The sequence below is a fragment of the Vipera berus genome, assembly GCF_964194415.1.
Source record: "Vipera berus genome assembly, chromosome: 5".
Lineage (NCBI taxonomy): Eukaryota > Metazoa > Chordata > Lepidosauria > Squamata > Viperidae > Vipera > Vipera berus.
In genome coordinates, this window is record NC_138207.1 from 55,369,779 (window position 1) to 55,475,152 (window position 105,374).

A 105,374-nucleotide genomic window follows, 5' to 3' on the forward strand; every position below is an offset into this window, starting at 1 on the left:
TACAGTTGTTTTTAGCATCACATTTATTTTATTTTATTATTTTATTTTATTTTATTATTTTATTTTATTTTGCTGATTTATGGCATTTATTTCCATTTCTGGTTTAAAATTACACTTTGAATAAAGTGGATTTGTTTAATAACTGCCGTGATCACTTACCCACCAGTACTTTTGCTTCAAAACTGTTGCCAAAAAGTAATAAAATTGGACATAGTCACGTGGTGACCTGCTTAACAACCACACTGACTTTAGCTGCCAAGATTTCCCAGCCAACTTAGCTCAACTGTAATTGTAGGGGTTGAAGGCCAAACTTCTTAAGGTTGTCAAGGTTAAGAAACACTGATTTAGAAGTTTATTAGTGTTTTTTTTAATATGGTACAGATCACAGACACAAATATTTCCAAAGAGGTAATTCTAGTTAGATTTCCAAGGGAATCCCACATATGTATCTATATTAAAAAAAACACCTGCAGGGAACACTTCTGGGTTAACAATACAGAATACATATGTACCAAATAAACATTTCTTTTCCAGCTTTCCATTCCTTATACTGTGCTTATATGCCAGGATTAATAAATGCAATTGATTTACAGAGACGAAGTCTCCCACAAATTGCATTAGAAGTCACAAACCTTGAGACAAACTTTTCTAAACTGAGCTCAGATTACAAATTAAGGAGTAGTTTAAATTCTCTTAGTTTTGAAAATGTTTGTAGAAATCACATACCAATGTATAATTATGCTGGAATTATGAAGTACAAATTACATATAGCATGCTACAGGTAGTCCTTGACTTAAGACTACACTTCAAACCAGAATTTCCGTTACTAAGCAAGGGGACTGTTAAGTGAATTTCAAATGATTTTATAACCTTTCTTAGCACGGTTGTTAAAAGAATCCCATGGTCATTAAGCAAATCCAGCTTCTCCCACTGACTTTGCTTGTCAAAAATTGACAAAAGGAAGGTCGCAAATGACAATCTTGTGAGCCCAGTATACCACAACTGTCATAAATACATGCCAATTGCCAAGTTGACCCAAATTTTGATCACATGACTGTGAAAATGTTGCAACAGCTGTAAAAGCAAGGACCAACTGTAAATCAATTTTCAGTGTCACTGTAAATTTGATCAGTCACTAAACGATTGATTGTAAGTAAAGGACAACCAGTATCAGACATTTTCTATGTTTAATATATAAACTATATGAAAAAAAATCCACATGTTAGGTATGTATTTGCATCCTATATACAATTCTTATTGGATCTGGAGAATGGTGTGTGTGGGGGGGAAGTGAACACATCTACTTAAAACAATAGACATTGAGGCTGGGCTACAAGTATTGTTCTATTTCTAGAAATATGTGACAACAGAATTCAAACTTGCACAAAATCTGGAAACCTTTGAAAGATTGTGGAAATGCTGCTTGTAAATTAGCTGAAACCAAATCAGGAACAATTCATTATGTTTTTCAAAGCTTCCAAGATTGATTCCTAGAGCAGAGAACACCAATGTTTGAAGGAGTAGGTGCCAAAGCAGCCTGGTACAGTTGATATCAGATCCTATAATGTAAGACTGTAGCAAGGGATCTTTTTAGATAGTCAGATGAGCAAGGACCAAAGGATCCTGCTATTGCTTTAGACCACATATGATTAACTTTGGGAGTTTATTTCTTTATTTGGCAATGGCAATTTGGCTTTTGGAGTGTTACGTTTCCCATAAGAAAGTTTTGCATGTCAGAACTGCAGATTACAGCCCCCTCCCCACCAGTTTCTCTATGATAAAGACTGATTATTAACAATGGAACTAGTACTGTAGTTATTAAACAATAACAAGTACCACTTTATAGTTGCCATCCTGTGAATAGGGAAACTATGTATCAGCCTATGCCTGTTAAAATCACTGTCTTGAAGTATGAATTTTTAGTGTAAATTTCTCAGGCTACTCTGAATTAGCATTTTTATTTTCTATATAATTCAAGTATCTCAAGAATCCTTGAATCTTTTTGTATTCAGTAAAAGTTCATTATTAATGTATCCTATCAAAAAATGCTACAAGGGTGTCCCCTGCAGGGCAAGAACACATCATACCATATGAATGAATATAAAAGAATGTGATAACTTTTCCTTGTAGAAAGTTGAAAAGTTCAACTTTGTAGGCTTAGATAAAACCAGACATTCTGTGGACACTGTTAGCTGCTTCCCTGTCTCGACAATGTAATGATTAGAAAAACAAACAACACATTTAAAATACAGCCAACGCTTTTATTTAAAAATGATTCATCTGAAATGGCAACTGACTAAAAAGACACTTGTACAATAAAGTGTTTTTTTTTTAAAAAAAAGCTAGGAACATAATAACAATTCTACGGTTATTTAAAAGAAGGCTTTGGATCTGATGTTGAATTCCTATGTTTTGGCTGACACCATCAGCCGTAGTACTTTGGTTGAGACACACAACTGTATTTGAACTGAGTGGAATAAATGAGTCAGTTGCTACTCCTCTAGTACCTTTTCTATTGATGCTTCTAGTTGTCAGGGTTTCAAAGGCTGCCAGCTTTTTAACTCATTCTCACTCTAACACATCAACATTTGCCCACACTGACATGGGATATAGACATTTACTGGCACTGAAGGCAGATATACAGTAGCAGTCTTAGATTTTATTAATGAACCATTTGCCTCTCTTCAGCCAGTTGTGCACAAGGTCCTTTTTTCAAACAGTCCTGCAACCCTTTAAGTCTATAAAATGCCACTCTCATATATTAATACACAGCCTTAGATAACCTTAGATAACCTTAGCCTTAGATAATCTTTGGCCTGCAAACCTAAGAGATGTTCTTACTTGAATATGACAAAGTCCTTAAACAACTGCAGCATTTACATTTGTGTGCATTGAGGGCATCAAAGAACAACACAGGGTTATACACAGTTGAAGATTTCTAGAGATTTATTTCTGCTGCTAATCCTGACTTTCCACCCACTTTTTTCAGTCTATTTCCTGATGTAATCCAACAAGAGGCATTTGAGCTCTAGATGCTGAAAATAAATACGGTATATGATAAGCTAGTCAAATCCTTAGATATATTCTTAGAACTGACAATGAGAAAAGGGCTTCTGATGGGTGGAGCAGCCCATATATGTGGTTCAGAAGAGAAAGAGCTCTGGCTAAGATGCTGTAAAATAACCCAGACACACATATAGCAGTAAGATTGTCACTGATGTCATGAATGCTAGCCAATCAGTATTGAAACATCTATCAATATAAGTATTATCTAAAGCAATGGTGTCAAACCTTGGCAACTTTAAGATCTGTGGCTGTCTGGGGAATTCTGGGAGTTGAAGTCCACAATGTGGCCAAAGTTGAACACTCCTGATCTAAAGCCTGGATATTTTCTTTGTGATAAATGATGCTTTTGTTGCCAAGGCAACGCATTTGGCCCATCATAATGGGAACCCAAAATGGGTTCCTGCAACAAGCAAATAATTAAGATGCATACCTATTGCACAGTATCATGATTGTCTGGAATAGTGCTCAGATACCAAGCCCACTAAACAGTTTGAGTGCTTTCCTGACACTAGCTACTTAACAATGATGTTTTCTGTTCATATATATCTAATCATGAAAAATTACTTCTATTCAAGAATACAGTATTGAAGCTGGTATTTTTGGTGAAGAATCCATGCTAACTTTAAATGAGAATTTCTGTTGTATTTCCTGAACTTAATACATCAATTCCTGCATTGTGAGTCCAGCCCCCGTATTGTACAGTGAAACAGCAGACCCTGGAGGTATATGGTGGAGGGAGCAGAAGAGAGAATGCTGTATGTCTCCACATATACTCACTATATGCCTCCTATGCTAATTTACTGCCATCGGCGCTATTCAGCAACAGGTCAGCATTTGGTTTTTCTGCATGGAATTATGCAGGATGGAAAGGCTCCTTGTAGTCCTTCCCTTCAGGCAGCAAAATAGTTACAAGACTCTTGCTACTTTGCTCTAATTGAACTTTATTAAAAAGGGTAATAAAATACCTTTCAAGGGTGGGTGAAATTCCTTTCTCCCCCAAATCATGTTTATGTGTTTACATTAGATTAATTCCTACAGTGAAACTGACCTCAGAGAATACAAAGAGATGCTTAGTTCCTATCCCGAAGTATCAATGTCCCTGAAGTGCAGTGGAATCATCCCTTGCCTTAGACACATTTTACATATTACATTGTGAATCATCTTTAAATGTGTGCAACTACAGGTGTTTAAAGAATGAACTCATCTGTGTTATTTTTCCAAAAGTAAAGCTCATAGCCGTGCACAGTGATCAGGAGAGATCCCTGTACCCAGTGGATTAAATCTTCATGTTGCCCACTCTTAAACACTTATGGGAACTTATGTATAAGTTCCTGTGTAAATAAAGTAGATTTTTATTTGTGCTTTTGATTCAGTATTGACTACTGGCAACTGCCCATACTAATGCCTGCAGTTTTCTTGCCAAGATGAAGTGGTTCACCATTGCTTCCTTCCTAGGGCTGTGAGAGAGTGACTGGCCCAAGGTTACCCAGCTGGACGTATGCCTAAGACAGGGTTAGGACTCACAGTCCTCTAATTTCTTAACCATTACACCATACTAGCTCCCTTAATAAAATAAATGGCACGTTCAAATCCACGGATCATATAATGTCACTATACAGAACAATAGGTCACTATATCTGAAATTAGGGCATCTGAATAAGCCTGGTGTGTCAGCTGAATGTTCAAACTTGAGCACCTAACCCTTTCTCAGGTGGATGTTGCGTTGGGCAGAACAGCTGCATTTAATTGCAATTTCCACAGAAGTGTCATTCAAATTTACATCATTGGTTAGGAAAGAAATGGCTGGTGTGAGGCTCAACTTTCCCTCCTCTGTCTCCTGCCATGCCTTGGTATGCTACAGAAATATTAAACATGTCCAACTAAAAGTCATTTAACAATAAATCCTAGACCGTGCAATGATAAAACACCATACTAAAAGTAGACAAAAGCTTCCTTATGTACAGCAACAGTTTCAGGATACCAGTAAGGTTAGAACTACTGTTTCCATTTGGGTTATCTGTCCTATCTACACAGTGCAAGTCTGCTAAAAGGACCAACAGTCTTAGTCTAAGGGAAGCCACACTGGCATCTGGCCAAGGTCCATTGTTTCCTCCAGACAGTATGATACAGTTCCCCACTTGCCATGCTTTCTTCATCTGGACATTTTTGCTACTGGCAGTAGGCTTCTGTAGTCCACAAAGAGCCAATTTGAATCTTCAGTCTGTTCTTGAGGCTAGGATTTCCTAGCTAGCACCTTTCTTTTCCCATTCCTGAAAAGAAAAAGGAAGAAAAAAGTGCTCATTATCTTGTGTAGTTGCAATTACTTTCGACAGTGTTTTTGTTTATTTCTATATCTAATCTACAGACCTGATATTTCCTGGTGGTCTCCCATCCAGGTGCTACTACCAACTGCAATGACTGACCAAACCCCGAATGCCAATTTGGTGGGTTTTGTTTTTTGTTTTGCTACATAATTCCTGTGGTTATGCTTCCTAGATGCCTTACCTTTGCTTTCTGCAAAACTGTTCCTTTCCCTGTGACCATGACAGATAAAGGGCGGTTTTTTAATGCCACTGCTGAATTGACAGGTGAATTTTCTGGATTATTTGTAGGATTAGCAACTTTCATCTATATTGAAAGGGGAAAAGAGAATAGTGATCACACAAACTTTACTATTTTAATTGTACATTTTATCAGTTGCATATCAGAGTTCATGGAATCTTCTGGTTGTGGATATGTGGAGGGTGGAAATATAAATTAATGTTGCATTTGATCTTGGCAATTTATTGAAACTTATTCCGGTATTCTGCTTTCATGTAGCAAGAATGAAGCCAGAATTCTTATCAGTGAAGCAAGAGCTCTGGCTTTGTCCTCATGATCTTCTGGTGAATTGAAGGCCTATACTATTAACTATTACGTTTTTTAAAGTATGAGAAAAGATTCAATCAAACTCTTGCTTCACATATCTACGAACAAGTTGTTGACAAGCATCCTACCACTTCTCAAAGTGACATGCTACATACTTTGGGACTTGCATTTTCCATGTGTGTGGTATCCACTGTGGTGCCAAGTGTAACTGGACCAGACTCTGCTTTCCTGAGATTCTCTTTTGCTTCAACAAGTCTCAGCTCCAAGTCAACACGCTGATCTTCTTTCCTCTTACACTCATCTTCTATCTCTTTTAGCTTCTGTTCCATTGTAGACAATTTATTCTTATCTGCCAAGGAAACAGTAGGGATATAGAAAATGCTATCACTTATCCATGTCATCTCTCTCTCTCTCATATATATATATATAAGATATAAGAGAAAATTCTTCTTTATTGCTGAGCTTTCGTCAACAAGCTGTTGACATCATCAGAGCAAGGGCTGAATGATAAGGGAGTTAGTCCATACACTTGTATGGCAGTTATAACGTTCAAATTGTGGAATGTGGGAGTGGCCTATTCGTGACAAGCTCGCTCATTTATAATCACAGTGGTTCCGGCTTTGCTGGAAAAGGCCGGTCTCTGGTTGATTTTTAAAAATCGCGCCTAGGGTCAGGGTTGACGAAAGCTCAGCAATAAAGAAGAATTTTCTCTTATATCCCGGATGTCTACACCCAGGATTATATATATATATAATATATATATGTCAAATGCTTGTTAACTATTTTTAGATTACCTTGCTAGGCCCCAAACATGGGACAAATCTTTATTTCCTGTGTCAGCCTAACCTGAAGGCCATCGACAGGCAGTAGTCACACCGGTGACAGCTCATATTTGTGTAAATTTTAAATTGCTAACAAAGAATTAAGGGAGACTGATATGCATTTCAAACTTATTAGTTTTCATCAGTTTTCATCATTAAAATTTACATAATATATATATATATATATATATATATATATATATATATATATATATATATATATATATATATATATATATATATATATATATATATATATATATATATATATATATATATATATATATATATATATATATATATATATATATATATATATATGTGTGTGTGTGTGTTAAGTATTTGTCAAGGCTTTGTCAAGGCTCAGATAAAGGGTATGACTGACTGATGAGAACATAAAGAGTTCGAAATGGCCATCTCAACCTCCCCAAATTCTTTATTAGCAATTTGAATAATTTGTGCATATATATATATATATATATATATATATATATATATATATATATATATATATATTCCTTTCCTCCCCTTCAATTTTTTTGTTATAGGACTGAAAAACATAATAATAAAACTAACATTAGAGGCAATATGACACTCTAAGTAAAGCCTTTTTACATGGTAAGAATATATGGCAGAGATGGTCTTTAAGGCCCCCAAATCTCAAACCATTTACAGTTTTTAAGCAACTTGAATAGATTCTAGAAAATCAAACTGGGAGTGCAGATCAGCTTATTTCATCAATCACTTTTCACGAGCACTCTTTGGACCATTCCATTCTTCCAAGAGAGAAAGGTTAGGGACAATTGTGGAGAAAAGAAGAGCTACTTATCAAATGAATCAAAATAGTGGATCTGTTGTTCTCCAGAAGATTATATGAAGCTCTTCTTCTGAAGAAGCAACATCAAACAAGGAAAGAACCTGCTGGTAACTCGGCCATCATCCAGCAGTCTCATAAAACACAATCGCATCACTTAATGCTTAAAATGGTTGCCTGTTCTATGCCAGGCACCAGGGAGTGAAAATAAGATGGGCAATGGAGGTTTACCTGAGCAGTTCATCAGAATCTCTTTCAGCTCCCTTTTCTCTTTTCGAAGCTTTGCCAGCTGAGAGCGGATTTCTTCTTTGTCTTTCTCCAAACGGTCTCTCTCCTCTGAATACCTCTTCACTTCAGCCTCTGTCCTGTTCTTGCCTAGTTTTGTTTCTACAGGGGCTGTGAATTTAGTTTACACTCTCTTAGTGAAGGACCTTTTCCAGTGACAGAAACTACAAACACTAATGCAAAGGCTGAATACAATTGTTAAAAGAGTAACAGCAAGATCTACATTTATCCACTGAGCTACTTGAAATGCTCAGACCCAAAAAACTGACCTGACTACAAAAGCCTTCTGTAACCATTAGGTAGTACTCTGTCCTGGCCTGCTGTCATGCAAGAGGGAGAAAGTTCAGTAAATTAAGAAAGGTATCAGAGAAATAATAAAAGATGCCCCAAATTAGCCTGCTGTTCACTAAATTCTTGCTAACAATTAGCCTACAGATGTACAGCAGGTATATGACTTAACAAAGTGTGGCCATAAATAGAGATAATCCACCTGCATCATAAAAACCTGAACTAAGGTATTGTGGTCACCATACCTACCTGTATTCATCACTTTGAGCTTTTCTGTTTTTTCCTTTGGTGCAGCCATTACCATAGTGGGGTTACTCTGAGGAAATATAATTTGCTGCTGTTGTGTCTGGATTTTTATTGTACCTGTCCATGGAGGTGGCAGTTCATCTATGTCTGAAGGCTTCTGTTTGAAAAAAAAGATGAGAAGAGCCACTTTGGTCTAGTCGTTAAGGAACAGTCTAGAAACCAGGAGACTGTAAGTTCAAGTCCTGCCTTAAGCATTAAATCCAGCTGGATGAGACAGTCACTCTCTCTCAGCCCAACCCACCTCACCGAGTTATTTTTGTAGGGAAACTGGGAGGGGAAATTAGCATTAGATTGATCTCTCTCTGACAATGGCTGTCCAAAGCCTTAAGCAGATGCATTTCCCATGACCTTTGTATAACATTCCATTACCTTTGTATTTCAATTTCTATCATTCCAGACGGCCATACTATTAAAAATATTGGGAACTGTCGATCCAGCGTGTGTGGAAAGTGTCAGTCAAGGGAAGAGCATTGTAAGAATAAAACTTTATTGCGGCGTAGTACCTGTTCTGGAATTTCCATTGCACTTCTGTTTAGCTCTGGTTCTTTTTGCACCATGGCTGAGTCTTTCTCCAAGTCCACTGAGCTCTTGCTCATAGATCTTTGTAAAGGGGGAGACACTGAAGGAGTAGACTGATCCTGCTTTGAGCCAGCTCCGTGCAGCAAGGATTTCATTGGAGTGAGGTCTAGATAGACTCTGTCCTGTTCCCCTTCACATTTACTTCCATCTGGAGGCACAGGATCCTATAAAAGAGAGCATGTTCCAAATAATAATTCCATTTAAGGAAACAAATTCTGCTTCCTTAAGTGCAAATTTCTATTTGACAGTCTGAATTCAACACTGTTACGCGTAATGTGGATTTACATTCATTCATGAATTTATAATAGCAATCCAGCACAATTTTCTTTAAATATATATAAAAAAATCACTTTGCCACCCCCACCCCCACCCCCCCAATTTCAATATTGCTGCTTAGAATGATAAACAAACTGGTCAATTCTGCAAAAACCTCACCAGGGTGGCCTCTGGAATGTCCACATCATCATAGAGTTCTTCTTGGTTCCCCATTCTCTTTGGTAGGTTGTCAATGTAAGTGTTGGGTTCAGAGTGCTTTCTTTGCATTAAGCTGAAAAACATGAAAGCAAACATGCTATCGCAGAGTTTCAAAGCATCACCAGCAGTAACAGCTCTTAGATCCTGACAGTTTACTGTCTATCTTTGTATGTGGCAACTGCTCCTGACTTCATCTTCTACCAGACACTCAAGTCCAATGAAGCAGTTACCATGTAAGAGTCCAATGAAGCAATGTAAAACAAAGAGCAAAACACTGACTCCTATCAGCAAGAGACCAGGTATGCAACAAGAGGTCCACAACAGTTTCCCAAGAATTTTAATTTTGATTCCAAATGTTTCAGTCTCAAAATATTTGGTGGGCTTCCGGTTGGAAAGTTAAAGAAATGGGTGGTTATAAGAAATCAAATAAGTAAATGAGATAAATACAATTGTTGTATTTCTATTTTCATTTGTTTTCCCCACATACTTTCCTTAAAAAAGTGGGAAAATAGGATTTTTCTCCCTGTCCACTCAGTCTTTTTAGGGATGAAATCTCCGTTCAAAGGTTGCCTTTTTGGGACATAATATGGAAAATAATCATTCAGATATTTACCCTTTCATTCTTTTTCTTTAGTATGCCAATTTCATTTTAATGCATCATATATGGGCTATATTTATGTAGTACTGTTTATTTTCAAGTAAAAAAAACCCCAAACACTTGTTTACCAGAGTCAATAGATATACTAGGAAACCACCAAAATGAAACAGATTCTGAACAGCAAACATGCTATCATAGTAACTTACAATAATGAGTTTTTTGCTGCAGATACAATACAGGAAATTCGGTCAGCATCAACGTAATCATAAGTAAGCTCCTCGGGATCCGTTTTAGATCCAGATTCTGACAAAAGGACACCAAGCCAGTGGCCCATTTCTTCAGAAGACTTTGTCTATTAAATAAATGAAAACAGAGCCAACAGTTATAGTTATGGTGTCAGGACCCTCCCCAATCCATGTCTTAGGAAAACAAAACTCTTGGAGTTAGTTCTAGTCCAAAAGGAATCTTTACTAGGACATGCTTGGTTGTGGGGATACAAGACAGGACTTAGTATTGTTTTACAAATTGAGATTTTATAAAGGGTACCCGGTTCAACCCCCCTTCCCTCAACCCCATTTGGTCAGCCCCCATCATTCTACTTCGTGTCATCCCTTTCGTGGGGAGAAAAAAAGGAACTTCGAATCTTTATGGTTATTGCCTTCTTCCTCTCCAGAATTAAAAGAAGACACAAGTCAGATGCCTTCTTCTCTAACCCTCCCTTTTGTTCCCCCCAGTTCAAAAGGTTCCCTTGGTCTTTGAAATAACCTAAGGCAGGTTGAATCCACATATGCTCCTCCTTCCTCGGGAGATGGCAGAATCCATGGGGGGGGAATAATGTTTTAAACATACATTTATGAATGTGATATAAATGGATTCTGACAGATGGTTCAAATCTCTTCTAATCAGTGGTTTAGTGAATCTCTAATCAGTGGACTATTCTAATCTAATGGCTTGGATCTAAAGAAACATTAGAAGTAAGCCGAAGAAAAGACAAATTTTGTACCTTTATCCACTCAGCAATGCCCCAAAAATATTTTCTGAAGAGTTGAACTATTTGGCTGAATAGGGTGAGCACACAAATTTGTTCATTGTTCAAAGGGTCCTTACTTAGGAGCGGACAGAATTAGGGTGGGAGAAGAAAGTGAGGAAATTATGTTCTGCCCAAATCCAATGGAAAGGAAATCATGTGCTTCAAATTCAATAATTCACAGACTCATATAAACATTTAATTATTTAAATATTTGTGAAAATTTTATATTCAAGGTAGGATTTGTCCTGAATAATAAATGAGAGTTTAGTTGCCCAGGCGAAATAAATATGCCAAAATTTTGAAAAAGCATTTCATCTAAAGATCTTTCTCCTTTTCTCCCAGAAGGTGGCACCAATTTGATGTTATAAATATTTCTGTACCAAATGGCTCCTAAAATAAATACTGAAATTTGGTGGTGAAACATGAAGGAAACATCACAGGTGTCCTCTGCAATCGAGAGGAAAAAAATGCTGTAACATGCAACATGTTACAGACACCAGTTTTTTGAATTTGTAATCTGATGTCAGATGCCACCCATAAGTAAAAAGGGTTTGGTGAACCTATGGATGCCTATATTCAGTAAGCACCATGAAAAATGAGAAACGATTTTATAATTTCTAGTTGCCTTGAACTGAACTGCTGAATCTATATGGCACCTTAACGTGGTGAATGAAACTAGTTTGAAATAACTGTTGAAGTCATCCTTATTCTGGCTCCATCATATTCAGCAATTTGTCTGCTAAAAAATGCTCAGAGTCTCTGGCAATCCTACCCTTAGCTGAAAATATTCCTCCCACTACAAAATGCAGGAAATTTGTCACATTTTCCTCCTCCCACTCAAATGTTGCTGATGTCAGAGAATCTAAGATTAGCAATAAACAACAACAACAAAAAAACCAACTCTGAGTGAAAGTAATAGAGGTAAGCAACTTGTTTTTGAAATCAATTTTTCCTCCAGGAGAAATTAAACTCCTATAAACTCCCTTGAGTTATATTTAAAATTGCATTTATTACTTGTGCATTAAAAAACAGGAAGTTACAAGATTAGAATGATAAGATAAAATTTGAATTTATATTGTACATCCCCATATATAATGTAGATACTATAATACTTTGGGCAGAACTCTAGAAGGGGGGAGGGTGGAGTGAATATTTCTGACAGTATTCAATGTCACAAATTGTTTTTATGTGTGCATAAGGTAAAACTGCACCAGCTAACTACACATTATATTGCAGGGTGGAGCACTTGCAATCTGTGGATAGCCTGCGAACCTTGGCCTAATTTTAGATACTCCCACAGTTATTTTACTTTCTTGTTCCTTTTTTTCCCCTTCCCTCCAGCATTCTTGACCTCACAATATCATTCCTATGTTATAAATTTAAAGTACTTTCTTTCCTATGTGTCTTTGTAGGCATGAGTAAGAAAGAGAATATGCCATTTGGAAGCGGAACTAGGGTGGAAACAGTCAACATGGAGAAAAGAAATTGGGCCCTCAGCCTGAACTTTTTTAAAAATTTAAAAAAAAAACAACACTAAAAAGTGATAGTGGGAGGTAGAACAAAAGGTCCTGGGCAAGGAATCATTTGAAGCAGCTTCATATTTATTTATTTTTGAATACACCATTGACTTACTGAACTATAAAACTGCTGATGTAGTGCTCAACATATTTTTTTGTTACAGTTCTAACAACATGGCTATTATTTTAAGCATTGCCAAATATAGAGTAGAAACATACAGGGCCAATCAATAAAAAAGCTTAAGATTTCTATAGACTTAAAAGCAGGATCATCTAGGAAGCCAATGAACCCAGCAAAGAAGAAAGTAAGGGGAAAATAAGAAAAAAGGACATGAAGAGTCCTGCTTACTGTAAATTTCGACCCTATTGTTATACCAGCATCATAATCCAAAGATTATTTTCTGCAAAGGAATAGTCCTTAAGGAGAAAAATGGTTCTATACTGTTGTGCCCTGCATCTCTTTCTGGGTAGCCAAATGTTGGAGACTTATTGCTAGCATTATTTTCCTGCTGTTTAAAATTACACTATAGCTACTATTTTAATTGCAGGTATTATTTTCTCATGGTAAATTTACCTTTTGGGTTAATTTGGCTGCAATGTAAGGAAAACAAATTAAAAGTTCATTTTGCTCTCCTGCTTTCTGTATTATGTTTTTATGCAATTCAATGAAATAAGCTTTGGATAGGTAGCATAAGTCATTTAAAGGAAGCTGAATGGCTACTAAACTGTCTTTACCAGCTTCTGGAGAGAATGACATCCATACCTCTAACATGGCCAGTTCTTCACCATTGTGCAGGATACGAAATGAGTAGACGTGGTCAGGGCTTGGGTCTGGGATGATTTCACAGCCCACCAAGTTCAAAGGCTGTTGAGCTGTTTTGTTTTTGTTTTTGTCCTGGTAGAAGTAGAGCTGGCCATCCTTCACATGGCACCAGTAGGATTTCCATTGGCTGTTCACCAGTACATTTAAATATGCTGTGAAGAAAGAAATGTTGTTTTAATAATATTTTCCTTCTTAATGGAGCCCAGAATACTCTTTCAATCCCCTCCAGAGATGATCTGTTGTCAGTGGATAAGAACATGCTGACATAAATAATTTTCTTGCCCAGTGCTAAACTAAAAGGCCTCTAAGACTACTTCCAACCCTACAACATGATGAACATGTTAGTCAAACCATCATACAAACCGAGATACAAATTCTGATATTAAAAGCATCTATTGTAACTAATTAATTAATTGATAACAGCACAGCCATCATCACCCACTGTTCATCCTCCAATCAAATACAACCTGTGCTGTGTAAATAACGTATGGCTCAATGGTCAGAATTTGATTTTGGATTACATTTTGAGCAAAGACAAGAAGAAGAATCTGGATATTTTGTTACAACAAAGGTTAGAGTGACTCTCAGAATTCTCCCAAATGTACTACTGTACATTCTATGGATTTTTACAAGACTTAAAAAGAGCACTTTCTATTATTTCCACTGCTTTCTATTATTTTCCAGTCACAATGGATATATTAAAGTTCTCTTTTGCATCATTCTCTGGAATTGTCTTCCCTGCAGGTGGCAGCAATTCAAATAAACACAGAAAAGTATGTGCACTTCATAAAAGTTACTTACTGCAAGAATCCAAAGATCTTTCTGGACTGTCCATGGAGGCAGACTTCTTTCTCCCAAGATTCATCAGGTTGCTAAATTTTAACCCAGGTGTGCATTTCTTCTTAGCTAAATAATAAAAAAAGCTACATATTAAATTCTATTGCTGAAGAAAATGATCCTTATAAAATGATAACCTACTTATGTGCCTGAAGATATTTAGCTAATCTCGATTGAGTGATATTACCTTGATAATTATGAAATATGTACTTGTAGAGACAAGTATTCAAAAAAGGGAGGAATGAAAAGTTCACTTGTGTTATTGGAAAAAATGCCTCCTATTTTAAGTCAGCCTGGAACAAAACAGAGCTTGTTTTTCATACAATTTCTTTCCTGCCATTGTAAGGTAGGTTACATAGAATGTAATGAACAGCACTGTACACCAAATGTGTAGGTTGTCCTTTTTAACCTACTAAAAACATGCTGATGTGATTGTTGACACAACCTTATAATTTTCTGCTGGGATTGAAGTATTTGTATCTTTTAAGTAATTTCTGAACCCACTATGTCAGGGGTGCCAAATTCACAATGTCACGTGATATGTCACAATGTATCGCAACTTTTTTCCCATTGCAGGCAATGGGGTGGGCGCGGTTTTGCTATGATGCATACGGCCCGCAGGCTGGCAGCTTGACACCCCTGCACTATATCCATAAATTGGATTGGATTTTGGATTGGGCTAAAATAGGGCCACCTGTTTCATGTGCACAGCTCTCCCTCAAAGTTGTATGAAAGCATCATCCAACAGCCCTTGAGCTGGCAGAAAAGTATGCTAGAATAAATTGTCCTGCTCCCATTGCTGATCCTCATTTTGATACAGTAATGAGGCCATTAACTGGTGAAGTGCTTAATTATTGTGGCCAAGGAAAGGAACAGAAATGGTGTGTCCTGCAAATTCATCTCGTGCCCACCAAGTATTTAACCCTCTTTCACCCATCCTGATCCCCATAGGGCAATATGGGACAAGTTTAGAACAGTGGGATTAGCAACTAGTGGCAGAGCTCCCTCCAGAGAGAGTTTGCTCAGTGTCCCCATAACCTTTTCTGCCTGTTAGCTATCCTCAAGTTATTTCTGTGTATGGCTAAAGCTGAGTTCTAAAAGACTGAATGGTAACAACACAGAGGAGGAGCATAGGAGCGAAATATTTGATACCTGTATAGCAGGCTATTTTGAGGGCAGAAATAATGCTCTTTTGAAACAGCATTAATTCTTTAAACAAAAAAACCAGCAAATCATAGATAAAAAGTACAGACAGGCATGTGGGATGAAATGGGCGGACCTGATCCCATAACTAGTGCTGCAAGAGAATGGTAGTACATGCAGTTAATGACCAGAAGTCCAGTTCTAACCTCAGAATTAGCAATACCAGAAAGTACCTGGGGGATGATCATGCAGAACCTATGTGCCAGAATAGACTTCAAGAATTTTGTCATTTTGCTTACCATAGCATTTAGTGTCACCAAAGAGTTACCATAGCATTTAGTGTCACCAAAGTCAGAATGAAGTAAACAAAATGAGATTACCCCTCCCAAAGGCAACATAAGTAACTGTGGAGGAACTACTACTATATAACTCTGGCCCTGGGAACATTCACCAGGCAGGAGGAAGTTGCATTGTTGCTCAAAAATAATGATGACAATAAAGAGTAAAAAATACAGCTATATAAAATCCTTATCCATTGTAGCAGAAGAACACCTTCAGAGCCCCTACTGGCAGGACACACTCAACTGTCTGTTTACTCCCTCAAAAGAATTGTAATCTTGTTTAAAAATCAGGTCTACAGCTCTTTTAGAAGCATGCTAGGTGCACGTTTTTAAGGTCAGCTCTTCAGAAACTCCAGTTAAATATTCCAAGGGAAGATGACTGGAGAAGGCAGGCATCTGCCACCCATTCCAAAATGGCAGTGGAGAGCAACTCACAATAACCAGAGAAAAGAGATATGCCTGCAGAAGCCTAAAGCAGCAAACTGAGCAGATCCTAGCTCCAAACCACAACGTCAGCTAAATGATTGGTAAAGTGTGCCAGATCATGTCTACAGCAAAAATTGTGTTGGGAGAAGAGGCCATTTTCAAATGCCTCAGATATGGGCTGGGGATGAGACAAAAGCCACTTAATGAGTACATGGCAGAAAAGAAAAAAAAGCTAAAGCATGGTTATGGTTGCAGGGAAGTGAAAAAGACTCTTGTGATTACCAGCTGAGTTATTTTCCTTTGAACCATCCTCTTTTCTGTGGAACTGGAGAAAGTGTTTGCAGGCATTCCTTTTCAAGTATTTGCAAAGCTCCTTAGGTTTTTACAACAAACTGCAAGGAATGACTGAAAACTCAGATGAAGCCTGTTGCAAATAGAGGGTGTTTACCTGGTCTTAATGTGATTGTCCTTTTCTGTTTCTATTTACACTAAATCTTTTATTGCAATCTTGGTGTAACTTTAATTCTTGGGAGAAATACACATAATACTTCATGTAAGCAAGCACATAACTGCAGTATATATTCTTGGCATGTAAGCTCTTGATCAATCAGGTTAGGTTTACTGCAGTTGACCAACAAATTAATAGAGCTGCTACAAGCTTTAGGTTTAGGTTTACTGTAATTGACCAACAATTTAATAAAGCTGCTACAAGCTTCTGGCCTACTGATATTGTTTCTAATACTTCAGTTCCAGGGGAAAAAAGATTATCCAGTTAATAATCAAATGCAAAACATGTTTTGTTTCATATTCCAACAAGTTAAATGAAATTTAGTTTCAGGTAAAAATGCCTCCTCTTTATGATATTATTCTAAGTGGCAACATTTTCTGTCTACGTATATTGAGAGGAATCATGATATAATGCCTCCTTTTTTAAATATTCCTTCCTTTGTGAAGGGTTCATAGCTTAGCAGAAGAGCATAAGCATTTTACACAGAAAGTCCCACATTTGATTCTTGGTTTTTAATTAAAATTTCAGATAGGAGGAGAAGTAAAGGATTTCTTTTTGCTCAAAACCCTGGACAACCATCACCAGTCAAAATAGATACCGGTAGAAGTAGATTGGACTGATAAACAGGTATATGGCAGTTTTCTATGTTCTACAAGGTCCTCTTTCATTATCCCTGGTAGAAGCTACATAGTTTAATTAGTGTGGATAACAAATTAATTTGGCAGAGAAGCTCCTCTATCCAATTCTATTTCAACCAGGAAATCTGCAAATTCAATAATGTATACAGCAGAGAAAGCTGCTTTAATTTCTCTCTTCCTTCTAATTCAAATTCCTCCTGCCCAGAATCTTCCAGTTGTCATGGGATTTCAGTTCCCAACATCTATGAAAGATACTAGATTGGGGAAACTTTCTGAATTCTAAGTCACATTACCATCTTTTGTTTCCATCAGTTCCATGTGACCATCAGCGTTGCTCCCACTCTCTGATGGTTCCACCTGCAAAGAACAAAGGACAATCTCCAGATTAAAGTTGAGAAAATTATAACATACTGGATTGAAAAACTCTTCTGCCTGTTGGTAACTTATATTTTATGTTTAGAGCAATGTGAGAAAATGATGGGTAGTACAGTAAAAAGTATGAATATTTATATATCGATTGCTCTTGGAATGTTATCAGATTTACAAATCCTCACTAAAAAAAACCCAGCTGCTTCTTTTTTATTCGACTTCAGGCAAATAGCAACACAGCTTGATTGGAACACCAGGCACACGAATGGAGAAACTTGATCTTTCCACCAAGCTTCCTCTTTCATAACATTAATTGCCCAATGGTTGGTTGATTGGCTTAAAAAACATGTTCATTTAATTATAATACTGATATTATAATATAAACAAATAACAGTACATTGTATGAAATGTACTTTTACTCTCAGTTTAATTCACCCAAGCATTCTTTTTAATGAACCAGCAAGAAATCTATTAAGTAAGGAAATGTTTACTATATCCATGAAAATAGAGCTCCTTTTGGGACACATAAACATCACAGAATTCTGAATGTAAAATCACTCTGAATTTTGAAGAATTAATTAATTAATTAATTAAAGTAAGAGGAAAAAGTCTTTTCATGGTAGCCAAGCCACGTGGAAAAGTAATTTCAAAAAGCTCCTTGGCATCAATTGGCAAAAAAGTGTGTTAGATATCACCCAAATAATAATCAGATCACTCCCTAAAGCGCCACAAGAACTAGCAGCTTCTTGTGGATATTTAAAAGCATATAGAACCATGCAGGGCTGAATTAAGTGGCATAATGTAGTGGAACAACCTAGTGGTACTATTTTAGCCTCTTCTGCTGGATGGAGATATCTAGGATTGTAAAGTTAATGATTTGCCTCCCAAAGTCATTTAGTTCCCATTTCCACCCTTAAAAAAATTATTGGGTCCATAAATGAATGAGATAAGTCACATCCATGGAAACTGGAAACCACTAATCGCTTTCATAGAACAAGTCCAAGTTGGAATAGAGGTAAGCAATATAATCAGCAAATTGTTTTGCAAATGTATCATAGCAGATTATTGAAAACAGTCCCTTCTCTTCGGCAGCTCAGAACATCATAGCTCCAACTGAAGCAACATCAATAACTCCATAAGGCAATTCTGTGCTGACACACTGTAGGAAAGAAGGCCTTACTACCATTGGAATAGCCTTTAAATGAGCTCTAGGTTATGTTTGACTAAATTTGTTCCATGTTTCCCATCCCAGATGCTTTCCTTAGGTTTCTGTAGGAGAGCATGTGGGGTCCAAGAAAGTTTTTAGCACACCAAATTCAACAGAAACAGACAAATAACATTCTACTGATTATGGATAAAAAATAAGACAAAAATAGAAAATAGAAAATAAACAACTAAAAAATCCCAATTGTCCCAAAGAGATACCAAAAGAAAAAGAAAAATATGCATATGTATGGATATGTGTGTGTGTATCCAGATATAGAGACCAATAGCACTAGCATTTAGATTATATACTACTTCATGGTGCTTTAAAACACTCTCTAAGAGGTTTACAAATTCTGCATATTGCACCCAACAGTCTAGGTCCTCATTTTACCGATCTCGGAAGCATAGAAGACTGAGTCAATCTTGAGCCAGTGAGGATCGAACTCCTGGCAGTGAGCTGAATTAGACTGCAATGCTGCATTTTAACCACTGCACCACCATGGCTCCTTATATTTATATAGAGAGATTTTATAAAGCCCAGTAAATGCTCAGCTCCATTCAGTCACCCCAAGTCCACCCTGAAACAAGGGATTAAAGCAGTGGTGGGATTCAAATATGTGAACAACCAGTTCTCTGTGTGGATACCAATTCGGGAAGTCCATTCTGGGCCTGGGCACCAAAAAATTAGCTACTGGTTCTGCCAAACTGGTGTGAACTGGCTGAATACCACCACTGGATTAAAGGGTCATAAAAGGGGGAAAAACAATGCTTCTTTATATAATGTTTTCATTTGGGTTTGAACAGAACTAAATCTATTAAGCTCTGTTTAAAAGCAATTTGAAACAAGCTTATTAGGAAGATAAATGGATACAAAGAAGTGTTGTTGTGAAGGGATGGAAAGATGCTTGAAGCTGTTCTAATTGCAGCATACAACAAAGCTGGAGTTTTCACATTTGCAAGTTTCAGCCATTTTCCTGTTTTGATGGTGGGAGTAACTTCCCTTACATAATCAAGTAGTTTTAAAATATTATGCAACAGGAAGATTTAAGAGCTACTTTTTAAGCATCCCTTTCAAAAGATAAGACATACTTTTGGATTATTGAACCGCTGAAAATCTGGAACATACTGATTTCCTTCACACGGCCCGTCTGGATAGAGACCACTTGTTTCTTGGATTACCTGTGAAGGGAGCGGGGAAGCATGATGTAAGCAAGTTCTTGTCTTATGGCCAGCTACATCTTCTATTTTCTTCTGTGCCGAAAAACGTTTAGCTAATTTTAACTCAGTTTAAACAAAGCAATTTTGAAATTAGAGATATAGAAGCTGAGTTGTTTCAGAAAGCTCTGCTTGAAAGTTAAGCCTAGAACATATATATAAACAGCACACCAAATTAGAGGATGTGCTGGGCAATCCCCACCATTGTTCTACACTAATTAGGAATGATTTCTTACGCAACAGTCCCTGGGCATGTCAGTAGAGATATCAAGATCCAAAACACTACATGTGCCAACAATATTTTTTTAAAAAAAAAAACTCTTTCACCTATTGGAAGATGAAAATGATTTTAGTTTCTGTGCTATACGGACCACTCTAGATTAAAACCAATCATGAGAGGTGCAGAAGATTACCCCAATTTGGGCTGACAAAAGTAACCCTGTGTTATACCAAGATGACTGCATACATGTATTTTTTTGCTGTGGTTAGTTTAATTTAGAAACAGAGGCTTGGTACTTTGCCAGCCAGTGTTCTTGTGCTTTTAAAAGATTTACCAAACAGCATGTACTTGCTTTGTACTTGGACCTTTTTACTTGACTATAAATTATTAAGAGTTTCCTTGTGTTTCCACAGCTAACCTCAGTTCAGAGGTCTTTGGCATGGAAAATCAAGATGCAGAAAAATCAAAATAATAAGTACAGAAATGTAAAATAGCAAGGGCATGTCCACATAACATTGAATATTTATCCCCTGAAAAGCTTAGAAGCACAGTATCATGTAACTAAATCTAGAACATAGAGGACCAATTGTAAGCACCATTCACTTGGTGACATCATAACTTTAAATGATTTCTGAGTGAGTGGTCATAACCCGAGGACTACCTGTATAAAATTTAAATTAACGCTATTGAAAATTCTCTAAAAATATTTAAATTTAAAATTACTTTAACAAGGAGCTTTGCTCTTCTAATTTATACATTTCCCTTGGGCTCCAATGAACACATCAAGTATATTTCATAAATATGTGGTTTCATTTCCTAAAGGCATTGTGTGTTTAAGCAGGAGCCTTAAATCACATGACTGGTAAAGCACAAGTACACTGGCTGCCAAGTTCAGTGTTGGCATTTGCAATTGCCAACTCCAGTTACATGGAGTAACAGAAATTGCAAAGGAAAAAGGCTCAACTCACTCTGAGCCATTGTTCTGCCTGGTCTTTACTTTGCAAACCCAAGACGATCACATCTGCATTCATGGGGATGATCTTCAACTTATGTTCCTGCTTTCTTAGATTCTTCTCCTTGTGAATGACACTGCAACCCACCAAATTAACATCTAGCTGAGGATTATGGTCCTTGGAAGTTTTGTAGCACTGAGGACAAAAGCAATATAGTTAAGATTATTATTTTCTTTAAAATCATTTAAAACATTTGTTCAGCTCCTCAACTTAAAAGCAACTCTTAGGTGGCTTACAACCAATCAAACAAGAAATAATCATAAAAAAAAAAAAAAAGATAAAACTGGGCCTACAACTGAACTTCCCAGATGGCACTCACAATAGTCTCATCCCACTCTGAGCTCACCCTGTTGCAATCCTTGGGGGAAGAGTCAGGTCTTAATTATTCTCCTGAAGGTTAAAAGGAGGAGAGCTGTTGGATCTCAGGAGCGATGGTGTTCCTTAGGACAGAGGTTACAGCAAAAAAGGTGCACTTCTAAGGACCCACAAATGGAAATGTTTAAGAGAAAGGACCTGGAATACACCTACCCTATCTATTCTGGTGGACAGGCAAATACCTCAGATAGAGGAATTTGTAAAGTAACATAGTCTCAAGCCATGTTTAAGGGGGACTAAACCTACCTAACATCGATGTGTCTAAAGGCTTGTTATTTGCAGTGTGTCCCAGGTAATAAGTAATATTTATTTAAAGTAAAGCCAACTGCCACGTGTTCAGGTGAAATTATGAATGAAAACAGGTGCTGGAGTTTAGAAAGCAAAAATTAAAGCTATCCAATAAAGATTAGAAGGAAGGCCTCTACCATTCTTCACATTTAATACAAATTTGTATTCACACTTAATACAAATTTTACATGTGCCATGTAACTAAGTTTAGATCTATTCAAGCATGCATTCTCATCACTAATGTTGAAATGATATTTGGAGGAGGGGGAGGGGGAAGCAGCATGTTATTTACCTCACACATTAAAACCTCTTGATTACAGTATTACTTTGTCTAACCTTATACTATATTTCTTCCACAAGAGTATATATAATTCATGCACACTTCTTTCTCAACAAATATATTGGAATATGGAATAGAATAAAGAGTGACAAGGGTTACCTTGGCTCTATATTTCTGGTTGCTTCCCTGCCTCATACCATACTTTAACCATACTTGTTAACATTCCTCCATGTTCCTCCCTCCTTACCTTCCCAAATAGCTCTTCTGCAAACACTTCTAGTCTTGAGTACCATTTGCTCTTATTTCAAGAACGGAGAACCAAGAGCCTCTCTTAAATGACTGTCTGAGGTAGGATAGTAAAATCTGTAGTCCAAAACATCTGAAAATTAGGTAAAGTAAAGGTAAAGGTTCCCCCGCACATGCGTGCTAGTCGTTTCCGACTCTAGGGGCCGGTGCTCATCTCCGTTTCAAAGCCGAAGAGCCAGCGCTTGTCCGAGGACGTCTCCGTGGTCATGTGGCCAGCATCACTAGACGCCAAAGGCGCACGGAACGCTGTTACCTTCCCACCGGAGTGGTCCCTATTTTTCTACTGCATTTTTACGTGCTTTCGAACTGCTAGGTGGGCAGAAGCTGGGACGAGTAACAGGCGCTCACTCTGTTATGCGGCACTCGGGATTCGACCCGCCAAACTGCCGACCTTCTGATCGACAAGCTCAGCGTCCTAACCCACTGAGCCACCGCGTCCCTTATCTGAAAATTACATATCCTTAAAGTAAAGTTGCCTTTACATCCTATTTACAGGCTTCCCAAAAATATTTGTTTGCTTACCAGGAGGAAGGAATTTTGTAGATGAAATAGCCCCTTTGGATTTATTTGCCACCTCTATTTTCTGAATTCTTCATTTTTTAAAGTTTTAACAGAAAATCTTCAAGAATAATTTAGATTTTAAACATATTTTCTGGCTCGCCAAATACTTACCAACAATCTGTTTTCTTTAATCATGCAAAGCTGCTTGGCCCACTGGCCTAACCACTTCTTTCGCCAGAGAAAAGCACAGATCCGGGCATCTTTCATAAGTTCAATAGATGCTTCGGGTGACGGCCACTGATGAGGGGCTGACTTGCCTTTACTGCTCTCTTCCTCATCATAGGATTCATAGGAGCTGCTGACTGCTTCATCATCTGCATCCAAGGGAAAAAAGACCATTTACATTTACATCCGGGTTAAAAAGGGATTAGTTTTTTCTATTGTTCACTAGTTAAGTGCCAAAGCATTCCAATATGTATAACTAAGATAATCAGAAGTAAAGATGGCTTGAGAACTTGTAAAATTTAAACCATCACATGTTCAAGAAAATATGGCAACTTTACCCCCATTCCATTTTGATCAGCATGCAGAAGTTCACTATCCAGTCCAATTTATAAATTTGATAATAACAGCCACCTTATGTAGGCTGCAATCTTCTAATATAATATATTTGGAAAAGTGAATGGCATGAATTACATTCATATGAAATAATTGTTAATGTGCCATCAGGTTGTTTTTTACCCCTAGAAAACCCTTGCATTAATTTTGATACAACTACTGTATTACACTAATAATTTGAGTATCTGTATAGTCAAAATCTCATCCATCATCCTCAGGCTGGTGACTTCAGCTTCGTTCTTCTGGGAGAACTGAGAAGTGAGAAGACACTTCTCCCAGAAGAACGAAGCTGAAGTCACCAGCCTGAGGATGACGGATGAGATTTCATCGAAAGAGAGAGAGAGAGAGAGAGAGAGAGAGAGAGAGAGAGAGAGAGAGAGAGAGAGAGAGAGAGAGCATTTCTTCCCCAATGCAATTGAACTGATCGTTTTTAGGAAAAACTTTTTTCTTTCTAGCACACAACTGAACAAAACAACAATGAAACTCTAGAAATATACAATTAGGTACCATTCATAGAAACACTGTAAGGCTCTGCTTCTTCATAGTACCCTTCTGGAGATTCGTTTTTGAGGCTGGAATGTAGTTTTGTTTCTGGAATCTGTGCAATATAATTAAAATATAGGAAATAAGCAGATAAAAAGTTTTGAAGCAGGTTCTAAATGTTCTATTATCAAAATTAAAAGCAACATTCTCTTATGAAAGGAAGATTTATTCCATTCACAGAACGTACAGTTATAACAAATTTCACATTAAACCAAGAACAAAAGACAAGCATTGTAGCATTACAGAACAATGCTACAGTTATAACTTTGTATATTTTCTCCTGAATATGAGTCAATGGAATTTTCTGAAAAATCCTCATCAATGTGACATTTGATAATTGAGACATTTGTTCTGATTCTGTTTATCAGAAATAAGTCAAATTACATTTTCCTGTCATGCAGATGCAATGATAAAGAGACTTACTCTTGAATTTAATTACAGTTAAATACATAGGACCCAAAAAGACACAGTAAATGACATTCGTTATGTCCACTATTTTTCATCGTGGCAAAGAAGTAACAGATTACAAGGAAGTAAATAGAGGCTTACAGAGTTTTGTTGCAGAACACAATTTAATTATCATGAAAGTCCCAATTTTCTTGAAAATGTTTACATCAAGAATGCAGGATAAATCAGTTTTAAGAAATCAAGAAGATTCAAATTGAGCATAAATCTAACATAAAACAAAATATTAAACATTTCATTGTAAATTATTAATAATGGAAAACTGTAGTTGGAGGGAGGTAATCAGAAGTCTAAGTACAGATTCCATGAATGCTTATTTTATAACTGCATAGCTGCATTTGAGTTTTCTCAGTAACTGGAAGGGTCGATACATAAAATAATTTCAAAGCGAACATCAGCAAAAAACAAGGAGATATATAATTCAATACCTTCCCCCAAAAAATCCAAGCACTGTCAAATTATTGGATAGTATCAAATTCAACTAAACCATTGGCCAACATATAATGCTCACACTTTTTATGCTTTAACTTTCATATCTCTAATATACCTAGTTTGATGATCTTTATTACCATTTTTTTCACCCTGTAATTCTCCTTTCTCCAGAAAACTTTTACCTTCCTTCTCTGACACCTGTCCTGAACTTGTTGGAGAGGAAAACTCTTCCTTAAATGGTTTAATCCATATTCAATAAGAATTAAATCTACATAGTTCAACAAGAATCAAATCTATATGTGTGAACTTAAATAGATAACTTTCAGGGAGACCCCTTTTCTTAGAAATCATCATCATCATCATCATCACAAAAAAGTCTGGATAGTGGATGTTACCCAGAGACAGCACAATATATAAAAAGAACTGGAGAAAAATACAAAATACAAAAATCTGCAAAGTGAAGTAGAAAGACTGTGGCAAAAGAAAGCAAAGGTATTATCTGTAATAACGGGCACCTTGCCGAAAATTTCAAAACATCTTGAGCACCACGTGAACACCATCAGCATTGACTACCAGTCAATTGCAAAAGGCTTAGCTTCACTTGGAACAGCTTACATCCTGTGATAATATCTTTAATAATTAAAGATAATTAATATCTTTAACAGCAACATGTGCCTATCCCAGATCCTTGGGAAGGATTCAATAAGTGGACAAAAATGTCAGCCCCAATCTAAACATCTGTCTGACTGGGCAACCATAATTTATTAAACTTATATGCTGTCCAACTCTGACTGACTGGAAAAACTGGTCCATGAGAACTGGGTATTTTGGAGAATTTAAACCATTCCCACCATTTCAGTGGTGGGAATTTTTTAATGCATTTTGAACTCTCAATGCTGGAAGGACAGACTAGAATATTTGATTCATCAGAAGGTTTACTTGACAATGAGCATTCTTGGGAGGGGTAGATAATATTTGTGTGTGACCTCCTTCAATAGTTCCTTCTGCAACATTTTCATACGTGCAAGCTAATTGTCTGGATTCATAATCAGGCTTCAATACCAATCAGAAATTCAGATAATTTGGGGGTGAACCTGCTTGGGTAAAGGGAGGCAGACATTTGAGTGACACACAAAAGAGAAATAGAGACTGACCAACTCAATTTGCTTTGGAATGGAAGATGTTGTGAAGCCTATTTGTGAAGTCTGACACTTGGAACCCTCTATCTTTATTTAAGCTTGTTTATGCTGATTAGAAAACAAACCAGACCACTTGATTCCATTACCATTAGTACAGCTTTAAAAACTGAAAACCTTAAAATGACTTAAAGAATTTTAAAATGAATCTCAGCCAATTAATTTTAGACTGAACTTATACACGTCATTGAAAGATAAGCCACATCAAAATTTTATTTGCAAAGGATTTTAAGCAACCATCCCTAACTTTCAAATACCAATAAATGAGTAAGGATATGCCAAGTAGTTAGAACATTAAGTAGCAACCTTAATTTAAAATAATGACAAAAGTAATTGCTTTTGATTGTTCCCTTGGTAAAATATTTACTCCCTTTGCAAAATGGTTAAATGGAAAATAATAAACGCTAATGTAAAAAAATAGTAGATCCAGTTTTTATAGCAGTTATGGACCTACTTAAATATTTTAAGTGCTTAAAAACCGTAGTTGGATCTAGACAGGAAACCTTTATTGTTAGCCAGCACTGAGACCATGCATTATCAAAAAGTCCAGAAAGATTAAAATAGTTATCTTGCTCTACAGCCTTAAAACAAAATTTTTTGTTCTTTATTAAATTACTTTCAGATGGATCAAAAAGAAAGCAACTCCTTTGCATTGTTTCCATTAACAATGGAAATCATATGGCGGTAAGAGAAAGAATCATTTCATCTTTCAATGAGTTCAAAGCTCAATTAATTACTTTTTTGCCAGGAGTATATCACTATTTTCTGATTATTCTGGAACAGAGAACAGGAAGATTAATCTTTTCTGCCCCATTCTAAAATTAAACAATTACTGGCATAGAAAAATTAATTTAAATACCTTTGTTTCTGACCCAAATGTCCTCACTTATTGTTGCTTTTCAATATTCCTATGCTTCTAACTATAAAGAAGGACATACATTTAGAGATGTGAAGGCTCAAAAACAAATCTGGAGAAATTTGGGAAGAGCATGGACAAGAGAAGATAGCTTTTCCCCCCTTACTTTTCTAAGCCTTGTTTTCTAAATGTATTATTGATTCTTTAATTCCCCCACAAATCAAAGTCTCAGTGTTTTTCTGTCATGGTTGTCATTTAAGTTCTTATCAGTCGAAAGAAAAAAGAAGTTGACTTTTTTAAAAATGCAATCAAATGCAGGAAAAAACACTTCCTAACAGCAAGACCAATTAGCTACAAAGGTTGTGGATGTCATGGGATGTTGAAACAGGGGCTAGACAATAGCATGGGAGAGGCTGTAACTTAGAACATCATACTGAGCAAGAATCTGGATTTGATGTTCTAAATTCAGCTTAGCAGATAAGAATCTCCATATACTGGAATAAAGTATTTTTTGAAAGAAGTCTAAACAGCAAGGATGGCCTACTAATAAATCAGCCTGGATACACTGCCATAAGAAATTCTGTTCACTCATCGTAAAATTGGAAAGCAATTAATTCATTGTTCTTTGTGCAAGAGATATTCCTTGATAACAGGAAAGAATGTTGTCACTCATTCTAATCAAAATGAACCACATCATTTCCATTTCACTACTTTAACACCCATCTACCAGTGAGGGACCTTGTGGTTTGCTTGAAAGTTTGTACAACCTTCTCATCTTCAAGACATGTTACTATTAATATGAATGTTTTTCTTTATTGTCTCTTCCAGTAAAGGGTATTGCAATCAACATGAATCAACATTCATTTGGGGATAAGATGGCTCTCATTTGGGCTGCAATAGGGACAAAATTGTTTGCTTTTCTTCTGCAAAAAATATATATGAAAAGCACCTAGTGGCAGATTGTTCTTTCCATTTCATTCACGTTTTTTTAACCAAAATTTATTTTTTCAAGTAATTTTTTTTAGACACAAAAAAACAAACAAAAGAAAAGCACTCCAATTCTTTCTATGGCTATTAAATAACCACTCTTTCTGGTCTTGGTGTTTATTACAAAAACTTCATGAAAACCTCTGTTAATCTTATCACTTCACCTGATCAATGATAACAACTTTGCATCAACCAACAGCTTCTTGCTTACATGACACATACAATTAACCAGGCTAGCAAAGGACATATATTTTTCTCAGATAAACTAAATTATCAGATATTGGTGAATCTGAGGCATTACTGGAATTACTGCACATATTGCTCCTATCTGTTTGGCACTTTCAGTAGATAATCTACATAGTTACAAACTTCAAATACAGATAAGTTAGTCCCTATTTCTGCTAGAGTCCTTTTGATTGATTTGACTAAAAAGCAAAAAATCAGCTTCTTTGATTCGCCTTCAAATTAGAGTAAAAAAGATTCAGCTAAGACTGCTAATTGATTTTGTTTGTTACCCTTGTGAGCCTTAATATTGTTTGCATCATGGTTGCCCTTCCCTCTCCTTCCCTTCCCTTCCCTCTTAAGTCTCTGCATAAGATGTCAAAGAAACACATATGATTAACTTTCTAATGAACACCAATCTTGTACAATGCCACTATAACCCACTTTTACCATTAGCTGAAGTCAAGCAAAACTGGAGGTTAAGGCACCAGTCTGGAAAGGAAGAAGCTGTGAGTTCAAGTCCTCCCTTAGCCATGAAAGCCAGCTAGGTGATCTTGGGCCAGTCACACTCTCTCAGTCTACCTTACCTTTCAGGTTTGTTGTGGTGGGAAAAATAAGAGGAAAAAAAGGTGTGTTGGGATATGTTTGCCACTTCGAGTTATTTGTAAAAATAATAAAGGTGGGGTATAAATTAAATAATTAAAAATAAAATATATGTTTATAATGCAGTGATATGGAGAATACTGAACATACCTCTCAACTCACCCTGATGTAAACAATATGAAGGGATATATTACTGTATATTCTAAGTCAAATTCCTGATCACATATCATATTTCTAAGCAGTTACTTCTATTTCTACTGTATATTAGGCTGTCCATTTTAAGCAAAACCCCTCCCCCCCCTCCCCCGCCGCAGTTTATCTTTTGCTAACTACTCTGGGCATTTCTAGAAACATTTAGCATGCCAACCTTGCTAGTAAAACTGGCTTGTTAATATATCTGTGTTAAGCCACTGCATTCAAATGCTATTAAGCTGTTTGTTAACATTTTGAAAGAGGTGGGATGTTGGGGGCTGGGGTGAAGAGGATTATTAGGTTCTTCTTTAAAAAGCTGAGCCATAAGTAAAACATATTGAGTATATAGCCTGCTTGGAAATGAATGGTTAATAATTTTGTTATTTCTGCGAACACCTAGTCATCACAAAAATGTCGCAAACATTCATGACAGTCTTGAAGGAAGTGTTGTGACTCAGGGTCAGCCTGTGGGTCCGACAGCCGGCTCCGATGTATCGGAGGACTCAGATGTGGGGGAGGAGGGAAACGAACCGGCTGATGATGATTTGGAGACTTTGCAGAGTCCTCAGCCGGGAACCTCTGCTCAGCTGTGTGAGCCCGAGAGTGCGGAGGATGATGACCCACAGCTGGCCCTGTTCAAGGACGCCCGACGCAGGAGGCAGTCGAGCAGGGACAAACAAAGGAAGGCTATGGGACTCCTCGGGAGGAGGCACAGGGAGACCACGCCCTGAGCTCTCTATAAAAGGAGTGTTTGGGGAGGGGCTGGTTGCTGAAAGCAACTCTTTTGCTTGAGAAGATAAGCTCTTGTGTGTTTACTATTAAATCTTGGCAGAAGCCTTTTAGCCTTGGACGCTTTCCAGTCTCTTCTTTTGATTAGGGGTGCGAGAAGAGGGCTGGTTCAGAACAGTTTGCTTTCAGCCCCCACCCCTTAATACTACGATGGAGCAGCTTCTTGCCGAGAATGCCCAGCTCAACCAGCAACTCACCTTGCTGGCCACTCAGGTGGCACAACTGCAGGCTCAGGTACATGCTGCCCCCCCACCCAGGAGGAAATGTCAGATAGCTATGCCGGATAAATTTGCTGGTAAACCAGAACTGTTTCCTGCCTTCCTGGGACAATGCCAGCTTTATATCAGCGTGAGAGCAGCTGATTTCCCCACTGACCGAGATAAGGTGGGATTCGTGTTGAGCCTTCTGTCGGGAGATGCAGCTCGTTGGGGCACGCCTCTGTTGGCACAGCCTAGCCCTTTGTTGGATAACTTTGGGGGGTTTTGTGACCATATGCGCCTCATGTACGAGGACCCGATTAAGGCGCAGACCGCCACCCGACGCCTGAAAGCTTTGAGGCAGGGTCAGCGCCCTCTACAGGCCTATATCAGCGATTTCCGGCTGCTTAGCCAGGATTCCGCCTGGAATGAGGCTGCGCTCGTGGATGCCTTTCAGGATGGCTTGTCAGAGGAGATGTTGGATGAGCTGGCCCGCGTGGACATTCCCTCAGACCTGAATGGGCTGATCCATCTTTGTCTGCGGATCGATGCCCGGCTGCAGCAGCGTAAGAGTCGCCGTGCCACCCCACAGACCCCTGCCGCCCCTGTTGTGCGTGAGCCCCCAGTCCAGAGGGAGGAGCCAATGGAGCTGGGTGCCGCCAGGTCCCGTCTATCGGTGACGGAAATGGACAGACGACGATCGGAGGGGTTGTGTTTTTACTGTGGGGACCCTGGACATTTGGCTGCTTCTTGCCCGAAGAAGCGTCAGCGGGCGTCAGTGACCAAGCCTGCCCCGAGAAAGTCCCCTGCTTTGCTATCGGGAAACGGCCCGAGCCCGATCTAGACGGTGTGAAAGATCGGGCGACCCACAACGATCACGCCGAGCGACGCCGTTCCGACGGTACCTGTGAACCTCCACGGCATTTGATTCTGGAGGCACGACTGATCCTCCCTGGCAAGCCAGAGGGGATTCCGGTCCATGCCTTAATTGACTCTGGGGCTACCACTAACTTTATGGATTCGGCCTTTGTGGCCAAATGGGCTGTTCCCCAGTGTCCAGTGGATCCGCCCATGCTTGTGGAGACCATCGATGGTCGAGTGCTCCTGTCCGGGCCTATCACGGCCGCCACGCAACCCGTGTGTATGGCCATCAGTACCCATGTGGAGGCCATTCAGTTCTACGTCACTTCGGATCTGCACTTCCCCGTGGTTTTGGGACTGGCGTGGCTCCGGGCGCATGATCCACAGATCTATTGGTCTCAGAACTTGGTCACCTTCCCAAGTTTGCAGTGCGTGGACCACACCCGCCATATCTGTGCCGGCCAGGTGGAGGGTTCCCCAGGGGTTTCCTTGCCTCCCGAACTGTCCGACTTTGCTGACGTGTTCAGCGAGTCAGAGGCGGACCAATTACCCCCGCACAGGCCCTACGACTGCTCCATTGACCTAGTCCCTGATGCGCCTCTCCCAGTGGGGCGTTTGTACTCCATGTCGGAGCCCGAGTTGGCTGCATTGCGGGACTTCCTGACAAAGAACTTGGCTCGTGGTTTCATCCGGCCCTCGTCCTCGCCAGTGTCTGCGCCCGTGCTCTTCGTCAAAAAGAAGTCGGGCGAGTTACGGCTTTGCTGTGACTACCGGAAACTCAACGCTATCACGGTGCGTAACCGCTACCCGCTGCCCCTCATCCCCGAGCTCTTGGACCGACTCCGGGAGGCTAAGATCTTCACGAAACTGGACCTGCGTGGAGCTTACAACCTCGTCAGGGTTCGGCCGGGTGATGAGTGGAAGACGGCGTTTGGTACTCGCTATGGACATTTCGAGTACACGGTGATGCCGTTTGGCCTGACCAACGCCCCCGCTGTGTTTCAGCATTTTATGAACGACATCTTTCGGGATCTGTTGGACCAGTTTGTTGTGATTTACCTGGACGACATCCTGATTTACTCCCCGTCGCGTGAAGCGCATCATCAGCATCTCCGTCAGGTCCTGCAGCGCCTCCGGAAACATCGGCTGTTTGCCAAGTTGGAGAAGTGCCAGTTCTACCAGGTGACCATTGATTTCTTGGGTCACCGCATTTCTCCTGAGGGCATCGCCATGGAACCGAGTAAAGTTGAGTCGTTGCAGAGTTGGCAACCCCCGCGTCGCGTGAAGGATATTCAGCGACTTCTTGGATTTGCCAACTACTATCGGACATTCATCCCTGGCTTTGCTGCCTTGACAGCCCCCCTCACCCGGCTCCTGCAGAAGAAGACTCGGTTCCAGTGGAACGCCCCCGAACAACAGGCGTTCCAAGCTTTGAAGGACGCCTTCATGAAGGAGCCCATCTTGAAGCATCCTGACCCGCAACGGCCGTTTGTCGTGGAGGCGGACGCCTCCGACATTGCCATTGGGGCCGTGTTGCTCCAGGCAGCGACGCCCAACGGTACCCTTTTCCCTTGCGCGTATCACTCTCGGAAATTGAATCCCTCGGAGCGCAACTATACCATCTGGGAGAAGGAGCTGCTGGCCATCAAGGCGGCGTTCGAGGCTTGGAGGCATCATCTGGAGGGGGCGCGGCATCAAATCGAGGTCCGGACGGACCACAAGAATCTGGAAAGCCTGCAGACCGCTCGGAATTTGAACCAACGCCAGATCCGGTGGTCCCTCTTCTTTGCGAGGTTTGACTTCCGGGTGCGGTACATACCAAGCGGGCACAACCAGAGAGCGGATGCTCTGTCCAGGAAGCCCGAGTACACCCGAGTGGAAGACAAGCTTCCGCCCAGGACCGTGATCCCCGTCGAGTCTTTTGCTGCGGTGCGGGAGCCGGTGGATATACGGGCTCGGATCCGGGAGGCGCAGCAGCAGGAGGCGTGGGTGGCTCAGCGGAAGGAAGAGGTGGGGCCAGATTCGCCTTGGTCGGTCACGGATGGACTCCTGTATTATCGTGACCGGCTCTATGTTCCAGGAGGGCCACTCAGGGGACTCGTCCTCAGCCAATGTCATGATAACCCGGCTGCGGGGCATTTTGGCCTGTTCAAGACTCTGAACCTGGTCTCCCGTACCTTCTGGTGGCCCCGAGTCCGACACGATGTCCAGTCTTATGTCACCTCCTGCGTCCCATGCAGGCAGGCCAAGTCAGCGACAGGGGCCCCGCCTGGTTTACTGCAGCCTTTGCCAACGCCCAAGAGACCCTGGGGGGCTGTGTCCATGGACTTTCTGACGGATCTACCCCCATCCTCCGGCTTCACGACAGTGTTTGTGGTGGTGGACATGTTGACCAAGATGGCGCACTTCATCCCCTGTCGCGGCTTACCGTCAGCTCGCGCCACTAGTCGCATGTTCATCCAACAGGTGTTCCGGCTGCACGGCCTTCCCGATAGAGTCGTCTCCGATAGGGGGGCCCAGTTTACAGCCCGCTTCTGGCAGGAGTTGATGCGGGCGTTGGACATTAAGGTTTGCCTCTCGTCCGCGCATCATCCTCAGACCGACGGGGGTACCGAGAAGGTCATCGGCATCTTAGAGCAGTATCTGCGCTGCTACGTTAACCTGCAGCAGGACAATTGGGTGGACTATTTGGCCATAGCCGAGTTTGCCTTTAACAACTCGCAGCACACCTCCACGCAGATGACACCGTTCTTGGCCAATGTGGGTTATCACCCCCGGTTTTTCCCCCTTTCTCCCGTGGACTCACCGGAGCCGGCAGCGAACGAATTCATGGCGGAGTTACAGGCGATCCATCGGTTGGTGCGACGGCAGCTGGAGAAGGCCAAGGCCGACTACAAGAGGTTCGCCGATCGGTCGAGAAGGGATACGCCTCCACTATCGGTGGGGGATCGGGTCTGGCTGTCCACCAGGAACCTACCATCCACTCGGCCGGCGAGGAAGCTGGACCACCGTTACCTTGGACCGTTCCCAGTCGAGGCCGTCATCAACCCGGTCGCCTATCGTTTAACTCTGCCACGTTCCCTGCGCGTGCACCCCGTCTTCCATCGGTCCTTGTTGGTCCCCGAACAACCGGCTTGTCCACTTCGCCAAGCGGAACCTCCCCCATCAGGACCTCGTGATGGAGACAGCACCCCCGAGTACGAGGTCGCCAGCATCAGGGATTCCCGCTGGCTGAAAGGTCGCTTCCAGTACCTGATCGAGTGGAAAGGGTACGGGCCGGAGGACTTCACATGGGAAGACGCGACCGCCGTTCATGCCCCTGCGTTGGTGACTGCGTTTCACGAACAGTTCCCATCCCGACCGCATCCGGATCGGCAGACCCGGGGGAAGGGCCCTGCGGTGCGGGATAGTGTTGTGACTCAGGGTCAGCCTGTGGGTCCGACAGCCGGCTCCGATGTATCGGAGGACTCAGATGTGGGGGAGGAGGGAAACGAACCGGCTGATGATGATTTGGAGACTTTGCAGAGTCCTCAGCCGGGAACCTCTGCTCAGCTGTGTGAGCCCGAGAGTGCGGAGGATGATGACCCACAGCTGGCCCTGTTCAAGGACGCCCGACGCAGGAGGCAGTCGAGCAGGGACAAACAAAGGAAGGCTATGGGACTCCTCGGGAGGAGGCACAGGGAGACCACGCCCTGAGCTCTCTATAAAAGGAGTGTTTGGGGAGGGGCTGGTTGCTGAAAGCAACTCTTTTGCTTGAGAAGATAAGCTCTTGTGTGTTTACTATTAAATCTTGGCAGAAGCCTTTTAGCCTTGGACGCTTTCCAGTCTCTTCTTTTGATTAGGGGTGCGAGAAGAGGGCTGGTTCAGAACAGGAAGTAAGGTAAGTATACACTCTCAAGGGACCTTCCAAATGTATATGTGACATACAATCTACAAATGCCTATGACCTTAAAGAAATAAGACAAGTATAAAGAAATTAATGAAAGATGCATAAAGCAATTATAAAAAGGTGGGGGTTGTTAGAGCTTTATTATTCAAAGTTAAGCTTAATGACTCTCTCAAGTTGACTTAATTTTTCATTGTGGAAAGAAACAACCTGTACAGTCAGTGGTGGGATTCAGCCAGTTCGCACCAGTTCAGCAGAACCAGTAGCTAATTTTTTATTGCCCAGGCCCAGAATGGACTTCTGGAAGCTGCATCCCCACAGAAAACTGGTTGTTCACATACAGTATCTGAATCCCACCACTTTGTACAGTGCTTCAGATCCAATTCTAAAAATGATGCTTTTGTGTGTATGCACAGAAATAGCCCATGTGCAATTCTTTAAAACAGTCACAACATAGTCTTGATAATAACCAGGAGGTTTGCAGATAAAATTCTCTTCTGATTATGAACATCTAGAGCTTGCTTTGAAATCTTCACTGATGAATTGCTTTGAAACAGATCCAATCTTAGATGCAAAGGATTCATTTCATGCTTTTATCCTCTTGGTTAGATACACGAATCATAAATTATTCCCAGAATGGTTAATGACATCTACTGTGATTGACCAGCTACAATTTTAAGAAAATCTTAGCTAGAAATAAGCTTGATAAGAAAGGGCATAAAAGAGAAGCAAGAATAGATCTCATATTCTAAGGTGTGAGGTTCTCCCCAACTATAACTCTAACAAAGCCCTCTGGCAACAATCTTATAGTCTTTTCAATATCAAGTATCATGTGGTGATCTTTTGATTGCTTATTAGGTTCTTCTAAATCAGTGCCAGGTTTAGTCTCTGCTTCTTTATTTTATTCTTGTTTTATACTATTTTTACATTAATTTTTAATCCACACATTTATTGTATACTTCTCTGGCAGCTTTTTCTGTAGAGTGCGTAATAAATTTAGAAATAATAAAAAGTGAATTAAGAATTAAGTGAAATAGTCTTCTTCCTCAACCTGACATCTAGCAAAAGCATTTCTTTATTTGCTCTTTACAAATCAAGGCAATATTTACAAATCAAGGCAATATTTCCAATATATAGGTCAACCCCAGCTATTGCTGTTGTGGTATAACATGACTATGAAAAGCTAGCATTTATTTACCAAAAGTCAGAAAAGTTATCTACCTTATTTACTGCTGCCCCCCCCCAGCATTAAATGGAATAGGGTGAACTGTTTAATCTTTATGCATTCCAGTATGAATCACCAGATCCTAGTTCTGATCTTCTAGACCAGTGCTAAGCAACCTCTGACATGCTAAAGATTGCTGAACTAGGATTTCCAGCAGGCTGGGTGCTACATTTCAGCAACACATCTAGAAAAGGAGGAAGACAAGAGGTTATCTACCTCTAGCTTCAGTGAAAATGCCAATTAGATGTTAAGTTTAACATCTAACATCTTAGCATTTACATATCATGGATATAAGAATACAGCTGTGTCTCCAAAAGTGTTAAAGCGTAGAATTTCAAAAAACTTGTATTGAGTTAACATGCTGAGAAAAAAGCCTTTAAATATACATTTGAGCATCTATGACTGTAGATTTTTAAAATTACAGAATAGTATGGGGGAAAGAATGGATTGTCTATTTGGGAGTCACTATCTCTCAAAACGCGGGACGCGGTGGCTCAGTGGGTTAGGACGCTGAGCTTGTCGATCAGAAGGTCGGCAGTTTGGCGGGTCAAATCCTGAGTGCTGCGTAACAGAGTGAGTGCCTGTTACTCGTCCCAGCTTCTGCCAACCTAGCAGTTCGAAAGCACGTAAAAATGCAAGTAGAAAAATAGGGACCACTACGGTGGGAAGGTAACAGAGTGAGCGCCTGTTACTCGTCCCAGCTTCTGCCAACCTAGCAGTTCGAAAGCACGTAAAAATGCAAGTAGAAAAATAGGGACCACTACGGTGGGAAGGTAACAGCGTTCCGTGCGCCTTTGGCATCTAGTCATGCCGGCCACATGACCACGGAGACGTCCTCGGACAAGCGCTGGCTCTTCAGCTTTGAAACGGAGATGAGCACCGGCCCCTAGAGTCGGAAACGACTAGCACACATGTGCGGGGGAACCTTTACCTTTACCTTTTACTTTTATCTCTAAAAACAGCTTCTCATTCTACCCAAAACACACACACACAAAAAAAACCACAGTTATAACTATATCTAACTAAATTGACTGAGAACATTAAATACTAAAAAAAACTTAGACAATGAAGTTGTACATCTTAAAGTCTCTGTTTTTCTCAGGCTTCCTTTTCCCAGATACCTTGATGGGATCACTCACTCTAAATCCTTGCAGCAGGATTTCACAGTAATAATCCGTCTGATCACCCTTTGACTGCAGTTTACACAGTTATTTCCTCAGCAGACCACCCACAGTTTTTCACTTCCTCCCACACTAGGTCCAAGCTGTGTGTGTGTGTGTGTGTGTGTGTGTGTGTGTATGTATATATATATTATTGAAGGTTTTCTCTTTTTTAATGCAAAAAGTACATCACATACGACATTCCTGAGCTTCTGTCCATGATCTCAATAATGCAACGTCATTTTATAGTCCCCCCCCAAAAGAGAAGGAACTGATTTGCTCAGCAGTCTCCTAAAAGACAAATCTTACCAAATGAAACCAAGATAAAACAAATTATGTATCCGTATGATATTTTTTATATCAGGGACTTACTATTTTTGAAGGTGGAAGATCTGGCAAACTTTTCTGTGGAGGATATAAATACTGCTCCATTTCTCCATTAGTCAAGGAATCTTGGTAACCTAATGTCATAATCCAAAGAGAAATCACAACAAATAAATGATAATTACGTATGTTATACTCAACTATAATCTCAGGTGCTCCACTTTTGTTTTGAAATGAAAATATTTATTAATTAGCCTATTGAGTCTAAACCACCAAAATGGCAATAGATTTCACTCCAAAAATATGGTGGAAAAGTAATATAGCTCAAGACCCACATTTTTGGTGGTTGTGAAATTACTGGTACAGTAATACTTCAGTTAACATTGAAAACTGCAACGTCTATGATGTCTTATAAATAAGCACTCTACTTGTAAGGTCTAGTTGATACCTAAATCAAATTTTTAAGTATTCGCCCTTTCCTTACTGTTGCTAAGGATAGTTTAAACTACCAGGTTTTTAAGTCTTTTCAGCCCAAAGGAAAAAAAACCTGACTGAGAAAAAAAATAATTGTGGTAAGACAGTAAATACTGCCAACCTGATTTTCAGCTAATTTGCAAATGCAGTGTGATAAGGCATTCTTTGGTGTTTGACAATATTTGGAAAGAAATGGATACAACACCTGTTTAAAATCCCTGAAAAGTGTATTTCATAATGGTTATAACCAGATAAAACATCAGATGTTGTCCCCAGTATTCAGCAAGTCTTTGGTTTTTTAATAGATTCAAGGAGACTTTAAAATTATAAATAAGCATAAAGATGATGTAAGTAAGCAGTATAACAATAACCACAATTATCTCCCATTTGGCCATGTTTGCTCGGACTGATGGAAGTTGAAATCCAAAGCACTGAGAATACTTCCAAATTGTTTTTTCCTGGAACATATGACTATAACTTTCTTCCAAGTTTTCCTATCAAGGCTGTCTAAAAATCATGGAGGGCATTATCCAAAATATGAGGATAATATCCTGCAAAAGACTGAAAGAATCAGACCTGTCATTTTATGGCATGGTGACATAAGAGAGATCCACATGATTTCTATACTTGGAAAATATCTTCATATACATAGAGGTTATATTTGAAATCACTTCAAGCATCCCTATAAATATACTAAGCAAAACGTTCACTGAAAACAAGACTATTCTAAAGTTGGATGGTCTGGTAGCTACCCAAATGGTAGGCAGTGGTTACCAAGACGCTGGAAAGAATCTGGCACAAACTTTGTTACATTCTTGTACAATTTAAAAATAAAGCTAGAACCACAGTTCTTTTGGGACTGAGCCTGAGGAGCCACAATAACAGCTCTGCATCTGAAACTTTTAATAGTTTTCTGGCATAAGAAGGGAAGCAGCAAAACAAACTATGCATAGTATAGTAATGCTATTAGCCAAACAAATCAGACATCTGCTGTTCTTCCCACGTCTTCTCAGATTTTCTGCTTCTATACAACTAAGAGACAGATACCGGGGGCTACATTTTTCCATCTATAAATCCCAAAATGGAATGCAAGTTATAGGCTCAAGCCAGGCAAGGTAGCTGCAGAAAGCAAAACAGATTAAGTAGTAAGGGTTTATCAAACCAACTGTCTGTTAGAGATGGACACATGTACTGTTTTAAGGAATCATTCGACATAAGGTGCTTTTAATATTCACGGTATTTAATATCTATGTACGGAGCTTTTTAGTATTCATAGAAAGAGAATCTATGCATACAGAAAGCTTTTGAAGGCAAAATATCCTTCTACCTAGAGGCTACAAGCAGTTATTATTTATTCTAATGTCACAGAATAGAGCACACTACATGTGGCAGTTTTGCATGCTTTGGTTTGAATTTATGTTATACGGTTAAAAGGTGCTATTCAAAGATGCTGAACGAAAACAGAAGAACACTGTAATATGTTTCCAACAATTCATATTATTTGTTGGGCCAGTGTATTAAGCTAAACAAGAAAATTCCTTGATATGTATCTATTTTTCACTATAAGGCAGTAAAGGTATCAAAGACCACAAACCTGATGACTTCAACACAGTATGATATCTCTTTTTTCCCATGTGAATGGTAATGTTTGTGTTTCTAGAACAGTTTATTTTTAAGCTTGGTGCCATCTACATACATTTGAATGATAATACCATTTGATGCCTACCTTTGTTGGCTTTCTCTGGTTCCCCATGTAGTTTACTTATGGTTACTCTGTTCATATAAATGTATTCTTCATCACCACCTACAGTATAAAGATAAATACTTTACCATCATTCCCACTGTCATCATCCAACATGGTTCTTGCAGGTACCAAGATGTGATAAGCTAATTTATGTGCTTTACTCTATGGCAGATATTTTAAAACAGGTTATAAAAACATTTTGTTCTTCCCTTCCCAGAGATGCTCTGTTCTCATGATGTATAGCTGAGAAGCACTTTACTGGACTTTGTTCTTGCAGAATTTATCTTGAATAAAACAGAGAAATGAGAACTTTGCAAAGAACAAAAAGGAAGGTGATTCATCCTTTGCAAATTAATCTTATTAGCAAATAGTAAACTTCAATGAATAAAAATAATTTATGTTGCTTACAATAAAAGGGAATAGATTTTATTGCACACTCTTACGGACTTGAATGTCTTGTCATCTTGAATGTCTTTAATTTATAAAGCAAATTAGGAGAAACACAACTGAACAAAAATTTCATTATCCATTTTTCATCCCTACCATCATCTGTAAATAGTGTAGTTTTTAGATCTATTCTGAGCAACTAACTGATAACAAACTTTGCATCTAATTAAACAGATCCCAGTCTTCAAATACATATACCCCAATAAATAAGTTTGTTTTCATGCTGATAAAGGATATTTGCTTCCCTTTTACATCTCACTTGGGAATAAGATTCAAACAAAAAAGAGAAATAGATAGGTTGGGGTATCAGCAAGAAATATAAATCTTCCAAAGTCAATAATTGTTCACATGATTTTGCTTACCACTTGATTTTGTGCACAGTCGAAGAAGGTCAGCCAGAAAGCTTTTTTTGACTACAGCTGTGCTGCTGAGGTTCTCTTTATCTAGTATCTTCAGAAAATCTTCAAGTTCTGTCAGCAGTTGTTCCAGAGCTAAAAGAGATATGAAATAAACTAGCTTATTTATTGCGTCCAATGCCAAATCAAATAATACAGTCATGCTGGGGTTTATGTAATCCAGGATTTTTTAAAACAATTTTTTTATCTTTGTATAATGAGGGTTGCAACCCTTCATTTTATATGTCTGTGTATCAAGTTTTTTCCCCTAGTTTTGGATTAGGCTAAAAAGTAGAAACTAATGGAAACTAATCAAAGAAAGAAGCAACCTAGAACTAAGGTGAAATTTCCTGACAGTTAGAACAATTAATCAATAGAACAGCTTGACTTGAGAAGTTATGAGTGCTCCAACACTGGAGATTTTTAAGGAAAGATTGGACAACCATTTGTCTGCAATGGTACAGGGTTTCCTGCTTGGACAGGGGGTTGGACCTCCAAGGTTCCTTTCAACTCTGTTATTCTGTAATTTCCTGTCTGTTGTTATTGTCTTTCCTCTAAAAATAGCCCTGCGAGTAGATGGAAGGCAACAATCTGTATAGTTATAAGCAGTGCTTTTTTTGTAAAAGAAAAAGGTGCCGGAACTCACACATGTCATACAACCCGCCTTGCCTACCCTACAAGGTTCCATCCAAAAAAGGTGCCAGAACTCCGTTCTGAGCGTTCTATGAGAAAAAAAGCCCTGGTTATAAGCAAGTTTCATGATGGAGCAGAGAAATGATTCTACATTTCCTTAGTAGTAATACTTTTTTCTTTATTATAAAAAGTAGATTGAATGATCAAACACTATGAGGCTAAGTATATAAAGTATTAAACTAAAATAAATACAACTTTGAAAAGCAGTAAAAGAGACAATTCTATTTTCCCGAACGCATCTATCCACACCACTAAATGCATATATTTTTCTGCATATTCCTCTTCCTCTCCTCTTTAAAACTTCTGTCTAGTATCTACCCAAGTTGGTGTCTTCTAGACTTGGACAAAACAATCCAAAACAAGCATGACCTAAAACCTTCCAAGCTGGCACAATTTCTTTTCTGAAGAGAATGTCTTGGCAAAAGGCAGTCTCCTTTCTAGCTGTGGCTTTATTCTTTGTTGCAGAAAAGCACCAGACCAGCTGATCATTTCGGTGAAAGAAGAATTCAAGTGGCAGAATGGCAAATGTGGTTGATTTACAATGGATTTCCCAGACTATTCTACAAAGTACATTCCAAGGTTGACAAGGGTCAGCAGTTCTAGGGAAAGAGAAAGTAAATTGCAACAACAGCAGAAGAATGCTATTCTCCCTAACAGCAAAAAGAAACAGATGTGCTGACAGTGGCGGATAAAAACAGCTGGTTCACTTTGAACATAAACTGACCTTCCTAAAGGAGCAAATTGCATGTATATTTGACAAGGGAACCTTCCCATGATGCTCACTTGCCTGAGACTTCAAGGAAAACTGGGCTAAAGCAATGAGTAATCATACAAGGAATACGGGAAATACTTGTTTTAGCTGGACTGTTCTAGTTATTACTTCTAAATCCATCATAAATAAAATAAGAATGAATTCTGATTACCCCATTTTTGGAAAGAGGGAGAGGCTCTGGAAAAGGCCAAACTGATTCGGGAATGAGAAAAAACAGTTTCTTATTTGATTTCTCAACTCTTCACCATGTGACTATTAAATTGCTATAGTCTGGCAAATTAGCAATGTTTTACTCTTATTAACATATCATTAGTCAACCTTAATAGTGCACCATTTTTACTATACTAAAACAATACCCATTTCTTCCTGTATATGTCTAGTTTTATTGTATTTCATAATTATACTGTAGTATATTTGCTTGTTTAAAATATTGATTATATTTGGTTAATTCACAGAGTGTATGACTTCAATGGTACTTCAGAGATAAAATAATTCAGGTCTAGTTTAGTTTTGATAAAATTGGGACAATGTGACTTTAGAACAGGTTCGCTAACCCTTGAATTCAATTAACAAATTTGGAATTATAAGAGTATTCCATGAGCACTCTTATTAAATGGACGATTTTAAAAATGCATCCCCTCATTTGAGGATTAAAAAAAAGCTGCAAATAGAACACAGAGAGTGAATGCATAATACCAGTCATACATACCCATTTTACAGAATGTAAATTGAGGAAGCTCAGAGACATATATCTACATTAAGTACGAGAATAAACCTAAATTCTAAATAAGAATTTCGCTTCCCCCCCAAAAAATTCTCATATCGCAAAAAATAACTAAATATTCAGACAAATATGCACAGAGACCTATCTATTCAACTGATACATCCCTACTCAACAAATTATATACATTGTATAGTCCACATTTAAATAAAGAATATCCCTAACTCTACTAGACAAATAAATATAAATAAAATATTCTATACCGTAGATGAGGTTTCCTCCCTCCCTCACACCCTGCTCTCTCACACACACATAGGACAGATACATAAAAGTGTATGCAATTGACACATAGATAGTCCTCATATAGCAACCACAATTGCGACTGGTAACTTGGTCTTAAGTGAAGTGGTCGCTAAGTAAAACTGTAATTGTGCTTATGATCTTACTTTAGATTTCCTTTTCTTTACAGAGCCGCAAAGATCATAAATAGTCATAAAGCTACATTTTCATTACCTTGTAACTGCAAGTGGTCACTAAACAAGGCAATTGCTAAACAAGGACTATTTGTACAACACATTGCTCCTGTGCAACATCGGAATTACCAATGAATTTTAACCAGTTATGTTGGCCAATTTATCCAATTAGTCTTTGGTTATAGGAGTAAGCCAGGTCCGAAGCACCTCAAAATATATGGCTGCTAAGCTACATTTCCGACACAAAAAGCAAAATCTCAGCAAGCTAAAATTAATTGGACGAAACTGGAAGATAATACCAATTGTTCATAGGAGATATGCACAAAATAATATCAAAAGTATTTTTCCTCCCTGAATAGTTTACTCCAAGCAGCATTTTAACTTAGTCATAAATTTGTGGGAAATATTGCGGGGTTGGTACTTGAGAAAATGTGAATCACAACAATCTGACAAAAAAACATATTTCTCAACATTAAAACAGTAACAAATAAAATATGAATGTGGAGTCAGTACAAATATTATAATCACTGCAATGCCAGTAAACCAAAATAATATTTCAGTTATATTTGAATGTGCAAATTCAGAAAAATATTTGAAAAGACTATCCGTATATTTCTATAAGTTACAAGCCAGGATAATCAAGAGACTGAGACTTGTTGTTTGTAGGCTGAGAAATTAACTGTGGAACTGGACCAGTACAATATGGGCCATTCTGGAAATCTGGACAATCATTTTATTGAATGAACTGTCATTGCTGAACCAGGAACTCTGAACTTTAAGAAAGAGGCACACAAGGCTTTCAAGTTTGCTGAACAAATAACAGACTAGCTTCTCTCCCCTTCACTGGGAAGAAGGCAGTGGGAAGATTTGGGTGGGAGTGGGCAAAAAGAGGCAGAGAAAGTTCTTGAAAGACATTCAGAAGCCTTAATCAAGAATGTGCTGTTTCTTTCCTTCCCTACAATTACTACATGCATCTTGGTACTTTATTACAGTCTTCAGAACTAAGATCCTGTCATAAATAAAGGTGCTTTCAGCCTTGTCATGATGAACCTTGGTTTAAAACACTGTTCTGAATTTTATCATTGCACAGGAAGTATCACTTGGATGGAAATCCTCATCTTAAGGATTTTGAATTCACCACTGTATAACCACACTTCCTCCTTTTCTTAACAAGGCTGCATATGCCTTATTGCTTTAGAGCAGGACTAGGGAATGGCAGCTCCTTTATGACTTGTGGACAGAATTGAATTTCACAAGTCATAAAAGGGCCAGCGTTCCCCACCCATACTTTAGATTAGAAGCTTTTATGACAAAGGGGCCTTCAAATCTTCAAAAATGCAAGATGCTGTTTATCTCACAGAGATCTTCTGCCTGCATGGTTGCAGATTTCATCATTTTCACTGGCTTACAGAGAAAGTGAATGCTTCAGGTGAAAAATATTCTACTTCAAATTTGAATAAACTGATTCTAGGAATGCTTGTTTTTTTTCTAATTCCCTATGATCTTTGGCACACTCTGTTGTTTGAGGCTAGTACTGACTTTTATCAGCTCTTCAGAAAAGGATTTTTCCAGCCATTTTCTTGAGACAGCATGGATTTAGTCTGAGATTCTTTGCCTACCTGACCTAAAAATATGATCATTCCATTAGTTATATACTGAAGGACCTATGAGCCTTTGAACTTTTCAGTTTTAAAATGAAATAATACATTTCTTTTTTCTTTAACAGCGGTTTCTGTCTATGACTCTAACTTAGAGACCCTTGCATAATATGGCAAGGTAACTGGATAATAAGCAAGGAAAGGGAGAAATACAGGCGTCACATATGTAGGTTTATGAGTAGAGTAGAAAGAGACAGAATTTATAAAATGTGTAAAATGAGCTACATCACAAAAAAGTTTGGAATTTTAGTAATCACATAATCATTCCTCTTCTACTATAGTACAGTATAATTATGACTTAAAGCACTGGATCAAACAACAAACTGATTGATTTTTATTCAGGATTGTAACCGAATAGCATTTTGCTGTGGTTCAAATGCTATTGCAGAATGATAGAGAATTATATTTATGGCACTGGCCAGTATGTGAAACCTTTTTCATTTTTGTGGATATAGGTTTTAAGAAAGAAAGCTCAGTCCTTAAGGTTATCTTTTTCATAGCTCAATGGCAAAGCATGGATTTTACAGGCAGAAGAATCCAGTTGATTATCCAGTATCACCACTTCAAAGAATCTCCAGTAATTAAAACCTTAGCTTTCTTATACACAGTGGTTATATACGCACTAGAGAAGTAAAGGTTGACTCATCCTGCCAGTGTGAGTAGCTAAACGTGAGGTGCACGCTCCACCAATGGTTTCTTTAGCTTAACATTCAAACCAGGATTTCTGACTTGCTAAACAAGTCAGAAACTGGAAACAAAAATAAATCAAGGTTTTCAGCTCCAACTTGATAGGAGAGAGTCCTTTTTCATAGTCCACATTATAGTAGTAAACAATGAAACACATTTCCATGGCTTACTTTCTCATTCCTTCTGGACAAATGGACCAGTACATCAGCCAGCTGCTTGTTAATTCTTAGTCTAAAATCTTCACAATTCCAAGATACTATTACACGAGAATCAATTTGTGTCATTGTTTACAAAGTGCCCTTTTTGTTGCAGATTGTTAACTTAGTTCACTTATAATAGATATAGTATATAAATTGTATATACTTTTATTATTCCCGTAAGGCCATTCAGAGGTAGTGATGAATCATGGAAATAAATAAATCAAGAAAGAAAGAAGCAAGTAGCTAAGCTTTGGTCAGGTTTCCATGCAAATCTGAGAGAAAAAACAACCTGCTAACATGAATTTAATTCCTAAAGCAGTGTAAATGCTAGATCCTTGCATCTGTCTGCAATATCTGAAGTAAGTGCAATGTTTGCTTTTTTAACCTTTATTGTCATTTTTTTTACTGTGGGCACAACGGCACACATCAAAAATGAAATTTTGTTGCCCACTCTCAAAGTGAAACACATACATGACACACATCTAAACATACTGTATACAATATATGTATAGACCCACACCCCTACATATACATAACAAATAAATAGTAAATACTGTCCATCTTGAATATATAACAGAAGGAGGAAGCTTGAGAGTTCACAAGGTTAATGCTGACTGAAATAAAACCATGGCTGAATCTGGATGTTCTGCTTTGGATACCACAGAGCCTCCTCCCAGAAGGTAACAAGGAAAACAGGTCGTGAGGAGTATGTGTAGTGTCCCAGATAATTGTACGGACCCTGCTCAAGCAACACTTCTGTGCTATGTCCTGGATGGGAGGGAGGGAACTGCCAATGATCTTTTCGGCCATCTTCACCACTCTCTGCACTGCCTTCTTGTCTGAATGCTTCCAAACCAGACTGTGATGCTGTATGACATGATGCACTCTTCTCATCTGGCCTCTCTTCCCCTCCTATCTACCCCTGCTCATTCTCCTATTCCTGTTTTATGATCACATGTCACTACAGTAACAGGTACCAAGGTGCAATGGAGGATATAAAATATCCCATTGAGGCTGATGTGATTCAAGAGTTAAATCTTCAGTAATTTCCTTGAGTTTATTAAGCATTGTTTTTCACATCAGTCTTAACCACAGGTGGAACCTTACTCATATAGCAATTTGTCTTGTGTATAAGTGCTGGAAAATAATATTTGGAGGAGAAGGTTCAAGATTTGTCAGAGACATGCAGTTACCAAAATGCCAGCTCCTTTAAAAAAATATATAACACCAAAGGTGGGCTCATAATTCCTCAGAAATCCCAGATTTAAAAAACAGCCATTCATCAGATAAAAGAGATTTCGTTATTTTGTCTAGACTAGACTATCTTTTAATAGGAGCCTATTATCTATAGAAAGAATTATAAATTGAGTTACATCTCTAAAAACTCATAAAATAAAATACTCTGAAAACATCTCTAATCCTACCCACGTCTGAAGAGCTAGTTTGCCATTTTCATTTAACGTTTCAGCATAAAATTAGGGACAAAATCTGCTGATGAAGGAATTTGTGGCCTTCCTGTATCTTTTGTCTTCTTAGAACATTTGGTGTTAATGTTTTGCTCTTTAATCTCTCTTTCTGCACCAACAAGCCTCCAAGATATAATTGAAAGTCAACCGTAATTTAGTGATTTTTTTTTCTTTTCTCAGCATTACCACTTGATTGTTACTTATGTCATCTGGTGTAATTTAAGATGTTTTGACAGACATTTTTTTCATATGCATTTTATGTTCTAAATTCGTAATTGTTTTGGATGGCATAATTTTGTGCTTAACAAATGAACTTCATCAAAGGTCATTGGTACAGGAATCTGAAATTCACCTCCTCAAAAATAGCTGTATAGTACTAAAACTCTTGTGTCTGTAACCTTTAACTGGATGGAATAGTGCATCATAGGGGGAAAAATTCAACCAAATTACCTCAAATTGGCCACCTTACAGAATGCTGGGACCCATTACTCCTGAGTGCATGATTTGGGGAAAGTTGTGGTTGCTTCAGTGCAGCCAGGCTGTTGCTGCTTCAGTGCCGCTGCTGTGCTGCTCTGGTCATGTGATCCTCATTTTCAATTTTCCCTGACAGCTTTCTGACCATTTGTACAATCCCTCATTCCCTTCCTCATCCAGCAGCAGCAGCCACATATCTGGCTACTGAAAAGGGGAGGGGAGGGGAGGGGAGGGGAGGAAGGAAGGAAGGAAGGAAGGAAGGAAAATTCCCATTGCTCTCTGGCAATTTGCCACAAAGAAATTGAATGGGGAAGCCAACAAGAAGGTGGAGATTGCTCCTGCTCCCATTGATTATTTTGCCCACCCAGGGTCATTCTTAAAAAGGTAAAGGTTCCCCCGCACATGTGTGCTAGTCGTTTCCAACTCTAGGGGCCGGTGCTCATCTCCGTTTCAAAGCCGAAGAGCCAGCGCTTGTCCAAGGACGTCTCCGTGGTCATGTGGCTGGCATGACTAGACACCAAAGGCGCATGGAACGCTTTTACCTTCCCACTGTAGTGGTCCCTATTTTTCTACTTGCATTTTTACGTGCTTTCGAACTGCTAGGTTGGCAGAAGCTGGGACGAGTAACAGACACTCACTCTGTTACGCGGCACTTGGGATTCGACCCGCCAAACTGCTGACCTTCTGCTCGACAAGCTCAGCGTCCTAACCCACTGAGCCACCGTGTCCCTTAGGGTCATTCTTACTCTTTGGTTAATAAGGAAATATCTCTGAAATGATGGCCTAGCAGGTCATGGGTTTGTTAGTCTTAGTTTAAATAAGTGAAACCACGATTTTGCACTGGTTTAGTGTCTTACAGAAACAGCTTGGAGTATCTGACTATTAAAGGAAGAGGAATTTAAATGGTCTATATTCTCCCAGGGCCTAGGACCTAGGCTAAGATTCCACTTCATACCATCTTTCAAATGTCTAAAATATGTTTCTCCATTGCTGAAGGAGAGTCATTTTATGGTGATGTTAAGGAGTATTTTTCCTTGTTATTGAAGGTACTTCAGAGTTCCACAAGTCCCTGCCTATTGTTTCTATCCGCAGCTGATCTTTGAATCATACTCCTCTAACCCTGTACGGAGTTCATCTATAAATTTCTGCATATGGTATATACAAGTTTGAAATCCATGTGTTCACAATTCAAACATACTTTCTTCACCCAATTGCATGAAAGGTTTGCATTTGTATTTTCTGCACTTACATGATCATTCAACTGTCCAACTAAATGTATTGTATTTATAATAGACAAATAGGGTTTAATGAAGATGGATTAAGGAATAGAGAGAAAACTGCCAGCATCTTTTTAATGTGTTTCTGTGGGGGATGGAAAATGGATACACATTCACATATTTGGTGGAAAAAAATAAAATAAAATAATAAAATAAAATAAAATAAAATAAATAAAATAAAATAAAATAAAATAAAATAAAATAAAATAAAATAAAATAAAATAAAATAAAATAAAATAAAATAAAATAAAATAAAATAATAAAATAAAATAAAATAAAATAAAATAATAAAATATAATAATAATAATAATAATAATAATAATAATAATAATAATAATAATAATAATAATAATAATAATAATAATAATAACAACAACAAAAACAATCAGTTGATTGATATCACTGTACCAGGAGATGCTAGAGTTGAAGAAAAAGAACTGGAAAAAATTACAAAATACCATGACCTGGCCATCGAAACTGCGCAATTATGGATGAAACATGTAACAATGATACCCATTGTCCTCGGGGCACTGAGAACTATGTCCAAAAACTTTGCAAAATACATCAAGAAATTGCAGCTTCCTGCAATAACTCCAGCAAAGCTACAAAAAACTGCGCTACTCGGAACATCTTACATTTTAAGGAGATATCTGGTTGATACCTAGGATGCTGATAGCAACCCATGTCAACCATAGTGCCAGTCAATTTGAGTGTACAGTTGACTGAGTTTCATGTTTTATGAATAAAAGTTTTATACAATAATAATAATAATGAGGAGGAGGAGGAGGTGGTGGTGGTGGTGGTTGAGGAAGGGACCTTGGAGGTCATCTAGTCCAACTCCCTGCTCAGGCAGAAAACACTGTACCATTTCAGACAAATGGCTGTCCAGTCTCTTCTTAAAAACTTCCAGTATTGGAGCATTCACAGCTTCTGGAGGCAGGTTGTTCCACTAATTAATTGTTCTGTCAGGAAATTTCTTCTTAGTTCTAGATTGCTTCTCTCTATGATCAGTTTCTATCCATTGCTTCTTGTCCTGCCTTCAGGTGCTTTGGAGAATAGCTTGACTCCCTCTTCTTTGTGGCAACCCCTGAGATATTGGAACACTGCTATCATGTCACCTCTCGTCCTTCTCTTCATTAAATTAGACATACCCAATTCCAGCAACTGTTCCTTATATGTTTTAGCCTCCAGTCCCCTAATCATCTTTGTTGCTCTTCTCTGTACTCTTTCTAGAGTCTCAACATCTTTTTTTACATCATGGTGACCAAAACTGGATGCAGTACTCCAAGTGTGGTCTTACCAAGGCATTGTAAAGTGGTATTAACACTTCACTTGATCTTGATTCTATCCCTCTGTTAATGCAGCCTAGCACTGTGTTGGCTTTTTTGGCAGCTGCAGCACACTGCTAATACATATTTAACTGATTGTCCACTAGAACTCTGAGATCCCTCTCACAGTTTTTCTATCTTATCAAGTAGTAGGTTGTGGTCTACTTTATCAAATGCCTTACTGAAGTTCAAGTAAATTATATCCATGGCATTCTTCTGGTCCAGAAATTTTGTTATCTGTTCAAAGAATGCAATAAGATTTGTCTAGCATGATCTGTTTGTTTGACAAACCCATGTTGGCTTTTGGTAATGACTTTGTTTGCCTCTAGGTGTTTGCTGATTCGTTGCTTGATTATCTTTTCCAGAATCTTCCCAGGTATTGAAGTCAGGATGCTAGGTCTGTAGTTTCCTGGATCCATTTTTTTCCTTTTTTTGAAGATGGGAACTACATCAGCTCTTTTCCACGAGTTCCACTAGTTCCCCAGTGCTCCAGGATCTTTGAAAGATATAGTTCAGTGGTTCTGAGATCACATCTGCCAGTTCAATAAATGAGTATATTTGGATATACTCATGCAGAGAAGGACAATAATTCATCAACTTAATGGACAAGGAGCAAATATCTCCTTTTTAGATCACTGAAGGATATTTTAAATTTGGAGAGACTTTTATGAGCATTCTCATAAAGTCTATGCCATGACAGAAATATCTTTGCAAAAAATGCTTGACAGCAAATATTTTCCACCCTGAATTTGAGGGGATTTGACTAAATGTGGGTAGAGACACCCCAATGTTAATCCAATTGTGCAGTGTACTGCAGTAGTAAACCTTGGACACTGGTACAATTTATTTATTAGAAACACTCATAAAAATGTGCTCATAAACTTTAGCAGTTTAACAGTTGGATTATGATACGTTTTTACATATTTTATGAAAAAACAATAATTGAACCTATGAACTCAAGCATGTCTTATTAGCCAAAAAATTATTTCTAGCTAAACGGGTGTAATAGACTCGTAATGTAAAATCGTAAATGTAAAATTGATAACTCCAAGGAGTTACATTTTTTTTAAAGTCTCAGCTGCAGGGCAAGGAACACAAATCATCTGAGATCAATTCTGCTTAGTTTCTTAATAATAAACTGATCTAACTCCTTTCAGCCTCTTAGTTAATTCAATCTAGGATGTGGTTATTATCTTACAAAACAGGAAACACCCTTAAATAATTATTATTTATTGGTGAACTCAAATAAATTGTTTCATCTGTCTTCAAAGCTCTTGGAACCCAATAAAATCAAAACCTGGAAGCAGGATTACATCACTATCCTATTAGTTTGGGTTTTCAGCAGCTTGTGTTTATTTTATAGTTTCCTCGGAATCATGAAAAAAAATGGAAGTAGACCAGATATCTGAAATTTTTACAGTCTTGTGATCTTGGCTCATCTAACTGGTGTCAGTGGACAAGAAATATTTATAAAAAAACCAAATTGCCTTAAATTTTTTATATAAACCTTTCATGACTATAGTACATGGAAATCTTTATAGATTTGTTTTTACCTTACAACTTCCTGTGCTAAGTACATATAATAACCTTTTCCAACCTGGTGGTCTCCAGATGTCTTATAACTACAATTCTCCATATTCTCAGGCAATGTGGCCATTGGCTGGGATTTCAGATGTCATGGTGAATAATGAATTAGGGAAGGATAATTAAATTGCGGACCACAGACATGTTCTCTTTCAATAATCATTCTCTATATACCAGGAGTTTCTGGCTGTATGTTAAAAATGTGTGTGTGTGTGTGTGCGCGTGCACGCGCGCACGCATGCGCATACATGCACACACGCATAAATTTTGAGTACAATTTATATAAAAGAAATAATCCTTTTAAAAGAATTTAAATGACACAGAACATATATTATCCATGAAACTGATGAATTTCCTCAGCATAGAACCAGTGAGATTCAGTATCTAGAATACTGGACTGGATGAGGGAAATACAGGATCATTGGGTAATGTTTCAAATTTTTGTATACAGCTTTAAAGACTGCTTGCTGCTTTGTAAGACTCTACAGTTCATTCCTCACAGGATCAATCACTACTTTCCATCTGGAGTTCCTTATTGTAACCTTAAAAGCTTCCCTCTCTTCTGGAAAGGTGAAGAGGAGAGCTAGTAGCAGTCATGAATTTGATTAATTTGCCCCACTAGAGTAATAGATATGGACTCATATGAAGTGGGGAAAGGATCAAAACAATCTCTTTTCTTTCACAATTTCTTACTCAATTTTTTTCCAGCTATGGATAGTGAAAAAGCAAGCATGTGCTTTTACCTGTAGTTATGCAGGTAAAATGTTAATAGTACTATATAATCATTGCTAAATAATCAGGCTATCTTTGCCATATATATTGGCAACTTACAAGTACCAATACCATAGGTTATTAACTACTCCAGGAATCTCAATTAGTAATCTTCTGGCAGGATAAGTTAGTATTGTTTCAAATTATTTCAAAATAATTTTATTATATTCATATATGATGATTTTACTGCATGCCAGCACATATACACCCAATATCCCACTTATAAAATCACTGTTAAAAATATATGACCGAGGATGTACTGATTAACTACAGTGAAGGAATAACACCATCCTCTGTGTTATGTATTGGGATAAGTTGCTTGTAAACTGTGTGTGTGCAACGGTTAACAGCCGTTATGGGTAAGTTCCAGACAGCTTGTATCCAGAGTTGTTACTTTGCATTTAAGGCGGGAAGTTACTGTTTAATCTCATTGGCTGCCGACTAGTGGCAGACCGGATAAATAGAAGCTGAGCAGCATTTGGGGCTGCTTCTGTTGTTACTGAATAAACACATTGCTTTTTCACCATTCTGCCTCGTCAATGTCTCACCGAACTGAGAACGTAACACTCTGAATTTCACATTCTATAACTGGAATGATTCTCAGTGCTCAGTCTTATAGTTTACCTATGTAACTTTATTTGTACATTCAGACATAAATAGGTTGAATCAGTAATTCAGGTACAGGTAATCCTCAACACAGGGACGCGGTGGCTCAGTGGGTTAGGACGCTGAGCTTGTCAATCAGAAGGTCGGCAGTTTGGAGGGTCGAATCCCGAGTGCCGCGTAGCAGAGTGAGCGCCTGTTACTCGTCCCAGCTTCTGCCAACCTAGCAGTTCGAAAGCACGTAAAAATGCAAGTAGAAAAATAGGGACCACTACGGTGGGAAGGTAACAGCGTTCCGTGTGCCTTTGGCATCTAGTCATGCCGGCCACATGACCACGGAGACGTCCTCGGACAAGCGCTGGCTCTTTGGCTTTGAAACGGAGATGAGCACCGGCCCCTAGAGTCGGAAACGACTAGCACGCATGTGCGGGGGAACCTTTACCTTTACCTAATCCTCAACTTACCACAGTTTGTATAGTGACTGTTCAAAGTTACAATGGCACTGAAAAAAGGAACTTACGATTGTTTTTCACACTTAGAACATTACAGCATTCCCAGGGTCATGTGATCAAAATTCAAATACTCAGCAACTGACTCATATTTATGATGGTTCCAGTGTCTCAGGATCATGTGATCAGCTTTGTAATCTTCTGACAAGCAAAGTCAACAGAGAAGCCAGATCCGTTTAACCGTGCAGCTAATCTAACTGCAATGATTCACTTAACAACTGTGACAAGAAAAGTCATAAAATGGGGCAAAACTCACTTAACAAGTGTCTCACTTAACAACAAAAATTTTGGGCTCAATTGTGGTCAAGGACTACTTGTACTGTTAGACTGATATGTCTGGCATTTATTCATATGATGTCAAAGTCTTAATTGGCTATCTGATCAAGAGGTCAGAGACCTTTTCCAACAAGACCAAATAAAGACAATCATTTTAAAGGTTACCAAGTTCTTAGTATTAACTATGGCTTCTAGAAGGCAATATCCTCTTTTTGTTGTTGTTGTTGTTGTTGTTGTTAGCTGCGAAGTCGTGTCCGACCCATCGCGACCCTATGGACAACATTCCTCCAGGCCTTCCTGTCCTCTACCATCTTCTGGAGTCCATTTAAGCTCACGCCTACTGCTTCAGTGACTCCATCCAGCCACCTCATTCTCTGTCGTCCCCTTCTTCTATTGCCCTCGATCTTTCCCAGCATTAGGCTCTTCTCCAGTGAGTCTTTTTTACTCTTTTTACTACTAATAATGTCAGGCCTATCTTACATGTAATTTTGTATTGGTTTGTGTTTGTATTGGACTGGATAAAATACTTGGCATGTTTATTCAACATGCATACATAAACACCATAGTATAATATTCACTAATGTGAATATTAGAAATATTAGAAACTATGTTGTCACAAGGATTGATAATTAATAATTCCTTTCTCTTAGCAGAATGATTCTTAGGGGGTGTATTGATGTAATGGAGGAAATGGTCACCTAGTTAAGATCTAGCACATTTCTTGCCTTTATTTGCATGAAATAGAATACAGGCAGTCCCCAACTTATGACCTAAATTGAGCCCAAAATTTATGATGCTAAGTGAGACATTTGTTAAGTGAATTTTGCCCCGTTTTACAACCTTTTTGTCACAGCTGTTAAGTGAATCACTGCAGTTGTTTAGTAACATGGTTGTTAAGTGAATCCGGCTTCCCCATTGACTTTGCTTGTCAGAAGATTGCAAAAGATGATCACATGATTCCGGGACACTGCAACCATCATAAATATGAGTCAGCTGCAAAAGTCTGAATTTTTATCACGTGACCATTGAGTTGCTGCAATGGTCATAAGTGTGGAAAATAGTCATAAGTCACTTATTTCAGTACTGTTGTTACTTTGAATAGTCACTGTACTGTTGTAAGTCAAAGACTACCTATAGTAGCATAATAAAATAAATCCTATGAGCCTAGAGAAAACTATGCTTGATGAAGGAACATATTGATAGGAATGATCCTTCAAAAAGTCACCATCTTGCAAGCAAACTCACAACGAAAAAAAGGCAAATGTTTCAGTATTTTATAATGGAATGTGGAAATGATTAGAACTTAATGTGCATAAACTTCAAAATTCTTGTACGTTCCCAAAGAGCTACTTTCAAGCCAAACTGAATTCCTCTTTTGTACCATACCCATTTATCCTCAGAAATGCAGATCTGTAAGCAGCATTTTAATTAGGGTGAATTAACTGTCATTCTATCCCTTTTGTTTATTTTAAAATATTTTTGACCTGAAGAAAATGACGTGTCTGCCACATTCACTATTTTGTTTATCTTATATTAGATAATACTCAAAATTTTGCAAAAATGGCTTAGATGATTATGATAATAATAGAAAAGCCTTAAAATGTTTGGTCTTGTGGTTAAGGCACCAGGCTAGAACATGGCAGATTGTCCCACTTAGGTGTGAAAAGCCATCTGGATGATTTAGGGCCAGTCACTCTCTTAGAGACCAACTTACCTCAAAGGGTTGTTGTTGTTGTGGGGAAAATAGGAGAAGGAAAGAGTATTAGATATGTTTGCCTCCTTGAGTCATTTCTAATAATAATGGACGTAGGATAGAAATAAATAAAATAAAATAGGATTTCAAGCTAAAGATCAATGCTGCAAACTGTAGACAGACATATAGCCAATTCTCAATGCTGCTTTTCTATCCTAGTAGAGATTTCAGGAAACATCTTTCATTACAGTCGACATCATCTCAGTGGATGCTGCTTAACAACATGTAAGCGGTGGCTCAGTGGGTTAGGACGCTGAGCTTGTCGATCAGAAGATCAGCAGTTTGGCGGGTCGAATCCCGAGTGTCCCGTAACAGAGTGAGCGCCTGTTACTCGTCCCAGCTTCTGCCAACCTAGCAGTTTGAAAGCATGTAAAAATGCAAGTAGAAAAATAGGGACCATTACGGTGGGAAGGTAACAGCATTCCGTGCGCCTTTGGCATCTAGTCATGCCGCCACATGACCACAGACACGTTCTCAGACAAGCGCTGGCTCTTTGGCTTTGAAACGGAGATGAGCACCGGCCCCTAGAGTTTGAAATGACTAGCGCACATGTGCAGGGGAACCTTTACCTTTACCTTTTAAGCTAACATATGTTAGTGAACCCACAAAAGGTAAAGCTAAGTATTTTCTATAGAATCTTGTCATGCTAGACATCACTCAGTCAGAACGTTGAAAAAATAATTCAACTAGTATAATCTTCTATGAAAGATAAAAACATAGTTTATAGGAAAGGTCCCTAACCCGCTGTCTGTGGCCCGGTACTTTGCCGCATCCTGTTGGGAACCAGGCTGCGCAAGCGGTGGGTGAGCATCTGATGTTCCATTTGCACAAGTGGCAAGCATGCATGTATGAAACCATCCCCTCTTCCCACCCCCCTCTGCTGCCACTGCCACTGCCACTGCCAATCCTCAGAACCAAAAAGGTTGGGGACTGCTGGTTTATAAGATCTATTTTGGATTCTTTCCTTTCTATGAGAAGGAATGCCCCTGGGAATTGTCTGCCTCTATCAGGAGATACAACTGAATCTGCCTTTAAAACATATTTCTTTATGTGAGCTCTGGAGTTAAGTTCAGCCCTGCAAATTTTAAAACACAGTCCTGAAGATGTGCTGCTACTAAGCTATTAAATAAAGCCAGCATTTATATGGAGAAGATTTTGGGGGGAGGAAGACATGGATCTAAGTAGAAAGGAGGGGGAAGCAACTTTTTGTACACACAAGTATTCAACAAATGTATTTATGGCTGGGAAGGCAGGAACCCATTCATTTTAGGTTAAATCATTTAAATCAAAACAACAATAATAAGGATTTGACAAGCATCCAAGTTCTTTCCATAATCTAAGCACATTAGACAAAGGCGAGAAATCAAAACATAGCAAGCTCAAGGGACATGGAAACACCCAGTTATTCCCAGAATAGGAATAGATCAGATAATCACAGCTGGAACAGGCATGGGATCATATTCCCTTGCATACTGTGGCTTAACAATGCCGAGCTCTCACAAGCAGAACTACAAACAACTGGGTCAGGAAGTCCATTTCTCCACTAAAAATACTATGAGAAAAAACTGAACACAGACATAGCTCATGACATTTGCTAGCTATTTTCCAATGACAAAGGTTTAAGCAACTGGGGGAAAGGGCAGTCTGTTGGGAAAAGAAAACACTCAATCAAAAGTGGTATGCATACTAGGTGTTCCCATGGGAAGGAGGCCAAGTTTTTAAAATGGGAGAGTGATTATGGTAATCAAGCATGGATGATTCCCTAGTGTTATGATAGGAACCCCTGGCCTCGTGGATATTTTTGTACTCCAACCACCATCAGACCCAACCAGGTATGTATTTTATTTATTCATTTACGTTTATCATGCCTTTATTGTTTTTACAAATAATTCAAGGCAATGAACATATCCAACACACCTTCCTCTTCCTATTTTCCCCACAGCAAGTATCCTACAACGAGGACTGGGCTGAGAGAGAATGACTGGCCCAACACCACCAAGCTGGGCTTCATGGCTTAGGCAGGATTTGAACTCACTGTCTCCTATTTTCTAGCCTGGTGTCTTAGCCACTAGATCAAACTGGTTCATGACGTTTCAAAATGGTTAATTCAACATGGGTGATGTAGGGGTGAAAAAAGAAAAGAAAAGAAGGCACCTTCTTTGGACACCTTGACAAATGTTTTTTGCTACTGTAACTGCAGGTCTAGAAAAGGTTTATATTGTACATACTATTGTAAACAATTTTGGCTATGTCAGCATGCATTGTGTAAATTATTCAATCTCAGTTTGTTACACGGAGAAATGAAAAACAGGATTCTACATCCATCCAAAAGGGATTATTTATTATTTATAGATAAAGGCTTGTAAAAATGTAGACATCAAGGAAGGGTCTCTTTGTTCCCTGAGTTTCCAAAAGATAATAAAAACTCACAGGTAGGAATACTTTTTTTAAAACCATTAAGGATTGAAAACATGCTTTTTAGGAAAAAGAAAGCAAAGTTGTGTGGAATGTGCAGAGTCAGCAGTGTTCACAGGACAGGAGTGAAAAAGTCAAGATGGAGGACTAAACCAATTGATCAAACCCACCCTTTTCACTCATGCACAAAAGGTTGGGCTTTGGTCAGGTGGTTGTGGCTGCCATCTTGACTTTGCCAATTCCAGCTCTGTCAACATTCATGTTCCGAGCTGTGATCAATCTCTCTCTTTTCTTTCTCTCTCTCCCTCCTCCCTCCTTTGTACAGAAAGGCTGTCATAATGGTAAATACATGAGATTTTAAGCCTGGATATAAAGTTAAAATTTAGTACCACAGTTTCTTGTTCATCTTAAGAATTCCCTCTTCACATAGCACAAATTGGCATCCTACACTAAATACATAAAGCAAATTATTTTAATCTGTTCCACTCTCTCTTTCTTGCCAACTCTCGGGTGGTTTGATCCCTGTAGAAGAAAACATTTTTTTTTAAAAAAGGATTATTAAACAAAGGAGTGTTAAAAGGAACTTTATTATTTGATCCTGCTTCTCCTAATATTCTTGCTGATCAAGGTGGGAAAGCAGGCCAACTCATGCAGGTTTTTGAAGTATGGGTTTAGAAGGATATTTCTTTTTTTTTTTCTGAATTGCTTAGCATTTAATAAATGTTTCTGTTTTATCAATGCTTCTCTTGAGCAATAGGAAGGGACACTACAGCTACTGTTCCAGCTTCCTACAGTCTTATGTGCAGTTTCCCCTTTCCTCCATGCGCCTTTTTGAAGGCTTTCCAACTTTCCTATTGAGTGAATAGTGAAAGCCGGAAAGTTTCTCTCTGGATTGACTCACCCTATTATTTCCATTTAAAGCTAAGATGTCAGCTGTGGGATAACAGGTTGAAATACATTTGTTTGGTTGGTATTATTCTGCTGCCCAGTTCCCCTTTGTGAAATGCAAAAGGAAAGACTGAGTCACCAATAACCAATTCTACAAACAACAAAGTCCATTCCAAGATGCCATTCTCTTGGAGATGAAAAAGATCATGCTGTTCACTGTTCTCCACCCAGCTTTTTAAAAGCAGCTGTTGATACTGAGGACTTTGAGCACCTGCCTACTACAATGCTGTATAGTGTACATCAATTTCATTGTGTTCTTGTTTGACCAACTTGGAAAACATTTTCCTCTATTCTAACATGTGAGATAAGGACTCACTGGAGAAGAGCCTAATGCTGGGAAAGGTTGAGGGCAAGAGCAGAAGGGGATGACAGAGAATGAGGTGGCTGGATGGAGTCACTGAAGCAGTAGGCATGAGCTTAAATGGACTCCAGAAGATGGTAGAGGACAGGAAGGCCTAGAGGAATGTTGTCCATGGGGTCGCGATGGATCGGACACGATTTTGCAACTAACAACAACAGCAGCAAACATCTGAGATATTCTGTCTTAGGCCTAACCTTTTTTGCTACAGGAATTGATATGACACTTAAACAGTAATTGATGCTCCAGTGTTCTATTTGGCCATCCAACTTTGTTCGTATTATTTGTATTGTATCTTCCAGCAACAGGTCATCTGGGTGGAAGATTTCAATAAATTTCCAAAGAAGAGGAAAATCAATGAACATACATACCAAGAAAGTATATAAAATCTTTCTAAAATCTTTGCCCAGATGAACTTTGATTAACATTAATCCACTATAACAATTGCTAATTAAACCTATATTCTTAAAGATAATAGCTCCCTGTGAATTACATTTATTATTTACTATTTTGCCACAAATCCATTCTTATAGCTAAGAAAATACAAAAAAACAAAAAAAAAAAACATGGGATACCTTTGAAAATTATCACAAGATATAGGCAAGTTTAGTTCTAGCTACAACTTTTACAGCAGATTTATACTCATCTCCTCATTATAATCATGATAGATAATCTCCTGAAATGTACTACTATATATGTAAACAGCAGAGAGAGATGTTGTTAAATATTAGATATAATTAGGATTACTTAAGTAACCACCTGTATTTTGGATCTAATTCTCACTAACAGATATGAAATGATAGAAGATGTTGAAGCCACAGGAACCTTGGGAGGAAGTGATCATGCAATATTGGAATTCAACGTTATGGAAGCACAAGCAATAGGACACAGTCAAACTAGAGTCTTGGACTTTAAGAGAGCTAATTTCAATAAACTTAGAGAGGGCTTGGGAAGGATTCCATGGATGAGAATCCTCAAGGGGAAAACAACTCAAGAAGTTTGGGAAATTTTGAAAAGTGAGATAATAAAAACCCAGTCTAGCACAATACCAACGAAGAGGAAAAATAACAGCTCTCAAAAGAAACCAGCGTGGCTGCATAAAGAACTCTCTGACAAATTGAAAGATAAAAAGGACAAGTATAGAAAGTGGAAAGAGGGGCACATAACTAAGGCAGAATATCAACAAACAGCCCGTGCCTGCAAAGATGAAGTGAGGAAAGCTAAGGCTCAAAATGAACTAAGGCTTGCGACCAAAGTCAACAATAACAAAAAAAAAGCTTCTTCTAACATGTAAAAAACAAGTAAAAAGTGAAGGAAATGATTGGTCCATTAGTGGGTGAAAGTGGCAAGAAGATGACAAGCAACAGGGAGAAAGCAGAACTATTTAACTCGGGTTTTGCATCTGTCTTTACACAAAGGGAAAAAACAGACCAACCTATTAAAAATAGTGCCATAAAAAAACAGAATAGAAACACAAGTTAAGATAGGAAAGAAAATGGTAAGTGAGCACCTGTCCAGTCTAGACGAGTTCAAATCACCAGGACCAGATGGATTACACCCCAAGGTTCTCAAACTGGCAGATGTGATCTCAGAACCACTGAACTATATTTTTCAAAGATCCTGGAGCACTGGGGAACTACCAGAGGACTGGAAAAGAGCTGATGTAGTTCCCATCTTCAAAAAAGGAAAAAAAATGGATCCAGGAAATTACAGTCCTATCAGCCTGACCTCAATACCTGGGAAGATTCTGGAAAAGATAATCAAACAATGAATCAGCGAGCACGTAGAGGCAAACAAAGTCATTACTAAAAGCCAACATGGGTTTGTCAAAAACAGATCATGCCAGGCAAATCTTATTGCATTCTTTGACCAAGTGACAAAATTAGTGAATCAGAGGAATGCTGTGGATATAATTTACTTGGACTTCAGTAAGGCATTTGATAAAGTGGATCACAACCTTCTACTTGATAAGGTAGAAAAATGTGGGTTAGACAGCATCACCACCAGATGGATTAGTAGCTGGCTGACCGGCCGTACTCAGCGTGTGGTCCTCAATGGAACCGCATCTACATGGAGGGAAGTGTGTAGTGGGGTGCCCACGGCTCTGTTCTGGGCCCAGTGCTCTTCAACATCTTCATCAATGATTTGGACAAAGGAATAAATGGGGAACTCATCAAATTTGCAGACGACACCAAGCTGGCAGGAATAGCCAACTCTCCAGAAGACAGGCTTAAGATACAGGAGGATCTGGACAGACTTGAACACTGGGCTCTATCTAACAAAATGAAATTCAATGGTGAAAAAAGTAAGGTTCTACATTTAGGCAAGAAAAAACAAATGTACAGGTATAGTATAGGGGGTACCTTGCTAAATAGTAGTAACTGTGAGAGGGATCTCGGAGTCCTAGTGGACAATCACTTAAATATGAGCCAGCAGTGTGCTGCAGCTGCCAAAAAAGTCAACACAGTGCTAGGCTGCATTAACAGAGGGATAGAATCAAGATCACGTGAAGTATTAATACCACTTTACAAGGCCTTGGTTAAGGCCACACTTGGAATACTGCATCCAGTTTTGGTCACCACGATGTAAAAAAGATGTTGAGACTCTAGAAAGAGTACAGAGAAGAATAACAAAGATGATTAGGGGACTGGAGACTAAAACTTATAAGGAACAGCTGCTGGAATTGGATATGTCTAGTTGAATGAAGAGAAGGAAGAGAGGGGACATGATAGCAGTGTTCCAATATCTCAGGGGCTGCCACAAAGAAGAGGGAGTCAAGCTATTCTCCAAAGTGCCCAAAGGCAGGACAAGAAGCAATGGATGGAAACTAATCAAGGAGAGAAGCAACCTAAAACTAAGGAGAAACTTCCTGACAGAACAATTAACCAGTGGAACAACCTGCCTCCAGAAGCTGTGAATGCTCCAAACACTGGAAGTTTTTAAGAAGACACTGGACAGCCATTTGTCCGAAATGGTATAGGGTTTCCTGCCTGAGCAGGGGGTTGGACAAGATGACCTCCAAGGTCCCTTCCAACTTTATTATTATTTTTATTATTACCTACAAGAAATACAGTATAAGAATGTAGATTTTGGTCCATCAAGCCATGGGTTAGTTACACTGGATTTATTCTGAGAATGGCTCATAGCCACTGTTTGATACTCAAATTGAAAGTGAAAAGATGTTACATGTTTCTTGGCTTCTAGGTTAAGAACAGTTGTAATCTGGTGTTACTGTATATTTTAATCATATTTGCAAACAGCTGTGTTGGAGCAAGGTTTTATGGAATGGGAGGGAAAACTAAATAATTTTAAAACTTCCCTTTTAGATTTCCCAGCAGCTGCTTCTATGTGATGTCTTCCAGCAGGCCTAAAAATATTCTTGACTTGTGCAAAAGAAAAAAGTCCCCCTGTGATATTTCATACTTAAGGAGAGGTTTGATGTTTATATCTGGAATTAATAAGCCCAGATATGAACAATTCTTTTTATCTGGAATGTAACCCTTCACTCTTCCCTTTGAGGTGGGAGCTAGCAAAGCAGGAAATCTTCAGTAAGTTTCTTGTTTTGTTTGAAACACATTCCTCTGAACAAAGAAGGATATAGCATGAAGCTGGCTGACTCCTGCTAAACAATATTTCCTAGTTCAGACAAAATGTGAAATTAGAGTTAAGGGATGGGAAAGCTTTAACTTCTGCATCACTGATGCCAAGAAACATCATCACTGCCTTGCTAAGGAAAACCACATAAAAACTGCAGTGTATGTCCAAGCATAGTTTAAAGAACAAAAACAAAAACAGACCCCAATCTTGGCCACCTAGGAAGTAGAGCCCCATTCACGTATGTGATATAATCCTGAGCACTTCGCATGCTTACCTCAATCACTGCAGCCCCCAAACCCTCAGAAAAAAGTCAAGCGAGACCTGCAACCAGCAAAGAACACAATCCCTGTACTTAAATATGATTATACTGCAGTAAAAGGAGCTGTTTATTTAGTCAAAAGGTTCATTTGTACTTCAGTTTTAGTTCAATTATTTATACTATCTTTTTTATGATTTTCATATATGGAAATAATATCAAGGAAAATACCAGTTTCCCATCATGCGTGTGTCATCAAGAGTCTCAAAATAAGCTGATCCAAATCAGTGTCTTTTACTGTCCTGGAAAATCAGTGACTCAATCATTGTGTCAATGGCATGACATTGCAAATGGTCATCAGAATCACAGACTGATCATGCATCAGATACTTGGTCTGTTTGCGGGACACACTGTACCACAAATGAACCAGCCACATTTGAGGCTAGCATATTGTGCAAACTTCCCCCTGCCCAAAGGTAACTGAAGAAACACTTCTCAGGAAAACCAGATTATGAAATATAGTCAGAGACTAGAACCCACTCAAAAAAGGTTGATTGTCTCAGCAGTTATACCATCATAAGTATATAAGAAACAATGACCAAAGAAACTAAATAGTTTGGGGTCTACATAAAGAGAGCAAGCAAATTCTTTCTTACAGCCATCTTTCGCTGATATAGACATCGATAATCTTTGATTTGCAGATGAAAGAAATATAAAATTAATTCCAAGGTGGCCCTTTGTTGCTGAGACGACAAGCCCTTGTCTTATATTTTGTCAGGCAAACTTCTAAAATTTCAGAACATGCCAACAAAAAAGATAATTCAAATCTTTAAGAGCTAGATTTTGACATAAATATGGACAGTGAATTTATTATTCATCTTATATATTCTTTATTTTTTTGTGTGATCTGCCTTCTTCATTGACTGCCACTTACCAACCCACTCATATATTCCACTTTGAAATGTGACCATTCCTTCGAATTACGTTTAAAGGCTGGCATTTTGCATGCTACGTTTTCAGAATCAATAGCATCCTTTCTTACTAGCAAACTGACAGGCACTATTGTCATATTATGAAGGCTTCTCAGAAGAATCATTGTTTCCTTGCATGAGGAATTCTTTATTCAGCTTCCACACAGCGGATTGCTAGTTCTCTTTGTTTAAAGTACCAGTGAATCCCATACATAGAAACCCATTTGTTCTCAGACTATTCAACAGTAAAGATTTAAGCTTCAATTAAATTACTTGTTCATTTATTTTATCACTCTAATTAAACATATCTATTGTTTTAGATCTTAATTACAAATAGACAATTAGAGCAAATATTCAGGGCTAGACATACATTTTACACTCCAAGCATATGCTTTTTGATAAACTTCTTACATTCTTCATTCCTCCATTTAACCTTATCCTTAATACATTAGTACTTTAAAAACATTGTGCCTTTTTGCTAATTTTAAGGATTTAGCCATAACTTATTTCTATCAGTGAAAAATCTTTAGGTCAACCTCAATTTTCTTGATGCTCTCAGATATAATAGACAAATCTCCAAACAGTACAAAATCCAACATATCTGAAAATGAGGTGAAAACTAGCTTAGGCACTTCTTTTAAGAACAACCTTTAGTAGTTTGTGGAAGAATAATAACAGAATTAAATTTTCTGTTAACCTGCCTGTTAAATAGCGGGTTCTTTGGCGCAGGAATGAAGATGCGGAACAGAGTACAGGGTAAATCATTTTTTATTTCATGCTGGAACTGTACTGGGGAAATGGCTGCAACTAGCCGCAATATATAGTCTAGCCCCTAGGCGGCAGCCAATAGGTTTGAATCAACCATTGCCGCCTGGAGATAGACAATTGCAGCACAGGAGACTTGTAGTCTGGGTTGCTGGAGAGCCGTTAGCTGCTCCAGCAACCCACGTGGTGTTTCACAAGAGCCCAGTACATAACACCCCTCCCCTCTTAGATCAGAACATAATAACACTAATGAGTCTCAACAATTGTCAAGACTCATTATCCAAACACACTAAAGTAAAGTGATAATAATAATAAAAATAATAATAAATGTAGGTTACAATGAGATTAAACAACGTCTCAATGAACAGGCTTCACAATTTGCACTATTAGACAGTTACAACATAGCACTAGTTTCTGTAGTCTAGTGGCAACAGGATTTACAACAATATATAGTTCTTTATTTTACAACGTAATCTGCAAGATATGAAGGAAGCTTGTGTGCCCTAGAGCACAGGTCTGCAACCTGTGGCTCCAGAGCCGCATGCGGCTCTTTCAGCCATCTCCTGCGGCTCCCAGTCCTCTGCCATGTGCAGTCCAAAAAAAAAAGTGGGACTAAAAAAGTTCAACCAATCAATTCAAATATGCTGGGTAGGTGCATATCTCGCCTTGGCTCCACTCTTCAGTCAAACCCTGTTCTGCGCATGCGCGCATGTACGCGCATGTGCACACATTTTTTGTGGCTCCCAGTTTTTCCTTTTGTGAGGGAACCGGTTCCGAGTGGCTCTTTCACTGTTTCAGGTTGCTGACCCCTGCCCTAGAGGAACGTCTCGGAGTTCCCGTCACTTTGTGGTCTACCAGCTTACCCAGTGGGCTGGGTAGACTTGTGTCCCTTTGTGCTCCTGAGTCAAGGGGATTCGATGCACTCTGGCTGGCCTCTCCAGGTTGGCCCACCCCAGAGTCAGACTGTTCGGCAGAGTAGGCACAGCGGTTGCTGACGTTCTGTTGGCTTGCTCCTTCAGTGGGTCCATGTTGCACTCCAGAGCTCCCCAGTTCTCCCTCTGGTTCCACCTCAGTTAAGAAGGAAAAGTCCTGGTAGTCCATGTGAGGGCTGGCTTGGCTGCATGTTTGATGACCTTGGGAGGGACTATGACACAGTCCTCGCTTAGTGGCCGTTCTGGAAACCGTTTCCTGAGTTGATCAATGTGTCATCTGACAACTCGCCCTCCCTCCAACCCCACTTCATAAGTTAGGGGTTCGGATGCCTTGGTGATTTGACCAGGAACCCACAGATTCCCATGACCATAGTTCCTGGCCCAAACCCAATCGCCCATGTGCAGCCCCCTTGGGGGTTTTGGTCAAGAGGCTTCTGCTGCCACTCTATCTGGATGCAATCTGTCCAGTTTAGTAATCAAATGCCTCCCCCAATGTAGTTCTGCAGGACTTTTGCCTGTAGCAGTGCAGAGCGTAGAATGCTGGCAGAGTAAAAAAATCTGCCAAACTGTGATGCCAACCTGTAACAATGCACTTGAGTGCTTCCTTCGTTGTCCTCACCATGCGTTCAGCTTGACCATTAGAAGATGGATGAAAAGGCACAGACGTTGCATGTCTGATGAGATTAGCTCTAAGAAAGGCCTGAAATTCAGCAGCAGTGAATTGGGCCCCATTGTCTGAAACTAAGACATCTGGCAACCCATGTGTGGCAAAGAGTTTTCTCAGCACCTGGATGGTCCTAGCAGTAGTCATGTTAGGAACTGGAATTACTTCCAGCCATTTTGAGTGGCTATCCACTACTATAAGGAAGAGCTGCCCCTGAAAGGGCCCAGCGTAGTGTATGTGAACCCTAGACCAGGGAGTGTGCATTTCCTCCCACCTGTGAAATGGAGCCTGTGGCATTTCAGGCCTAGATTGCTGGCATGTATAACAACCATGGACTTGAGCCTCAATGGCCTTATCAAGGCCAGGCCACCAGAGGTAGCTTCTATCTAAAGCTTTCATTCTGACAATGCCTGGATGGCCTTCATGTAATGATTGTAAAACCCTGTCTCTTAGGGAAGTGGGAATTATGACTCTGTTTCCCCATAAAATGCACCCTTTATGTGCAGATAACTCATGCCTCCTGATAAAATAGCTTTGAAATTCTGAGCCTGGACTTTTTTCCAACCAGCCCGTGTATACCCATGACAACACTCTACTAAGTATTTTATCTGAGGCAGTTTCAGCAGCAATGTTCCCTGCATGGAGGGGAAACTCAGGTATGTCCTGTATGGACAATATTCTAGCAGCAGGAGCCGGATCTGGATCCATTAGTGGCAGTGGTAGTCTGCTGAGGCCATCAGCATGGCCCATTTCCTTGCCCAGTTTGTGAATTAATTTAAAATTGTATGCAGATAGGAAAATAGACCATCTCAACATTCTTGGAGATAGTATGTGGGGGGTTTGTTTGTCTGTTGTGAAAAGTCCCAACAGAGGTTTGTGGTCAGTGTAGACCGTGAAATCCATGCCATATAAATAGTCATGGAATTTTTTTATTCCAGCAACGATGGCTAGGGCCTCTTTGTCAATCTGAGCATAGATGCACTCAGCAAAAGACAATGTCCTTGAGTAAAATGCTATAGGAATCTGTTTCCCATTTTTTCTATGTGACTTAAAACTGCCCCCACCCCATAGGGAGATGCATCACATGCAAGACATACAGGTTTAGACTCTTTGTAGTGAGTTACAGTGGACTTTTCTGACAATAGTGCTTTTAATTCCTGGAAACTTTTTTCATGTAAGTTAGTCCATTTCCATGGAGCTTTCGTATCAAGAAGCCTGTGGAGGGGCTCTGCTATTGCAGCCTTATGAGGTAGAAATATGTGATATAAGTTTAGGAGACCCAAGAATGCTTGTAGCTCTCCCTTTGATTTGGGCCTAGGAGCCATTTTAATGGCCTTCACTTTAGAATCAGCAGGGTGAATGCCGTTAGCATCAATTCAGAAACCCAGGAATTCTGTTGAAAAAACCCCAATACTACACTTGTTCTTTTTTAATTTGAGGCCTGCTTTGCGAAGCCTCTGCAAAACAGCCCTGAGTCTACTGGCCAACACTTCTGGGGATTCCCCTGCAATAAGAACATCATCAAAATAAGGGCAGACGCCCTGAATACCCTTGAGTGTACGCTCCATGATTCCCTGAAAAATACCCGGTGCAACACTGACTCCAAACTGTAAGCGTTTAACTTTGAAAGCCCCCCTGTGAGCCACAATCTTTTGAGCTGCTGCTGTGGCCTCATCAACTGGCGATTGCTGATAGGCCTGTGCTAAATCAAGTTTAGCAAAAATAGTACCCCCTTGCAAGGAGGCTAAAATATGGTTGACCACTGGGACTGGGTAAGCATGTTGCTTGAGGGCTTTATTTAGTGTGCCTTTATAGTCAGCACAAATGCAAACTTCCCCGTTGGCTTTAAGTGGAGTGACTATAGGAGTTTCCCACTCCCCACCATCAACAGGCTGTAACATGCCCTGTTCTACCAGCTTATCAATTTCGGAATCAATTTTATGTTTTAAGGCAAAGGGGACTCTACAAGGCTTAACCCTTTAATAATAATAATAATAGTAATAAGTTGGAAGGGACCTTGGAGGTCATCTAGTCCAACCCCCTGCTCAGGCAGGAAACCCTATACCATTTCAGACAAATGGCTGTCCAGTCTCTTCTTAAAAACTTCCAGTGTTGGAGCATTCACCACTTCTGGAGGCAGGTTGTTCCACTGATTAATTGTTCTAACTGTCAGGAAATTTCTCCTTAGTTCTAGGTTGCTTCTCTCCTTGACTAGTTTCCATCCATTGCTTCTTGTCCTGCTCTCAGGTGCTCTGGAGAACAGCCTGGCTCCCTCTTCTTTGTGGCAGCCCCTGATTGGAACTACGTTGGGATCAAGCTTAAATGAGATAGGTGGGCCTGTGTATGTTCCAAGGGTTGAATCAAAAACATCCGCGTATCCCTCGCACACTGACTCAAGGTCTGCAGTTTGTGTCCGGTTTATGCCAGTAATCTGAATACCTAAAGTATCAAACCAATCGAGTCCAATGAGACTCGTTCTCTGGCCCCCTACTACTATTACATCCAGGTGCCCCAAAACCCTTTAAACTTTACCAACAAGGTGGCTTCTCCCTTAACTTTAATGTGAGCATTTTGAAAATCTGTTAGGATTATATCTGAGGGTCTTAGTTTGGCCCAATTGTTACTGCGCCTACACACAAAGTTAAAAGTGTCTTGAGAAATGATTGAGATTGCAGAGCCAGAGTCCAATTCCATCTTACATGGAACTCCTTGTAGCTCTACCATGAGCTTAAGTTTGGGTTTGAGGGGGCATCAAGCCATGGTGCGGCATACGCTTCTATGGCTTCTGAAAAATCCCACGCTAACTGGACCCTGGGCCCCAGTACCTCTCCTAGTAGGTTCTTCCGACTGGTGTTTGAGTGGCTGGTCTCTCTGGTGGGCTCTGCAAACCACCACGATGTGGCCTGTCCTTCCACAAGCTCTACACGTGGCTGAACGAAATCTGCAGTTGGTGCGAAAATGGTTGCCGCCGCACCCCTTACATCTCGGTAAGAGAACTGCCTTGTAATTTCCTCTCATGGCTGGCCGTTGCAGTGTGGCGCGTTGGGTTGCTTTTGGAGTTGGTTGATTTCAGGTTCTTCTTCCTCGGAGAGTTCTTTGGTGCATTTGGCGTCCTCACAGTGGACCGTTTCTTCGAACTTTGTCAGTTTGGCAGGCTGTACAGTTTGAACCCCCTTCATGGATTACTGCCTTGTTGTGGCGAAGGGGCTTGCGTAATTCAATGAAGCTATGAGCTATGCCGTGCAGGGCCACCCAAGACGGACAGGTCATAGCAGAGAGTTCTGACAAAACGTGATCCACTGGAGAAGGAAATGGCAACCCACTCCAGTATCTTTGCCATGAAAACCCTATGGACAGTACCAAAAGGCAAAACGATATGACGCTGGAAGATGAGCCCCTCAGGTCGGAAGGCGTCCAATATGCTACTGGGGAAGAGCAGAGGGCTAGTACTAGTAGCGCCAGAAAGAATGAAGCGACTGGGCCAAAGCCGAAAGGACGCTCAGCTGCGGATGTGTCTGGTGGTGAAAGGAAAGTCCAATGCTGTAAAGATTTTTTCTCCATAGGAACCTGGAATGTAAGATCCATGAATCAAGGAAAACTGGACGTGGTCAAACAAGAGATGACAAGACTGAACATTGACATCTTAGGTATCAGCGAACTAAAATGGACAGGAATGGGTGAATTTAATTCAGATGACCATCAGGTATACTACTGTGGGCAAGAATCCTTCAGAAGAAATGGAGTAGCCTTCATAGCCAATAAAAGAGTAGGAAAAGCAATACTGGGATACAATCCTCAAAATGACAGAATGATCTCAGTTCGAATCCAAGGCAAACCATTCAATATCACAGTAGTCCAAGTCTATGCCCCAACCACCAGTGCTGAAGAGGATGAAATTGACCAGTTCTATGAAGCACTACAGCACCTTATAGAACTAACACCAAAAAATGATGTTCTTATCATCATGGGGGATTGGAATGCTAAAGTAGGAAGCCAAAAGATAACTGGAATAACAGGCAAGTTTGGCCTTGGAGTGCAAAATGAAGCAGGGCACAGGCTGATAGAATTCTGTCAAGAGAATACGATGGTCATAGCAAACACTCTTTTCCAACAACCCAAGAGACGGCTCTACACATGGACATCACCAGATGGTCAACACAGAAATCAGATTGACTATATGCTCTGCAGCCAAAGATGGAGAAGCTCTATACAGTCAGTAAAAACAAGACCAGGAGCTGACTGTGGCTCAGACCATGAGCTTCTCCTTGCAAAGTTTAGGCTTAAACTGAAGAAAGTAGGGAAAAGCACTAGGCCACTCAGGTATGAATTTAATCATATCCCTGTTGAATATACAGTAGAGGTGACAAATAGATTTAAGGAATTAGATCTGATAGACAGAGTGCCTGAAGAACTATGGACAGAGGTTCGCGACATTGTACAACAGGTAGCAACCAAAACCATCCCAAAGAAAAAGAAATGCAAGAAAGCAAAATGGCTGTCTGAGGAAGCTTTGCAAATAGCTGAGGAAAGGAGGGAAGCGAAAGGCAAGGGAGAAAAAGAAAGATACACCCAATTGAATGCAGAATTCCAGAGAATAGCTAGAAGAGATAAGAATGCCTTCTTAAATGAACAGTGCAAAGAAATAGAAGAAAACAATAGAATAGGGAGGACCAGAGATCTTTTCAAGAAAATTGGAGAAATGAAGGGAACGTTTAATGCAAAAATGGGCATGATAAAGGACCAAAATGGCAGGGACCTAACAGAGGCAGAAGAGATTAAGAAGAGGTGGCAAAATTACACAGAAGAACTATACAAGAATGAGCTTAACGTCCCTGATAATCACAATGAGGTGGTCACTGACCTCGAGCCAGACATCCTAGAATGTGAAGTGAAGTGGGCCTTAGAAAAGCTGAGCAACAACAAAGCTAGTGGAAGTGACAGTATTCCAGCTGAGCTATTCAAAATCTTAAAAGACAATGCAGTAAAAGTGCTACACTCAATTTGCCAGCAAATTTGGAAAACTCAACAATGGCCACAGGATTGGAAAAGATCAGTTTACATTCCAATTCCAAAGAAAGGCAGTGCCAAAGAATGTTCAAACTATCGCACCATTGCACTCATTTCTCATGCTAGTAAAGTCATGCTTAAAATCCTACAAGCTAGACTTCAGCAGTATGTGGATCGAGAACTACCAGAAGTGCAGGCAGGATTTCGAAGAGGCAGAGGAACTAGAGATCAAATTGCCAACATACGCTGGATCATGGAGAAAGCTAGGGAGTTCCAGAAAAACATCTACTTCTGCTTCATTGACTATGCTAAAGCCTTTGATTGTGTGGATCATAACAAACTGTGGCAAGTTCTTAAAGAGATGGGAGTACCAGACCATCTTATTTGTCTCTTGAGAAACCTATATGCGGGTCAAGAAGCAACAGTGAGAACTGGACACGGAACCACTGATTGGTTCAAAATTGGGAAAGGAGTCCGGCAAGGCTGTATACTGTCGCCCTGCCTATTTAACTTATATGCAGAGCACATCATGAGAAAGGCAGGGCTAGATGAATCAAAAGTTGGAATTAAGATTGCCGGAAGAAATATCAACAACCTAAGATACGCAGATGATACCACTCTAATGGCAGAAAGTGAAGAAGAACTAAAGAGCCTCTTGTTGCAGGTGAAGAAGGAGAGTGCAAAACTTGGGTTGAAACTTAACATTAAGAAAACCAAGATCATGGCATCTGGCCCTCTCAATTCCTGGCAAATAGATGGGGAAGAAATGGAGGTAGTGACAGATTTTATTTTCCTGGGCTCCAAGATCACTGCAGATGGGGACTGTAGCCAAGAAATTAAAAGACGCTTGCTCCTGGGGAGGAAAGCCATGGCAAATCTAGACAGCACACTAAAAAGCAGAGACATCACCCTGTCAACAAAAGTGCGTATAGTCAAGGCTATGGTCTTCCCAGTTGCAATGTATGGCAGTGAAAGTTGGACCATAAGAAAGGCTGAGTGCCAAAGAATTGAGGCCTTTGAACTGTGGTGCTGGAGAAGACTCCTGCGAGTCCCTTGGACCGCAAGGCGATCAAACCGGTCAGTCCTAGAGGAGATCAATCCTGACTGCTCTTTAGAAGGCCAGATCCTGAAGCTAAAACTCAAGTACTTTGGCCACCTAATGAGAAGGAAGGACTCACTGGAGAAGAGCCTAATGCTGGGAAAGATCGAGGGCAATAGAAGAAGGGGACGACAGAGAATGAGGTGGCTGGATGGAGTCACTGAAGCAGTAGGCGTGAGCTTAAATGGACTCCAGAAGATGGTAGAGGACAGGAAGGCCTGGAGGAATGTTGTCCATAGGGTCGCGATGGGTCGGACACGACTTCGCAGCTAACAACAACAACAACACAGTTTGAACGGCGCCCCCAGCAGCTTCGTCGGCCATCACCTCATCTTGTGCTTCAGAAAACATTAAATTTGGCCTAGAAAATAGTCTCTTTTGAAGCGTTCTGTCCCGTAGGCTGCAGATGAGCCGGTCTCGTAGTTGCTCTTCTAAATTTGAAAATTTGCATAGGCGTGCAGCCAGCCTTAGGCCCACTATGAACTCCAATGGTGACTCCCCAGGAAGCTGCACTCTTTGGTCGAACTTGAACTGCCAAGCCATTTCAGACATAACTGGGCTGGAAGTGCCCGGTTAGCTTCTTTTTGAGATTTGCATAGGAGACCACTTTGATTGGTGTCAGCGCAAAAAGGTTCTCGGCTAAATCAAAGGTAGCTGGGCCGCACACACAGAGTAGTGTTGCAGCCTTCAGTCCTTCTTCCATGATCTGATTGGCTCTGAGGTAGTTTTCTACTTGCGATAGATATGATGGCGAATTCTCGCAGTTTGCCAACCTTAGGCATTCTTTCTTGCTGGTTTCTGCATTCTTCCGGATCCTGCTTCAGGCTCAGGAAATGAGTCAACTGAGCATGAGGTCGCTAGCATAGCTTGCTAGCCGACCTTGATTGGGGGGGAAATGCCTCTTCCCTCCGGCGTGTGCTGCCTTTCCCTCATAGACTTCAGCTCTTTATTCGGTGAAGCAGGATCCCACCCTTGTCGCCACTGTTAAATGGGTTCTTTGGCGCAGAAATGAAGACGCGGAACAGAGTACAGGGTAACTCATTGTTTATTTTGTGCTGGAACTGTACTGGGGAAATGGCTGCAACTAGCCGCAATATATAGTCTAGCCCCTAGGCGACAGCCAATAGGTTTGAATCAACCATTGCCACCTGGAGATAGCCAATTGCAGCACAGGAGACTTGTAGTCTGGGTTGCTGGAGAGCCATTAGCTGCTCCAGCAACCCATGTGGTGTTTCACAAGAGCCAAGTACATAACACTGCCACTCTTTCTGCACACTCTTTCAGTATGATATGCAATGTCATTTTCTAAATTATTCCATTATCTTCAGAGAAATAGTCTGCTATCCTCATTTTGTACTATTTTGTACTATCATAAAAACGATAGCAGAAATGACATACTGTAGCCTCTTACAAATGCTTAAAAGTGTTTGCATATAGACATCATGTTATTAACCCTGACATATGTATTCTAGGTAGTCCTTGAGTTACAAAGGTATTAAGAATGGATTTCCGTTGCTAAGTGATGCAGTTGTAAAGTGTAAAATCTTGTGAGCAAATTGCTTAGCAACGGCAATCCTAGCAGTTCCTGTTGCTCTTGTTAACTGAAATCCACTGGCAGGCCTACCCGAATTCAAGCCATTCCCAACTCTCTCCCAGGTCTAAGCCTTGATAAAGTAAGGGACTGCCTCCTCTGCAATTCCCTTCACACATACACACAAATGTGCCCTTTTGGCTGCCCTAAACTTTGCTGCTTTGGCTGGCCTTACCCTGTACTCACTATGTACTTGTCCTAAACTCCATTTACCCTGCCTTCTGCTTGTCCTGCCACACTCCACTCTGCTACCTGCAGCTGATTTTTGCCATCTTTTTCCTCCTGCTAGTGACAAGGCACAGCTAGCCTGGCCTTTCACCAGGAAGTTACTGCCCACTCTAAGGCCACATGAGGTCTTATCCAACTCACAAGATGCTTTCTTCTGAGGCTATAGAAGGCTTCAAAACCTTGCAAGAAGGCTGCACAGAATGGTGCTTTGCCCAAATTGTATGCAGTCTTCAAAATGTTCCAAAGCCTTGCAAGAAAGCACACAAGATTTGGACAAAGCTGCATATGGTCTTGGGAAGAAGACCTAGGCCAGCCAGAACCTGCCTCGCAAAAGGCCAGGTAGTGCACACATCATTATTAGTGGGAGGAAAGAGATTGTGAAGGTGGCAGGGGGCTGGGATGGCAGGTTAAGCAGATGACAGGTGGCACAACCAGTAGAATGCAGGGCAGTGAAAAGGACAGAGGTATGGAGGAGAGACAGACAGCTGAGGAGAATGATTGTAAGTGTAGCCAGGCTGCCAAGTGCCCAGTTTTCATCTTGTGACTGCAGGCTTGCTAAAATGACGGTAGCTTCAGGGATCAGGCATAACCACCATTTATTCAATGCTGCCATAACATTGAATATTAAGTGAAGACTATTATTATAGTTGCAAAGTCACCATGGTTGACAGTAGGAATAGAGCATGCTGCATTGACACATAAACACCATTTTTTCTCTCTCTATGTTAGAATATAGAACTCAGATATGAAAGTACTCTAATCATACAAATACTAAATTGTTCCATGTGATAAGCATGGGTCTAATTAACCAACTCCACATCAAAGAAGATAACTATGTTTTTCAACCCAAAATATTGCTGAAATCTCATGCCAGGTGCTCACCATTCGTTGACCTTGGAGAATATGGGACTTGTTTTGAAATGAAAATGAACTTTTAATCCTTGCTAAAAATATTATTTATACTTCTGTACTTGCGCTCTGCCAAGACTTTGAAAGGGAGCATTTTTCAAAGGAAATTACATTTACAAGTCACAAACTGTAGCTACCAAACAGGACTCCCAATTATGATCTAAATATGTGAAAGTCTTTGAAAACACATGAAAGATAAACAGGATACCAAAATACTTTCTTTTTAAAAATGTTATGGTTCACTTATGATTGGGGCATTTAGAATTGAGCCAAAAACACAAGTAAATTTTAGGAATAAACTAGTCCAAATAGTGCAGATAAACTTCAAGAACATGAGGTTTATTTTACTGAATTCATCTTTCTATCATTTTCATTTTTTGCATGAAACAAATAAAGATATAGTAGTCCAGAAGTCTGAAATCTGTTTAAATGTTTGATATCCTGGCTCAGATTGTAATATTTTGTGGGATTTCAACAATCTCAATCTTGAGGTTTTCATGAGAATGGTGAAATCATGATTATCTGGCATTATCTCAAAGCATCTCATGAGGCTTCAGAGTTCTTATGTAAGATGTCAAGCAAGAACACAAACACCTTTTCAAATTTGTTTGATATTATCAGTATGTTGATGATATTGAACTGTACTCTCAGCCTTGGGCCTTCCAAGCAATACTGTTACAGTTCTGTCTGGAGTTTATAGGAATCTGGCTGATGGAGAAAAATCTCAGATTCAGCAATCGTAGTACCAAGTATCTGTTGATTGTGGGACAAGGACTTTGCACTAGATGGTACTGTAATGCTCCAAATAGATCTACTGTTCATTTTCATGGGTCCTGCTAGACTTGTGGCTCCTGCTCAAAGAGCAGTGGCAACCATGACAATTCTTTGTAGAGCTTCATCTTGTGTGTCATTTTATTCCCACTAATGGATTGGAGAGCGTTTTCATATTTTAGTCACCTCTTGTTTGGACCAGTACAAAGTACTCTACACAGAGCTGCCCTTGGTGACCATTCAGAAGTTTTAGCTGTTACAGAATGGATCAGTGAAGATGGTTATGGACGTACTTCTTTTAGCCTATGTAACACATCTATAGTGTGAGCACTGATTACCAGTGCATTTCCAGGTGTAATTCAAAGTGTTAGGTCTTGACTACAAAGCTCTTCAGGTGTCAAACTCACCACGTCATGTGACGTGTCACAACGTATTGCAACTTTTTTTGCATTGCCAGAGCTGGGGTGGGCGCGGCGTCCATATGATGCAACCAGCCTGGAGACTGGCAGTTTGACACCCCTGGCATAAGGTTACTTGCAGGAACATCTATCTCCAATTAAATTTAAATCAGTTGGGACTCAGGAAACATGCCTTCTCTGATCCTGCTCCTGTCCTATGGAATAGCATCTGCCCTGAGATTCAGTTAGCTCCAGTGCCACCTGCCTTTGAGATGAAATTAAAGACCTGCTTTTATTTTTCCTTAGACATTGGGTCTGGGAATGGTGTGACTCATTGAATGAGGGTCTTTTTCCCAATACCTGTGGGTTTGTGATGCTCTTGTTTTCTGTATTTGTTCTGTGGTTTCTATTGTTTTATTACTGGTACTGATTATGTAAACTGCCCTGAGTCACACACTGTATAGGGTGACTATATAATTCAAATAAATAAAGGAGACCAAGAACATTGTAGTTGAATGGAATTGATAAATAAAAAAATAGAACAGTGAGAAGTGTAAAGAATAAAGGACAATGGATTTTGAAGCAAATGGAAATGGTGGAAACAGGGATGGTTGCAATATTACAAAAGTACTGTATAGAGAGATATACTTGTTGGCGTTGGTAAAAGCTAGATTCTACTATATCCCTTTTTCTTCTTTTGATCTCACACACTTAACTTTTTTTTAGCTTTCTGTTTCTATAGTATTGCTCACTCTAAAAATGAACATGATGGGTATGGATGAATGGATGTATGAGAAGTATGGTTTTAATTGAAATATTGTCTCTTATGCAGGTGCAGTATGCATGGCTCATGCAGATAGTAGACTAACTGGCTTTGATTTAAGTTTAGAATCTCCCAGGAATGTCAGCCATTGAAGGGCCTGAAATATTCTTATCTTAAAACTGTGTAAATGAAAAAAAGCTGAACTATTTACAAGATATTTGCATTTTAAAGGTAAAGGTTCCCCCGCACATGTGTGCTAGTCGTTTCCAACTCTAGGGGCCGGTGCTCATCTCCGTTTTAAAGCCGAAGAGCCAGCGCTTGTCCGAGGACATCTCCGTGGTCATGTGGCCGGCATGACTAGACGCCAAAGGCGTACAGAATGCTGTTACCTTCCCACCGTAGTGGTCCCTATTTTTCTACTTGCATTTTTACGTGCTTTCGAACTGCTAGGTTGGCAGAAGCTGGGACAAGTAACAGGCACTCACTCTGTTATGCGGCACTCGGGATTTGACCCGCCAAACTGACGACCTTCTGATCGACAAGCTCAGCATCCTAACCTACTGAGCCAACTTGCCTAATTAAAAAAACCCTCTTTGCTTAGTCCCTGAATCCTGCTTAATCGAATTTGTCCCTGTGGTCTTAGAGAAAGTGAGGAAGAAAAGCTTTATTCTTTTTCTAACCTGGGCAAGCTGTGAGAAACATGTCTTAAATATTTTTGTTGTACAATAAATAGCTGCCTTAATCTATCATTAAATGTGCCTATTACATGGTTACTGGGCCAATGGTGGGCACAAATTTCTTTTCCTATTTTATTTTTATTTCATGATTATTATTTTTTTAAAAAAAGGTTAAGACATGTATATATTTGAACTGAGGACTGCACATCACATTTCCATGGTATATTGGGCAATACAACAAAAACAAGTGGTTCTAGAATAAAAAAATGTTTAGAACAGAAACCGCATTTGACTCAATAAACATTGATTTAGTTTATATATAAGACATGGTCTATTAAGCAATCTTTATTTATTTATTTATTTATTTATTTAGCGTACAGCATCTATAGAGGTTCTGAGCAACCTTTAAAGGCTACAAAGAGTGGTTTAGAAATCTTCATGTTTCATACATCATACTAATCCATATTTTTTTTTAAAAAAAAGTATGGTTTGTACTTTGGCATTATGTGTGAGGAATCTGTTCAGTATGGTTCGTTCAAGAGACAATAAAATCATAACTTCATACAATGTAATCTTCTAAATAGATAATGGTGGAGCAGTGGGCTAATGCCTCCTTAAGTAACACCAGCTGCCTGCAATCAGTGCAGGTTCGCATCCCACCAGGCTCAAGGTTGACTCAGCCTTCCATCCTTCCGAGGTAGGTAAAATAAGGACCCAGATTGTTGGGGGCAATTAAGCTGACTTTGTAATAATGCTGCTTGGGTGTGTGTGAAAAAGCCCTAATAAGCAGGCATATACATAGAATGAAGGCTACTGCTAAGTTTGTAAGCCGCCCTGAGTCTTCGGAGAAGGGCGGGATATAAATGGAATTAAAATAAATAAATAAAAATAAATAAAAGATTTCAGATTTAATCAGTTCTAATTCCAATTCTGAGAGAATTATGTTTTAATATTCAACTAGCTGCTATATTAACTATGTCTGCATTTTTGTTTTATTCTGCAGGGAGGAATAAATCACAGATACCGTAGCTGCTATAACTGGAGTCCTCCCTCCCAAGGCCATTATTGCCAATTGCCATGTGTGAAATCTCTCTGAAGCAAAAAAGTTGCAGGAAGGCCTCATTTGTCTTAAAGGCCAGCTCAGCCAGATTCTTTTCTCCCTGTTGGGAGGATCTTAGATATTTATTGATTGTTAATTTCTAATTTGTTGCAGAAGTTTAAATTGAATTTCTATCCATCTATCCTTCACAAGGACCCAGGATAGGCAGAGGCTGTTTAATAATACTAAAGGTATTGTTGCAGGATGTAAGCTATTCCAGGTAAAGAGAGTCTTCAACTTATGACCACAATTGAGTCCAAAATTTATGTTGCTAAGTGAGCAATTTGTTAAGTGAGTTTTGCCCGATTTTAGGACTTTTTTTTGCCATGCTTGTTAAGTGAATTGCTGCAGTTCTCAAATTAATAACATGGTTGTTAAGTGAATCTGGTTTCCCCATTGACTTTGCTTGTCAGAAGGTTACAAAAGGGAATCACATGATTCCGGGACTCTGCAACCATCACACTGTAAATGTGAGTCAGATGTCAAGCATGCGAATGTAAATCATGTGACCATAGGGATGCTGCAATGGTCATAAGTGTGAAAAATGGTCATAACTCACTTTCCTCAGTGCCACTGTAACTTCGAACGGTCACTAAATGAACTGTGGTAAGTCAAGGACTACCTGTGAAGCTGTTTTTATTTGTAGGTCTTTTTCTGATTTTCTATAGTTCTTTCTCTTCTATTTTGCCATTTCCAAGTACTACAACGTCCACTCTCCAGTAACTTTTGTCTATTACTGTTACTATTATGCTTAAAAGCTGTTTTGAAAGCATAGTTACTTTGAAATGTGTGCTATTGCTAAGCACATTAATTTGTGCTTAGATTGTAAGCCGCCCTGAGTCTTCGGAGAAGGGCGGGATATAAATGGGATTAAAATTTTAAAAAAATAAAATTAATATCTGTACTAATAAATAAATAATTAAATAATTAAATAAATAATTCAGGTTCTTCTTGCTAGGAAGATGATCTAGAACAGACATGTCAAACACAAGGCCCGGGGGCCAGATCCGTCCCGCGAAGTGGTTTCATGTGGCCCGTGAAGCCATCCTGGAAACAGTGAGGGAACGGCCCCCACTGCCTTGGTCCTGGCCCAGAGACCCCCCTTCTGCCAGAGACCCTCAGATCTGTCCCACTCCTGCCCAGGCCCCTAAAGGCACCCTTGATGCGAACGATGTAGAGCTGGCCACGCCCACCTAGTAGGCCATACACACTCTAGCCACGCCCACCCAGTGGGCCATGCCCACCCAGGCCATACCCACCCGGCCCCCTGAGGGCAACCGCAATGCTGATGCGGCCCTCAATGAAATTGAGTTTGACACCCCTGATCTAGAAACTCAATGTATTGTGCCTTGAGTTCTATGAATAACCACACCTGATATGCATAAATACACTACTTACGTCAGGGGTGTCAAACTGCTGGCCTGCGAGCCGGATGCGTCACGCAGATGCCGCGTCCACCCCATTGCCGGCAATGGCAAAACCGTCCTGATACGTTGTGCGACATCACATGACGTCGTGAGTTTGACATGTCTGACATATATTTACCCCACTTTTCTTACTCATTGAACTGTAATGATATGTGGGAATGAGAGAAGGAAGAGCAACAGATGGGAAACCAGCATGCCAAAGATTTCTCAGCCTGCAGAAGAGGGGAATGGCATGGAAAATGTTTCAGAAAGGAGCTCCTTAATGTTCCAGAAAATAATGTTGACTGCTCATAGTTAACGATAAAGCTTCTGGATGATAGCAGTCTTGAAATTGTGCTGCTGTTTCTTTCTAAAGAGCTATAAGGACTTTGCTGGCATTCATTCTAGATCATCTTTTCCCATTCTGTTATTTTCAGATCTGTTGGACCTCATAACCCTCAGAATTCCCAGCTAGAAAAGTCAAAGACCTACCAGCTAGAAATTCTACAAAGAGCTATTCCAAAAGAGCTGGAGGGTACTGGACTGGGGGAATCTATCTTAGATTCTGGCCAATAAATTAGTTACATTTTTTGAGGGAAACAAAAACATATGTGTCAAAGAGTGAGAGGCCAACAAAAACTCAGGCAAGCATGGGAATATAATTTAATGGCAAAATCCATGCATTTGGCCAAAGATCTGCATGGAAGTCTCCCTTAGCTCTTAAAAGTGTATTTGCCATGATGAATTTTTAAACAAAGGACCAGTGATTTGCAAAAACAAAAAAAAAAGAGTTCATAAGCCTAAGGAAATTAGTTTGCTTTATATATATTGCATTAAAGAACTTGTATGAAATGGACAATTAATTGGATGTTGGATCAAAGATAATATTTTTGTTAAGCAGCCTTTCAAATTTTGCATATTTTGTTTCATTAACATGAATAATATAATTAGGTAATGAAAGGAGAAAATATCCTAAAGCAAATTATTAATCATTTCTCATTACCCACCTCATAGTGATTTCAGCTACAGGTCAGAAAAAAGCATATTATTTGTTCTTTGATTTATACAATCAACAGAGCATGTCAGCCATAAAAGGTAAAAGAGAACACTGGAAGGAAAAGAACATCTGGAACAACAGTGTAACTTAACACTACATCAAAGAAGGAAAATAAAAAAATGTATTGGTGTAAAAATACAGAAATTGAAATTGCTATCCTATGCTCCTTTATAATGAGCATTCACATTAGAACTCCATGAGCCTTAATACAGGTTTATTGTAAATGACATTTTGTTTAAAAAGCCCTGTGCGTTAATAATTTTATTATGTGTCTGTGAATTACATAGCAATGGCTTTTTTCTGGGCAAGTTTGATCTATTTTAGCAAACTAACTGCAACTGTCAGCTCAAAGGTCTCTCCAAGTGAGGTGTGGTCAAATTTTTATTTCTCTCCCACTAGCTCTTGAAGTTAAAAGTCAAAGCTCAGTAGGTATTTATAATCCAAGAAGGTCAGGATGATAAGTATGCCAAAATATTTTTCTTTATTGCCAGCTTTTCTCCAGGGTAGGAATCACCAAGCAAAGCAAATTATAGTGGAATACACATATCCACCACTAAATGTCATTCAAAGTCCATTTTCTACTCTTAAAGCAAAGGATTGATTTCTTATATTTCGCCTCAATGTTTTTTTCTTTTTTTCAAAGAGAAAATTTTAACAGTTATCTCAGTTCTCAAATTTATCAAAACTGTAGCTTTATGTTACTTCCACTTCCATTTACATTTGGAGGTTTTTTCATTTCTTAGGAGCCTTTCCCATGAAATTCAGTTGTAAAATAGTAAAAAAAAAAGGATCAATATTCTCACCCAGTTCCACCCAGTTACTGTTTATGATGTATTAAGTAGTGCTTTTTTCCTCTTTGGTTGTGAACAGCTAACGGCCGGCCACAGGAATGCAGCTAGTCTTTCCCCTGCTGCTTTGGAGGGGTTTCTTTGGATTGAACAGAAAGGCCACCATCTTTCTGTGATCGACAAAGCACCCCTCCTCTTCATCACCTATACAGGGTGATTTTAAGACCTTTTTAGGGCCCACAGCAGGGTAAAATCGGGTGCAGAAGTCAGAGCCCTGCCTTCCTGTGTCCTGTTCCACCGCAATGCAAACCAGAAGCCCATTTACATTTACACTTTTTTAAGCGTACACAAACCTCTTATTTAACAGTGCCCGTTCTTTCAACTAGAATAGCATAAAAGATATGCAGTATAATCAAAATTTAGACATTACTGCAAATATGTAATTGAACCTTCATATTATATTTATTAATAATGTTTACTTTGAAAATATTGCAGTTGTTTAAATTTGATGGAACTTTGGCCTGATTGTGAAGGATTTATTTTACTTTAAAGTGTTCGGATACTGAATTCATTCTCTATTAAAACATTTCCTAGAACTTATTGGAATTTATACTTGTGGAAGTGTGTTTGGGCTAACATAGTGTACCTGATTCTCGTGGTAGAGATATCGACAGCATACAAATTGATTGATTGATACTGCAGTTATCTGGTAGGCATATTTGCAATGTTGAGATAAGTGTATCATAAAGTAATCTTGTGGCTGCTAACAAAGGAGCTGTTACAAAGAAAAACAAACTAGCTTAGATTACTTTTTTCCTCCTGAAAGAATCCCAGTGCTGAAAGATAAGGCAGAGATAAAGAACAAAACCTCATTCCTATGAAGTATTTATCCCCTTTCTGGACTACATCATCCCCAATATTCTCATTCCAATCCCTGTATAAATATATGTCCTCCCTCCCTCTCTCTTTCCCTGATGCACACGTCCTCCTTCCTTCACTGATCCTACTTTACTGTCTCTACAGCAGATCCTAACACTACAGCCATAGCTCTCTCAATATATGAGATCACTCACTTTCAAAGCTGCAGCTGAGTTACATCTTGATCTATTCTGGAAGAGGTCCAGAAATGAGACGGGATTAAAGAAAGATTCCCCAAAGACATCTATTGGAACAGTTCTTGTTTGTTTTCTGGTTCTTTCAATCACCTGTTGTCTTATTTATACCATTCTTTTATATCAGAATTACAGATAGGCCTTGACTTACAACCATTCATTTAGTAAGTATTCAAAGTTACAGCAGCACTGAAAAAAAAAATGACTTAAAACTGTCACAGCCTCCCCATAGTCACATGATCAACATTTTTATGTTTGGAAACTGGCATAAATTTATGATGATTGCAGGGTCATGAGATTGCCATTCGTGACCTTCCCAGCTGGCTTCCATTAAGCAAAGTCAATGGGGCAAGATAGATTCGCTTAATGACTACATCAGTCAGGCATACCTCATTTAACAACCACCTTGCTTAGCAATGGAAATCCCAATTGTGGGGGTAAGGACTGCCTATACTTAAATACACTCCAGGTTGAGAATTCTTTTTTGAAAAATATTTTATTATATTATTGTAATACATGTAATACATTTCAATACAATGCTGTTTTTACAGTAATTATTCATAGTATCAACACTCTAACCTGAATTTTTAAAGATAGAGAAAAAGAAGTGGTTGATATTGGTGTTAAGCGATGTGATACGGTGAGGTGAATAGGTGTAAAGTTACTTAAATTTTACAATCATCGCTAAATATAGCTCTAATAAACAACTGAAAATTACATTAAAATATTTGTTGTACAATAAATGTTTGTTGACTTAAGCTGAATATTTATTAATAAGGTCTCATGTCAAGTGCAAAGGATCAGGTCCACACAATAAATTAAACTGATTTATTGCTACTAGTGCCTGTGCAAAGGAATATTCTCAAATAGCAGTACCTGCCAGGATTTAAATAAGGGTCAAAGGAATTCAAGGGGACTTGGACTTAGTTTGCTTGTGGCTACATGTTGATCCGTCTTTTAACTCCACCTCCAGGTTTTGCCACTCCTCCACTGTTGTTATTTATTATTACTTGTGCTCATTAAAGAAAAAGAAAAACTAGACAAAACAAAATAAACTCTACATAGTGCTGCCTTGAAGAGCCTCTGGAAGCACAGCATGGACAGGGATCCGTGCCCCCAGAATGGCACACGTTACATCTCTGTTCCATTAGCTGTATTTTAATAATAATAATAATAATTTTATTTGTATACCGCCCTTCTCCCGAAGGACTCAGGGCGGTGAACAGGGCAAACATATAAAAGTACAAAAATACAAAAATTAAAAAAGAATTAAACGAGATGTCCAAGTTACAACAATAGATTAAAATACATTTAAAACAACAATAAAATCCAAACCCATCCCCCATCAGGCCAGGCCGGCTTGTTCGAACAAATAAGTCTTCAGATCGCGTCGGAAGGAGCGAAGGTCGGGCGCCATCTGGAGCTCAACCGGCAAACGATTCCATAAATCCAGGGCGCCCACAGAGAAGGACCTCCCCCTGGGGTCCACCAGACGACATTCTCTGACCGGTGGCACCCTGAGGAGGCCCTCTCTGTGGGAACGCACAGGGTGGAGGGAAGTTGATGCCGGCAACTTCAAAGCCTTACATGGCAAGAGACCAGCTTACCTAAGAGATCACCTCTTCTTGATCACACCTAGGAGGAAGTATATGCTTTGGGTCCGGGCTTCTTAGAAGCTCCATCTTGCAGGACCAATGCATTTTTTACTGTAGTTCCAACTCTCTGGAACATCAGTTCCCTGAGGTAAGGTTATGCCCATTCTTGCAGGTCTTCCAGAAAGGCTTTAAAATGTGGCTCTTCCATCAACTTTTGGGATCCCATGGTGACCTTTACCCTCACATACGTATATAGGCATGTTTTGGAGAATAAATGTACAGTGTTCTGGCACAGGAGATATATTACCGTGGTTATATATTTTAGTACAGGATATACATTACTATGGTTACATAGAGCCCTGGTGGCACAGTGGTTAGAATGCAGTATTGTGGTCTAACTCTGCCCACAGCCAGGAGTTCGATCTTGAGTAGCTCAAGGTTGACTCATCCTTCCATTCTTCTGAGGTTGGTAAAATGAGGATCCAGAGTGTTGGGGGCAAAATGATACTATAAACTGCTCAGAGAGTGATGTGAAGCATTATAGAGCAATATATTAGCCTAAGTGCTATTACTAAATTTACCAACAAATATGGTGGAGAGAAGTACACTTCGTATCAATATAGCAAAAGCTCATTGTCTAGGTTATGCATAACTAAAATGGAAATTTTAATTTTCAAATTAATTTAATAGCAGGAAATTAATTTTAGTGGAAATCCAACCTTTGAAGCTCACCTTCTGCATATTAAAAATGTCTGCAAGTTAATAATCATCTGTAAAATATAAGAATAACCAGAAATATCCTAGAAAAAAGCTATGGTAAATTGTCTACACATTATTGTCTAAAAACTGCAAGGATTTATGGAGTCATCCAAAGGCAATGTAAGACAGCAAATGCTATAGGGAAGGAAGACACAGCTAGTTCTTGGCTGACTGAAATACCTGTACTTCACAGCCTGTTACCAGGTGTCCTAAACTACCTGCAGTCCTCAGGAAGAGCATGCAGATCAAAATATTGTAAGATCAGGCTGATGACTCTAATCTGACTAGATTCTTATGCATAGGGTTGAATAAATCTTTTATGCTGCAGTCAGTGCTTTTTTTGTAAAAGAAAAAGGTGCCGGAACTCATGCATGTCATACAGCCCGCCTTGCCTACCCTACAAGGTTCCATCCAAAAAAGGTGCCGGAACTCCGTTCTGAGCATTCTATGAGAAAAAAAGCCCTGGCTGCAGTTCAACAGATGGTCCTGATCTTTTGCACCTGACATTAGCTTTTGTATGCCAATGGCTCTGACAATAAAATTTAAACCAGAAAATGTATGGATTGATGGGGATATTTTCTATTGCACCAAATCTCTTTATCTTAAGATACCACTATAGAGAATGAATATGATTTACTTCTTTCTGGTGCTACTGCATTATATTTTAGCTCATATAAACCATAAAGTCTCCTATCCTTGGCATGGAGGGCTGCTTCCCAATTCTTCTTTCAGTCTAAGAAAATAAGATTATTGGAGAAATCCTTATTTTAAAAAGAAGGACATTTTTGGGGGATAATGCTAACAATATCCTCAAACTTCTAGGACTTTTCAAACACTGCAAAATCCTATTTTATAACTGGAAAGGGAAACTAAGATTTTTAAAAATATAGCCCTTAAAACTGAGTAGAAAAAAATGGCATATCAGAAAAATACCAACTGTGTGGAAACATTTCATTACAAAATGACTTCCTGAATGCACTGTTTTGTAATCCAGTCAGGGAGGAAATTATGAAAGTGGGCTGTACACAATACATAGTTGAACTGATTTCACTTGTGATCGCATTTTGGACTATCGTATAAAAATGTCTGCTTAACAAACTTTTATTTACCAGCTGCAGATAGTAAGATATCCTGACATTCATGGCTCACATACCTATACAATGCACATACGTACACCTATATAATATCAATATCAGACTGAACCAACACAATAGAAAACAGAACAGAGCAGACTTATCAGAAAGTCATTTTATCCAACTGAGGTAAAATGCTTTAAGTCCACTTAAATGTTCCTGTTGTGATTGAGTAATGGATTTGAGAGTCATTACCCAAAGAAAAAATACTTTTACCAAATTTTGAGTAAATTATCCTGGTTTGGATAATACATCTTTATCCCATTTAGGGGGTTTCTTCCTTCCTTTTTCTTTTTACTCATCAGGCTGCTAAAGAAAAAGTGTATCCATTTTATGGCAACAGAAAATGAGTCTAATAGTCTTTTGGCTTATATCAGTTCTTCATTTCCATTTGGGTGGACTGGCCATCATCTGATAGCGTAGGGGAAGACAGAATAAGCCAGACCCACAGACAATTTTTCCCCATGCCATCAATCTGCTAAATAACTAATTCCCACAACACTGCCTATGCCAGGGGTCAGCAACCTGAAACAGTGAAAGAGCCACTCGGAACCGGTTCCCTCACAAAAGGAAAAACTGGGAGCCGCAAAAAATGTGTGCACATTCGCATACATGCACGCATGTGCAGAACAGGGTTTGACTGAAGAGTGGAGCCAAGGTGAGATATGCACCTACCCTGCATGTTTGAATTGATTGGTTGAACTTTTTTAGTTCCACCTTTTTTTTTTGGATTGCACATGGCAGAGGACTGGGAGCCGCAGGAAATGGCTGAAAGAGCCGCATGCGGCTCCGGAGCCGCGGGTTGCAGACCTGTGGCCTATGCCCTAGGACAGGGGTAGGCAACCTCGGCTCTTTTATGACTCATGGACTTCAACTTCCAGAATTCCTGAGCCAGCTGACTCAGGAATTCTGGGAGTTGAAGTCCATGAGTCATAAAAGAGCCGAGGTTGCCTACCCCTGCCCTAGGATGTCAAATCACATAGTACGGCTATATTATTATTATTATTAATTATTATTATTATTATTATTATTATTATTATTATTATTATTATTATTATTATTCACATCTTTCGTATTACCTATTCCTTTAGCATCCTATGACTATAACTTTGTTATTTGTATCTTATAGTTATATTGATTGCTTTTATTTAATATCCTATTATGACTTATGTTGATTGCTTTCATTTAGTATCCAATGGCTATTACTGAGTGTTGTATCTTATGATTTATGATGATTGTATTTTATCATTATGATCATGGTTTATGACTTGTTGCTTGCATGCACACTGAGAGCTTATTCACTGGAGTAAAATTCCTTGGCCAATAAAGAATTCTATTCCATTCCATTCCATTCCATTCCATTCCATTCCATTCTATTCTATTCTATTCTATTCTATTCTATTCTATTCTATTCTATTCTATTCTATTCTATTCTATTCTATTCTATTCTATTCCATTCCATTCCATTCCATTCCATTCCATTCCATTCTTGTTGTAAGATTAACACAGGAAATAAACACATCAACTTCACAGGCAATAGTAAACCAGCAAGTTCTCATTTTTGCAATTATTTCAAAACAATAAAAACAGGTGCTATTTGAGCTCTATATCCCCCCACACACACACTTCAAAAATCTATTTAATGACTTAATGCTGCTACTTATGTGCTTTTTGCTCACCAAAAGAGCAAAAGTACACTTGTTTAATAGAAATAAACCTTTTGGAAAGGGAACATTACATCAAACATTCACAGTTTTCCAGGAGATGTAGATTTCAATCTACCTTCAGTTAGAAATGTTTGCAACAGTCTCCTACTTCTCTTACAATGAAATGCCTTCCCATAACACTCTCTGTGTTTTTAAAGCAACAGCTGTTCTGAAAGAGGACTGCGTGATGTAGACTATACAAATTATAGAACACAATTAGGCGGTAACAAGGAATTAAAGTTTATTATAACAATTGGCAGTCATTAAAGGATTCTTCAGTTCTTTCCAGCCTAGATTTTGTAGCCTATCAAAAGGCTACCACATCTGACAATTGAGAAACTGTACTTACTACTTTCATGGAAAAACAGAAAGGATGCAAATTAGATTTCTTTAACTGTTAGATCAAACTTTGAAACTGTTTTAAAAGTAGGTTTAGCCTCTTGAAGCCAGGATTACTAAGGCGTTATGTATTTATAAGTGATATTTTGTAGAAATAGAAAATCAAAATCCCTGGCAAAAGTATCCATCTTATTAGAAATTGTACATTCAGCTATATTAGAAAGTCATTTGAATCAGTTGTTATCTTCCACTCTTAATAATCTAAATGTCCCTATCCCATCATATCCAATAATCTAGAGTCAAATATAGTAATTTTTTCTTGCATGCAACCAGACTGACCTAAGTATGTGTACTTATACCCTACATTTCCTGAGAAAACATGTGGTAAGTCCTGGTTTATGCTCCTATGAACAGATATAAATCTGCACTCTTAAAGTAGTTTAGATCAGAGCCTAATTTTCCATTCAAGTGCTGGGAAACCTAGTTTTAACAATATGATTATAACTGGTGTCTTAATTCTCCTTGTGTTAGGTATGCACATTTAAAGTTCTCTCCTTGCAATATCCTCAAAGGCGCTTACAATCAATAACAGTTCACACAGAGGAAAAAATACACTGTAATTTTATAAACATGCTCAGTCATTAGAAACCATTAAGAGAGAGTCCGACAATTGATGCCTTTAACTTGGTGCTTTCTAATCTACAATATACAAAGTGGTAGCAGCTCTTCTGAGTGTAAAATAAGACTTTTCTGGCTCCACCCTGGAGATACCAGGGTTTGAGCCTGAAGTTCCCTCCGTATTGAACAGGGCTCTTCCACGGTCTGTGGAGCTTCCTTGGTGATTTTGGATGAGTCATTTTCTTTCAGTCCAAACTATTTCATGGGGCAGGGGTAATGATAAAATGAGAAGGAATTCCCATGTACACTGAAACATGCAAAGAAAAAACGAAGCACGAACAAGTAAGACAAATAAAAGGAAATTGATTGGACATCTAGAATAGGACTCGAAGAACAGGAGAGAAGCATGCCCTCCACACAAAATATTATGTGGCTTTATTATATGGCAACGTTTCTCAATTTCAACAACTTTAAGCATGTTGCTTGGGGAATTCTGGGTGTTGATGCCCACACACCTTAAAACTGCCAAGGTTGGAAAACACTATTGCATGGTTTATGTTGCTTAAAGATAATATCAAAGCAGAACGTGAGATGCCTGGTTGTCTTTGAACCAGGTTTTGCTAGAAAAACTGGAGGAAAAAAAGGAGAAACAGATGAGAACAGCGTAATCTTGCCTTGAAATAGATACCACCATTTCTGTGGCCCACAATGGAAGATAACAATGCCATTTATGTTGCCATGTTTCTACTTATTACTGAACTTTATTTTGACTAGAATGATGAAGGACAATTATGTACAGATGCAAATTTAGTATATTTACAGTTCAATTCAGTTCATTAGTCCTACAGTTTTTCTGTGGGTTACAATCATTCCAAATGAAGTGCATAAAAGGTCAGTTTGCATAACTTATTCTGAAATTAATCATCTGGTTTCCTCCTCAAGTAAGAGCAAACTGTTTCTTCCTTTCTTGTCCCACATGCTTTCCGAGATTCCATGCATTCCTACTGTCTCCCTTTCTCCACCAAAGCATGTTTCAGTTTTTTCAACATACTGTACTTACTTGCATGGCTAGAATTTACATATCCCCAAAAGTGCTTATTCCAGTGAAAATATTGCTCTTTTCCAGCAACAGGTTGACAGTGGTCCAGGGAGACTTGGTTGAACTCTCTCTACTTTCCTTCTTCCCCTTTCCCCTTAACTCACATGTACTTATTTTCAACCAACAAAATAATCAAGGACACAAAAATCTCTACGCATCTAAAATTTTGAAGTCATGCAATTCACTCATAGCATTATATTGATATATAAGCAATATATATATCAAGCAATATTCTTCCGTGAAATCGGGGGATTCTAATAATAAGGATATGTAGGCAATATAAAATGTAAAACAATATGCAGATTTAAATAAGATGCAACAACATCCAGTTTCTAGGAACAGAATTGTATCCACAATGGCTGATTTAGAAGCAAATTGTTTTAATGTTCTTGGACACTAGAACTGATGCTCAAGTTCTTAGATTTTCTAGTCTTGATATCCTGAACAGATAATACTTTAAAACATGAATGGGGAATCTGTGGCCTTCCGACTGCTTGAATTACAGGTTTCATTATCTCTCTCATGCTGGCTAAGGCAATTGGAAAGTGTGATCCAGCAACATCCCACCTATGGTTTGCCTAGCCTAGTCAATAATAATCCTTTTGTCTGTATCACAAAATTGGCTACAAGCTACTTCATTTATTTATTATATACACAGAATTCAACACTGTATAGCAAGCAGTAATTTTCCTGGACAAATGTTCACAAAGCATCTATATGCTGTGATTAATTGTTCATTCATTTCAATCTGAACATTTCTATCAAGCAAGTAAAACCTGCAATACTTCTCCATATAGAAAAGGTGTTGTCTGCAGTTAATAATTTTGTATTTAGCACTTGCAGCTGCATACAGCAACTGGGTTGGTTTCTGTTTGGCAGATGTATCTCTTAATAGATAGCACTGTCAGTTTTGATAATAACCATCTGCAGTTTAGCCAGTCAATTCTATCCTTTGCCCTGGAAAAAGGTAATGAGTGCCATTAATTTTAATTGTTCTAATTACATATTTAGGATACAAGTTTCTACATGCAAATCCTGGCATGCAGCATCTTATGTTCAGCCCATTTCTTTACAAAAGGACTGGGACCTATCAAATCAAGTCAATACTTTTCCTATTTTCATATGTTTAGCCAAATATTGAACAGTTGTTTTGAATGATGGTAGAATCAATATAAAGTTGCAATAATTTCTCCTTTTTTCCTGCTTGTCGTTCTTTCTGAAAAATACATTTTTAACTGACAAAATAATTATGATCTCCAAATTCAGGTGGCATACTAAAATGGCCCTATGTTTCATTACTTAAAATATTGGGGTTGCACATTAACAGTGTTAAGAACAAGAAACATTTGAACATTCAAATGTGAGACTTGTCAATGGCACATCAGTGACAATATCTCATTACACACCAAGGAAGCAGATAGCTTATCCAGCAATCTTCAAGTATCACTCAGCAGGTATTCCTATTTTCAGCTACTGAATAAACTCAGGGCACCTCTCAGATTGCCCCAGGAATATTATGAAAAGCAGCACATTTTTAAAATGATAATGGTAGATGTGTACTGAAATGGACCAACCAGACACATGTGAGAATTCAGCCTCAAAGTACAGGTTATTCTGAGAAAATTGCAGGAAGAATTCTGATGCATCCATGGGAATAATTCTAAGGCCACTCAGTGCAGCCAGAGAATTACATCAGCCTCCAAACAGCTTGATATTATGTCCTAATTTGAGTTCACAGCATGCCCCATCTTGATGGGGGCAAGGCTGCATAATAATACATTAAAACACAAACATTTTTAAAAATTCATCACAATCTAATTAAAATAGCTACACACCAAAATAGTAGCTAAAATGTCCAGCCATCCCCACAAGATTACCTATCTGCAAACAAGTCCAAAAAGGTTTGTTTGCGACAGTGTTGAAAATTATCAGGCAAATTTGTATTAATTATATTTTAAAAAATTAATTCATAAATATTTATTAAGGCAAATATGGGAGATCAGAAATTAATATCGCAATCTTATGTACTCACACAATAGAGTTTGCATATTTATGAATGAATGAATGAATCAATCAATCAATGGACAAAAAGTGTCAGAAACTGGTAAGATTTCTCAGCAAAAGAATATGAATATTTTGAACAATGCCAGAAAATAGAATTTTAAAAAGGCTGCAGCATCTCATAAGTTCTCTTTCGTAAAACATTAAAATAATAAGCAACTTATTAAATAGAAAAAAGGCTAAGAACCAAATTCCAGCTTTTAAAAGGATGCTAAAAGATGCTAGGAAGAAAAGAAAGCCCGAGTAGTGGATTATTAAATTAATAAATAAAACACACTATTTTGTGCTGGCACAGTCAGCAGTACACTTCCCAGGAAATCCATAAACTAGCCAGGAAGTGATCACATATCAGAGGAGAAAGAAGTTCTGTTCCTGCAGAATTTATACAAATGAGAAGAAAAAAGTGCTTTCTATTTTGTCAGGTGCTGCGAAAGCAAAGGTGCAAAGCTTTCAAAGCAGAATGTCAGTGCCCGTCCTGCTGCACAAGTCTCATAACTTCGAGGCAAAAGGATTTTCACACGCACCCCACTTTGGCATTTGAGATCTGCCTCTCTCTCAAGCACTGCTATGAGTTCCTACCCAGTGCTTGCCTCTTTCTGTGCATTCCTTCTCTGGCATGCCTTTTGCAGAAGAAGCCAACACAACTTCTCATCTACAGCTGGCAACCTGTCTTCTGAGGGACGCACAATGCAATGCATTGCTAACATGGCTACAGTGAGTTACTCTCAATATGTCCTTTGGGAGACAGCCTTAAACTTGGGGAACCACAATCTACTCAGGAACTCTAATTTTTAATTTATTTTAATTTTAATTTTTATTTATTCTACAGGGGCCTTTAATTTTAATTTTTATTTTAACTTCTGTACTTATTGTATGTTATTGTTGTTAGCCACCCTGAGTCCTTCGGGAGATAGGGCGGCATATAAGTCCCAATAATAAATAAATAAATAAATAAATAAATAAATAAATAAATAAATAAATAAATAAATAAATAAGAGAGTGACAGCTGGACCACAATTTCTTTTAACCCACAGCTTGCAAAAGGGCAGCTTCCTTTTGCAACACGGTGGATCTTTCCCATCGTGTTAGTGCTCCACTGGTAATGTTTTGCAACCCTGGAGATTACAGATAGTCCTCAACTTACAACCATTTGTTTGGCAACAGTCTAAAGTTTCAATGACACTGAAAAAAGGGGCTCACACTCGCAGTATGTAAATGAGGTAAATGAGGGACAAATGAGAAGTGAATTGCACCATATATCCCACAGTACCTGCAAGAACTAGTTTCAGAATGTGGGAGATTTTCTTGAATTATATGTTCAGATTCCACCTAAATTACTCCTTGGATGGGCTGGCTGATTATCTGCCTTGGAAGGAGAAACACAGGAGAGCAAGCTAAGATTAGAATGCTGAAGGTTTTCAAGTAACTTTCTTCTCATGCTATAAATGCAGAGAGCCAGATTTTCAGGTCCTGATGTGTACTGGCATTGCCAGATCATCCTTAAAACTGGTCCTACAACCTACTAGTGGGCAGATAAGTGGGCAGGTGTGTGTGTGTGTGTGTGTGTATCTATGTTCAAGCACAATGCTGAATGCTGAAAAAGTGTAGTTTTAGCATATTACCAGTGATACCAAAATAATCTTACAAGGTTCTTCTTTCCAGAGAAGAAAGTTTCACTGGGAACAGCTCCCTATCTCTCAGTATTAATTTATTTATTTTGTCTTTTTGCAAAATACCAAAGATAGTCTGCATTTTGTTAAGTTTGATTTCAGAAAAAATAGTGTGCAAAATAGAGGTAGAGAACCTACTTAGGCCAAATGACTTTAGGCAATGCTGGGGGCAGTGTGCCAATAGTGGGTGTGGCTGCCATAGGGGGGCAAGGATAGCCCACTGGGCTAGACAGCTCAGATGCCTGTTTACCGGTACACATTCGCTTTCATTCATGGTCACACACCAGACACAGACACAGACACACACACAAATTGGGGAGTCCAATACCCAGGATTTGCTTTATTACATGCCAGCACTTGTATATATAAAAAAGGTCTACGGCCACTCGTCTTATAGACATGACCCAGGTGGCTAACAAGTAAAACAAAATAAAACAACCCAAATTGCAAATAACATACTGTATTAGCATAAAATAACACAGCATTTCCCTGTCCACAGCATCACTATTATCACTATTTGATTAGTAATGATAGCAAACATCGACTCCTGAGAATGTTCAGAGTGTGTTTTCCTCACCACCAGGAGTTCAGGCGGATCTCCTTTTAGAAACTCAGCTCCAAATATCGCTCCCTTCCACCCCCAACTGCCCAGCACAATCGCGCGAAACTCAAGGCAGTTCCCAAATTCTTTTTCGGTTGCTTTCTCAGGCGATTAAGTAGCTGTAGCGGAGTCTTTGATCTCTCTCTCTGTCTCTCTGTCTCTCTGTCTCTCTGTCTCTCTGTCTCTCTCTCTCTCTCTCTCTCTCTCTCTCTCTCTCTCTGTCTCTCTCTCTCTCTCTCTCTCTCTCTCTCTCTCTCTCTCTCTCTCTGTCTCTCTCTCTCTGTCTGTCTGTCTGTCTCTCTCTCTCTCTGTCTGTCTCTCTCTCTGTGTCTCTCTGTGTCTCTGTCTCTGTCTCTCTGTCTCTCTCTCTCTGTCTCTGCCTCTCTCTCTCTCTCTCTCTCTCTCTGTCTCTCTCTCTCTCGACGCACGGTTTGAAAGTCTCGCCCGCTTCCTGCCGGGCCCTGGTTCAGCTTTCAGGTGCTCTTGGTGGGCCAGGTGAGTCACCGCGAAGAGCAGATGCGAACACCCGCGCAGCCTTCCAAGGTGTATAGTTTCCGGCACTTTATCAGTCCCATTATTGTCCCCCTCCCTCCTGGCGTCTAAATACAGATTCCTCCCTTCCTCGGACCAATTCTGGAATAGAGACCGCGAATAATCTCGCTTGCCAGCCGGCCGTGCCCGGCGCGACACCCCGCACTCGGATCATTTCTTTCGCCACTGTCCACGCACAAATCCACCGCCGTCGCCTCTTGTCCAATCGCAGCTCCCAAGATCCCTTCGCTTGCTCCCCGAAAAACGCTTCAAAGCAGCCGGAACCAGGGAGGGCTAGATTGGGTCCTGGCCAGACGCGGCGCTCCGTGGGGTTCCCAGAAAACATTTCATGGCAGGCGGAACACCCACGGTGGGAAAACAAGCAGCCTCCCAGGGAAGCGCCAAGCCTTCCAGCTCTTTCCCACGCTCCGGAGAAAAAGCAAAAGAGGCGCACTCTCCCCTTACCTTTATATCTATCCATCCTGGGTCTCTCGTCTTTTCTTGCCGCTAAGGGGGAATAGAAGGATCTTTTCTAGAGTGGAGGGCCCGAGTTTCTCCCACGCTCTCAAAACTCCGGACGGATTTCTCCTCTTTCGCCCAGCTTGCGGATTCTTTTCCTTAACTCTCTCTCGGGTAAAACCTCTCGGACTGCCTTGCCGGTTCCTCGCTCCGCCCTCCCTGTGAGGTCAGAACGGTCGGACCTACAGGGGCCGACGAGCGGCTGGCTGGCGGCGTGGGAAGGGAGCGGTTGCAGAAGGGTGCCTTGGCGTCCCCCCACCCCCACCCCCCAAACCAACTTCGATGTCTTCAGGACCCCTGCAAATCAATGCAAGCTTGTCAGCCGGGCGGACAAGTTAAAAAAAAAAAGTAGTGGGAAGAAGACAAGGTGACTGATTTTCATCCTCGCAATGCCCCGGAGAAACTTCTAAGAAAATCAGCTCAAGCCTCTGGGTATCTCAGGTGCTTCCCGAAGACGTTTTTTGTGAGTGGGTGGACCTTGGCTTTCAGGATGCAGGGCATTTATCAGGGGACGTGAGCAAAGGCGATTGTCTATTGTCTTTCGCTTGTTCTTTCTTTCAACTTTTTTCCCCCCACACCAGTAAGACATTTTTGGAATAACTAGAGCCACCACATTTGGAGGGTATTATTCAGAAGATCACTAGACGGCAATGAAAATTTAAGGCTTTCTGTTATGTCTGCCGCCATTTTGTGCCATCTGGATTTTTGTAGTCTATTAAATGGTAATACAACATTTTTTGATCGGTGGCAAAATCCTTGGATCAATAGTGGTTGCGCTTAACAAAAAACAACACTGTTTTGCATTGTAAGTGATGGGAAAGTTAAAGCAACTTCCAGTCTTGTTGAAAACAATAATTCTGGAAAAATGGAAAATGAATAGGGAAATGTGACAAGGTTGGAGAGTTGGCAGACAGTTGCAGTTTTTCATTTCCACAATGACAAGGGGCTCATCTGCTCCTTCAGTGTGAAGACAACCGAATATCCATTTCTCAAGGAAAAAAACACAAACTTCTCCTGAACCTCACCTGTTGGGAGTTCATCTTAATCCAGTGACAAGAAGTGTCTTGTCATTTCTGCCACAGCTTCTTGGTGGCCTTTAAGGATTTATCCACTCAGAGCATCTTATAGTAGTTCAAACATGAGGCCTCCCACTTTAGAGAAAGATGCAATAGAATTTGAGCTTGAATCCTGGCTACAGCCCTGGCAGTTGTTCCAATTGCAGCCATTTACACCAGGAGAATCCTCGTTTCTACTCAGTCTCCTTAGTGGGAGTGCAAGGCTTGCCACAGCCAAGGACAGAACTAGCCTGGAGCAAGCTAAAATTTGGCCTTTTGTCATGCACAGTCCCTTCAGGCACCAGGTCCTATCTCCTGCTTGGCCTGAGGTAGAGATACAGAGCTGGGTATCGTCAGCATGCTGGTGCTAATGATACTCAAAACCAGGGCTTTTTTTCTCATAGAACGCTCAGAACAGAGTTCCGGCACCTTTTTTGGATGGAACCTTGTAGGGTAGGCAAGGCGGGTTGTATGACATGTGTGAGTTCCGGCACCTTTTTCTTTTACAAAAAAAGCACTGCTCAAAACTGATAGATTATCTCCCAGCAGTGTATTTATTGTAGGTATTTAAAAAGAATGGGGGAGGGCACCTCACTATGGAATGTCTAAGAGAACTTGTTCTCCTGCTCCTCCTCCCACTGAGTGAACCTGAAAGAAGTAGGGAATCTTCTGCCAAACAAGGCCTCTGGCCTCTAATTCTGATAAACACTCCAGAAGGATACCATAGATACTATGCCACTAAAAGATTAGATAGAACCAAAGGAGTAGGCATCATTTTATCAGATATAGCCAGTATTAAGTGAGGTTTAAAACAATCTTCAAACACATTGCATCAGAGGAAGTTGACTCAGACAGTCATCAGGTCACTGTAATTTGGCTGTCCATCTATTCCTTGCTCCAACCATGTTGGTGTTTGAGCCCCTATCCCCAATTTTCATTGTCTAGAGTGAACCTACATTCTTCAGCCTCACTTAGAGTCCAAGAGCCAGTCCAAGAGCATCTTCCTTTCATTTATTAGTTCTCAGTCAAATCATTATTACCTAGTCAAGAAGATGATTCCAGTACCCATCCAGCCTCACCATTATTACGTAGTGCAGAGAAACTGACTGGATATTATCAATATATTTCAGATCTTCAGCTACTGTCACCAGATATCAAGGAACATTTGGAATTAGTGTTTTAAAGAAGGAAAATCAAACTTTTGTACACATTTATTGACTTGATGCCTGCCTCTTTTCATTGGACCATTTAGCATTGCTCTCTTCTACCGGCGTGTACAGAGTAATGTAAAATATTGTGAAGTGGGTCCAGCTAGTCACTCATCCCATGGGGTAGCTCTTGGAAAATTTAGCTCACAGAAAAAGCAGGATACAAATGTAACTGTTGTAATAGGAAACAAAAATGAGAAATGACAATCATACTAATTTTGCTCCTTCTATGTGATATTTAGAGTCTGGAAAATCACGTCTTTCAATCATGCGGTGATCATTAAAGAATATGAAATATAAGCAAATATTTTTTCAGACAAAGTGGACTATCTTTAAAATGTACTATACAGCATTAGTCTTTATTAACTTTACAGTAAATTCGCTCAGGATGATAATTTTCATATTAACCTCTTTAGTTTGAAATGCAAATTAAGCCTTTGTACTTTCAGGGAAACTTTCAGTTATTACAAAAATAATTGGCAGACAGTTATCTAGTGGGATGATCTACAGGTTAAAGCTAACGAAAAGAATATTCCCACTGGTTGAATTTTTTAACTGAAATTTAAATTGCAAGAAATTAGAAGCACATATTATGACTTTTCTCTAAGGAGAAAAAAATAGTGGCTATTTGGAAGCCCCAGGGAAGGGCAATGGTTTCTTTACATGTAACACATAAAATGTTATTATATTAGTAAGAAAAAATAAATGACAGTGTTTCTGCTTAAATTGATATGAGAATATGAGATCGTAAGCAATTTTTTAAAATCAAAATTTATTAGTATGCTGAACTATCTAGGTTTAGATAGTTTTATAGTAGTAGATTTATACTGTAGTAGATTTAGTAGACTTATAGTAGATTTATAATAGTAGATTTATAGTAGTAAATTTATACTGATTTCAGCTATGAGCTGTTAGTATTTAGCTGATAGTGGTTCTCACTATTAGAGAAAAGCTAAACTGTTTCTATTCTTGATATAAAGATCCAACTTAGAGTAAATCAAATTGGGAGTCAGCATACTAAGTGATTTAGAACATTTTCTCCACAGTTAATGACTTCCAGAACAGAAGTATTAGTATTTGGTTCTCAATATATTGAGCATACCTTGTCCTCATTTTATATGGAAATATATAATAATAAAGAACATGATTTAAGAGAAATTATTTTTTGAAAATCTTATTTCTTGAACCTCTGATGAAACAGAGATCATTCAAACAAATATGAAGAGCACATATTAAAAGTGCCATGTTACAGATCAGGTGAATATCCTTCCAATATTTTATAACTACTGTATTCTCATGGCTGCAAATGAGCCCACACCAGTAAGATAGTTTTTAAAATAACCTATAGAATCTGAGATCATGTACCATAAAACCTACAATGAATTTAACTTCCCATTTAGAAAGTCTCAAAATACATAATACTCTGTGCTGTTTTTTCACACAGACTCATGTTTGCTTATCCCATCTGTCATATTTAAGGATTTCACAAGGCATTTTTTTAATCCCTTAATATTATCTGAAACTCATCATCTAACTCAGATGACTTAACTTTCCTCATTGGCATATTGTTCTCAAGGTAAGGCTGCCCTGGTAAGGTATAAGATCTTCTTAGTTTCCTATGGGATAAGTGGTGCTTAGCTTGAAATCAATAAAAAGAAGTGAGGTATGAAGAATGTCAATGGACACATGAAGAAAACAAGATCCCATATTGAATTGGTGATAGAATTTGTTCCTTGCCATGTTGAGCCATTTGGATAATATCTCTGTATGGACTGAACTGGCTGGAAGAGATAGGCCTTTACTTTTTATAATGGACTTTTTATCACTGACACTTCTAGAGATAGGCTTAACTGTCACACTGGGTTTAAGACCATAACTCACAATGTTACATAAATTACTATTGGATCATACAGAAAAATGATTTCACAGAAGCATGAGTCTTTTTCTGAAATACCGCATATACTTGAGTATAAGCCGAATTTTTCAGCCCACTTTTTGGGCTGAAAAATTCCACTTCGGCTTATACTCCAGTCAACAAAAAAACTTACCGAGGACTTGTGCGCGGCCGAGGCTTTGGTGCTTCCGGGATCGTGCGCACCTCTCCCAAGCCACCGCCGTCCGGAGACCTGCCGAAGTTTGGGGAGGTTTGGGGAGGTGCGCGCGCACCTCCCCAAACCTCCCCAAACGTCGGCAGGTCTCCGGACCTCCGCGCCCTGCCTGCCTACTTCTTTCCGCTGCGGAAAGAAGCAGGCAGGCAGGACGCGGAGGAACGGAGACCTGCCGACGTTTGGGGAGGTTTGGGGGCAGGTCTCCGTTCCTCCGCGCCCTGCCTGCCTGCTTCTTTCCGCTGCGGAAAGAAGCAGGCAGGCAGGGCGCGGAGGTCCGGAGACCTGCCGACGTTTGGGGAGGTTTGGGGAGGTGCGCGCGCACCTCCCCAAACCTCCCCAAACTTCGGCAGGTCTCCGGACGGCGGCGGCTTGGGAGAGGTGCGCGCGATCCTGGAAGCACCGAAGCCTCGGCCGCGCGCAAGTCCTCGGTAAGCTCCGGGCGGTCACTTGCTTCGCATCTCCTGAGGGAAGGGGGGGCGACTGGAGCGGGCGTGTTTCCTCGCCTGCTGGGCGCTGCGATTTGCCCGGGGAACGCGCGGGCCCCGAATGGCAGCGTGGAGCGAGGAAGCGGACAGCCAGGGCTTCCGCGAGAGCCGCGGCCACACAGGGTATTCCTGTGTATTCAGGCTTGCAAAATGGCAGATCGAGCCTCTGCTGGCGGCAGAGGCTTGCAGAGCGTGGATCCAGCCTCCGCCGGCGGCGGAGGCTTGCAGAACGGCGGATCGGCTTATACTCGAGTCAATAACTTTTTCCAGTTTTTGGGGGTGATATTGGGGGTCTCGGCTTATACTCGAGTCGGCTTATACTCAAGTATATACGGTAATCTAAAATGTCAATATTTAGGTCTTGTTTTTCCAAAGTTCCAAAGTCAAAAATTCCCTAATTCTTTCAAATCATAGCTGCATATGAAGGGAAAATAACATTTTCTGAATGTCTGATATACAAATATGCAGGCAAAGTGAATATATGTACCATACCATCAATTAATGGACACATGAAGAAAACAAGATCCCATATTGAATTGGTGATAGAATCAAAGGTCTTCTATCACAAATGCAACACTGAACAGTATGTGTGTGGAAATTGTTTCTGCCAGTGTGCTTATTGCAAACCTCTCATTTCTTTCCCTTAGCCTGCCTACCTTCCTTTTACTGGTATGTACACATAAGTACACATAGTGACAGATTTTATTTTCCTGGGCTCCAAGATCACCGCAGACAGGGACTGCAGCCAAGAAATTAAAAAGACGCTTGCTCCTGGGGAGGAAAGCCATGGCAAACCTAGACAGCACACTAAAAAGCAGAGACATCACCCTGCCAACAAAAGTGCATATAGTCAAGGCTATGGTCTTCCCAGTTGCAATGTATGGCTGTGATAGTTGGACCATAAGAAAGGCTGAGCGCCAAAGAATTGAGGCCTTTGAACTATGGTGCTGGAGAAGACTCCTGTGAGTCCCTTGGACTGCAAGACGATCAAATCGGTCAGTCCTAGAGGAGATCAACCCTGACTGCTCTTTAGAAGGCCAGATCCTGAAGCTAAAACTCAAATACTTTGGCCACCTAATGAGAAGGAAGGACTCACTGGAGAAGAGCCTAATGCTGGGAAAGATTGAGGGCAATAGAAGAAGGGGACGACAGAGAATGAGGTGGCTAGATGGAGTCACTGAAGCAGTAGGCATGAGCCTAAATGGACTCCAGAAGATGGTAGAGGACAGGAAGGCCTGGAGGAACGTTGTCCATGGGGTTGCGATGGGTCGGACACGACTTCGCAACTAACAACAACAACAACACACACATAAGAAGTAAATTTTATAAACAGAAAATTTCACCTCTCATTTTCTCACAAAGCCTAACAGTTTCCATTGCTGCTTTCTAATAATATTAGCAATAGGCTAATTGTTGGAAATAGATTACATTCTGCCCCTCTTAATTAATGGTAATATATTTCCGTCTTTCTTGTTTCAGAGAATTTAAACTGAGGCCATCTCTTCAAAATATGCAACAACTAAAAACATACACTGTATTTCATATTGGGTTCAAAAGTACCTAATCTATCTTTATGAACCCTGCCAGAAGGAATGAAAGAATATAAATGGATGCTCCAAAGAAGAGGGAATTTCCAATGGGGAAGAAGAAACTGAAATTTATTGTGAAATGATAAGGTAGATGACTGGAAAAACATACCGGTAATTATAACTTTATATAGGATTTTTACAAGCATTACTGAAAAATAATTGTTTGACCAGACACCTACTGGAATATTTTAATTTTGTAGAATAGAGGCAGTGATTCAAATCAACCAGGACTATTATGTGTGTCTCTGTGTGTCTGTATGCGAGTGGAGATTGTCACAACTGTGTGATTGAAGTCATTGTCTTTTTTTAAATTCTCCCTCCCAATACAATATAGGTCTCAGCATGTTTAATTGTTTTAGAGCAGGGGTGTCAAATTGCCATGGGCCGGTTTCATCATACCGAAGCCACTCCCACCCTATTGCCAGCAATGCAAAAAGAGTTGCGATACGTTGCGACACATCACGTGACGTGGCAAGTTTGACACCTGTGTTTTAGAGACTTGACAATCAGCCAAGAAAGAGTTATACTTTAATCTGAAGTTCCAGGTAGACCTAGTAACAAAAGGAAAAAGGGAGAACTGTACTGAAGAAGCTTCTTGGATAAGAAGCAAAAACGTTTTCAAAGAAAAAAATCAAGAAGCCTAGTTGCCTTTTGGAAAAAACACCTTTGGTACAAGGAACAAGAAAACCCTCTCATGGCATCCTTCTTTACGGAGACCAGCTTCTTTTCATTTATATATTAGAGGTGCTAAAACTAAGTACCAGTAATCCAGTTCAGAGGCCTAATTGAGAGAACTGATCCAGTTGCTATGAAGATGCTTCAATCATAGTCAGTGCTCATAACTTTAGCAAAAAAAAGTCAAATCACTTTGTCCTCTTATAAGGGAATATGGGAAAAAGCATAAATGGTTATAATGTGGCACTCCTGCTTTTAAGGAGAAAAGGAAAGCTATAGTGTGGTAGTTTTGTAGAAATTACAGTATTTTTTTAGATTTTGTTTTTTTTTCATTTTAGACATAACATGATCTCTCTCAACCTTCAGAAGATTTTCATCTCTTAAGAGGCATCCTGAGAATTTCAAGAATCAGTGTACTTTGAGGACAAGTAACCATTAATCACTGGATCCAATGCTCTTTTTTCATTTGACCTTCAGATCCAGACTTGGGCAAATCCAGGGCATCTCTCTGTTATTTAAATATTGTTTAGAAGTTGTGGGATATTTTTGGATTCAACCAGAAAGAGCCCAGAAGCAAACCAAGCTGCTATTTGAGGAATTTGCTCATCTAATTTTTTTTTAATAGACAGAACTTGGGCAGTGGAACTAGTAGAAGGGTTATTGATGAGATGTGTATGATCACATTATCATGGAAACATCACAACCTATTGTATTGTCACACATCTGAACCCAAATATATAACTTCAGCATTTAACTGATGACTTCACTATGCGCCTATCCTAATTTTGGTATCATTTTTGTTGGTGTCAACAACTGATAGAAGAAACAAAGGAAAGATTTTATATATTCCCTCAAGAAAATCAGTCTAAGAAGTCTAGGGATAGAGATAAGACAGAAGGACCACTAAATTCTTTGAATAATTAAGTGAAAAGCAGCAGTTTAACGCTTTGCAAAAGGAAATAATAAAAAAGACTAAGACAGTTTTAAAATAATATTGTCATTCTTTCAGAATAAATATGCTAATGTGTGAGCCTAACACTGGATGTGGCTTATGGCCTCATTACAAAATTACTAAAGAACAACTACAAAGATGTATCTGCTTCTTCCCTACTGAATAGGACCTTGGCAAGGGATGATGATGTCCTTCGGGAGAAGGGCGGTATATAAATAAAATTAATAATAATAATAATAATGTCAGCAGGGGTATTACTGAGACAATGGGAGTTTTCCCACCTACTGTGACATCAGCTCCTGCTTACTTACTTAATATAGCATATCTTTAAGCCCATGCAAGATACTTCTGAACAATTGCAACTCTTGTCAGACAGAAGATTGTCCTGCCCTATTTTAAAAGAAATGCAAAAAAAGTCCTGATGGAAATTGGCAAGAGGGTATTCCGGAGCAGTTCTACAGAAAACTCTCATTTTTTATTTATTTGCCTGATAGGAATGATCTTAATGGGAATATTTATAAGCAACTGTACAAAACTGCACTGAAAACAAAGATTCCCTCAAGCCAATCTCATATTTTGATAAATTTTGATACATGGACATGCCATATGAGTTCCTTGGCAACAACAAAGTTTTAAAAAATTCCATTGCCTTGTCAACAACCCTGGGATTTTCTATTCACCCAGTTGAACTGGTCCAATTCTCCTTAAGAAGTTTTGGAGACAACTAAGGTCATTAAGGTGCTGCCACTGGACTGGACTCATTGAATTTAAATTATCTCTAAAAAAAATTTGTTTGTAGTTTAGGATTGATATGTGGCCATTAGACACCAAAACATCGCACATGTTTGTTTTAGAGAAATGCAT

The 105,374-nt window shown here is 39.4% G+C and overlaps 1 protein-coding gene across 1 annotated transcript; it reads right to left on the reverse strand.

The window, feature by feature from the left end:
• Positions 1 to 2,258: 2,258 nt before the first annotated feature.
• Positions 2,259 to 96,549, reverse strand: AFAP1L2 (actin filament associated protein 1 like 2). The gene is made up of 19 exons (XM_081329377.1): positions 96,385 to 96,549; positions 40,719 to 40,847; positions 39,892 to 39,969; positions 37,740 to 37,828; positions 24,261 to 24,351; positions 23,307 to 23,509; positions 21,341 to 21,520; positions 20,027 to 20,116; positions 17,656 to 17,719; positions 14,271 to 14,375; positions 13,410 to 13,621; positions 10,306 to 10,451; positions 9,463 to 9,574; positions 8,952 to 9,191; positions 8,392 to 8,545; positions 7,801 to 7,965; positions 6,090 to 6,283; positions 5,572 to 5,694; positions 2,259 to 5,336 (listed from the first exon to the last, which is right to left on the reverse strand). The coding sequence occupies exons 1-19, from the start codon at positions 96,398 to 96,400 to the stop codon at positions 5,310 to 5,312; spliced, it is 2,418 nt and encodes an 805-aa protein (XP_081185503.1). The 5' UTR covers positions 96,401 to 96,549; the 3' UTR covers positions 2,259 to 5,309.
• Between the last annotated feature and the right edge of the window lie 8,825 nt (positions 96,550 to 105,374).

What these genes read in the sequence shown, in the direction of transcription:
- AFAP1L2 (XM_081329377.1), bottom strand. An exon ending in ACCAGAGAAAGCCAACAAAG is followed by an intron (nt 37,829 to 39,891) that starts GTAGGCATCAAA and finishes TTATGACATTAG; the next exon opens with GTTACCAAGATTCCTTGACT. An exon ending in TGGAAAATGCAAGTCCCAAA is followed by an intron (nt 5,695 to 6,089) that starts GTATGTAGCATG and finishes CTTTCAATATAG; the next exon opens with ATGAAAGTTGCTAATCCTAC.